General features: G+C 42.1%; 2 protein-coding genes across 3 annotated transcripts in view; one reads left to right on the top strand and one right to left on the bottom strand.

The window, feature by feature from the left end:
* noxa1 (NADPH oxidase activator 1) overlaps positions 1-28,957 on the top strand; it is a 52,443-nt gene extending 23,486 nt beyond the window's left edge. Inside the window, exons 6-18 of one of the 2 annotated variants that reach the window (XR_009241048.1) lie at positions 9,276-9,410; positions 9,899-10,006; positions 10,482-10,541; positions 10,622-10,659; positions 12,803-12,941; positions 13,249-13,317; positions 13,836-13,926; positions 14,669-14,760; positions 20,381-20,406; positions 20,860-20,952; positions 21,465-21,548; positions 24,152-24,312; positions 24,751-24,859. Coding sequence is in view for 1 of the 2 variants with exons in the window: in XM_058635210.1 (XP_058491193.1) it covers positions 9,276-9,410; positions 9,899-10,006; positions 10,482-10,541; positions 10,622-10,659; positions 12,803-12,941; positions 13,249-13,317; positions 13,836-13,926; positions 14,669-14,760; positions 24,152-24,312; positions 24,751-24,859; positions 27,224-27,347; positions 27,447-27,583 (1,263 nt within the window). In the remaining variant the exon portion in view is untranslated. Of the gene's footprint in view, positions 1-9,275; positions 9,411-9,898; positions 10,007-10,481; positions 10,542-10,621; positions 10,660-12,802; positions 12,942-13,248; positions 13,318-13,835; positions 13,927-14,668; positions 14,761-20,380; positions 20,407-20,859; positions 20,953-21,464; positions 21,549-24,151; positions 24,313-24,750; positions 24,860-27,223; positions 27,348-27,446 lie in introns of those variants that run through there. The other variant, XM_058635210.1, reaches the window with a different exon arrangement.
* Positions 28,958-51,992: 23,035 nt separating this feature from the next.
* Positions 51,993-129,094, bottom strand: stxbp1b (syntaxin binding protein 1b). The gene is made up of 20 exons (XM_058636511.1): positions 129,003-129,094; positions 124,166-124,215; positions 123,976-124,057; positions 122,273-122,349; positions 120,589-120,667; positions 120,061-120,164; positions 93,349-93,497; positions 93,108-93,192; positions 90,266-90,396; positions 89,833-89,940; positions 89,087-89,147; positions 84,716-84,781; positions 84,307-84,387; positions 77,333-77,471; positions 76,569-76,678; positions 75,716-75,817; positions 67,819-67,904; positions 66,211-66,365; positions 64,719-64,853; positions 51,993-52,766 (listed from the first exon to the last, which is right to left on the bottom strand). Exons 1-19 carry the CDS (start codon positions 129,037-129,039, stop codon positions 64,726-64,728), a joined length of 1,830 nt encoding a protein of 609 aa, XP_058492494.1. The 5' UTR covers positions 129,040-129,094; the 3' UTR covers positions 51,993-52,766; positions 64,719-64,725.
* Positions 129,095-144,179: the final 15,085 nt, after the last annotated feature.

The raw sequence follows: 144,179 nt of genomic DNA, 5'->3' as shown, positions 1-144,179 counted from the left end.
CCCCTAGCTACACTACGCTCCTATCGAGCACTACAAATCTGGATAGCGTCTTGGGGGCCTCCTGTCTCTGTGAGGACGCTGGGCCATTGAAGACCAGGCTGGGCCTCCCTCTGGTGAAACAGCCGGAGCAGAATGAACAGGCGCTTCATTCCTCGCTGACTGAACGTCGGAGCCGTCCAATCCTTGGAGATCGCTGCCCGACTCAGGATGCACCACTGGAGCCACGTCGCAGACTGGAGTCCCTCTCCCTCTATAAGGAGCCAGCCAGTCTCGATGTAGGGCGACTCTCCTCCCTCTGGTGGCCAGCAGCACCCGGTAGACCACCTCCCCCAGTCTCTCCAGAACTCTGCAGGGCCCTGACCATGCGCTGTCCAGCTTGGGACACCTCCCCTTCCTCCTCTGGGGCAGATAGATCCACACAAGCTCCCCCGGCTCGAAGTGTCTTCCCCGAGTCCTTACATCGTAATTGCGCTTCTGTCTTCCTTCCGCTCCTCGCTGATGGTCCCGGGCAAAACTGTGGGCAGACTGCAGTCTGTCTTGGAGCCTCCTGGCATACTCCCGGCCAGGAGCGGGCAGATCGGTGTCGGGTGGCCTGCCAAACGCCAGCTCGACTGGTGTACGGAGCTCCCGGCCCAGCATGAGAAGAGCAGGGGTGCAAGCGGTGGATTCCTGTACCGCTGAGCGACAAGACATGAGCACCAGGGGTAGGTGGTCATCCCAGTCCCGCTGATGCTCCGAGACGAGGATGGCCAGTTGTTGGCCCAGGGTACGGTGAAACCTCTCCACCAAGCCGTCACTTTGAGGATGAAGGGGGGTGGTGCGCGTTTTGTGGATCCCCAGACTCTCGCACATGGAGGAGAAGACCTTCGACTCAAAGTTCCTCCCTTGATCACTGTGAAGGGTGTGGGGGGTCCCAAACCTGCTGAACATACCTCCCACCAGCGCATCAACCACCGTCTCAGCTTCTTGGTCCGGGAGAGCGTAGGCCTCTGGCCACTTGGTAAAGTAGTCCATCGCTGTGAGGATATAACGATTCCCTTTATCGGAGCAGGGAAGGGGGCCCACCACGTCCACCGCCACCCTCTCCATGGGGCTGCCCACAGTGGATTGCTGCAGGGGTGCGTGAGATCGATCCGGGGGGCCTTTACCTGCAGTACACGGGTCACATCTGCGACAGAAATCCTCCACATCTCTGCGGCACAGACTCCAATAAAAACTCTGCCGGAGGCGGCGAAGGGTCTTGGCTACTCCAAAGTGTCCTGACCCCGCTGCTCCATGGGTGGCTCCTAGCACCGTCTCCTGCATGCTCTTCGGGACCACCACCTGCCACCTTTTGTCTCCTGTAGCTGGCTCTGTCCAGGCTCTCTGCAGAACCCCCTGACTCAGGCGTAGCGCCCCAAACATAGACCACAGCCCTTTGGTGGTGAGCGAACCTCTTGCGATCTCCTCCCAAGGTGGCCGATGCTGCACCTCCACCCACTGCCGCACTGGCTGCAGGTCTGGATCTTGTTCCTGTCCTCGTTTCCAATCCTCCAGGCTCACTTCCATTAAGCCTCGACAGACTACCACTTCCCCCTGCTCCTGCAACTCACGCTCCCGGGACTCCCTCCTCTCGCAGGGCTTGCAGTCCCCACCAGCGCAGGGGCGGCGAGAAAGGGCATCAGCATTGGTGTGACTGGTGCCCGCTCTGTGCTTAGTGGTGAAGTCGTACGACTGCAGCTCCTCTATCCACCTAGCTACCTGCCCCTCTGGTTCCCTGAAGTTCATTAGCCACTGCAAAGCTGCGTGGTCTGTCCGCAGCTCAAAGGGCCGGCCGGAGAGGTAGTACTTGAAGTGCCTGATCGAAAGCACCACGGCCAGGAGCTCCCTGCGTGTCACGCAATAACGCCTTTCAGCCTTGTTAAAAGACTTGCTGAAATAGGCCACCACTCTCTCTCCATCCAGCCCCCTCTGGGAAAGTACCCCGCCTGCCCCAGCGTTACTCGCATCCGTGTCCAAGATGAAAGGCAGGGACGGGTCGGCCGGGGCGAGCACTGGTGCTGTGCTTAAGGCTCTCTTCAGGTTGTTGAATGCCTCCCGACAATCCTCAGTCCACACAAAGTCCACGCCTTTTTCCAGCAGCTTGAAGAGGGGTGCTGCAACGCAGGAGAAACCCCGCACAAATCTCCGGTAGTACGAGGCCAGCCCTAGGAAGCTCTTCAGCAGCTTCTGGCTGTCAGGCGTCGGCCACTCCATCACTGCCTGCACTTTATCCGGCAGGGTGCCAAGCCCCTCTCCTCCCAATCTGTGGCCCAAGAAAGTAACTTCTCTCTGCATGAAGTGGCATTTTGCGGGATGAAGTTTCAAACCTGCTGCACGTACCTTCTCTAACACCAGCCGCAGGGAGCTCAACGCTGATCCAAATGTGGCACCATGGACCAGTATGTCGTCAAGATAGACCAGGCACTGCTGGCGGGGCACACCACTGAGCACTCGGTCCATGAGCCTGGAGAAGGTGGCTGGGGCATTACATAGCCCGAAAGGGAGAACTTTGAACTGCCACAATCCACGTCAGGTGCAAAATGCCGTCTTAGGTCTTGCCTCTGGGGCCAGTGGCACCTGGTGGTATCCGCTGCGGAGGTCCAGGGAGGTGAACCATGAGGAGCCAGTGACCAGATCCAGGGACTCGTCTATGCGCGGCAAGGGGTACGAATCCTTCCTAGTCACCGCATTCAGCTGCCTATAATCGAGGCACAGTCTCCAGCTACCTGTTTTCTTTGGCACCATGACTACAGCTGAAGACCAGGGGCTGTCAGACGGCTCAATGATGTTAGCCTGCAAAAGGCTTGAGACGGCCTCCTCACATGCTTCTTGACGCGCCAACGGAAGGCGCCTGGGCCGGCACCTGATGGGCCGGGCATCTCCGGTATCGATCGAATGTTGCACCAGGTTCGTCCGTCCCACCTCCGCATCCGTCAGAGCAAAACTGTCCTGAAATTCCAATAACAGCTGCCACAACTGCTCTTGTTGCCAGGGAGTCAGACCAACCGAGTTCTTTCTCCAGATCTCTTCCAGGCACTGCAGTGGTCCTTCTCCTCCTTTCCGCTGCTCAGTGGACGAATGCTGAACTGAGGACCACATGTCGAGCCGGGCTGGAGCGGTTTCAGGCCAAGCGGACTGAGCAGGCAGGGTCGGGCTGGTTTCGCCTACAGATTCCACTGTGCTGACTGCTGGTGAGAATGGCCACACTGTCATCTTAGTCGGGAACGGGTTGCGGATCATTGTCACTGTCAAACCCCCACAGAACTTCACAGTGCCTGAACCAAAGTCCAGCCGACATCCTGTGGCCTCCAGGAAGTCCAAACCCAGAATACAAGGGTCCTGCACCACCGCCACACAGAATCTCTGCAACACCGACCACCCTCCCACGGACACTTCGAGCGTCACCAGTCCCCTCACAGGTGCCAGCTCACCAGTGACTGTTCGTAGCTGCGTCGCTGTCGTGTCCAGTCGGAGGCCTCCGGCAGCACATCCGGTCTCACCAACGTTACAGTAGATCCAGAATCGATCAGTGCAGTGCATGGCACGCCCCCCAATTTGACCTTGATGTAGGTGGACCCTCCACTGGTAGCTTGTCCCACAGCAACCAACAGCCCTCGTCCTGTACAGTCTGCTCCTCTGGGAGCCGAACCCGTCCTGGCCTCCGGAGAACGCTGCTTGGTCCACTTCGTCCGTGGTAACGGTGGTGAGAAACATGTAGGGGTAGGTACCAGTCTTGAGCCCGGCATATCCCCTTCTATGCGGACTCCTTGTCGTTTCCCAGCCGCTGGCGCGGGTTGGTGCATTCACGAGCCAGATGACCAGGCTGACCACACCCCCAGCAAACCCTGGGCCTCTGTGGGGGGCGGCGGGTTGCTTGCAGTGACACTGCTCTTATCAATTCGGTGATTTCTGTAGCCCATGCTGGTCTCTCTCCGGCTGTCGAGCTCTCTGTTGCGGCCCCTGTAGCGGCAAAACACACACTCTTCCTGTTCTCCATAGCCCCAGCCCACACCGTCTCCCTCTCTGTCGCCATTTCCAAGGCCGCCTGTAGAGTGTTGGGGTGGAGCAGCTGTACCTGCACGCGAAGTTCGACTGGAGAAATAGCCCTGATAAATTGATCCCGTGCCAGCTCGCTCTGAACACTAGGGGGCATATGAGCATAGGCGCGGCGGGTCAGGCTCTCTACATCGTTGGCTAGGGACCTCAGAGTTTCACCCTCCCTCCTGCAGCGATTACTCAGTTCGTTACGGAGAAGCCCAGGTTGATGGCACCGCCCAAACCGCCTCTCAAGCGCCCCCACTAGTGCCTCATAATCATGCCTGTCTTCCGGGGTGAGCAATAGGAGGCAGGACAAGGCGTCCCCAGTCAAACACAGAGCCAGCTGCATAGCTTTAGCTTCATCACTCCACTGCTCTGCAGCAGCCAACAGCATGAATTGAGCATGGAAAGCCTCCCAATCTGACTGACCTGAGTACTTGGGTGTCTTCACAGCCGTGAGCAACGCGGGACGCCGCGCGCCGCTCCTCTCCTCCATATACCGTTGTTCGGAACGCTGACGGCCACTGCCGGGGAGATCAAAGGCGCCAGCCGCCGCCGAGCCAGTCATGCCCGCGTCAGCGGCCAATTCAGCCACAGCTGCCCTCAGACAGTCCTTCGAGTCACGTAAATCCCTCCCGTACCTCTCGACCACGTCCTCCATCCGTCCATAAGCTCCGTCCTCTTCCATGCTCTCCTTTTTTCCCTCTACGCCGCCGCCACTGCGGTAATCCATGACGAGCCGGCTAGCGGCTAACAGGCTAACGTTGGGCGAACACGCCGCTGCGAACGGATGCCGCCGGCTGGCGAGTCTGGTCCGAAAGCACTTCTGACACCAGTGTAACGCCGACACAAACAGGCTGGAGTCGCGTACTCTTTGTTTATGCCTTTATTGGCGTTATAGTGCGGCGAACCGTTAGCCACAGTAGCACAGTTCCAAAAAATGACAACAACAACACCACGGCTCGCTCGCTTCCGTGACTGCCGCGCACCCACCAATCAGCGTGCCGCATCGGCACCAAGCAACATGCGCCCCGCTGATTGGCCAGGGACGACAAGTCTGTCACAGCATCCAGCTGGGTCGCTACAATATGTGTATATGGATGTATGTATATATGTATCTATAGATATATATATAGATATATATATACATATATATGTATGTATATATATATATATATATATATATATATATATATATATATATATACACACAGTTGTGTGCAAAAGTGTTTGCCCCCTTCCTGATTTCTTATTTTTTAGCATGTTAGTCACACTTAAATGTTTCAGATTATCAAACAAATTTAAATATTAAACAAAGACAACCCAAGTTAACACAAAATGCAGTTTTTGTGCAAAAGTACAGTCCGTGGGGGGTGGGGGCAGCAAGTATGTTTCCATGTCTGGTTTAGCCTTTTCCCCACTCATGGTCACAGCTGTGTTGACCTGTTGATCACTTTTCAGCACCTGTGTGATAAACAGCGTCGTTTGCGTCATTACGCACGGCGGGAGCTCTCCTCTGATTTTATTGACTCTGCCAAAGAGGCTTGTTTTCTTGGCTTGTAATGTTTTTGCAAACTCAAGGGAAGTAAAAAAGTGTAGTGTTCCTGCCCTTTCCTGTGTAAGGCTTCACCAATTTCAACACCACACTGTCTGTGAGCCTCTGACCTGGCCTCTGCATCGTCTCTTCCAAGGTATGGCACACCATTTACCATGTATTTAATGTCGCCATCAGCCGGGGGGAGTGGGGGACAGCAGGAAATAGGGTAAGATGGCGTAGTGTTGGTTGAGGAGTTGTTGGTGGATGTCTTGGATTTTGGAGTTGAAAAAAGACATGAGAGTGTCGTAGTGGGCAGTTGAGAGCAGATGTGGGGCGAGAGTATCAGGGGGTCGTAGGATGTTGTTAAGGATGGAGTAAAGGGCTCTGGTGTTTCTTTTGTCAGAAGTGATGATGTTGGCATAGTAAGTTGGTTTGATCTGTGGAGAGAGCGTCTTTGTAAAGGAGGATGTGGTCATAGTACATGTCCTTGTGAATTGTGAGTCCGGTTCTGGTGTGCAGGCGTTCTAGGTGGCGGCCTTTGGTTTTAAGTTGTCATAATTTGGGAGTGAACCAGAGTGGGTGAATGAGACAGTCCAGAGTTAATTGTTGTATTGGGAGACCAGTTCATCAGCGGAGCAAAGATTGTCGGTGGCGGGGAGCAAAGACTACGGATAAGCAAAGACTACAATACTCACACCTCTCTCCACTATTTAGATTCTTTAATTTGGAGGGTCAGATATTCTGCTCCATCCTCAAGCATGAGAGCACCAATATAATAATATTCTATTAAACATAAAAGAGAAAAACTCTCCTACCTTGATTTACAGTGCCACACCATGGGATGCAGCATTTTTGAGAAAGCCTTTGACAAAACGCCAATTATGTTGTGGAGAAAATGATTGACCATGCAGACAGATGTGAAGTATTTTTTATGCCATCTTTTATAGCAGTGGTCCCCAACCTTTTTATCACCAAGGACCGGTCAACGCTTGACAATTTTACCGCGGCCCGGGGGGGGCGGGGGGGGGCTGGTTATATTGTAATATATTATTTATTATTAAACAGCTGTAATAAAGTTTGAAGCGTCAGATCACGCTTCTGCATGTTTGTGTGCCCGCTAAGACTCACAAGCTCTCCTCTTCTCGACCACTGCTCTAACGCTAACTCTAGTTGCTATGGTAACGTATAAACATGCCTATAAGATAAAATAAGATACCGATACGCCACAAAAACGAATATAAAGTGAATGAAAATTTTAACTCACCATAACGCCAAATCAATGGGAGCCCTGAGCTTGTTTCTCTGTAATGAGACGGTCCCATCTGGGAGTGATGGTAGACAATGACACCCAAAGTGTGTTGCTTATGTCCAAGCCGGTCGCCGCATATTATGCAGAGCGGGCTTGGTATGTGGGAATCACCTGCCGCAATAAATCCATATTTCAAGTAGCTCTCCTGGTATTGTCTGTTAAATTTTAAAAGCTTTCTTTTTCTTGGAAGTCGTAGGCTCTTCTTCTGTCTCTTCACTGGGCCTTTTCCCCTTCGCAAAGAAACTTTCCAAAGACGTCTGTTTATTACTCATTTTGCTAGCTTGTGGGTTAAATTTTGGCGCACAGATGTAACCGAGAGAATTTTTTCAAAATAAAAGGTTTTTCAAAATAAAAGATTGCTCATACTTGGTTAATAAATAAAACGGAAATTATTAATTATTTCTTGTGCGGCCCGGTACCAATTGATCCACGGACCGGTACCGGTCCGCGGCCCGGTGGTTGGGGACCACTGTTTTATAGGACATCTTTTATACACCAACTGGTGCATGATCAGGGTCCTTGCTTACTGCTTGTGCACATGTGTAAGTGTGTGTGTATGCTATTGGGAACATCGTCAGGAATCCTAATGTTTAAACTATCATGGTGATAAAGTTCTGTGTCAGCATGTTCAGGGTCAGCATGGCCTTTTTTTGGCACATGTTTTCTACCCAAAACATTGGGCAACATGATTCAGCACTTCCTGGCTTTAATGGGTTCAGCCCACTGGAGTCAAGTTTGGCTTTTGCAGCTTCAGTGACGTCGGACAGCTCATGAATAACAGCTGCTTGCGGGTTTGTTTTGCTAAATTGCTTCCACCCACAGTCCCAGGGCAGCTAGGTCAAACAATAAATTAATAGTAGATGAGAGTTGAAAAGATTGATTGATCAATGGGCTATAAAGTCTTGCAAATGTTATCATCGCCATATGCCTCCAAACCTAATCTCAATCATTCACAATCTTGTAGCAATAAAATGATCAGGGCAGTTGTTCCCTATCCTAAAGTACTCAAAAGTTTGTGTAATGATTATTGAAATGTAGGACGACATTGTAGGACATTTGAGTACATTATGGAATAAAAAACAGATCTATGGGATTTTTGACAAGGCTCTGTGGCATTCTTTTATATAATATCATTCAAATGGTTATCTAGTTGTTTTACATTCGACCAACCTGTAATGCAATACCAAAGAAATGTGGAATCCATCCATCCATCTTCTACCGCTTTATCTTTCACACGAGGGTTGTGGGGGTAGCTGTACCAATCTCAGCTGACATGTGGCGATAGGTGGGTTACACCCTAGACAGATCGCCAGTCCATCACAGGGCCACATACATAAACAAACAGCCACCCACTCTCCCAATCACACCTGTGCTCAATTTAGACTGTCCAATTTACCTAATCCCGAAATTGCATGTTTTTGGATTCTGGGAGGAAGCCGCTGCACCCGGAGAAAACCCACACACACGGGGAGAACATGCAAACTCCATACAAAAAGGCCCTTGTTCGTACCGGGTCTACTTGCTGCAAAGGCCAGAGTGCTAACCACGGCACCAGCCATGTGGCCCAAATGTGGAATCCTTGCATTTAAATAGCAGACCTGCCAACCTCTACGCATTTTGCATAGCAGATTCACATTTTGATATTTAACCACACTGCTACGATGTGTCACTTCAAACTGTGTGAAAAGGGACTAACGGCTTTGAGTTCATCCGTTCACGTGCAGAAGCCCACATGCTGCAGTCTATGGGTCTAACTATCAACTTTAGCCGGCTAGAAAAGACAACTTCAACCAACCATTGCACTCATTTCCATCCCTGGAGAGATGCCAAATTGCAAATGACAAAATAGATTTTATCCTCCACGGTCCATCTTGATAATCCTGCTGGTTTTTCATGGTAGGACCGTGCTGAACCCCGTTCCAACACTAAATGGACCGGGTTTGAGAATGTGAATTTGTGAAGTGCATTAATTTTAATTATAGACCTGTAAACTTCTAGATGAAATATAAGGTTAATGACGTCACCGTTTTAACGCCACAGCTGAAGAAATGTAATGTTAGTCCCACAATGAGGAAATTTACAGTAAAGCTAGAAAGCAGCAAGAGCTGCTGCAACAGGCTGCCACACGGGAGACACTGATTGTTAAGAGTTTCCAAAATGTAGCCTGGGATTGTTATAGAAACAGATCAGGAGCAGTTTCATTTATGATAATATAATGACAATTCCCAAGTTTGCAAAAGAAATGTGTAGAATCTTCCCAACATATAAAGTAAGTCCCAAGTCTTGTAGCCATTAAACAACCTTATGCATTTCCTTTGTTTGATTCACAGCTTCTGTGTTTTTTTTTTTTTTTTTTTTTTAATCCTCTAGGTTTTATATAATACAGCAGCTGTGTACTGTCGAATGGGCCAGTGGGATCAGGCAAATAAAGTTCTGCTGTCAGCCAATCAAGAGAGAGGAGGCGGTCGAGGAGGAAACATAGAGGTGGCCCTGGACAACATCCTGGTGAGTGTTAACAGAGTCCTGCATGTATCAATTTTTTCAAAACCCAGCGCTGATACTTGCCAAAATCAGTAATGGAACTTAGTAACTTAGTAGTAATAGCATAAACGGTAGTTTTATTGGACTTAGTACTACTTGTACTACATGTACATGTATGAAGTACTTTTACTGAGTATGTTAGGAGAAATCCAGGGTCAAAATTCACTGTTCACAACAACAATTTGTATAATTGTCTATTTTTCATTAGTAGTTTATGGTAGTTTATGATTTCACTTTTAATTGATAAAGTACCTCTTCATACACAAGAATTATAAAGTACTTTTACTTTGTCCTGGTTGATATATCAACAGTCAAATTTCACTTTTGACAACAAAAATGTATTATTTTACTCAGTATCCTGTTTGAGCACAAAAGTGCTTACACTTTCTGCTAAACACAGCATAGTACACACATAATGAAAAATGTAATTATATCTCTTCCTTTAAACAAAGAGGAAGGAGGTCCTAGTTCCTGTCCTGGTACCTGGGGGTGTGGTGTTTCGTCCCAAAAAAGAGGATGTGAAGCAGCTTCAGCAGAGAGACTTTTTGGGCAAAGCAAAGGTAGTGTGTCCATTATATTCATATTTTTATTTTTCTCCTCTTCAGAACCCTTGGGGTCCCTAGACCTGCTACTGATAACAATAGTTCAAACTACTGCAATAATTTAGAATCTTTCTAAATTGTTCACTCTTACATCTCATGGCTTTGAGAAACCAATCCCAGCTAAAATAGTGTGAGAGGTGGGGTACACTTTGGACACATCATCAGTCCATCACAGGGCCAACATATAGAGACAAGCGACGAGGAATCATTATGCAGCCTACACATTGGGTCTTGCTTGGTGTGGTAGACTCCAGTGCTGGGCATGTTTTCTGTGCATTTTCTACTTTCTATGCTATGCAATCATTTATTTTCAGTCATATTGTTATTTACTCAAGGAAGAGACAGAATCATTAACATCTTTTTATTACTTGCAAAACAATATATGTTTGTTTAAAGAAGCAAATACATTCAATTTATGATGATGTGCTTGCAGGTGATTTCCTCCATGATTCCCAATGATGATTTTGGAGGCTTTGAACCTCTGAGGCCACAGGTAAGGCTAACTAGCACTGCCCATTAAGATGTTGTTGTGAGTGTGTCCCTTTAATAATTGTCACTCTGTCTTCTCCACAGAAACCTGGCTTCTATGAGCCTAAGGTGGACGGAGCTCGGTTAGTATTATTACTGATCAATCCCAAATCACTAATATACACTGTGTATACACAGTGATTACTTAACAATAACCAGGTGAAGTGCATGAGGGAATTAGGGGAAGACAGATGACAAAACAACGTGACAGGAAAACATGAACATTTACCAAATAAAAGGGGAAGTGAAAATCAAACCCAACACCAAAAGTGACATGAACTTAACATGACTTTAAACATAAACTAACACGAACAAGAACAAGAACTGACTAAGCAAAACAAAAACACTAACAGATCTGACACTTCGTAACACACTGCTTGGCCAAAAAAAAAGTTGCCACCTGGATTTAACTAAGGTCTAGACCTGACCTACTTACTTACCTAATTGCTTAGTTCAGCAACATTATGTGCCCAAAGAACGAGGTCAGCTACTACCTGAATATACTGAATGACCAGATTATTCCATCAATGGATTTTTTTCTTCCCTGATGGCACAGACATATTCCAAGATGACAATGCCAGGATTCATCGGGTTAAATTGTGAAAGACTGGTTCAGGGAGCATGAGACATCATTTTCACACGAGTCCAGACCTTAACCCCATTTAGAATCTTTAGGGTGTGCTGGAGAAGGCTGTGCACAGTGGTCCACTCTCCCATCATCACTACATGATCTTGGTGAAAACTGGAAACTGGCGGGAAATAATTCTTGTGATATTGCAGAAGCTTATCGAAACAATGCCACAGCGAATGAGTGCCGTAATCAAAGCTAGAGGAGATGTATTGAAATATTAAATGTGTGTGAGGTTTTTTTTGGCCAGGCAGTATATTTGTATGGTTATCAGTGGCAGCTGGTGATAAAAAAAATGTGGGGGGTGGCATATTTTAATGAAAAAAGCACTACTTGATTCAAAAGAAAAAACAGCTGACGCGATGGATTAGAGATCAGACATGATGCTCTGTTCGGAGCTAAGAGAGAGAGAGAGAGAGAGAGAGAGAGAGGTGTTGCCTCTTGCTGTGACAGTATGATTTTAAACCCTATTGTCAGAGGTGGGTAGAGTAGCCAAGGAAATTACTCAAGTAAAAGTACTGTTACTTTAAGATAATAATTACTCAAGTAGAAGTAAAAGTACTCATGAAAATAATTACTCGAGTAAGAGTAAAGAAGTATGCAGTGAAAAGACTACTCAAGTACTGAAGAGTACAAGTACTGAGTTTCTCCGGATTTATTTTTGAAATATTCAGAGCAACACAAACGGTACAAAATAGACACAATATAATATAAAACAGCAATGTTCAAATTAAGATATGTTAAATAATAATATTTTAAATAAAACAATAAATACGGTCTTTATAATAAAATAAATAATTATTTGGGAAATTAAATACATCACCGTTTAACTAGTACAATAAATTCGGATTATCCATGACAATACTTGTCATGTGACTCAACTGGCTGCATTTGATTGGCAAGATTTTGTCAGCTATAGTCAACAGGGAGAGAAATAGACCACGCATGTAATAAAAAAATTCAAAAATATACTCAATTAAAAGTAAAAGTATGTTGCAATAAAACTACTCTTAAAATTACAATTCATCCAAAAAGTTACTCGAGTGTATGTAACGGAGTAAATGTAGCGTGTTACTACCCACCTCTGCCTATTGTGACGTTCACAAAAGCATGATTGACTCAGTCATCATGTGTCTCACCTGCTGTGGAGAAGCTTTGTGTCCACTTGGCTGTGGGCAGTCTTTCTTTTAACTTTTGCATTACAAGGGTGTGCATGTATGCATGCGTCACAATAGCGAAAGTCTATGGTAAAGATTTGTGCGCCATGAAGGAACTGGAAATACGCTGTAAATGAGCGAGAGAACGTTTTTAAACTACATTTGAATGCAGATTACACAGACTGTCACAGTCACAGACTGTATTATGTGTAGCTCCTTTACTGGTTCAGTAAATTTTCCATGATTTTATAAATTATTTTAGATGATTCCTATCTTCTTCTTCATGTGAGACTGGTGGGGCAGTGCCCTCTATGGATGGGCTGCCACTGATGGTTATAATAATATAAAATATTGGTTACTATCTGATGATATTACTATTGCTGAACATTATGTGAAATAAAATGGTTGTGGATCTGTGACTTATTCCTTTAATTGACTTAGGGATTCTCGATACATGCGCCTAAGTGTACCTTACGTGGCTCAAGAGCAAGGACACCTGACTGTGCCGAGGGGGGCCGTTGTGTTCTTATTAGCTGAGGAAGACAGGGATGGGATAGCAACCGTCATATATGATGGACAGGTGAGGTGAGATATACACCAGACATGAAGTGACTATGTAAGTGTTGTGTTCATACATGATAGAAAACGCTTGACTGATTACAAAACAGATAATGATAATAATAATAATACTAGTCATGATTGTTTGACAACTGCAAGATTAATCTAATGTTAAGACATTTAATCTTTGAAAACACAATTATTTAGTAGTAGTAGACAGAGCGTGTCTTTCATTGTACAACCCTGGTTGCTGATGTGCGAAAATCATTATTTGTCATTAACTGCTTTTTTTTAATATTTTCAGTTTTGTATAATTTTTGTTTTTCCAGAGAGGACTTCTGCCCGTGTCCGTGCTTGAACCAATTGATGTCAGGATCTCCAAAGGCAAAAAGGAGAATGTAAAGATTTACTATCTGTGTCCATAGAATAATTACAATTGTTTACAAACTAAGGGTATTCATATTTTCTTTATTGTCTTTATTGTCATCACAATGAGAATTTTAAACCAAAGAGTTGTCTGTTTCAACTTTAAACAAAAGAAAATGTTGTACGCCTTCCGATATGACTCCACCATTACATTACATTACATTACATTACATGTCATTTAGCAGACACTTTTATCCAAAGCGACTTACAAGGTAATTGCCCTGAAATGGTTGATAGACCGATCAATATCATCAGTCAAATTTAGAAGGTTTGATTTGTATTTTTTTTTTGCTTGGGTCAGGGGGTTAAGGGTTTGGCAAACTCTGTAATAACATGGTGTTTTGGCAGATATGTATTTTGTTTGTGTTGATAAGTGATGAACAGAAATGGAGTGAACTAATTAATCCCAAGATTTGTCATTATTTTATGTTACGGAACCTAAAACCATAAAAGTGCTCTTTCATGTAACTTTCTGTCTTTCCTTCCACAGAAATTTCCCAATGGGATTCCTTTCCCACCAGGACTCATGCCACCAACACGACCACGTCCACCTAACCCCAACCCTGCACCTCCTCCTCGTGGTAAAAAAAGAAATCCAGATATCTCCTTCCCTTTCACAGATTTTAAGACAGAAAACACTCCTATAATTGTAATATTAATTTAGTATTATAAATTAGGCTGTTTGTGATGTTCAGATGAGCTGCTTAAGTGTTATTTTATTTATATTCAGATTCATGAATCATCTCTGCATGCACTGCTGTTAAAACTCCCCAAATAGCTCAGTTATAGTAAAATAGATTGTTATAACTGATAAGCACTGAGGATGTTAGACAGTTTTTCTTACTGTGTTCTGTGATCATGAATCCGCACAAATATTATCTAGAAATGTGAGTTTTTTTAACTTATGCATGAGCATTACATACGAGTTAACCCATTGACAGATTGCTAATATATGAATAATTGTACACACATACAAAGTTGTGCAGTAGTGATTGGAAGGTGAAATGTTGCATATTGGACTTTTAATGTGATGAAAGGTCCAATGTGACTGATTAGTCTTATGACCACTTGAATAAACAGAAAACTGCTCTTTAGTGGCATGTGTCTAATTCAAAATATCATCAGAGTAATCACCATTCAAAATATGGTTTGTTAAACCATAAATATCACTTTATTTGATATTGTGAGACAGTATCAGGAATGATTGAAAATGTAAGTACTTTCTACAAGATATTATATATAATATAAAACATGGAACACAGTCCAAGCCGTCATCTAACTGCCTAACTTTTCCTAACAGTACCTGTGCTGTTTTCTTTGCAGTGCAGTTCACCTCAGGCTCCCCACCTCCATCCTACACTACTGCCACCCACAAGTCGCCTGCATCAGAGCTACCCAACATAACCAGCAACCAGGTAATATCCTCCTTTCACTCATATGTGCCATCTTAAAATCCACACTCTATAGATGATCATACCGTAAAGATTGAAGGTGTTGAAGTTTCTAAACCTCAAATCACACTAAACCTTTCTACAGCCCAATCTTATGAGCAATTGTATAACATGATTTGAGCTCCTTTTAAAAGGCCATTTTATTCTGACATTTAAAAAAAAAAAGTATTTCCACCTCAGCAACACCGAGGTAAAATAAAACCTAATGGCATATTTGAGGTGAAATTAGTAGATTAAAGAACATATGAACAGGACGTACCATGCTGTCACTGATTTATACTCCCTTTGAATCAAAAGGAGTTTTTTTGCATTAAAACCCAAAAACCAAGCAAGAAATCTAGCTGTTGTCATGGGCTCTGACTTTAAAAAGCCATATGAAAACAGTCACAAAGTCTGTGTACTATCATCTGAACAAACTCATGGCACGACAGGACCTGGAAAAACTGGTCCAGGCTCCTGCAATTCTGTTCTCACCAGCATCCGAAGAAAATCCATTAGACAGCTGCAGCTGATTCAGTATGCTGCTGCCTGTGTTCTCACGACCAAAAAGGTTGAACACATAACTCCAGTTCTGAGGTGGCTTCCTGTCTATAAAGCACTGAATGGTTTAGGTCCAAAATACATTTCTGACCTGGTGGCTCACTATGAACCCTCCAGACCACTAAGGTGATCTGGGTCAGGTTTTGCTCTGTTAACAATCCTTTTTAGGATTAACAATCCTTTTAAGGATTGTTAAGTAGTTTTAACTCCGCACTGTTCGGCTTGATTTCTGTCCACACGTCTCCAGAGTACCGGAGAACAGCTTCCTACTCCACAGACAGCAGCGGTCTGTGATCCCGCTTGTGATCGCTGGCGATGTCCCTAAATACACCACTCCACTTTAAAAGACTCCTGTTAAATATAGAGGTTTCCCTGGTAGTTGTTGGAAATAACCCACGTTTTTAGGATTATTAAGTAGTTTTAAGTGGTCTACAGTCCGGCGCTGTTCGGCTTGATTTGTGTGTGGGAGGTCTCTTCCTGTGACGGGACTCAGCGGCCGGCAGTCTGACCAACTAATGGCGCATTTCCACCGTCTCTACTCGCCTCGTCATGCCACGACACAGTTTAAATAGCGAGGTTCCAAGTGTGCTTAAAAGCAGGTACTATGCGATGAATGGTCAGACTGCCGGCCGCTGACTACAAAGACTACAAATACTAGCACAAGACCCACGATCATATTATCTGTCCAAAAGAATTTCTATTTTTTTTTTAACCATATTGTGCAGCCCTATTTTCCTGTGTGCATTAATAACTGATAACAGTTCAGTGTCAGTGTATTACACTTACACTTAGTCTATTCTAAACTGCACTTCCTGGGACAGAACACTAAAGTCTACAATCCACTTGTCATCTGCCACAATTGCCATTGGAACATCATCTAATGTCAGGTTTATTTCCAGTATTTCTTCTTTCAGTGTGTCCTCTGGTCTTGTAAATTTCTCTGCCTTGTTCGCTGATCCACGTTCCCAGCCAGCCGGCTTTCTGTTTAGCTTCAAGCGCCGAGAGTGGACCGTCAAAAACGAAACTCACGTGGCAGCGGAACCTCTCGAACTCCTTGTATAGATCGGCGGCATCCCAGTCGATCCGCGGGTGGTCAAACCGCGTGTTCATGGCTGCGTGTACTGTTCTTGACAGACTTCTGACACCATGTGATATACTCACTTTGAGTATATAATGTGGAGACACAATAACGAGGCCAGTAATGCAGAGAACTTGAGTTTTACTACTCACTAGTTGGCACGCACACACACAACAATACAGTATGCAGCGAGGGACACACAGGTAAACGGAAGCTCAAAGGCAAATGCGAACTCACAACAATACATTACAGTATCCATTCAAACTGACATATTTTCAAAAAAGAAGGCCGCACAGTTGTCATTGGCCAGTTTTCTTGACGACAGCCACATCAACCAATCACCAGACCTTCAGTTTTTCTTTTTTCATTTCATCATCATTCAATTACATGAGCATCTCTTTCTCTTTCTGTCACACACGATCTACTGCATTATGTGTAAAGCACTATATAAACAAAGTTGAGTAACTTCAGTTGAATGATATTTGATATTGATAGCCATGATATTTTGCTTGAATTAAGCAAAATATCAAAAGCATCAATATTTTTACTTGCATTCCAGAATCTGGTCATCATTTAGGTTTCATTTTCAATTTGCTGAATAGCAGATGAAGCCCTATTCCAATTTAATGTAACACAATGGATAGACATTATTTTAATCTACCTTGGAATTTACAAATGCTAACCCACTCATAACTTTTTATTTTGCAATAATCTTTGTTATTTAAGCATTATCTGAATTTAAGCTTATGTGAACGTGCCACCGCCCAGTTTTTGACCTTACAATTACAGAGAAAAATATTAGATTGTTAGTATGGACATAAACCTTTATATAAAAAGCTACATATTTAATTACAGAGTTTGAATGTAAAAGTACACATAAATCTAAATCTAATAAGATTAACCTTAAAATTACAGAGAAAAACATTAGATAGTTAGTATGGACTTAAACCTTTATATAACAAGCTACATATTTAATTACAGGTTGAATGTATAATTACATGCAAATATCCAAATAATGAGATTTATCTTAAAATTACGGAGAAAAGTGTGAATAAACTTTAAAATACCAGGCTACATATTTATTACAGTTAATTACTGTAATTTTACGTGAATTTGTATGTCATTTAAGAAAACAGAAAAGATAATGTAAAATTAATATAGTATCTTCTGTAAAAAAATTTGAAATTAATGTAGTTTGTCATTACTGTCATAATACTGAAAATAACAGGCGGGTTGTTGATTTGCTGATAATGTCTGTAATTTTACAGTTTTATATACTACTTGTAAAGAACAGAAAAACTAGTGTAAAAAAATAGAGTCATATAATGTAAAAATGTGTGGCAGAGATGGATTAACAGACAATTTTTTTATCTTTTTTTGGCAAAAAATAAAAACTTTACCATTTGAGGCAATGAAGAATTCTTCAACTCATGACACCAACAATGAAACAGGGAATCATAAAATTCAAGATTCAAGAGGTTTATTGTCATATGTTCAGTTAAGACAGACGTCACACTGCACAATTAAATTCTTACTTTGCACATCTCCCTGGTCACAAAAAAAGGAGAGAAAAACAAATGAAATAAAAGTATATATATAACTTAACAATGGATAAAATTTAAGTTAAAAATGTACAGACTAAAAAAAACAAAATTAAAATTAAAATGAAAAATGGAATCTTAGAACAGATCCGAGGACAATATTTCACGATTGCTAGATTAAAATGAAAAATTAAAAATGGAATCTTAGAACAGATCCAAGGACAATATTGCACGATTGAAATGATAACAAGTATTGACAGTACAGATAGTAGCAGCAGTGTTTGTATGTTAATCAGTGCTGGGGGGGGGGGGGGGGGGGGGGGGGTCTTGATGAGGGAGCTGTTCACCAGCCTGATGGCCTGTGGATAAAAACTGTTTGTCATTCTTGTGGTTCTGGATCTCAGACTCCTGTAGCGTCTGCCTGATGGCAGCAGCGTGAAGAGTCTGTGCTGTGGGTGTGTGCTGTCTTTGATGATGTTGTGGGCTCTTCTGGTGGCACTGGTGGAGTAGATGTCCTGAAGTGAGTGGAAGGCTGCTCCAGAGATGGACTGTGCAGTTTTGACCACCCGCTGGAGGGCCTTCCTGTCTTGGGCAGTGCAGTTTCCATACCAGACTGTGATGGAATTGGTGAGGATGCTCTTGACCGTACACCTGTAGAAGTTGCTGAGGATTTTGGATGACATGCCAAATTTCCTCAGCTTTCTCAGGAAGTACAGTCGCTGCTGGGCTTTTTTAATCCTTTGCTGTGCGTTGTGAGACCAAGTGAGGTCCTCGCTGATGTAAGTCCCGAGGAATTTGAAGGTTTTCACCCTGTCCACTTCTGTCTCACCTATGCACAGTGGTATGTGCTGCACTGTCTTCCTTCTCGGGTCAATGATCATCTCCTTGGTCTTTTCTGCATTCAAGGAGAGATTATTGTCCTGACACCAGGCCACAAGTTCTGCCACCTCTCTCCTATACGCCGTCTCCGACCCACCAGTAATCAGTCCGATGACTGTAGAATCTTCCGCAAACTTTACGATACTGTTGTTGTTCTGCACTGTTAGATGTCATTTCTACTCAAACAATCAATTTCAACGTACATAGATAATTTAAGTTTGATTGTGTAACTATCAAATTTAAGCGCAGTCTACTAATTGGAAGTAGAATATACTTACATTTGAAAGTAATGTCATGAATGAGTAATTTTAAGTTAAATGGGATGCAATTTATAGGTTTTGGACATGACCATGCCGCTTAAATTCCCGCTGCATTCAAGTAGTGTAGGAAGGTTCGATGTTCCCGAGGTCATTTTTCAACTTAGTGGATGCTTCAAAGAAGATTTTTTATATTTTAAAATTCAAAACATTTAAAAGACATGGTTAGCCGTTTCTGGTGATGTTTCATGTTGTTATCAACTATGCAGAAACACTTTTTAAGCTTTATATCAGTGATTTTATCCCAGACTTCTTGTTGTATTCTACTAGTAGACTCTACAAAACCTAAAATCTTGATATCATTGATATCATGGTTTATGCAAATAAATAACTTGCTAATCTATTTTACTCTACACGGGTCGATATTTACTGTAGCCTATCAGTGTTTGTGTGATTTTTGTCAGTCGGAAAATCATTTACCCGATTATTCTGACATCACTTGAATGCAGCATAGGTCACCTGCCCGAAATCATGTTGCAGCACGTCACTTTTCCTGCGTGTATTTTCAACTGTCCGCTGCTGTTGTGCCCGACAGACATTTTACTGGTAAGTGAGCAACCGAGTTTTATTCTGTGATGGCTTTTGATTTAAAGTTAGCACTAGCTAGCTCCAATGACTGTTAGAGCAGTGAAAAAAACGTTTTCATTAGCGAAACTGACATGGTAATGTTAAGACACATTTGGCTAGCCGTGTAAAGCATTTTAACGGACATTTTTCTCACACATAGCTTTATTAGCTGTTTTTGAGCAGTGAAAACGACTTATTTTACGTATTGTTAACACTCACTTGTTCAGTGAACAGTGAAGGCCCCCCACCCCCTTGCGCGCTCAAAACCGACATTTTGAATATTCTGCTAAACCTAACCTCAAGTGTTGTGGCCGGTTGAAAAGGTTACTTAAAAAGATATTTGAAGCTCCTATTTTTCAGCGTTTTACTCTTGCTACGCTAACTGGATATTTTCTGTGTATTTTTTCACTTAAGATATCTGCCATTAATTGTTGGTACATCACCTGTCAAATGTTAACTGTATTCATGTGACCAGGCTGTGATATTGCAATGTGCATGTGACCCTCTTTACTTCCACAAAGTAACATTACTCTTTAAGAAGTGAACAAATAGCATAATACAGTTTTATCACTATCCAGAATTAAGATACAGATAGATTGTAGAGGATAATCTAACATTATTTACCAGTCGCTCATGTTTTTGTTTTTTTTATTGTGTTGCAGGTCTCCATAAGACATGTTGTGGAAGTGTAAGTACTGCCCTTTCATCTGTGAAAAGAGAGTACAGCTTTTTAAGCACTATAGACTAAAACATGGGAGCTATGCAAGAACAGAACCATTTCCATGTTTACAGAACACTCAAAATTTCAAAAATGTTGCAATGACACTCGCTACAAAACACCAGAAAGCAGTCAGTTACCATCTTGACTGCTGCGCATTTTTTCAAACCATCAGTGGAGATGACGAGGGTTACCCCAGTTTTTCTTGCCTCTTTCCCTTTGGATGTTCAGAGGGTATTTGCTCGAGACATTGCAAAGGTAGATTCTGTTCTGGATGTGTCATCTGTCTGCATAGATGGAATATCGTATAGATACTTTCTGTCCAGGAAGTTTGTAATAAGTAATTAAATTGTGTAAATCGATTCTCTGGCTATTTAACCATATACAGTATGAATGTACTTAGTTATGTCCACTATCTTCCAGACCCCTGAGCCAACAGACATCAGGTGCCTTTGTCTTCGGGGACTGCCAGTCGTTTTGGGGGATGACCCCTCTGCGTTCTTCAAAACCTGCTTGGTAAGTAACTGAATTTGTTTTGAATATCTGCATTATTGATTCACAACATGACCATCTGATATTAATTGACTAAAAAAATATTACTACTACCTACTCTAAATTACATACAAATTAACATTGTACAAAATGTCTTTATTTCTGTGAAATTGACATCAGCTAGTGTGAGATGGGGCCACAGGGAAGGACCCCTCTTTTTTATTTTGCTGAGGACTATGAAAAACCCGTACATAAATTCATATTTTTTTTAGATTAAATTTGTGTCAACTGCAACAATTGCATCTGTACTGGAAATAGTTTTGACACAACTTTTCAGCTTGACTGAGACTAAAAAAGCTCTCCATCTCTTCTGAGCTACAAAACCATTTCAGCACACAGGTTTTCAAACAGCTCTTGTAATGCACATTCAAATTATGGTGATTTAAAATTGGTGTTGTCCTTTCTTAATTTCTGTGGTCAATACAGAATTATTGACATTACAATGTCCTCTCTTTGTCTGTTTCTTTTTCTGTTAGGATGCAACTGACAAGGACGTGTACAATGAAACTCCAGTGGGAATCCTCTGCATTGACGAACATCCTCAACTCAACCCATCCAAAGTGAGCATCGTCTTGGAAGGGAGTGTGGTAATGGAGGAGCTGGCCAACCTGCCACAGGCTTTCTGTGTCCTTTTTGGACTGATTTATGCCTTGCACTTAGATTACCCCAAGTGCATGAAAAGCACATTCCAGTTTATTCAACAGGTCATGCTAAACCTGGGAAGAGGTGAGCTGAAACCCAAAATTCAATCTTTGAAGAATCAACTATCTGTTTAAAACAGGGGTTTGAATACTTATACCACTGCTCTGAATCTGAATGCTTGGTTATTTGTAATGTTGCACTTTAAAAATACGGTTTACTGTGGGCACTGTTAGATATGCAAGTTTTTTATGCATTGCCACTGATTTTGCTCCTGATTCACAGGAGTCCTATTTGATTTTTTGATTGCAAACCCATTTTGTTTGACAACATGATAAAGACAAGTTTAATAAAACATGTAGACAAGAATGTACTCCTGTGGTTTTGCTTTTTATTTTCTAAATTTAATCTGTATAGTTTTTTTTAAAATCTGTTTAAACAGATTTTATTTTACTCTTCAGATAGTGGAGTAATTGGGCAATGGAATTTTTAAGGTAAATCAACTTGGTGGTTAGTGTATACAGCTTAAAGTTATAAGTGGAATAAATATGCAAAGCAATTGATTTTACTAATGTTTTTAAGTTTAATCATCTTGGAGGTTAGTGCACTTAACTTTAAATTAACAGTGGAATAAAGGGGCAAAGCAATTGATATTACTTGTGATTTTAAGTTGAACAAACTTGGTATTAAGTGTACTAAACTCAAAATAACAATGCCATCCACTCATTTTTTTTAAGTTAAATTCACTTAAGTTTTCATCAAACATTACTTAATTTTTTTAGGGCAACCAGTTTCCTTAAATTTTTTAAGTAAACTCAACTTATCCGGGTTTACAGTGTGGGTGGCCATACAATCGTAGGTGAAGAGGGTGTACAGTAAGGGACTCAGCACGCAGCCCTGGGGGGTCCCTATGCTTACAGTTCTTGTTTGAGATGTGCAGTTGCCAACTCTGACTGACTGGGGTCTGTCATTGAGGAAGCTCAGCACCCAGTTACAGAGACCAGGTGTCAAACCAAGAGTGAGGAGCTTAGTAGAGAGTTTATGGGGAATGACCATGTTAAACGCTGACCTGTAGTCTATGAAAAGCAGTCTGACGTATGAATCCTTGGCCTCTAGGTGAGTGAGGGTGGTGTGAATGACAAGTGTTGATGGCATCGTCTGTGGACCGGTTCTGACGGTACGCAAACTGTAAAGGGTCCAAGGTGTCCGGGATGTTCTTTTTGATGTGTGTCATGACTATCCTCTCGAAACACTTCATCACTATAGGGGTGAGTGCAATGGGACGATAGTCATTCAGGCAGGTCACAATGTTCAGTTGTGACCACCAGTCAGCACCAGTTCAGTTTCTTCATTCCACACTTTAACAGTAGTACATACTGGGGGGGCCTGCTTGAGGCGTTGTCTGTATGCGGGGTAGAGGAAAGCTGAGATGTGGTCGGACTGACCAAAGTGATGCCGAGGCACAGCCTTGTAGGCTCCCTTTATGTTGCAGTAGACCTGGTCCAGAGTGTTGTTCTCCCTCGTCGGAAAGTTCACTTGTTGGTGGTATTTGGAGAGAACACTCTTGAGGTTGTGGTGGTTGAAATCGCCGGCTGCAACGAACACTGCGTCCAGGTGTGTGGTCTCGTTTTTGTTGATGATGTCATGCAGCAGCCTCAGCGCCGTGGCGCAGTCCGCCCGCGGCAGGATGTAAACACTCAGCAAAAACACAGCACTGAACTCCCTAGGCAGATAGAATGGTCTGCATTTCACCATTAAAGGTTCGATATCAGACGAGCAGTGTCTTTCAACCACCTGTATGTCCGAGCACCAACTGTTGTTTACGTAGACACACACGCCGCCGCCTCTCTTCCTTTCCGAAGCCACTGTACGGTCTCCGTGGTGGACGGAGTGCGTTGTAAGATGAATGGCAGAGTCTGGGATGCTGTCCGAAAGCCAGGTTTCCGTGAAAATAAGAGCACAGCATTCTCTTAACTCACGCTGTGTTGTTATCCTGGTCCTCAGCTCGTCCATCTTGTTATCAATAGAGCGAACGTTGGCTAGCAGCAAGCTAGGTAGCGGTGGGCGTGTAGCCCTTGCCTTTAGCCTAGCATGTAGCCCCCCTCTCTTGCCGCATAGCCGCCTTGTCCGCTCTCTCCGTCAGCTGCGCTGATCACCCACTGCCGGTGCTGTTGGGCCTTCCTGGTTGTGGTAAGCGGTTGTGGTTTTGTCCTTTACCTAAAACTGGAAAGGACAAAATAGTCCTAAATAATCTACAACCCATGAATGCCAATTGAATTACCATGTCAATTGGCATTGAAATCTGACCAGAACCTAAAAATAATTTCTGAATATTTGGCCAAGCCTGGGGATCCAAACACGACACAAGGTGCTACAGTATATACTGTAAATACAGGCCACTTAATGCTTACATTGATATCATAAAAAGATATTCGCAGAGAGAAGCACCGATCAAGATTTTTTAAATTTAGTTTTATACAATATGTGGAAATATATGATGTTTCTGCTCTCACTGCTCTTCCAGACTGCCAGCTCAGCTCAGCTTGAAGATGTGGGCTCTGTGGTGGTGAAGGTCCACTACACGTACACTGTTGCTCTGTCTGTGCCTCTAAACGCACCATACCATGAGGTGAAGGAACAAATTGCACACAAACTGGGCCAGCCCACAAATCAACTGCGCCTCAGGTAACCCTGGGTCTGCTCACCCACTTCTGTCTTTCTAAGTTTCTACTGCATTTTTCTCAAATATACTTCTTTTTCTCCCCTCAACCTGAGGGTCCAAATCATTCATGCCTAACATAACATGAGCTATAGGACACTGCAACTGCAAATTCAGTCATGAGAGCAGCTATAAAAAGCAGAGTATGAAATATGACATCACACAAAACAAGAACAGTGTGACTGATAACAGTGGGAGCTGGTATCAAAATCAATCCAGGAACTGACAAAAATATTATAATATATGTATCAGAGGCTTGTTTTAAGGCTTGACATTTTCTGTTTTAGAAAAGAGTAATTTCATTAGTTAGGTGATTATCTGCCAATCCAGGTTTGCCCCCATGATGCCCTAAACCTTTTTATTCCCTCACCCATTCATCCCCTAATTTTTCTTTTTCTCTCCAGGCATAAGCCACATGGCTCCCAAGTGCTCATACCATTGAGTGGAGAGGTGGAATCAGGTCCCATGATGCAGGATGTGGCTGAGGGTGGCCGAGTCACCCTATGGTGTCAGGTGAACATTAAAACTCCAGGGGTTTAGCTCAACATGTGTCTGTTCTATTATTGCTAAAACTTCATTGTTGGTTGTGTGAATAAAAGGCCCTTATCATCCCAGCAAGATTCCAAAGGTTTGTACTGACCTGGGAAAAAGCCCTTTCTTACTTTGCTCATTGGTCTTGGAAGCATTATAAAGCTTGAAGGGATGATTCAGGGTATTTTTAATGTGATTATATGATGCATTTACACATAGGCCCCCTTTATACCTGGCACAGGTGTATATACAATCCAAGACAGATTGTTATCTGATCTGCCAAACCACTTCGGGAAGCATTGTGACAAGATTGAACAGAAATGTATGCCATATATCTCCGATGCGTCTCTGCTTCACCCACAACTGAATGGAGTGGAGGTAACTACTTCCCCTGCTTCAAAAAGCAAAGAGGACTCCATACAACAGTGCAATGTCAAGGGCAGCGAACATTGTTGTAATACCAGGTGTAAATGTATATGGTGAAGGGCAATCCAATCGTCATCTGATCAAAGAAAACACATTTTAATGCCTGGTGTAAAGGGGGCCATAGTCATTGTCTTACATACAGATTACATTACATTACATGTCATTTGGCAGACACTTTTATCCAAAGTGACTTACAATAAGTGCATTTAAACATTTGGGTACAAACAAGAGCTAGAAGTAAGTAAGAGCTTCAAGTAAGCCAAACTATAAAGTGCTAGTCATAAGTGCGATGTACAAGACCAGTCGAGCTGCTGCATTCTGGATGAGCTGCAGAGGTCGTATGGCACATGCAGGGAGACCAGCCAGGAGGGAGTTGCAAGATTGAGCTGTTGCAGCAATGTTGGCATTGAGGGAGAGATGGTCATCCAGTGTCACACCCAGGTTCCATGGAGCTACCACAGAGTTGTCGAGGGTGATGGTCAGGTCTGTGGTGGGAGAGCCCTTTTCTGGGAGAAAAAGAAACTCGGTCTTTTCGAGATTGAGTTTCAGATGATGGTCAGACATCCACTGAGACAGGTCAGACAAGCGGAGATCCGTTCTAGTACACGTTCTAGGAAAAGAGAGAATGAGTTGGGTGTCATCAGCGTAGCTGTGATAGGAAAAACCATGAGAGTGAATGACAGAACCAAGAGAGTTGGTGTACAGAGAGAAGAGGAGAGGGCCCAGGACAGAACCCAGAACCCCAGTAGTTAAGAGGACAGGGTTCCCACACAGATCCCCTCCAGGTTACTCTGTATGTTCGGTTTTGAAGATAGGATGAGAGTAGGGTAAGTACACCTAGTTACTGAAGGGGGGAAGTAAGGATCTGGTGGTTAACTGTCAAACACTGGAGAAAGGTCCAAGAGGATGAGCATAGAGGAGAGGGAGGCAGCCCTGGCAGTGTGGAGTTGCTCAGTGACAGCAAGAAGTGCAGTTTCGGTCAAGTGACCTGCCTTAAAACCAGACTGATGAGGATCGAGAAGGTTGTTCCAGTGAAGGTAGGAGGAGAGTTGATTAAAGGTAGCACGCTCCAGAGTTTTGGAAAGAAAAGGAAGAAGAGAGACAGGTCTGTAGTTATTTACTTCAGATGGGTCGAGGGTGGGTTTTTTAAGGAGGGGGGTCACTCTGGCCTCTTTAAGAGAGTCAGAAAAGCAACCAGCCGCAGGGGTGGATGTGTTGGACGGTATTATCCAAGTCTCAGTGAGAGCAAGGAAGTCTAGGCATTGCTCTGTAGCAAAGCCAGAGATGAGCTCAGTCTTGCGGGTAGCTGGCTGGCAGTTCCACAGGCCCCCTGCAACAAGGTGTTGGATGTGTGTGGAGCGGGAGGGGTAGATAAGTGAGGACAGATTAAGGTGGTGCTGTGAGTGAATGTGAGGTTTGTAATATCTACGAGAAGAAACATGAACAGGATCAACTTAAAATTATTTTATTGCTCCCTTGAATTTATAATTTTTTGGTAATATTAATGATAATACATTTTGCAGAGGGCCACACGGTGATGTAGTGGTTAACACTCTCGCCATGCAGCGAGAAGACCCGGGTTCGAGCCCCAGTTGGAACAAGGGCCTTTCTGCATGGAGTTTGCATGTTCTCCCCGTGTGTGCGTGGGTTCTCTTCGGGTTCTCCGGCTTCCTCCCACAGTCCAAAAACATGCAATGTGGGGATTATGTAAATTGGACACTCTAAATTGACCATAGGAGTGAGTGTGAGAGTGAATGGTTGTTTGTCTCTATCTGTGTGTGGCCCTGCGATGGACTGCCGGACTGTCCAGGGTGTACCCCGCCTATCGCCCGATGTAGCTGAGATTGGCACAGCACCCCCTGCGACCCTCTGGTGGAGGATAAAGCGGTAGATGATGACTGACTGACTGACATTTTGCAGAAAGAAGACCCGCTGACCAACTATACCATCCTGTACCAGATGGTGGCACTGTATGACTATATGGCTCAGGGTCCAGAGGACTTGGAGTTCAGTGAAGGTGACACTATTGACATCTTGGGTGAAGGTGAGTTGCGAGGTTGAGGGGAGATTTAAAAAAAAGAAGTAATTTGCCTGCATTACACAGACATTTTCTTCATACATCTTCTTCACTTCTCTCTTCTAGTTAATGAAGAATGGCTGGAGGGACATTGTGCAGGAACTACTGGCATCTTCCCCAGCAGCTTCGCCTACAGGGAAAATGCCAACATCAACCGGGGCCAAGCCAAAGAGGAAGATGATTTACAGTATAGTAGCATTTAATAAACCTGATTATGTTATTTTATGTTTATCGTGATACAGCATCACTTTAATAATAATATAGAGGGCGAGAATGTCTATTCTGAGGTGTATCTTTACATTAAATCTGCTGTTATTTCCCTGCAGTGTTCTACTGTAAATCCTATGAAATCACTATAGTCCAGTGGAACGGTTCAGTTTGGTACAGTATATATTTTTGGGGAATAACTCCAGAATAACCAGCCCCAACCTTTTCATTTTTGACACAGCTTCCCTTGGAACGCCAGAGTAAAGTGGTATGGGTGGGTGACAGAAAAATGAAAATCTGACTAATGTTTCTTCAGTGCCCACAGTCTATTCTCATACAGTGCTTGATGTCTAGCTGAGGCAAACAGCCACAAACTGAGCAGGAAAAAAGAGCTGCTAGATGTGGCATTGTTGTCTGTTGTGTCACGTTCGATGTTGGCATTCCCTGCTGTAGCAACGGTATGGGTCCGTGTATCTTTTGGTCATTCGATTTTCAAGTCAATTCAATTCAATTCAATTATATTTGTATATGATGCACAGCCCACACGTCATCTACCAAGTAAAATAAAGGTACTGATATCAGTCAAAACAAATTTACCATTTACCAATTCCAAACTGTACCAAGCTGAACTGCAACATAATGGAAACACTACTTTTTGATGTTCAAGTTATACTTGTGATGTACTGTATACATTTCTGATATTGTTTATCATTTCGAGAGGTTTATAATACCTCGGGGTCTTATTGAATATGTTTTCTGAATCTCAGTGTTTCCTGAGAATTGTTGAATTTTAAAAGATAATATGTTTAAAAACTGACTGACTGATTGCTGATTTTGCTTAATAGCAAAAACAGCTAAAAAATCAGATATATTTAAACATCCATCCATTTTCTACCGCTTTATCCTCCACATGAGGATAAATGCTAATATTTACGTTAAAAAAATTAATGAAAAAAATATGAGAAGTATTAAAATGAGGTGTGTCCTGATTAGGCAGTGTAGTACTTTGGTCCTTCACTGATTTCAAGTCATTTTTTATACTTTATACTTTTTTTCATTAATTTTTTAATGTAAATATTAGCATTTTAGCTCAATAGCTTCCAGGTCATGTTACCTAATGACTTGAAATATAAATAATACTTCTCATATGTTTCATAAAGTTTTAATGTAAATATTAGCATTTTAATATGGGGTTAAATTTGTTCCAATAATATTTGGATATGTGCAGAGGGTGATCCACATGTATTTCTTGATTTGCATGCATGTTTTGAGATCCACAAATAGAAAAAATCACATTTGTAACTTGTATATTGATTTTTACAAATATAGATGTGTATTTGTAAATTAAATGACATTTGTAAAACTGAAAATTGCATTTGTGAATTGCACTTCCGCATTTGCATTCCTCTCTTTCCACAGTTACAGATTTTTGAGACGTTATATTTGTCTCAATAATGCCTCCCTTCATCTACAGGTGGCAGTGTTTTACAAGTACAATCTAGCTAAGGTGACAATGCACTTCATGGCATGGATGTATTATAAGAACTGGATAGAGCACCGCCCCCTCTGCCTTGAAGACATTTTGTCGTGGTGGCCACTCGTGGTACTGCAACAAAAAATACTCATGCGGCCCAAAAAGCAATTTTCCCATTGCCCACAATAGTAAAAGACACGCCTGTAAAAGTGTCCAGGCATGTATAGATCTTTATAATCCGCCATTAAAAGGCCATAAAAAGCCCACAAAAATTGTATTTCCCAGAGTGACGTCACAGCTGTGCAAAGCGCGGTCATGTGGCATCTCGGGAATGGCGCTACTGTCATGGAACCGTACATTGTGAAAACTTTATGAGAAATGTGAACACAGACGGCTCGTTCACATAGCATAGGAAGTCAGAAACCTTTTCGATGTATGCACTGGATGACCAGCTCATGGATGTATTACAAGAACTGGATAGAGCACTGTCCCTTTGGCTCCGTTAATTCCTATGGAGTTGCTCACCCAGTGCATATGCCAAAAATGTATATCCGGGTTGTGCAGCCCATAGACCATATGGGAGTAGCATTACTCCCATAATGCCTCTCAGATGTGTGAACAAGCTGTCCGTGTTCTCGACTTGCTCGGCGCATCCATGACTTGCTCGGCGCATCCATGAACAGCAAAAGGCATGATGGGAGTATGCTACTGACGTGCGCTAGTGGATTTCATGAATACCCGTTTGCTTCGGGCCTTAGACCATGGATTTGTAAATAAATGGAAAAACAAATCTGAAAGGTATAATGACGTAATTAAAGGTTAAAATTATCAGACCAGGGACTTCTGACGTCTTGAATGAACTACCACCAGACCTGGACATTAAGATTGAAAGGGCACATCGGTCACTGGCCAAACCTAAAGATGCAACAGCTCCGCCAAGATCGATTGTAGTGAGATTTCTGGATGCAGCAGTGAAGGACACGGTCATAAGGCAGGCGTGGAGGCAGGGGCTCTTTCAGGGCAAGCAAATCTACTTTGATCAGGATTACTCCCCCAATCTACAGCAGAAACGGACGGTGGTCTGAGAAGTTATCAAACAGCAAAAATGGACATACATGCGAGATGTCTGTACCCAGCACAACTGAGAGTGAATTTGAACACCGGCGAGAAGACCTTCGTATGGTCACACCTCTCTGCCCCAATATCACCGGGGACCTGGCGCAGCCATAGTTCACCCGCTGTGTCAGGTTGATGAGGTGGAAGTGCAGTTCTGTGATATATATTTTGTGTTCTGTGTTCTTTGTTTTTCCTGACACATGTTACAGGCATTGTTTTGTTAATGATTAATATTACTTTGACACCCAAGGGTAAACAGGTAAGATTATACGAAGTCCATGGCTGAGCTGAATTTCATAACTTATAATATAAGAGGAATTAATAATCCAATCAAAATTTTTGGGACAATTTTGGGACAATTAAACAGGTTACACTGCTCTGTTGCTTTAATTCACAAACACACCTGTCAGAAACTGAGCATTTAAAACTGAGGAGAGAGTGGGTGGATCAGATTTACACTGCATCATATGGGAGGAAAAACAAGAGAGATGTTGCTACCCCTCTCTTCGGTGTACTATGAAAAACTATTTCAAGACGATGAAGGCCGGTGTGTTATGGTGATCGGCACAATTGGGGGAATAAAGATGACCATACTTAATGTGTATGCCCCAAATGAGGATTGCCCACATTTTATTGAAAAGTTGCGACTCTACTAGCAGATAAAAGTGAGGGTATTATACTAGTGGGAGAAGTAGAAGAAGTAGTGAGAAGTAGACCCAACATAGACCTCAAAGTGTTGTAGCGCTAACAGCAGAGCAAGGGTTTCTTTCTCAATGGTGGAATAATTTGCCTGGGGTCTGTTGAACTTGCGGGAAAAGTAAGCAACAGGATGATCAAAACCATCCTCCCCCCTCTGTAACAGGTCTGCACCAGTGCCCACTGCACTGGCATCTACCTCGAGCTTAAATCAGGGGCTGCAAGCACAGGGGCGTGACTTAACAAAGTCTTAACACTATCAAACGCTACCTGGCATTCTGTGGTCCACACGTAGAACATTATTAGTGTCGCTAAGACGCTCTTTAACGACATACGGACCGGAGAATTTAGCTGTGAAAACTGAGCTGGTGATGGGCAGCAACACTAGAACTTTATCACCTACCTCAAAACTGCAAGATACAGTGTAACGATCATACTGGCGCTTCATGACCGATTGTGAATTAGTAAGGGTGGCTTTAGCAAGGGCGTTAACACGTTGAAGGCGCTCACGGAACTGGGTGACATACTCTAACACATGCTTTTTTGGTGCAGACTCACAGGACAAGAACTGATCATGTAGTGACTTAAGCGGCCTGCGGGGTGTGTGGCCGAAAACAAGCTGTGCAGAACTAAAGCCAATCGATTCCTGCACAGCATCACGAGCAGCAAACAAGACAAAGGGGACCCCCTCATCCCACTGTTTTTCAGTCTCCACACAGTACTTTCTAAGCATCGTCTGATGCCAATGCTCTAAGGCTCCTTGCGATTGGGGGTGGTAAGCGGAGGACACGATGTGACGCACACTCAAGCTCTTGAGCCCCTGTCTAAAGAGACCAGACTTACAATTAGAGCCCTGGTCTGTCTGAACCACCCGTGGTAATCCAAAAGTAGAAACAAAATTCAGTAAAGCTTTCACTACAGCACTAGCAGTTATCGAACGGAGATGAATAGCCTCTGGGTAATGAGTGGCAGCACACATGATAGTTAACAAGTACTGGTTTCCACTTTTAGTTCGAGGTAGAGGCCCAACACAGTCAATGATCACTCGCTCGAATGGTTCTGCTATCACCGGAATGGGGTGTAATGGCGCAGGAGGGACAACCTGATTAGGCTTCCCGACGACCTGACACACATGGCAAGCACAGCAATGTATCTCACCATCCATAATATATGCCACTTTTTCATCCCTTGCTTTGTCGTTACTCACCACCTTGGCAAAACACTCCCGCAGTGTTGGGTCTGCTTCCTGCATCTGGCTCAAGCGCTCTCGGCTGACTGGAAATGCCGCTCCTCCAGCTAATGGCAGTTCCGGGCCAGTCGGGGGCGTATGTTCAGCAGACGCATCCTGGACAGGCAATAAGGAGCACTCAGCCGCTTTATTTTCCTCTTTATCATCTGAAAAAATTGACATGAATAAACTGTCAGACAGTGAAACTTCATCGTCATCTGGGCCGTTCGTTCAGGTACACCACAATGCGCTCAGATAAACACTTCTTAAAGTCTTATAATAGGATCAGTTCTCTTAATGCATTGTAATCACTAACTTTACACGTTGCACACCATTTATCAAATAGAGTTCCCTTCTCACGGGCAAACTCGACATAAGTAAGAGCAGAAGCTTTCTTGTGACCTCTGAACTTCTGTCGGTACGCTTCAGGCACAAGTTCATAAGCTCGTAAGATAGCCTGTTTGACAGTTTCATAATTTAAGCTATCTTCAACAGGAAGTGCAGCTATAGCATCCTGGGCTTTACCATGCATTTTACACTGGAGCAGATGCGTCCATACTTCAGGTGGCCATTGTAAAGCAACCGCTATCCTCTCAAAAACATTGAAATAGGAGTCAACTTCCTTATCCCGAAATACAGGTATTAAGGCCACATGCTTACTAATGTCAAATGCTATTTTAGGTGAGCTGGTGGAAGTGGTGGAAGGTGGTGACATACCTGAGTCTCCAGGAGCACTCTGCCCCTTGTTAGAAGCCTCAAGCTCGAGTTGTCTCAGTCTCACTGCCCTCTCCGTCTCAGCCTGAAGTTCAGCTTTTCTCATTTCCAACTGGTGCTGGAGCTGGGAGTGCATCTCCCGTTCACGCGCTTCCAGTTGTAGCCAAGTCAGACGGACTTTAAGCCCGGTCTCAGTAATGCCAGCACTGCTCTGTGGGGAAGGATCATACCTAGGCAGGGTAAACGGGGTCTTCGCTCGCTCACCTGTCTGGTAAACTTTCCCAGCATCTGAGGGTGTCTCAGCACTTGGACCACTCTCTGCTTCTGTTGAGGAACTAGAAAGAGGAACAGTGATTACTCGGTCGGAGTAATCACACCCTGTTCCACCAATCCCCCAATCACGAATGAATGTACTTGGTCAACAGTGGGATGGGCTACAAATATCTCTAAGTTAAACTTTTCTGCCATGGTGCTCAGTAGCTAGCAGCATTCACTCAAGCAGACAGCTGAACGAGTGTCTGTAACCCCTCCCCTCCCCCCTCATGCTCAGTGTAGTCACACAGACGCTGCCACAGCCACACATGTTGACCAATTCGGCTTTAAAAGACAATTAAGAAAAAAAAATCAAATAAATCGCTCTCGATCGCTCCCGTCGTTCACTTTAAAGAGCCAGCTCTAATCCGGCTCTCGTTCGCGACCGACCCATCACTAGAGATCAGCTGGTTGACTCTTATTTATTTTTTTATTAATTATTATTTTATTTTGCACAGTTTAAAAGAAAAAAATACAAGATTGACAAAGAATACAAAGTAACATACAGTGCAGGAAGAGGCAGAAAGCCTAGTGGGCTTATTTGAAGCCTCTACCTAAATGTTAAAATTAGACAATATTAAAAAAAAAACACAAAATTAACATACAGAAAAAAAATCCTCTAACTATATAAAAGTGATAATCTAATAATCACAAATTATATATAATAACAAAAAAAACAAAAAAACAAACAAACGACAATAAAAAACAAAAGTGTGAGTGTGTAATGTGTGTGTGTGTGTATGTATGTGTGTGTCTCCATGAGGGAAATATTGGTTTATACCCCTAAATGATTGATTCCTTGAGCATGTGTGAATCAAAAATAAAACACAGAGACATGAACAACAACACATGAAGAAAGGCAAATTACAAAACAACCTTTAAATAATCTTTTAAGTGTCTTTTGTAGAATCTTATGGAAGAACAGTTTTTTGCCAGATGGGAAAAGCCATTCCACAATTTAGTACCCCTAAATCTTATTGAAATTTGACCTCTGCAAGTAAGAAATTTAGAAAGATGAAGATCTGAAGATTGATGAGTTGAGTAGGAATGGACCTGTGAATTTGCTTTAAAATATGTCTTGAAATGCTCAGGAATATTCCCTTCACTTGAGTGTATGTTATACATAAAGACACATATTTGAAAAATATTGATGTTAAAAATAGTAAGAACTTGTAGTTATTGAAATAAAGGAGCAGATGGGCTATGTGACTCTGATCGAGTTGCAATTCTAACAAAACGTTTCTGGAGGACCAACATTTTGTTGAGAGTACTAGGAAAAGTACTTGCCCAAACTATATTACAATATGAAAGATAGGGATAAATTAAACTGTAATATAGAATCTGGTGGCAGTTTGTGGTGACAAGCTGACTGATCCTTCTAATTATACCAATAGATTTATTTATTTTTCTGCTAACCCAGTCAGTTTGTTCTTTCCAACTCAAACTCTCATCAACAATGATTCCCAGGAATCTTGTAGATGACACTTGAGGCATCTCAACAGACTCAATTGAAATTTTGGATAAATCCTTAGAATATGATTTTTTGCCACTGAAAATAATAAAGTTAGATTTTTATATATTTAAAGATAATTTGTTTAGTCTGAACCAGGTAGCGTAGGCAGTTAAACCAACATTAGCATCCTTAATCAGTGAACTGAAATTTGAATGAGAGAGAATGAGAGTTGTGTCATCTGCAAACATTATTGGAGAAAGGATATTAGAGACAAATCATTAATGTATATGAGAAATAATAATGGTCCCAGAATGGATCCCTGCGGAACCCCACAGAGTAGCCTGGCTTTGTTAGAATAGCAACCCTTAACACAAACATACTGACTTCTGTTGGAAACATAATTTTTTAACCATTTGTGTGTAGTATCATGAAAACCGTATTTATACATCTTTTCAAGTAAAATATGATGATTAACTGTTTCAAAAGCTTTTGAAAAGTCTAGGAAAATACTACAAGTAAATTCATTATTTTCAAGTGCAGAAGTAACTTTGTCAATCAGGTGAAGCAGAGCCATATACAGTAAGTGGAATGTTTTTTTCCGGAAACCATTTACCATTTGTAAATAATTGAATTAGAATCTAAATGAGAAAGAATCCTCTTGTAAATATTTTTTTCTAATATTTTTGAAAAACATGGCAACATAGATATGGGTCTATAGTTATTAAAACAACATGGATCATTAGCTTTAAACAGAGGGATCACTTTGGCAACTTTTAAATCCTCTGGTACAACACCTGTTTTCAAAGACAGAGAAAATGAATGAAATATGTGAGCAAGTGGCTGCAGTATTGACTGTTTCACCTGTTTGACAAGGAATGGAGTAATGTTGTCATGACCGGCTGAAGATGTTTTTAGTTCATCAATTATTCAATTCAATTGTGCCAAATCATAACATACATTATTTCAAGGCACTGTACATAGACAACATCAAGGAGAGCAGAGAACCCCAACAGTTCAAACAATGAGCAAGCACTGGGCATCAGTGGAGAGAAAAAACTCCTTAACAGGAAGAAATCTCTGACAGAAATAGGCTCAGAGATGCGGGTCATCTGCCTCGACCGGTTGGGGTAAAAGGAAAAGTGGGGGACAGCGGAGAGGTGGGGGACAGAAAGGGGGGGAGAGAAAGGACAAGAGGGGGATGAGGTTGAGACAGAAGAGAGAGAGAGACCAGGAGCAGATACACAACAACTGTATCATTAATTATGTCAATTATTTCTTGAATATCAGGGGACTCAAAAGAAGAAATAATAGGAAAATGTCTAGGGATAAAATCCAGTGGATTACCATGGCATACAGATATTTAGTTAGCTAATTCATAACCAATATTAACAAAAAAGTCATAACATTTTTGAGCTATATCAAATGGATTTTTAAGAGAATGTTCACCATCCAAAAAGACAGACGGTAGCTCTGGGGCAGTTTTTTCTCTTTGCAACAGCTGATTTATCACTTTCCATGTGGTTTTAATATTGTTTTAACATCTATTACATTTTTCACTGTAATATTTCTTTTTTGCAGATCTAATGGAATGAATATATTTATTTCTATAGGATTTATAAACACAATGGCTAAGAGGAGTTGGATTTGAGAGATATTTTCTGTATAGTTTATTCTTTTTCCTCAACAGTTTCAACAAATCAGCTGTAAACCAAGGCTTATTTGAGTATTGACTGTATTTCCTGGTAGAACTTCCGATTGGGAAACATTCATCAAAACTAAAACTAATAACTTTCATAAAATGTTGATATGCAAACTCAGCATTTTTTTCCTCATAAAGGTAATCCCATGAAATACTGGTAAGCTTGTCTTTAAATTTTTAAATATTTGACTTGCTCATAATTCTTTTGTGCATTGTTTTCTTGGTATGTTAAGCTCTATTTAGACTCTTGATTAAAGAGTACTGGAAAATAGGAAAATGGTCTGACAAATCTAAATACAAGACCCCAGATTTCATTCCTTCACTCAAAGAGTTAGTTAAAATGTTATCAATCAAGGTTGCTGAATTTTCTTTAACTCGTGTAGATTTATGAATAAGAGGGAAAAAGTAACTAGAATACAGAATATTAAGAAAGTCCCCTGTAAGGGTATCTGATTTATATTTAAAAAGATTTATATTGAAATCTCCTAAAATGTAACAGAGTTTATCCTCATTATTTATCAGATCAAGAGAATATGACAAACTTTCATTGAAATCTTTGATGATAGAGTCAAGTGGGCGATAAATAACAACAACATTCTTTCCACCAGAGACACCAGAGAGCTCTACAAAAACGGATTCCACCTCAGCCCCATCAGACTTTAGAGAGAGATCATCCCTGATTTTAAATTCATAAACATCATTGATGAACAGAGATACTCCGCCTCTCGATCTATTCTCTCTTACACAGTGAACCGAATTGCATTTAGGTAATGTCTCTAGAGTCCTCTGTAAGCCATGTTTCTGATAAAGCAATAACAGAAAAATCATGTTTAAGTGTAGTAGGGATGTAACGATTATGTATGACAATAAACCGCGGTAAAATTCCCGACGGTTAGTACTACCGTCTGATTGACTACCGCAACTGATTACCGAAAAACTCAGTGATACTGCTCTTTTCCTGGAGAAGCAGCAGCACCTGAACGGCACTCGCTCAGAAGCGGGCTCGCATGCGCAGTTTCCACTGTCTGTCCAGCGACAACACGGCTGAAGCCACCTGCACTCCAGAGATACCCCCCCCCCCCCCCCATATTATTTTGTATTTTTAAAGGATGTTGACGGTAAAATAATTAAAGACAATCAACCCTTGTGCAGAAAATGCAAAAAAAAAAAAACTCCGCGAAGGGGGGGTAGCACTTCCCATTTGATGAACCATTTGGTGACCACCAACCACAACTTTTCAGCAAGTGTAATGTAAGTCAACAAAAACGGGATTTCGGAATAGTGGGAAACGTCATGGTTTGTCTGTAAAACTTTCCTATTTTCTCAATAAAGGAAACCTAAGTTAAGTGTTACCTAACGTTACTCCTGTAAAAATACATGTTATTGGGCGCTATCAGCGAAAGCGAGTAGTGTGTGCAGACGACACGTACCATAGCAGACCATAATGTGTTTGTTTCTGTGTTTTTTTTATTTTATTTTTATGCTGTGTACGACTGCTGCTATTTAATTATTATCCGAGGACCTGTGTGTGTGTGCGTGCGTAAGGTCAGTCAGTCAGATGATAATTAATAATAATAATTCCTTCAATTACAATAGGTCCTTGCACACTGTGTGAGTGCTCGGTCCCTAATAATAATAATAATAATCATCATATAATATGAAATATATATATTTTTTTTAAATAAAACTTTGTTAAAAGATTTCAGTGTGTGAATTCAGTACTTTTTGAAAATTTTGAACACATCTAACAATACCGTGATAATATTGATAACCGTGATAATTTTGGTCACAATAACCGTGATATGAAATTTTCATATCGTTACATCTCTAAAGTGTAGATAGCATGAATTTGTCATAGTTGCTGGAAAGACTTCTTATATTCAGATGAAAAGTAGAGAATATATTAGGAGGCATAGAAACACACAAGTCATTAAACTGAGTATCATTATAATAACTACAAATTTTGGAGGCATCAAATGATGAAAAAAAATGTAGGTCTGGATCAACATCGAAGTTGTAAGGGTCAATAGTCGAGGGATCAAAGGGCTAAAAAGTCTGGTCTTCAAAATCAGGTTTGTTGTAGTCCATAGTGTGTATAAGGAATAATGTGCTGCAAATATATAATTAAAAGCGACATAGACCAGAAGCTCCAATTAACGCTGCGTTTGTGTGTGTATCTGCGTCATTACCTCGTTTAAAAAACCCTAAAGTTTCAGAACAAACAGTTTAGCCACTGCTGAGAAAATAGTGTTGTATTGTTTTCCTGGGCTCTGCGAAGCGGATCGGCACTTCCCTATGCTGATGATGTCATCAGAAATCCTCACCACTCCTCTCACCACCGTAGCGCCTCCTGGTGCGGGCACTAGTCCGGGCACATCCGGTTGCGTACATTCAACCGAAGAAGAAGAAGAACTACTCTCGTTGTAGCTGCTGAGATGCAGAGCATCCACCGTGCCAGAGGGGGAGCTGTGTATCTGAGAGCTGGCCTACCAATTACGTCACTTCCAGGTACCTGGCCAATCACAGGACAGTGGGAAAGCTCTCGTTGGCTGGCCAATCACAACACAGTCCACGTTCTGGGGGTGTGATTTTGGTCTGAAACAGCGCTGCTGACGAGAGCGTCAGTGAGGAGATATTTTGATCGGCTCGTTTGCAGCAACTGGGAGGTTTTTAACCATGAAAACAAGTTAATATATGTAAGTAGACCTCCATAACTAACATATATGTGCTATACCAGCATTCGATGTCACCTTTAAATAATCAAAATAGTGTATAAAATGTCTAATGATGGAGACTAATAAGCCAGACTAATGGGCCAGAGTCTGAGCGTTGCCTTTCCTTTGGTGTGATGGGTTTTGGGTGGGTGGATGGACAATAAGTTTGTCATATCTCAACTATGCAATGTCACCTCTCTCCCGCGCGGCCTTCATTGCTGGGAGAAGTTCTTTCCTTCTTTGCCGGACGGCTTCAGGGAAATCCTCGGTTATGAAGATGCCACAGCCCTTCAAGTTTTTAGCTTTATCCAGAACAGCCAGTTTATCCTTCAGCCGTAGAAATCTGACCACAATGGGTCGTGGCTTTTCTGACAATGCCATTGGCTTCCCAGTCCTGTGAGCCCAATCCAGCTCTATTTTCAAGTGATCCAGTTGTAGTTTTTCACTGAGTAGTTTTCTCACTTTTTCTTCAGATTCAGACACCTTTTCGTTCCCAGACTTTTTAATGCCATTTACAACAACATTTTGGCGTCTTGACTGGCCCTCCAGATATTCTGTCTTGTCGGAGATTGAAATCATGCTTTAACAAATTGTGTCCAAGTCAGTCCTGGTTTCCATACAGTTCTTTGGCCAAGATTTGCATGAGATTTTAAAATCATCAAATTCCTTTTGAGTCATTTCCAGACTCACCTTGAGATCATAGACTTGCTTTGGCAGATCATCAGTCCTCCTGTTTGAAGAGTCAACTATGATCTGAACACAAGTTTTGAAGCTTTTTTCCTGTTCAAGCAAAGTCCTGTAAAAGTCTTTTTGTTGGTCCAGCAATTCACACACTTGAGCCATGGTGACATATTCCTCAGTGGTGTGGTTAGAAGCTTTGGGTGGCATGGTTTATTATCCAGGCCTGCTAGGCTAAGTTCAGCAGGAAAGAAACCTCCACAAAAGAAACCTCCACAAAATGCTAACAATGTCCACGATGTTGCTGTAAAGAGTTTGTTAGACTCTTTTTAATTCAATCAGCAACAAAAATGTTTCAAGAGATTGCCTTTTAATCCTGTGTGGTTTACCATTCCAAATGAAGGAGGCTATGCAGTGGGCCAGTGTTTTAAATAACTTTTTCCGAATTGGGATGGGTATGTTTTGGTAAAGGTAGATACATTTCGGTAACATTATCATTTTGATGATGTTGACGCGACCGACAATGGAGAGAGGCAAGCTTGACCATCTTGCTATATCTCGTTTACACCTGTCCAGGAGCACACCAAAGTTCTTAGAATGCCTAAGGGCAATAGCTAACGGCTCAATTGCGATTGACAGGTTCCTCTACCTAAGGAGAAATATTCTGCTGGCCATTGGTAATTACACCAGCCAAGGGTTGAGCATATAAAAGCTTAATCCAGGATATAAAGGAATCCTCAAATCCAAATTGTCTGAGTGTTGAGAACCGATAGGACCACTCAACTCAGTTGAATGCTTTTTCAGCATCAAGCGAGATCACCAACAACCATCTTATATTAGAACTAGAGTGTCTGTTTAAAATGAAACCTGTTTGATCTGTAGATATTATTTGTGGCACTAATTTCTCCAGCCTAAAAGCTAAGATTTTGGACAGGATTTTATAGTCAACATTTAATAAAGAGATAGGACGATATGAGGCACACTGTAGCAGATTTTTGCCCTTTTTAGGGATGAGTTTAATTGCAGCTTGCCATAGAGTAGGTGGAAGCTGTCCAGATGATAACAATTCATTAAACATGGCTTGGAGTAATGGGGATAATTCAGGAGCAAACTTTTTATAAAAGTCTGAGGTGAAGCCATCTGGGCCAGGAGTTTTGTTACTTTTCAATGATTTAATAGCTCGCAAAATTTCTAGGGTTTAAATATCTCCTCCAATAGAGGCAATATACTCAACGGAGATGGAGGGAAAAGAAAGTTTGTCAAAGAAGCTCTCAATGTTTGGGGTATTGATGTCATGTTCAGAGCTATACAGGTCTTTGTAATACTGTTTAAAGACATTATTAATCTCCAATTGGTTTGTCACAATCTCTCCTTCTGTATCATGAATCTTAGGTATGAGGCGAGATGCGGCTGCTTGGCGGGCTTGTTGTGCTTATAGCTTACCAGCCTTATCACCAGATTCATAGGTGTTGTGACGTGCCTTTGTGAGTAAATACGTGGCTTTGTCAGTTGTCAATGTATCATATTCTGTTTGCAGACGTAGCCTTTCCTTATAAAGGTCTGGAGAGGGAGATGAGGAATGTTGTTTATCAATATCAGCTAGGGCCTGGGAGATGTTCACAAGCTTGGCCTCTCTTGCTTTTTTCATTCTGGAGGAGTATTCAATTACCTGCCCTCAAAGCAACGCTTTCAGAGCCTCCCATATCGTTGAATTGGAGACCTCTGGAGTAGCGTTAGTACCAATAAAAAATTGCATCTGAGAGGAGAGGAGCCTAACAAACTCTTCGTCTGCTAATAAAAGTGGGTTAAGCCTCCAGTGGAAAGAGGGTCTAGAGCAATTGGGTAAGCTCAGTTGGAAGGACAGTGTGCCATGGTCTGAAACAGAAATAGTATGATATTGGCAATAGTATGATATATTGCACTCCCTACTAACCTGTTATCTATCAGAAAATAATCAATATGGGTGTAGGTATGATAGACCCTAGAAAAGAAAAAAGAAGCCTTTTTTATTAGGATTTTGAAATCTCCAAATGTCAGACAGACCAGATTGTGCACAAAAGTCATTGATTACTTTGGCTTTTTTAGTGAGAGACTGAGGTCTAGTTGAGGATCTGTCAAGCGCGGTGTTGAGAACGCAGTTATAGTCACCCCCTATTATCAGATTGTAGTTGTTGTAGGAAGGTATAGTGGAAAATAGTTTGGTAAAAAAGTTGTGGTCATCGAAATTTGGAGTGTAGATATTGATAACAATGACAGGAAGAGAGAAAAGCTGCCCAGCGACAATGAAATACCTTCCATTGGAGTCAGAAAAAACCTCTTCAGCTTCAAATGTACTATCTTTGTGTATAAGGATTGCCGCCCTCCTAGCCTTGACATTAAACTGTGAGTGTTACAACTGACCAATAAATCTTCTTTTGAGATAATTAACCGAGTCAGATTTCAGATGAGTTTCCTGTATAAATGCAATATCTGCCTTTAGTTGTTGGAGATAAGATACTATTTTCTGTCTCTTCACTGAATTATTAAGTCCTTACGCATTAAGAGACACACACTGTATTGATCGAAAGTGAGAGTTATTAACTCTAGATGTCATTTCAACTGTGACCTAAAATGGGATATGAAATCTTTTGAGTGCCGTACAAAGCCACATTAAGATGTTGAATGAGATGATGGCGAGGGGAGAAGGGTGCGCTGGGGAGAGGGGGCACACACACAAAATAATAAAGAAAACACGAAAGGCTGGGCTAGAATGCTTGCTCTGGCAAAAAGCACAAAGAACATGTGCTACTACTGTCAAGTCCCTCACTATGGCAAGGCTTTAGTGTGCAAAACTCCCCACTTGATAAGGCCGCTCATTTTCACGAAGACTTTACAGGATTCCACTCGTCACACTTTTGCTCTCTTTTTCTTCTTTCTTTTATTTAGAAGATTGATGCAATGTTTACAGCCAGGTGAAAAACCTTTAAACACAAACAAAATACCATTTTAATAAATGAAACCGAGATAAACACACTCCAAACCTTGTAAATAAGTAGTAAATAATCTAACAATATCTTAATAAACAAATTAAATACAGAAATCACATGCAATATGGCAGTATGGAATTTGAGTTGAACTCATGATTTTAACTATGAAATGAATTAATCATCTTTTAATACATAACATTTTGAATTGCATTCAGCTCACATGATTTTAAGAGGAATTCGTTTTAACTGTGGTTAACTACCATGAAATCATTTTTAACTATGTTTTCCAACATGGTTTTACCCACTAACATGTATAGTTTACAATCAGATCATTAAAATGACTTGCAAACAAGGGACTTCGACGATGCAACAAGCTCAAGCTCACCGGCTGTGTCTTCCTTGAAAGCTTTGTTTTGCACAGTCTTGGTGTTACAGTCCAATCCACCATATCTCATTCCTCCTCTCATGCTGCTTGCTTCCACTGCTGCTCTGTAGTGATTCTGTGTGTGCGTGACTCCAAACTCACTTGATTAGTAAATCACTTCACCTGGTGCACTCAGCCTGGTGCATTCAGGCTGGGAGAGGCTCCAACCTGGTGTATCCAGGCTGGAGGGGCGTGGCCCACAGCTCAACTCAACAACTACCATTACTTTAACTCTATACTACTCTGTTATCACAGAAAATTAAGTGCAAAACTCCAAACATAAAAAGAAAATGCCTGACATAAGGAATAGCATGTAAGGGTACAGGCAGCATTAATTTTGTAAAGTGGCCTAAACTCAGAAGATATCATATAGCCTACATATGTCTTTAATGTAATAATGTAAGGAAGAGCAAAAAAGGCACTCCTCGGGCATCAATATTTAATACAAAATGAACTGATCAAAATATGACCAGCCAAACAAATCACAACATAGGCAGTCTTTTTTTAAACAAACAAACAAATATAGATATATATAAATATATATCTATATTTCCCTCATAGGCCTACTGTAAACTTTTCTGTTCAAGCCACCAGCACCTTATAACATCCCATAAAAGACAAAAAATAAAGACGAATGGCCGTTTAAAAATTATAGCCTATTAGCCTTAGATCAGAGTTCGTTAGCATATTAACAAGCATCATCCAAGCACTGCTACTCACCAGCGCAATGCAGCCCAGCTGCGTCACCACGGTTCTTCGCAAACGCGGACGCTGGGGAGAGAATGTCAATTAATGTTGTAGGATGCTGACCCACGACTTTTCAGGGAGTCCTATGATACGAATATTGTTTCGCCTGGATCTATTTTCAAGATCATCTAGTTTCACTTTTAAGTCTTCGTTGTTCTGAACGAGCCTAGCACAAGTAGATTCCAGTTTTTCAATCCTCGTCTGAGTCTCATTAGCCGAGGTTTCCAACTGTTGAATGGCTTTGTGGTTTTGGTCGATAATGGCTCGGTCAGCCGAGAGTTGAGCGGAAAGTTTGGCTATTATGCAGTCCTCCATGGAAGTTAACAATCTCTCCATGTTTCAGGGTCAGCGGAGTGTTGGCCTCAGGGTCCACATGCGCTAGCTTAGCTGCGTCGGTGAGTTTCGTATCTTTAGTAAGTTGGTCTGCTGTTTGGCCCGTTCTCCTGCTCTCTTTTCTCTTATCCTTATCCATGTTGTCAACAAAATTCAGCGTTTGCACCAGAAAATGAGTCATATTAGTCGGATTTTAAAAGGAGTTTGGTCGAATGTGAACAGAGTAATCCCGGTTTGCAACCTACTCCTCCATGTGTCAAACCGGAAGTCATGAGAATTAATTTAGGAGTAGACAACCACTTTAGACACTGGAGACCTAATGTCTCGTTACTAACAGATACAAACATCAGGCAAGAAATACAAGGAGCTCTAACTGAGTATTTCACTACAAATGACGATGGTAGTGTCTTCCCCTCAGTTGTATGGGTTGCCAGTAAGGCCACAATGAGAGGAAAGATTATTTCTATAGGATCTAGAATAAAGAAACAAAGGCTAGCAAAACAACAAGGATTGGAAACTGAAATAAAAAAGTTAAAGGTGAAATCGAATGCTTGTATCGCACATATAAGTTAGTTATGGAGGTCTACTTACATATATTAACTTGTTTTCATGGTCGAAAACCTCCTAGTTGCTGCAAACGAGCCGATCGAAATATCTCCTCACTGACGCTCTCGTCAGCCACGCTGTTTCAGACCAAAATCACACCCCCAGAACGCAGACTGTGTTGTGATTGGCCAGCCAACGAGAGCTTTCCCACTGTCCTGTGATTGGCCAGGTACCTGGAAGTGACATAATTAGCACGTCAGCTCTCAGATATGCAGCTCCCCCTCTGGCACGGTGGATGCTCTGCATCTCAGCAGCTACAACAAGAGTAGTTCTTCTTCTTCTGCGGTTGAATGTATGCAACCGGATGTGCCCGGACTAGTGCCCGCACCAGGAGGAGCTACGGTGGTGAGAAGAGTGGTGGGGTTTACTGATGACATCATCAGCAAACGGAAGTGCTTTTCCGCTTTGCAGAGCCCAGGAAAACAATAAACCCTATTTTCTCAGCAGTGGCTGAACTGTTTTTTCTGGACAATGAAATGGGGAATAAAGCTAGTAGGCTACTGGCTTTTTAACTCAGAAAGGCCCAATCTAGTCGTGCAGTTCCCAAGATCAGGAATTCCTGAAACCACTCGGGTTGAGACCGATCCCACTTAAATATCAGACTCATTTGCTACATACTACAAACAGCTATATATGGCTGAAGAACTAGAATTTAAGGAAGAGAAAATTACAGAGTTTTTAAGACCCCTGTTGGGGATCAACTATAGTGGCAATAATTTTATTGATAAAAATAAAATAATAAAATAATTTAATTAAATATTTTGAAAAATTAATTAAATGTTAATTAATTCTAGAACGGGGCACCACCCTGAAAACAGGGAAAAGACAATCAATCTATGCCTTTAAAATCAGTCTTAAATAATCACTGTAATTGACTATGATATCAAAGATATCCCAATTTAACAGTATTGAAGGTATGAATCCGAGCCCAGACCCTCTCAACCCCCGTTTGTCACAGTATTCATGTACAAAAGACACAGAGCATTCCTTCAGGTTAATAAAAGTAATCATTTATTAAATCAAACAACGCAATTAATCAAACAATCTTGCTCACTAAAAGTGAACATTAATGTAGAACGAAAATCTATTGGTTGAATCAACAAATATCACTTGCTAAGCTACAACAACACAGGCTATATACAACACAAACACCAATGTGTGTGTGTGTGTGTGATGTGATGTGTGTGTGTGTGTGTGTGAGTGTAACATGAGACAAAGATAAGACAGAGGAGTGACGCGGTTGGCCGAGCAAAGCTACTCCCACTTCCAACACCAAAGTGGAGAAGGCATGCGCAGAAGCAGTGACTGTAGACGCACGCTTCCACCAAAGATGGCGCCAGAAACACATTAACACAAGGTCGCAGATCTTGGTTCGAACATGTGATAGCATGGCTGTAGAGACACGTGTTTGACGCAAGATGGTGCCTATGAGGAGACTCTCATTCATGAATGAAAGAGAGAGAGTGAGTGAGTGAGAGAGAAAGAGTGAGTGAGAATCGTGTTTGAATAGCGGCAGACCAAAGGTGTGTTTCTAAGCACAGTGTGTTCAGTGAATGAAACAAAAGGATCGCGTACGTGAGAGTTTATGTCAGTTTAATCCACACAGACTTGACACAGGCAAAGCCAGGCCAGTCTGTGAATCTTAACGTTTATGCCGACATTCTCTCACCACGTGATCTGTCTACGCGCTCACAGCGGGAGAAGACACGTCACTGCAGGGTGAGCTCTACTTTCAGCGGCACATTTAAACATACAGGGCGATCAAAGAAAACTATCTCACTGCGTGATCGCATGGCATGAGAAGGGAATTAATAAACGTGTAAACAAATACAAACGGTTGACAACAGTAAAACAAATATGAACGTGTGGGTGCGCAATCCAACACGTTCAACACAAAGGAAAGTTTATAAAACACAGAACCTTAACCTAACTCTGCCCAGATCACTTTGCCTCTTACTGTGAGCTGATAACAGGTTTTGCGGTCTGTCGGGTCCGGTCCAGTTCGTTGGAGTCGCGGAGTGTGGACGGGCCGTGGTGTGGATCACAGCGGACAGCTGATGATTCTATGCGTCAGCGGAGGACGGCAGTTTGGGCGTCAGGTTCGGAGAGAGATGTCGGCCCAGGTGCGGACATCGCGGGTCGGAGGATGGCAGCTGGCGGCTGCAGCGTCTCCATTTCAGTTCTGGAAGGATGCGTGGTTAGACGCAAATCAAGTTTCTCACTCGGGCAGCAAGTGAGAAACTGGCACGGCTTCTTCAAAAAGGGCATAGTTCGTGTGGCATGGGGCCGCATGGCCGGAGCTCTGGACTCCAGGGCGGCCCCCAAAAGAAGAGGAACAAGAAGAGAGACAAGAAGAGAAGAGGAAGATGAGAAGAAAGAAGAGAAACAAGAAGAAGAGAGGAATGTCTGTCCTCTGGTTTTATAGTGTTTTCAGGGGCAAGGCCATAAAACAGAGAACGGCCTACAGAGACTACACAAATAATTGGTTATTGGGACACACCCAATGACCGTCTTTTGTTTAGGTACGCAGGTTCACAGTCAGGTAAAGGGATCCTCATTGTGAAATGCGAGGAGGTGTTTCAGTGGGTGTTGACCTTTCCAACAATCGACGTAGAGTCCGGATTTCAAGTGACACACGTACTCTAGATCGATGATTAGAAGGTTCAGTAAAAGTCCTTTCTCTAACCTGTAGGTTTCAAAGATAGGGATTGCACTGCCAAGACTGCGTGAGAGGTGTACCTGAGAGACAACAACCAAAGTGGTGGTGGAGGTAAGGATCTATTCGACCAGGTCAAGTGGGACTAAATAAGGAGAGTTTTACCGCTACTTTAAGTCACTGACGGGCGAGCTGACTTCTCTGTTCAAAGTCCTGCATAAGAGTCCTAACTACACACAAACGTTTCAATCTTCTCAGACCCTCTGACAGAGTCCTTCTGACATGCAATGATGTTGAGTGGAGGTTACTCCTAAACAATCTAATATAATTATTGAGCTGGTTCTTCTAAATGGTTGGTACGTGCTGACAAGGTGGGGCACGCAACCTTGTAAGTGGTGAGGTGAACAGTAATGTGTTTTCCATTCCTTGGGTGAGAGAGAGAGAGCTCCAGCGCTGGTTGCTGGAACCTGCTCCCCCCTTTCATGTGGAAAACGGCTTATAGGTTCAAAGAAAAAGCAATGGTTGACAAACAAACACATTAAACAAAGACTTCAGGGCCAGGAATAGGCTCTGAGCAAGAAGCTTGAATCGGTGAGGAGCGGCTGGTTTCTTGGCAGCAGCCACTTTGTTATTCGCAACTTAACAAAAGGCTTGCTGGACCAAAGGCTAAGGTGGAGTTACCTGAGCTAAAATGTGACTTGGTCGGCAGTCACAAGCAGAGAAACCATTGAGGAGATTCTCACTGATGTGCAAAGAATCTGTTGTTGAAAACACAGATGTGGATGGGGTGCACCAAGGTCAAACCCCTGAAAGTTCAAGTTACTTTACACGTGCTATGTGATCAAGGACTCGTCCTATTTGTAGCCCATGATGCTGGGACTACAAGATTCTGTCCACAGAGGTTTGCTTAAAGTGAGCCTTTAACAAACATGCTTGAACATGTCAAGTCGATTTGGAGCCTGACTCAAGAAGTGCAAAGTGAGTACATCCCCCTTTACCACCACGGAGATGTATGAATCATGCACGTTACCCTGGGAAATGAGTTCACCTGGGAAAGAAAGAAGAAGGAAGGGTTGAAGTGCTAGTTAGTGTAGGTGGAGAGGGGACCCAGCCTCCTCCGCTTCTCTTCCCCATCCAACAAAGTCCAGCTTTGTGGCTGAGTGAGGCGGAGTCTGGCTTAGTCCGCATCAGTGTCCAGGCTTCTTTGGCAGACACTGGGCTTTACCTCATGTCTGGCAAAGAAGCCACACACACTGTCGGATCCAGTCCTCTACTTCTGACGTAGCAACTTAAGTTTTCTGCTGCTCTGCATACTTCCCTTGCTCTTCTGGTTCTGTGCTGGCTTGCCTGGCAAACAGCATGTAACAAGAAAGCTTATGACCCTGGACTCAGTTTCTGGTGATTCTTAGCTAGTCGCCGAGCCTTGTGCTCTTGCACCAGAAGCAGTTGTCTAAGTAGGTCAGGGATAGTGCGTTTCGGTTTGCCTACTGGGTCAGTGAGGGGCTTGAGGAGGTTTTATCTCCTCTGGTGAGTTTATTCAGGATGAGCTAGCCCTGTGGGACGAAAGTGGTCACATCATGGGCGTTTTGAGTGGTGCCAGCAGAGTTCCTTGGCGGGCTCATCTTCGTTCAGCTCGGCTGCTGACATGGCGGGCTAGGGTTCAACACAGACCACGTTATCCTGTGTCATAGGGCAATGCAGAGCTTCCTTAAGGAGCTGAACGTGCACATGGAAAATCGTCCTGTGGCTAACAGGGTGCCGCAGTTTCTGTACTGGGCTAGGCACAAGGAGAATTGACCTGTGGCCTATAAGTGGTCGCAGCTACCTGTGTAGGCTGGGACAATGCACGGGGAAAAACATCCAGTGACTAACAGTACCGCAGTTCCTGTGAACTGGACTAGGCGCAGGGAGAATTGACCCATCCCGTGACTCACTAGCAGGGTGCAGGGGAAAGCTCAATGTGGCTAAAATAAATAACAACCACAGCTCTTTGTAGCTGGGTTGTGTGTGGGGAAATGTCCTCCCACGACTCGCTAGATGCCACAGTTCCTGTGAACTGGGCTAGGCGCAGGGAAAGCTCAACCTGGCCTAACTAAAATGAACAGCCACAGCTCTTTGCAGCTGGGCAGTACACGGGGGAAAGTCCTCCCATGATTCACTAAATGCCACAGTTCCTGTGAACTGGGCTAGACGCAGGGAAAGCTCAACCTGGCCTAAATGAATAACAGTAAGCTACTGTGTTAGCTAAACTGTACGCGGTTATTGTGTCAGTTATGTTTAACTAACTGCTAAAGAGGTGTATCAGAGATCAAACCACTTAGCACACAATAATAAAAGTATTAAAATCTGATCCAATTATCACGATTGAATGGCAGGGTGACCACCAACAATTGGGCACCAGTCAATAGCTTAGCCAGTTAACAATTTCCACCAGGTTTCGGAGATAGACATCCAGAAACAGGTCAAAAATTGAAACAAGCTAAGGTAACATGCTAACACACGGGACATTTTTAGCAGGTTACAGTGATAGACCTTAAGAAACCAATCAAAAATCATAATAAGCTAGGTTAGCATGCCAACATGCTAACCCATGCTAATATGCTAACATATGCTAACACATGCTTAGCAGTAGCAATACACCATCAGGAAGGTTTGGTTAACCCAGCAGTCAAATTCAAGGTATTTAGGAGGCAAAACTCCAAAAATTCTGGAAATTTAACACAATATCTGGTGTTTTGTACGTGTACAGTTGTGACAAAATTGGTATATTTGAGGGCCCTCACACGGGGCCCCGATATGTGTGTACAGGTCAAATGGTCAAGTCAGATAGAGGTAGACTACAAATCAAGATGGCGGTTGACAAAGAAACTACAACAAGATGGTGGAATCAAAGATGGCTTCTTGACCGCATGACTGCTGTGTTTCTTGGTTAACTTAACCTAAATCTAGACATTACAACAACACTTTGTGTGAGCAAGTAAGCTCAGTACAACATTTCATCTATGCTTAGCCAAGTAGTGTGATGCTATGCTAGGCCCAGTTACGTTACCACGTTACGTTAAAACGTGTTTCTGGTGTCTGTTGCTCAGGTTCCTCCTTACAAAGTTAGCTAGTTGGAGCTAACCTGGCTCTGGTCCTTGGTTGATCCTTAGGCAGGTTCTGTTGTCACTGCCTCTGATGAGAGGATAGCAGACTGCTATGAGCGGGCCTGCTCGAAGATCAGGAGAGAGGATTTTCTTGCTGCTGGAAGCTTGTTTAGATCTGTGCTGAAGGATCTTCAGTTGAAGAGCTGAGGTCTGTCTTTCCTGCACCCAGAAGGGTTTGGGGAGTATCGGCATTGTCGGCATTTGCGTGTTGTTATTCAGCACTGTTTTCTGTATGCGTTCCGGGACCTGTGTCCGTCTCATCATCCCTGCACTGTCATATGTAAACTTTGCGTTCCGGCACCTTATGATTTACAAATTACGCGCTGGTTGTAGGCTATACCTGGTCATATTGCTGTTGGTTATGTTTAACATGATGATTACATGCTGCACGAATAGAGTATAGGATGATAACAAATATAAGTACTTTAGGCTAATAATTGTGCCCCCCCATGCATTTCATATGCCCCCCTTAAAACTAAGGTCTGGCAACGGGTCTGGTCCATGTCTTACCAAGAGAGATCGATGTGACAGTTATGGCTATTTCAGTTACACATGCACACGTTAAGGCGTCTGAAGCATTGGCTTTAGTACAGTAGTGACACACGTGTTAACGCCTATAGCGTGTGCACGCCTATAACGGGATGTTGAGGTATAACAGGGACTGTACCATTGCTCAGGCGCCAAACTGAGGAAGAGGCTGTGCGCATTTACATAGTGAGGTACACTGGATCATCAGGACCTGGCAGTTATTCATTTTCTATCTACACAGATCAGCTGTTACACATGTTCATATGGGATTGTTGAGAAGAAAGCAGAATCCCAAGCCCCATCAGAGCTGTCAGGATATTTTTATTTTTAAGTAGCTGAAATTATTCCGTAAATAAATAAATTAAAATAATTAAAAATAATTAATTAATAATTATTTAAAATAAATAATTTTATTTTAATAAAAATAAATATTTTTATTTTAATAAATACATATTTTTATTTTAATAAAAATAATTAATTAAATTAAATTAAATTAAATTAAATTAAATTAAATTAAATTAAATTAAATTAAATTAAATTAAATAATTATATGTACATTGAGACGAGTGTGCACACAGGCTGCGTTTGAACGTGGCATGACACTTATCACCCGTCACCCTTCATTATTAAGTGTATCGCACACGTGTTTTTCAGTCTTTATGCAGGCGTAGGTGACATGGTTAAGGCGTTTTTGTGTCATGTGCTGGCATAAAATGCGTGTGTGTGTGTGAATAGCAAAATTGTAGTGTCAAGTGCTTTGAGTGGTCATCAAGACTGAACACAGACCATTTAACATTTTAACAGCTGTCATCATCTATGGGTATAAGGTTGTTCCAGTCACTTCATCATAACCATGATCATCAGTTATCCTCTCCTATCCTGTAGTGAAGCACCAATTTCAACAAGTGAAAAGAATTAGAGGTCAGTAGAAGCCATTTTATTAGCTTAACATACACAACCTGCAGCAAGTACTGTTGAAGCATGTTATCACAGAAACTCAGAAATGTGATATACTTTGATATACTGATACTCTCTCTTCAAACACACACACTAAATAACTAGTTACAGAAAATCTCACTACACTGCAGTTAACAATAAAAATAGGATCAAACTTGGAGACACAAAAATAAACTTAGTCACTACCAGACAAAAACACGTCATAAACATCGCTATTGAGCATTGAGACGATGCACAAAAAGACTACTATACCAAACACTAACCTTCCATGTGCTTAATCACCAGCTAAAAATAACAACATAGTATATTTTCCAGCTTAGACACAGTGTTGAAACTGAATTATTTGTACAGGATTTTGATATTTATCATTTCATAGTGAATGGTATGCTCCAACTCAGTTTGTTCTATGACGCAGTGGAATATTGTGTAAGAATACTAACCCTTGAATTTGATCCAGGAATCTAAGCTACTTTACAAATGTTACATTTTTAACCAAAAAAAAAAAAAAAAACTTACAAAAAGTCTTTTAAACATCAAAGTATTCTATTTAAATCCAACTTTGATAAACCTGTGAAGTGTAAAGTTCATATTTGATGTGTCTTGCTGGGGGGATGCTACTCACGTATGAGACCTGTGGAGGGAGCACTACAAGAACTTAAATGTACTGTGTTTCTTTCTCCAAGTCTTCAAGGGTTTTCAGAAGGTGAGCAGGGGTGAAGATTTCAGTTGATCCTGAAAGACAAAAAAAGAGGATGTATGATTACTTTTTAGTATGACAGTATGACAAATAGAGAAACAAATTATATACTTGTTTGTAAATATTATATTTGCTCTTCTTATCTGGTAATAGTTTCCTACAACAATTTAGCAGTTACAGTTAAATTCAAAAGAGTATCTACCTCTTCTGTAAGTGCGCATAAAAAGGAGGAGAGAAAAGCTTCTTTCGGCTGCATCCTACTGCCAATCTCCACTTCTATGTGTAGGGAATCAGCTCATTCAATATGGAGTCAAAATGCATCTTGGATTGAGACCACATGTGCTATAAAAAATCAGTCTCTCAAGAGCCCCCATCTTTCACACATCAGTGTAAAACCGACCTCACTGGTCACTTTGTAACGTGCAGACCTGCCAACCTTGAAAATGTTTCTGGAGTAGCAACTTACTGGGGATTTATTGTCAATGTTATTGTTCGTACGTATGGAGGTGGTGCAGCGCGCACACACACCCCAAAAATTATCCCATTTCCAATTACCTTTTGGTTTGTTTGTGTTAGTTTGGCTGATCACTCATAATTAATATGTATCTCTCACATGCGTACTAATCACTTCCCACATACAAATAGACAAGGAAGAAAATCATCTTTTTTTATATTGTATTAGATCTGACATCCTGGAAGAAAAATGTGTACCCAGATATCTAATGTTTCTTGATTGGAGAGGACTGGATGGTGATGATTTGAAGCCATAGTTGATTGGTAGGATAATCAATTTTGTTCAATTTATTGAGTAATCTCATATGGCTGAAAATATATTAAAATGCATTAATAAATGTAATGGTTTCAGAAAGAGATCTGAAGGAAACATAATACATCATAGGCATAGAGGATTATTTTGTGATGCGTTTTTTTGTTTGAATACCATTTTGTTTGCATGAATTGCAGCTGCAAGTGGTTCACTAAAGATGGCAAACAGTGAAGGAGAGAGTGGACAACCTTGTCTGGTGCCTCTCTGGAGGGTGAAGCTTGGAGAAGTTTGATCATTTGTCCTGACATAGGCACTGGGTGAACTGTATAAGATTTCGATCCAGAAAATTACATTTTCTCTGAATCCAAATTTTTGCATTGTAACAAGAAGCAATTTCCAGTTTACTCTATCAAATGCTTTTTCTCCATCGAGTGAAACCACTGCTGCTTTAAGTTTATTGATTGTGCAGTAGTCTATTATATTTACTATGTGATATAGAATAGAATAGAATAGAATAGAATAGAATAGTCTTTATTGTCATTGTACTTTTACAACTTAAGTAAGGGGTGCTCCCACAGAGCCACCATGCACCACAAAAAGATAAACAATGACAAACAACACATGGGACATCATTAACGTAGCATCAACAGGGTGAGGATTCTGTCTTTCCTAACGCCGGAAAGACAGAATACTTCTTGGGGAGAGATTGTTACTTGGTAGTAGATATTTCCTCCCCTACAACATGCTTTGGTCAAAATACCATAAGGATGAAGCACCATAGCAGTTCAATAACCCTGCTAAACCCGCCCCTTTCAGAACGCTCGGTTTTGTGCATGGTCCCTTTACATGCAAATAAGACACAGGCAAACACACACCCACTTCTTCCAGGGGGTTTCTGATTTGTCCTCTTTACAGCGCTCACTCGCTCAGGTCCTGTTCCATTTCTCCCCCCCTCCCTCCAGTAGTTCTCTGACAATATCAACATGGCAGCGTGCGCGGAAAACAGCGAGAGTGGCGTCACAGGAAGAGACGTCCTACATAAGGATCGAGCCGAACACTGCCGAACTGTAAATCAGTTAAAAACACTTCAGCACCGCTGATCGCCATAATACCGCTCTTGCTCCCTCGCCTGCACTCTCGCAGGGACAAGGTGGAGCTCTCGAAGTAAACTTACATGGGCGGTAACATTCGCGGTGAAATGCGCATGCTGCTGTCATAAGCGCAGGGAATTCAACATCGTGTGTTTTATCGTCTATACTTACACTAATTGGGACCACAAAAACACGGCTGAGTATTCTTTTTCCACACTTTGGCGACTGGTAGGGCCTCCGGAGTCCCAAATATAAGTATTAAAGGCGACATAGAATGCTTGTATCACACATATATGTTAGTTATGGAGGTCTACTTACATATATTAACTTGTTTTCATGATTAAAAACCTCCTAATCGCTGCAAACGAGCCGATCAAAATATCTCCTCACTGACGCTCTCGTCAGCCGCGCTGTTTCAGACCAAAACCACACCCCCAGAATGTGGACTGTGTTGTGATTGCCAGCCAACGAGAGCTTTCCCACTGTCCTGTGATTGGCCAGGTACCTGGAAGTGACATAATAGATAGGCCAGCTCTCAGATACACAGCTCCCCCTCTGGCACGGTGGATGATCTGCATCTCAGCAGCTACAACAAGAGTAGTTCTTCTTCTTCTGCGGTTGAATGAACGCAACCGGATGTGCCAGGACTAGTGCCCGCACCGGGAGGCGCTATGGTGGTGAGATGAGTGGTGAGGATTTCTGATGACGAAATCAAATTAAGGAAGTACCGATCCGCTTCGCAGAGCCCAGGAAAACAATACAACACTATTTTCTCAGCAGTGGCTGAACTGTTTGTTCTGAAACTTTAGGGTTTCATAAACGAGGTAATGACGCAGATACACACACAAACGCAGCGTTAATTGGAGCTTCCGGTCTATGTGGGCTTTAAAATGATTAAAAAGTTGATTTTTGCATAATATGTCCCCTTTAAGTATATTACCTTTCTTGTTTTTCATTTTTACGAAATGTATATTCATATTTATATACAGAGACATCATGGTCACAAGTTCAACTCCATCCCTGGCAGGTTGTACTCAATTCCCCTGTAAGTCGCTTTGGATAAAAGTGTCTGCTAAATGTGTAATGTAATGTAGGATGTTTCAGTCTGTTAATGAAGGAGTGATGGTGTCCTGTAGGGGGTGGGAGGGATTGTCCATCAGAGATGACAGACAGACAGACGACTTTATTAATCCCTTTGGGAGGTTCCCTCGGGGAAATTAACAGATGATAGCTTGGTAGTCATTCTCCTCTCTCCCACAACCTCCACTGGCTCAAGGGGACAGAGCTGTCTTTTTTAATCAGTTTGTCCAGCCTGTTCCTGTCCACAGCGGAGATACTACTGAAGTCAGAGAAGGTCTTAAGGAGTTATTCCTGCACTCCAAAAGACCTTAGTCCCATCAACAGGTAGAGTCGGCTCTGACTCTTCTTGTAAAGTGCAGCAGCATGATCAGACCAGTCCAGTTTATTTGAGGTGTTATATATGGTAATATGATATTACCATCTATTTCCTGGATGTTCACCAGTGTTGGATGAGAATGCCGTCTCCTGCGGAAATTCACCACCAGTTCCTTAGTTTTCCCCATGCAAACCGCTATCAGTTCCAAGTCCTTGCAGCAGTGTTGTTCTTTAATAGTCATGTGCCCAGAGTTACACCATCTATCATTCAAACACTGCCAGCCCCCCTCCTTTCCTCTTACTGCTCTCCACCGTCCTGTCTGCCTGTATCAGCTGGAATCTGTCCGGCACGGTGACCGTGCTGGGATAACCCAGTGAGGCATGTCTCCGTCACCAGCATGATGCTGCATTGAAAGGATCCCTCTCATACCGTGCCAGCGCCGCTAACTCGTCCATCTTATTTGGAAGAGATCTTAAATTTCCCATAATAATGGACGGGAGAACAGGTCTAAAGCATCTCCTTCTCGCACGGCGCTGGGCTCCAGCACGACACCCCCGTCGCCTCCTCCTCAGCCCATGGAGAAAATCAGGTCGCTCCTCGGGCAGCACAGATGTACAGTATAGTGGAGCGCTAACAGTTGATCCCTACTGTAAACAATAGAGCTAGAGAGCAGACATAGTCGAAAAGTGTAAAAAAAAAACACAGCAACAGGGCCACAATAAGCATGGTGCACTTGGTGCCCATGGTCAAATAATAAAAACATATTGATGTAGTCATTAATTATACGTAATTAATGACAGAGAAGATTCCAATAGTACATGAACATAGAAAAACATAAACATGAAAAACACATAGGGGAATAAACCAACAAGAATCAACCAACCAAAACCAACAAGATATTCTTACTGTGATTTTACCGAAGGGTACACTATGGAGACATGCATTGAAAGTATTATTATGTGAAATTAGTGACAGAATTAATGAGGTAATGAGAGGGGGAAAATAATTTCAGTGAAGGTTTAATTATGGATAGATCGTTTGGGTTTATTGAGGGGAGATATGTTTGCTTTTTGTGTGTTTGATAGAGCCAGGGAGTTACCTCTTTGTCCTGGTATAACTGTCTGTTAATGGAACAGTCTCCTGCTCCAGGATCTCTTTCGGAGCTGAAGTCCGTTTCCCGAAGCTCCCTGCCTCGGCTCTTGACCAACTCCTTTTGTTAAGTGTTCAAACATGACAACAATTGGAAGTTCCAGTCGTTTTCCTCCCAGGCAGTGCGCCCAGTGGAAAGAGTTCTTTTTGACTGTGTCTGCCGGAAGTTTCAGCTGTTTCCCTATGAAGTTCCATACTGTCGCTTCTGTATCCTCTTTTTTCCTGTTCTTCCTCTTCCTGTTTTTTTTCTGGGATCCCTGAGAAAACCAGATTGTCCCTCATACTGCGGGCCTTCAGATCAGTAATTGTGTCCTTTATGTGATTATATTCCTCTTTGAGACGCCTTGTTTGGGTTTTTACCGATCCTTTCAGGGAGTAATTTTCAGGCAGGGACACATGTTGCTGACTAAACTCCAGGGATTCTCACAGCGATTGGAATTCTTTGTGCAAGACTTCTACCAGGGAAAACTCCAGGCGACTGCGATTGGACGGTTGTCGGTGTTTTGTTTGGTTTCCCCATGACGAGTCGCTGAAAATACTCAATGAAATCCTCCAGATCCTCCAGTCTCCCCTTTTTGCCCTTTCCCGCTAAGAAAGGAAATGTGAAGTATTTTTTCTTTTTTCCCACTTAACTTGAAATTAGTAGGCGATGTGGAGATGTTTGGGCTAGATGTGCGCCACCATGTTTGATTTTGCACAAGAGTCACGCAGTCTCGTGATACTACCACATGCTACCCTATTTTGGAAACTGTTAACAAAGACACAGCCGACAGGCTGCAGGCGTCTCCCATGTGGCAGCCTGTTGCAGCAGCTCTCGCTACTTTCGTAGCTTAACTGTAAATTTCCTCACTGTGGGACTAATAAAGGACGATCTTACTAGCATTACATTTCTTGAGCTGTGGCATTAAAACAGTCACGTCATTAACTTTAAATTTTGTCCAGAATTTGACAGTTCTATAATTACAATTAACGCACTTCACCATTTTATATTCTCTTATATATTCTGTTTAGCATCGCCCTCCTGTGGAAAACAAGCAAGACTATTAAGATGGACCGAGAAAGATAACATTTATTTTGTCACTTGCAATTTGGCGTTTCTCCAGCTCTCCACTTGTCTTTTCCCAGCAGGCTAAAGTTGACCCATAGACTGTAGCCTGTGGGTTGCTGCACTGATGCACGTACACAGATGAACTAGAAGTAACAAGCTCCCAAAAGCAAGAGAACCCTCTCTGTACACAAACAGAAAAACATAGCCAAATACACCACCTCCTTGTTAGAGGTAACAACAATGACATCAGGGTCTCAGACATGTAGCATTTCTAAGTGAAATTGTATACATATATTTATATATCTATATATATATAGATATATAAATATAAATATATAGATATATATATATCCCGGCCCAGGCCTGGGAGAGTTACCGTAGTTTTCAAGACAAGGCGCAGCAAAATAATAATAATAAAAAAAAACAAAATCGATCGGCCCACCGGGAAAACTCCCGGGTACTCCCGATGGCCAGTCCACCCCTGGTTCGGGCTTAAAGACCCGCGGGTCGGATTGTAATTTTCAGAGAAAAGAACTCTACTACTGGGACAGGAGGTCAAGAGGTCGAAGTACGGTCTGGTTAAAGGTTACTGTGCCCTCTCTGGGGTAATTTGGACGCAGAAAATACCTAACTGGTAGGAAGCCAGAATCACCACGGTGGTGATATAGCTAAAATAGAGGATCCAAAACAGCAGGAAGTCAAGAAAATAGCCTACGGGAATGGGCTACTGAAGCTCAGAAAAAAAAAAGGGGGCCCTTGTAAAAACATACAAAGTAAATGTTGTTTATAAAATATGTGTAAAAGTTTAGCTTAGAAAAGATATTCATTTATATAAAATTATGGAATGAATGTCGAATCATTAACGTCATTAATTTTTTTAACACGTTAAATTATTTCAATTTGTCTCCAAAATTAACACATTAGCGCTGACAGCACTAAATATTATTTTAAGTGTTGTAATATTATTAAAATAAAGCAAAGATATATAAATAAAACTATATTAATGACGTGAAAAGTGAAAAAAAAAGTTTCAGAGGAGAAGAGCAGGAGAGAAGTGAACATTTACTAGGTGAATACGACACAGACGAGGAAGAACTGGGGGATTCCTGCCCGAACTTGAATCACAGCCCATTGGTGAACCAAGAACTGAGAACAGATAAGGGAAAAATGACAGCATCACAGTTAGTAAGACACGAAGTGGGACAGTGTATAATAGGCATAACACACATCTGACAGGGAGAAGAAGATTTCCATGCATCTCCTCAACACAACAGTGAAAGGTCCCTACAATGAGAGCAATATAAAGGCACTCACAGAAAGTATGAAACCAGTCCACGCAGTAGAGGACAAGACAGACAGGAAAATGAGGAAGAACAACAAAGAATAAACAAGCAAGCGTGGGATGATAATGTGTGAGAACAATTGGAGCCCACCACTGCATGCCCAAAAAACTGGAGGACTGCATAAGACGACTCAAGCAGTCACTCCAAGAAGATGAGGACAACCACCAAAGAGCCAACTCACATGGAAGAAGCAGTCCAGCAGAAATAAAAATGGAAGTTGATTTGGACTTTCGAACAATGCAACCTGAACCAAGCAAGATAATGTCACAAGGCAGAAGCAATCGACAAAACCACAATGATGATGAGGATGCAACAAGTGAGGCAGGGAAAGAGCACAACATGTCCATTAATTGCTTCTAAAAGACCATGCCAACCAGATAAATACTTTACGGGCAGCATGTGGCCAAGTGGAAAGGGAACTTGGCTTGTAACCAGAAGGTCACCAGTTCAAGTCCCCACCTGGCCGAAAGGGCTGGGGTACCCCTGAGCAAGGTACCCAACCCCCGTTGCTCCCCGGGCGCTACTCAGTGTGGCAGCCCACTGCTCCTAATTCTAGGATGGGTCAAAATGCAGAGAATAATTTCCCTAAGGGGATTAATAAAGTATCTAAAATTAAATACGTACCCTGGAGCTTCATGGACATGGTGCTGATAACATGCCTCACACAAGTAACAGAAGGAGCTGACAAGTGGATCACAGCCTTTGAAGAAAATACAGGAGCCTCCTACTCATGTATTGGAAAAGATAGAGCCGAGATTCCCCTCTCTGCATCGAAGATTCAAACTATTGGTTTCTCTGGGAAAACACAAATAATACCACTAACAGAACCAGTTCCACTAGAAATTGCTGGAAAAACAATCTATGCACCTTTATTGTACTCATCAGATACACCATTCAATCTACTAGGAAGAGACATTCTATGTCATATTGGAGCAAAGATAATGTGCTAACCAGATGGAATTTACTTTGATGTCTCAGACAGTGAAAACACATAAGTCATGACATTGGTGTCTCTAAGAACAGTAAATACAACCCCTCTAATAAAAACAAGACCAAAAGAAGCACAAGTTTATTGGATGAAACTAACATCGCCCTATTCTTTTCTACACCAAGAATGGGTCACATCATACAACGAACAGGCTCCACTTTACTATGTTATAAGACAAAGACCAAAGTCAAGTAGATCTAAGCTAACGATCCAACGATGTAACAACATATATCCAGCCACAAGAATAATGTTACCAACAGAAGGAAAACCACATGACTGACACATTTTATGAAAGATCTACATAATCAACCAATACCATCAGATTTGACTCTACTTGTAGATGGATCATGTTTGCGAGGAGAAACAGGCATGAGAGCTGAATATGGAGCTGAACCCAAATGATATATTTACTAAGTTACAATCAGTAAGATTAGATCTACCTTGTTCTGTCGGTTGGCAGATATAAAGGCTCTGACAGCCAGAGGTGGAGCTAGAGGGGGGGCCAGGGTAGCACTGGACCCCTGGACCCCCCTGAAATCTGATTGGACCCCCCAGGTGCCCCGCCAGATGATTGACATATCACGGTACCGCACGTCTTGTCAAAAGGAGCCAGTTGCATTTTCAAATCAGTGACGCCTATTGACTGCTAAGTCCCTCCTGTACACTAGTTGGCGCTATGTACCACAACAAGTTGTAATCCACATTTATTAGGAGAAGAAGAGGAATCGCCACAGAAGAAGAGGACCGTTTATCTTTGCTGGAGTGCGTTGAGCCAGGAGAACAGGACAGAGGATCAACACACGACACGACGGAAAAGAAGAAGAGAGGTAGGATAAATAGACTTCATGGACAGTGAAATCCTCATTCTAAAGTAGGTGTTACGGTGGTGTCACGCGTATAAAGTTAACAACGTTACCATTAAGTTACATCTCATGGCGTCTACAGATGACCAGTGTCAGCTTCCAACGGCCGCTCCGCATTAACGGCTAACGTTACATTTAATTCGGGTTGCTGCTTAGGATGCATTTATGTTTCTCCGATGACTTTAGAGGAATGAAACTAGCAAACAATCAGCCAGCTAGCTGTTTCATGCTGTGTTTATCCTTCACGTCTTGCCCTTTGTTATGTCTCTATACTGTTGGTATACGTTACTGATATGTTTGTATACAATACCTAAATCTCAAAATAAAATCTATTAAAAACGTAACGTGGAGATGGTAGTCAGCCTGTCAACTAGCTGAAAAGTTTGAATATTAAACTTACATCTACAGTGGCTATGTCTCCTGACCTTTGTTAGGAGTGAAGTGGGGATTTAATAACATTGTGCAATTATAAGTGATGCTAGGAGTAACAAGACTGGCTTATTTTTTCATATGGTCAGTTGAGAATGAAAAGACAGGGGGACAAGATACATGACTTCTTCTTAAAGAGAAGCAAGTCAGGCAAAGATGACGCAGACAGACAGAACTGAGGTCTGAGATCAGCAGTCCTTGCAGCTTCCATCCTGGGAGTAGTCAGGAGAGAGAATGTGAGGCACAACAAAGCCCCTCATCACCAGGTCAGAGCATCTACAGAAGCAGTCGCAGTCACAATCACATGCTCAGTTCAGTATACAATGTAGTTCCATCGAAGGAGGACACAGAAGCCTCTGATTCTGATGAAGATGTTGGTGAGCCAGAAGAGCCAGACCCGGAGCCAGCTGTGTCCAGCTTGTGTGTGTGTGTGTGTGTGAGTGTGAGTGAGTACCAGAGAGAGAGCATTTTATAATTTTTGTAAAAATGATGTCATTATTGAAAAATTGTTGTGTTTTACATTTTGTACATTGTTAATAAACTGCAAATTATACACACAAATCTGATCTACTGTGTGCTTCGTATGTACATTTTAACATTAAGAAACTCAGATTGCAATTCATTGGTCCCCCTGATATAGCCTTGCCCCCCCAGGCCACCCAAAAGATAGAAGTCTAGCTCCGCCACTGCTGACAGCAGCATACAAATTAGCTGCAGGAAAAAGTACCACCATTTATACAGATAGTGCTAATGGATACGGTGAGATTCACGTTAATGCAGCTTTCTTGAAAGAACAAGGCTTTTTTCGTTTTGTGTGCAGACTGGACCCCAATAACTAGTCTAAATTCACTGATAGAAGTTCCGAACAATGTCCCAGAAGCAGAAAAACACCTCTGGGTCCAAAGAGGGGCAATTAGGACTAACATCCCACATGCAGTGTTGTGAAGAAGTGCCCATGGACATTTTGTGTTGCCATTGTCTTTGTTGCCAATAGCGGGGAGGAGGAGACGTGGTTTTTTAGGGCTCCTCTACACATTTGAGATATTTCGTCATCTACCCAATATTTTAATCAATTTTCCAGTGTTATAGCATATATATCTCCATCTGGAATCCTCAGGATGACAAAAACTAAAGCTGAAAAGGGAAGCTGCAGGAGAAAGCCTCAAATAAGACTGACAGTCAACCACTCCCGCAGTTAGCAGAGCTAACGACTCCGAGATACAGGTGTGAGGAGCGGCTTCATCTACCCGGCTCGATTGCGTGTCACCCACGGCACCTCCGACAAGGTATTTTCTTCCCCGAAGGATGTGGAGAATTTTGCTGAAACTTTGGCTTGAACACTAATTTCCCATCCACCGACATAGCATACTATGGTATGTAACTTTTACTTTGCTTGTACACCGGCCGAGACATTTTCATGACTGGTTACAGGTATATGTGTGCTTGTGTGGATATATGTACTGTATATATATGTATATTTTGGTAGGAAATCCCGCAACATGCGCTCCTTCTGCACCAGTGGATCAGCTGCACCGGTCACAGACGCGCTCCAAAGCCTCCTGTCCATAGCTCTTTAACACGCTGTCAGCACTACAAGGATAGCGAGATGCATTGAGTACGGTGTTCAGGTCAGAAATTATGCTCAGATTCTCCGATGGGAATCTTTATTTTGTCGCACAACATTTTTCTATCCGCCCTCCTCAGCCAGGAGAACTCCCGCTCCCACTGAACTCGCCTAACCTCCTTACTGCCGCTTCCTCGCTCCGCTGAGGCCAAGGGCTGAGTTTGTCATTCATCTGCATCTATCCATCTTTTTTCACCTATTTTATCAACATAGTTTTTAGGGGTGTGAATTGCAATCTGTCAAAATGACGGATGGCTCTCAGATTTTTCCGTCACCGTTTTAAAAAAATGGTCGATGACGGAAAATATTCGGTTAACGCGACCCCTGGAGCAGGGATCCCTGTGTTAACTTAGTTGCCGTTTAGTGGTTCCTGTATGGTCCGGCAACTCCTAAGTGAGTATGTGGGGTTTACAATCACTTTGTTTGGGAAAGTGGGACGGGGTTGGAGGGTGACTGCTACTCTCCCAATTAGATATGCATCCTAGTTTACCTGTGTTAGGTGGGGGCCTCACTTTTACTAGTTGGAATGTGCGTGTGCTGGGGCATGTGTTCAAGAGAGCTAAGGTGTTAGCTCTGTCTGCAGATATAGTGTATTTACAAGAAATGCATATCAGACCCACAAAGGAAAAGCTGCTTAGATGTAGCTGGGCCAACCAGATTTTTCAGTCCACATTCTCCAGTAAAGCTCGGGGAGTGGCAATTTTGATCCGTAAAATGGTTCCGTATAAGCATGTCTCTACTGTGAGTGATCCAAATGGCCGATTTATCTTGGTAACTGGCTACATTTACTCATGTCACACTCCTCAATGTATATGGTCCAAATTTTTATGACACAGCCTTCTTCCGTAAGATATTTAACTTACTGCCTGATGTGAGGACCTATTGTAATTGTAGGAATTATTAGTTAATTAATTAATTAATGTGCAGCTGCCCAACCAATCAGGTTAAAAGTTGATACATGACACCAGGATATGAAGTCCACTGAGGAGGATTTTTCTCTATCACCCCCAACCCCCACAAGTGCGAGTTATCTTGCATGCAATAGCTTGCAATGAATACATTGATGATTTCTTTAACATTAACTCTGTCAACAAGACAAATTACTCTAAACACTGATGTAATTCCTTCAATACACACTATGAAACACAATGAGCAGAGTCAGTCACTTCACAAAGGCAGCATTTGTTTGGAAGTAACTATCCCAACAAAAAATACTACTGGGATCAGTGGGACTGAAGTTAGTCACCGGGTAGGTGGATTAACACAGGGATACATGAATCACATTCTGACCTGTGTATTAACTTCCAAATGTTGTTTTTTCTGCAGGTTGCTCCTCTGTGCCTTCTACTGCAGCTGTGGGATCCAGGAAATCTGGGTGCTGGAGTTCCTTTAGGTATTTAGGTGGGGTGAGAACATGTGTGGAACCTACAGGGGACAAAAGATGTTGTCCCCCAGGGGACAAATAAGGTTTTTTGAAATTGAAATTAAAATTTAAGTTTGTTTGTGAAATAGATATTAAATCTCACAGTAAATGTGATTACAGTAAAGCATGGTCCAGCCTTGCACAGAAAATATAAATGAATACACCCATAATAATATTCTTGATGGTACGACAACCACATTTACAACATTTATAATGTTCCCCTCTCTTCGGCTTTATCTTTGAAATTTTGTTAATTAACTGTTCATTTATGTATTCATCATAATATGTATTAATGAAGAAATAAAATTAGTCTAAAAGAGTGAATTAGTGAGAGTTGGCAAATGCACAGCCATATATCTTCAAAATATACTGATGCTTCATAATGTGAAACATATGTCAATTCAAGCTGCTATAAAATGTTTTTTTACAGGGATTATACTGTGGAGCCAGAACAGTCACAAAAGTAATAAATGCACACAGACAAGAAGAAATGCACAAAAAGGATTTGCAAATATATTTGGGGATTTACATATATATATACATATATATATATGTGATTCAAAACACAAAAACATTTTCAATGCACATAAAAATATTCCAAAAATAAATACAAAAAACCCACATGTAAAAAGTTAGATTTATAAACATATTTGTGATGCAAACACAAATATTTCTTGTTTTCAGAAATGTATTTCATCAAATATATATTTGTAAGTTGTTACATGTCACAAATGCATTTTTTTGTGACATGAGGATTGTCTGCAGCCAATCAGATATCTCACTCCTTGATAGCCAATCACAGGAGTGCCTGCCTACAAGGGTGTTATAAGACTTCATCAAAGCGCATGCATGTGACCAGAGGCTGGATATAGATCATGTAAGAACCCATAGAGCATGCGCAGTAGTGTTACGCCCATAATACCTCTCGGTTATGTGAATGAGCCAACTGCATTCTCGACTTGCTCGGCGCATCCATGAACAGCGAAAGGCATGATGGGAGTATGCTACTAACGTGCGCTAGTAGATTTCATGAATACCGATGGCCCGTTTGCTTCAAGCTTTAAACTGACAGTCAAACAGGCAAAACAGGCAACTGACAGGCAAAAGTAAGCTGAAAAGTATAATGACGTAGTTAAAGGTTAAAATTATCAATTTAATGGTGTTGGAGAGCCGATTGATCGAGGCCAATGTAGAAAGAATTACAGTCGTAATTGGAGAAAGCCTGGAGCTCATCTATTTCTCCAGTTTAAAAGTGCTGTCCAAAATTACACCATGGTTCCTTGTGACAGAATGAGTTAAACAGGCCAGTGGGTAGGTAAGTGTACGTGCTTAAAAGTTTTGCTTCTGTGCTGAACTCACCAATTAGGGCCTCCCACTTTCCATTGGCCTGGGTGACCTCATACACACAGCGCATCTCACTATATGTCATCCCTCCAATGATAAAGATGATGATCCTGGGTCCTGTCTTCATCTCTGTGGGACCTCTGTTCTTGTGCCAGTTACCATAGCGAGCACTGGATGGTGAGAAAAATAGAAAGTATTTAAGTAAAACACTGAATGGTAGTGAGTCAGTAGTCTATCACTCATTTGGATTTATAAGATTTTACATTTTAAAATTATAAAAATGTCTCATAAAATACAAAATACGTGCTGCAGTAATATATTGTGTTACTTAATATTTCTCTGGACACTCAAAATTGACAATAGGTGTGAGTGTGTGAGTGAATGGTTGTTCGTCTCTATATGATGGCCCTGCAATGGAATGGCGTGTACCCCACATTTTGCCCTGTGTCAGCTGGGATTGGCACCAGCAGCCCTGTGACCCTCATGTGGAGTATAAAGTAGCTGACAATGAAGGAATTGGTTAATGGGATAACAGAATTAAATGTACACTGTAAAAAAAAGAAAACTATGAAGTTCTTTACAAGAATTGTGAACACAGTAAAGATGAAAAAAAACCTCAGTAGACAAAAGTTCTGTACAGATCACTTCAGCACTTGATCTGATTCTGGTCTATAGATCTCTCTCACAATAAGTATTATTATTGTCTTTGAAACAACTAGTCTGAAAGTATGTCTAGTAAGTACAACTGTTAAACATTCATACCTGGCTGAGGCAGATGGCTGCACATATCTGAATCTGGTTTTGTCAGAGATTCATTCCTGTTAAAGGTTTTTTTTCACTCCACTGCTGCCAAGTTTTTGCTCATTGTGTGAACTGTTGGCTTCTCTTTGTCTCTGTAACGTTCAATTAACTGTATAAAATAACTTGAGATAACTTGAATCACTATATAAAAGGATCACACAAATCTTTGCAAGAAAACCAATCTCATATCATCATCGCTTATCACTCATCACTTATCATCTCTTGAGTTTTGAGAATTTCAAATATTTCAAATTTGCTTGTTCAATATATAAAATACTTCATGGACTCGCACTGCCACCACTAAGTGAAAATATAGTGAAAAGTCTGCTGTTGGTGCTGTGAGGTGCCCTATAGAAGGACTGTGTTTGGACAATCTGTTCTCTCTGTTAGAGGCAGTCACACACAACAGTATCCCCCACGCTATACGGGAACTCTACATATAACACTTTTTAAAAATCAACTGAAAATCTGGCTTAAATTTAACCAACATTGCACTCATTAGAAGATAAGCACATGACAAACATGGATGTCTCTGTATGTCACACTTGTTGAAGGTAATTTGTCACTTTGTCTGTTGTGCTGTTGATATTTATGAAATGTACTAATTTTTACTTTTTTATTATTATTATTATTTACTAATGTACATGTCTTTTATTGGCATCTCCACACCTTTGCCCAGGGACTACAGTTGAAAACTAGCTTTGCAGCTCAAACTGGCACTTTTACAGAAATGTTCATAAATGTGCATTGTCCCTGATTCAAATAAATAAATATATGATTTGGTGCTATACAGATAAAAAATATTTGATTTGATTTACACACCTTGATGGAGCACTGGCTTTGGCAGATGCTTGTCGTTGGGAAATGTAAGGGTACTGTTTGAGGTCAAGTTTATCTTCAATAGCATCCTGTGGGAAACGAAACAGTCTCATTTATATTATTGATCACACACCATATAAAGCCTCATTCTGAAAGGACATTAGTATAAACATTTCAAATATTTTTCACTGATCCTTCACCCCCCGATCTCTGCCTTGTTCCCTCATCTATCACAACTTGGGTAAAGTATTTAGCAAAAATAAAGCACATTCCTTACCACCTCTCAGACCCCACTACCCTAATGCCATTCGGGTTGACCAATGGACCAGCGTTTTTTCCAAGCATTAATCGATGATGTATTGAGAGATACGTCGAACCAGTTTGTTTTTGTCTATCTAGACAATTTCTTGATCTTTTCCCATAGTCTTGAGGAATACATTCAGCATTCTGTCTGTCTGGTATTGCAGAGATTATGAGAGAACAAGCTATAGGTCAAAGCTGAAAAATTTGAATTTCATGTCCCGTCTGTCAGCTTCCTAGGTTAAATTGTTGCTGTGGGTAAACTGAAACCAGACCCTGCCAGACTCTACCTTGTTGCACTTTAAATGGACATCTGAGGCGGAGGCCGCCTTTCACACACTCAAGGAGCTTTTCACCACGGCCCGTTCTAACTCATCCTGATCCCACACTCCAGTTCGTAGTGGAGGTTGACGCCTCCGACAGTGGCATCGTTGCCATGCTATCACAGAGGAATCCTGAGGATCAGAAGCTCCATCCTTGTGCATTCTATTCCTGTAAATTAACACCCACTAATATAAACTATGATATTGGTAATTGTGAATTGTTGGTTCTGGTGGCCCTCCATGACCAGAGATGTGTCACCTGGCCCGGGGTAAGGCCTCTCACTGCTCTCTAGCTGGCCTGCTCCATCCCCTGCCCATTAAAAGCTGGCCTTGGTCCCACATCACAGTGGACTTCTTAGATTAGATCAGATTAGATTTTATTGATCCCACACTGGGAAAACTCACATGTTGCAGCAGTTAAAGGACAATGCAATCGAATAGAAATAGAAAAATAAATAAATAAATTACAACAAAATTGTAGTACAATAACAAAAATGTAGTACACGAGTAATAAACAAAAACGTTTTTTTATCTATACTGTATTTACACCATCTAAAGAAAGAGACAGAGATTACTAGATGTGGGCATTCTATGAGTGTGTGTTAAAGAGAGACAGAGAGATGGATGGAGAAGTAGCATGTTTTTTTAGACTGGAGCTAGTGTTTAAGAGTCTGATGGTGGTGGTGGGGATGAAGGACTGACGGAAGCAATCCTTTCAACACCGTGGGTGCAGCATTCTTCTGCTGAAGGAATTGCTCATTGCATCCACAGTGTGTGGGCTTGCAAGGTCCTGGCCTTGTTCTTCTTTAACTGCGATGATCTCTCTGAACTTCTGCTGGACCACGAGGTGTGAACAAACATGGGTGTTGAGTGTGGGAGGAGTTGGGTGCATAGTCAAACCTGTTAAGGAACAAGTTCAGTTCGTTGGCCCCCTCCCTGTCACTGGATCCAATTTACAGATCTGCCACCACTGCTGTGGCCTGAGCTGGTCTTCAGGCCTCTCCACACCTCCCACCAGGTTGCTCTGTTGGAGGTGTTCCTCCAACTGCCTCCACTGTGGTTGTTTTAAAGTACTTTACAAATAAAGTTGGATTGGATTGGACTGGACACAGCAATTCCCAAGATGTCAGAATCTTCTAAGCACTTGAAGAGCGGCCTGGTGTGCTGTCCGTAGCTGTGAAACCACAGTGTGTAATAGTTTACAGGTTGTTGTGGTGTTAGCTGATAACACAGAGAACTGTGAGAACTGTGAGAACTGTGAGAACTCCTATAGCAGATAGTATGGATGAAGGCTAACGGCTAACAGCTACAGCTCTATGTCTCTGGTGCAGTGCTGCTTTTTAACAGTACCATGCCCTGGGTTACACAACCTGTTGTTCACAAACATAATCACCTCTTACTCCTTTGTTCACCACACCCCAGATCTCCATCCATCCATCCATCCACCTTCTAGTGCTTATCCGAAGTTAGGTCGCAGGGGTAGTAGCTTGAGCAGAGACGCACAGACTTCCCTCTCCCCAGTCACTTCGTCCAGCTTTTTTGGAGGAATCCCATGGATTCCCCGGCCAGCCAAGAGACATAGTCTCTCTAGCAAGTCCTGGGTCTTCCCCGGGGCCTCCTCCCAGTGGGACATGCCCTCACCAGGGAGGTGTCCAAGAGGCATCCTCACCAGATGCCCAAGCCATCTCATCTGACTCTTTCAATGCAGAGAAGCAGCGGCTCTACTCTGAGCCCCTCCCAGATGACATACCTTCTCACCTTATCTCTAAGGGAGAGCCCAGACACCCTGTGGAAGAAACACATTTCGGCTGCTTGTGTCCGCAATCTTGTTCTTTCAGTCACTACCCATAGCTTGTGACCATTGTGATCAAGTCCAACCCTGGACTCTCTTCCTGAGAGTCGAGGCAAGCCTGATTATATCTAGTCGAAACCACTCAAACCCACCCCCACGTGTATTTAGTGTTTGCATCTCCCATTGTCTATTGCCAGAGTGTCATCGTTCATGTCACGTCCAGCCCTTGTCCATGACCACACCATAGCCTTGTTTTTTGCTCTTTGCCCTGGTTCTGATTTTGTGTTCCTCGTTTCAAGTAAGTTTTTTTGTTGATAAATTTTGTTACTTAGAACCTATTACTTTATCTGTAGTTTAGCCTCCTTGAGAGTGATGTTTTGTTTATCGCCTTGAGTCCTGACAAGAGGGACAAGAAACTCAAACAAGAAGCCCCCAATGGCATAACACCAATATTTGAGTATCTTAAAGCAAGGGAGAAAGTTTTGAAAGATGCAACAGACCTCATGACACCAGAGGACCTGCATAGTACCTCTCATATGCCATATGAGGAAGGTTGGTTGAGACAGAGAGTTGATGAACTTTCACAAACACAGATAAAATCAATCACTGCTAAATCAATCTCTCACACCAGCTCAGCTCATGTACCATTCCGCCCCACATATCACACTCACAAAACACACATCAGATAACTGGAAAGACTTGGGTCCATTTATGCAATCATGTCAGTGTGCAGCCAATTGGCAAATAACATGATATATACTAATGATAGATTTAATGTTTGCATTGCACACTGAAAGAACAATCCAGCTGGTACCTTAGAGCCTTTCTAAATCTTTTTCTTTTTTTTTTTTTACCAAAGAACAAACTGCAGCTATGACAGCTCTACAGAAAGTCCCATGGACACTGTGGGATGCCAGGAAGTACGACGAGTATTTTCAACGACTTGTCATGGGGAAACCAAAACAACCAGCGGTTACCCCCTCCTCCAAGCGCAGTCGCCCGGAGGATTCCCCTGGAGCAGCTTCATCCACCGAGAGTGAATTTATGGAGATCCTTAACTCCATAAATGCGAAGCTGGACACCTTTGATGCTTGATTTTCTCTGGTAGAGGTCTTGCACAAAGAATTTCAATCACTGCGAGAATGTCTAGAGTTCAGGCAGTAACAGGTGTCCTCGCAGCTGAAAATAATTCACTGAAAGGATCAGTTAAAACCCTCACTGAGGAAACGAGGCGCCTCAGAGAAGAACATAATCACATAAAGGACACAATTGTTAAACTACAGTTTATGAGGGAAAATCTGATTAAAACTAAGAAGATGCAGCGACAGTACAGAACTTTATTTTTTAAACCCATAATTAAACCCGCACTAAAATTATTTTCCCCTTCCCGTTCCCTCATCTAATCCGTCACTAATTTCACACAATAACACAATCATTGCACATCTCTGTAATGAACACGTAGGTAAAATCACTATAAGAATATCTTGTTGGTTTTGGTTTGGTTGGTTATTTATGTGTTTTTCATGTTTATGTTTTTTAGTGTAATCATCTGATTAACTGATTAATAGATATTAAATATCTATTTATCTAGTGTAACCTGTGTGTATTCTCTGTGCGCAGATATGCACGTGCCTAGGATAGGGTGTGTGTGTGCACGTGTATGCATGTGTATGTGTGTGTGCCTGTCTGACAGCCTATGTGCGAGACTACAGCCTGTATGTGGATGTGTGTGTATGTGTCTACGCGCTTGTGATGTGTGCGTGTGTGTATTATATGTGTGTGCGTGCGTCTGTCTATCTGATAACCTGTGTAAGCAAAACTACAGCCTGTATGTGAATGTACGTATGTGCGTGAGTTTACGTGCTTGGGATGTGTGTGTATGTATGTGTGTGTGAGAGGGAGAGAGAGTGCATGCGTTTGTGCCGTTGTATGCAGGGACCTCGTTTTACATTACATTACATTACATGTCATTTAGCAGACGCTTTTATCCAAAGCGACTTACAATAAGTGCATTTAAACATTTGGGTACAAATAAGAGCTAGAAGTAAGTAAGAGCTTCAAGTAAATCAAACTATGAAGTGCTAGTCATAAGTGCGATTTTTTTTTTTTTTTTTTTTTTTTTTTTTTTTTCGTCGTCGTTATCGTCTTAGTCGAGGTAGAGTCGGAAGAAATGTGTTTTTAGTCGGCGGCGGAAGATGTGGAGGCTTTCCGCTGTCCGGATGTCAATGGGGAGCTCGTTCCACCATTTGGGAGCGAGGACAGTGAACAGTCTCGAGTTCTGTAAGTGCCTCTGCGATCCTCTCAGTGAGGGGGCAGCGAGCCGGTTTGCCGATGCAGAGCGAAGTGGGCGGGCTTGATGTGGTTATTAATTACAGAATACATAATAGTGGTGCAACGGATCATCATTGATCCGTGATCCGTTCGGATCAATATCTTGGGTTCGGCACACACGTGATCCGCGGATTGATTTATGAAAAAAAAAAAAGTTGTGCGCATGTTCAGTCCACACACAGCATGGTCCCTCCGCGGAGGAACGGAGGTGCTTGAACGCCCCGCGTCATTTAAATCCCCTGTATGGGAGCATTTTGGCTTCCCTGTCAAATATAATGATGATAAGTTAGTAGATAAAACCGTGACGGTGTGTCGGCACTGTGGCACAAGAAAGCCATATGACAGTGGAAACACTCAGGCATGGCCACGCATTTGAAGCGACATTACCCCGGTGTTTCACTGACAGGAGTGATAACGAAGGCTGCTCAACAACCGCTTATCACTGCGGCATTTAAGCAGCCCCTTGTTGCACAATCAGACCGGGCTAAAGCCATCACAAACGCTATCGGTGTGTTTATAGGTGCAGACATGAGGCCATATTCGGTTGTGCAAAACGAGGGCTTTAAACACATGCTGAAAGTGCTTGAGCCACGTTACGACGATGCGCCGTCACGCACCCACTTCAGCGAAAAGATTGTGCCAGACTTTTTTTGCTGATCCGAAAAATTATCCGATCCGATTAATGGCTTGGCAGCACTAGACATAACATCTTCCAAAAATACATGAACATAGAAAAACCTAAAAATCTAAACATGAAAAACACATAAGAGGAAAAAAGTAACAAAAATAACAACAAGATATTCTTACCGTGATTTTACCTAGGTGTACATTACGGAGACGTGCAATGATTGTGCTATTATGTGAAATTAGTGATGGATTAGATGAAGTAACGGGAGGGGTAAAATAATTGTGGGGGGGGGGTTTAATTACGGTTTTATCATTTTGATTTATTGAGGGCTTCTTAATAAATTTCTCCTCCAGGCAGTCAGATCTTGCACAATTAAACTATACTCCACTACTTAAATCAATAGAGGATGACCTCCTACCCACTCCTTACCCATATCACTTATGGGAAGAGTTACCACCATAAAAATGATGATCTTACCAAAAATCAATTACCTTTTGTCAATGATCCCCACTCAACCATCACCAATCTGGTTTAAATCATTCGACTCTGCCGCTACACACACATTAGTTTTGTTTAATTTAAGTTGGTTAGCTAGGTATCTACTGGATTTATTTATTAATGTTCAAAGTTTTCAAAGTTTAATCGGGTTGAAAGGACTGCCCCTGGGGATCTATCATCTGGTTGCTTTCCTGACCCTCTTAAAGAGGCCAGAGTGACCCCCCTCCTTAAAAAACCCACCCTTGACTCATCTGAAGTAAATAACTACAGACCTGTCTCTCTTCTTCCTTTTCTTTCCAAAACTCTGGAGCGTGCTATCTTCAATCAACTCTCCTCCTACCTTCACCAAAACAACCTTCTTGATCCTCATCAGTCTGGTTTTAAAGCAGGTCACTCGACCGAAACTGCACTTCTTGTTGTCACTGAGCAACTCCACACTACCAGGGCTGCCTCTCTCTCCTCTGTGCTCATCCTCTTGGACCTTTCTGCAGTGTTTGACACAGTTAACCACCAGATCCTTACTTCCTCCCTGAGAGCCTGAGAACGAGGTGTCTCAGGCTCTGCACTTACCCTACTCTTGTCCTATCTTCAAAACCGAACATACAGAGTAACCTGGAGAGGATCTGTGTCGGAACCCTGTCCTCTAGCTACTGGGGTCCCTCAGGGTTCTGTCTTGGGCCCTCTCCTCTTCTCTCTATACACCAACTCTCTTGGTTCTGTTATTCTCTCTCATGGTTTTTCCTATCACAGCTACGCCGATGACACCCAACTCATTCCCTCTTTTCCCAGCTCCAACACACATGTAGATCTTACCATCACACTCGACAACTCTGTGGTAGCTCCTTCTCATACCGCAAGGAACCTGGGTGTGACACTTGATGACCATCTCTCCCTCACTGCCAACATTGCTGCAACAGCTCGATCTTGCAGATACAGTACATGTTGCATAACATCAGAAGGATACGACCTCTTCTAACCCAGAAGGTGGCACAGGTTCTGGTCCAGGCTCTTGTCATCTCACGCTTGGACTACTGCAACTCCCTCCTGGCTAGTCTCCCTGCGTGTGCCAATCTGACCACTGCAACTCATCCAGAATGCAGCAGCTCGACTGGTCTTCAACTTACCAAAATTCTCCCACACTACACCGCTCCTCCGCTCCCTTCAATGGCTTCCTGTAGCTGCTCGCATCCGCTTCAAGACTCTAGTGCTTGCATTCCATGCTACAAACGGATCTGGTCCAGCCTAAATCCAGGACATGATCAAAACCTACACCCCAGCCCGCCCACTCCACTCTGCATCAGCAAACCGGCTTGCTGCCCCCTCACTGAGAGGATCGCAGAGGCATTCGCAGAACACGAGACTGTTCACTGTCCTAGCTCCCAAATGGTGGAACGAGCTCCCCATCAACATCCAGACAGTGGAAAGCCTCCACTTCTTCCGCCGCGACTAAAAACACATTTCTACCTTGACTACCTAAGACGACGACGACAAAAAAAAAACAAAAAAAAAAACTTGCTTATACATCGCACTTATGACTAGCACTAGTTTGGCTTATTTGAAGCTCTTACTTACTTCTAGCTCTTATTTGTACCCAAATGTTTAAATGCAATTATTGGAAGTTGCTTTGGATGAAAGCGTCTGCTAAATGACATGTAATGTAATGTAATTGTTGTGGGGGATGCCGCGGTGGCCTGGGTACGGGCCCTACCTCGTCGGGGGTGGGGGCTGTGCTCACTGGGGGCCTACCTCCCGGTCGAGTGGGGCTAGGTCTGGTACTGAAAATAACTAGTACCGTGCGCGGTTCTGAACAGGTTCGAGCTCGAGGAGGCGTGGACACACAGCAACTTACTGCTCGTGGTACTAGTTGAAATTATGATTCCTTTAAAAAAAGGTGACACCTTGATGAAAGATTGTAGTACTTTGAGAAACATTTAAAGTATCAGCTCTAGATCGATCTACAGTAGTAAAAAACAACAACAGCACTATCACCAACAATACTGTGTAATCATACTGTCACAAGAGAATCACCTCAATGAGATCCTTGACCAGAGGAGTCCACCTGGAGAGTTGGTAGGTCTGCTCACTGACTCTTTCTTTACGATCCGGTTTCTTGACCTTCTTGGCGGTACCCTGTGAAAAAAACATCATAGTGATCTGTGTGTCACGTGTCCACGTCAAGCCAGATGTCAGAGTATTGTATATTTATAATATATACAATTCTTTGTGCTTGCTACTTAGTTGAGGGAATAATGCTTATCTGAACCCCCATTTCCATTTTTATGAAAATCCCTTTGATCTAAGCGAACGTGTTCGAGTTAAAATTGGCTAAAAACATGCTGTGACAGTCTCATACTTGTGCTGAGTGACCAGCAACAGGGCATGACACAGTGAATGGTCTTTCACCAGAAGGAGCTGCTCTATTAGTAAGTTTTTTTCAAGAAAACATATAAGGGCACAAACATACATGAGGGGTGACACAGGCAATGCAATCATTTCTAATTTAGCACAGGCCTTTATTTTAACAGTGCTGTCGCTCTCATTTTGTTATTCTGTATTCCCCATTATTAATATTCTCTCTGATGAGCTGCTGTTGTATTCTGGTCTCTGATAGGCCGGGATGGCTTAGCAATATATATCAGTCAAGATTTGCTCCAGCAATCTCAGCAATCATATTTTACATATAGCCTCTTAAATGCCCTTTAAAAGCCAGTTGTGCCTATATCTAATACATTGCTAGCTAACTGTTGAATGGCGAATGCAGGATTTTAAACTAGAGAAGTGAATGCGTCTCCACTGAGGAGAGGGATCTGCTTTGTCCAAGGTGAAAGAGTGTAAAGCTTTTATTAATGAGACACTGAGGTTACAGGTCAGGACAGCTCACCTCAGAGACAACAGCTAACCCCATGTGAGCCATGTTGGAAATGATGTCACTGTCCTCTGGTGGGATGTTGGCATGCTGAAGGAGCTTACAAAGGTTCTCCTCTGTCACTCCTGACACACACACACACACACACACACACATAATTATTCATAGTTACCAATATGATGCCAACACAAAAAACGGACAATCACCATGCAAATAATATGATCTGAAACCAGAATTCACAAGTACATTAACATACAAAAATAATGTTTTTAAAAGAACCAAGATAGTCACCAAAAATGAGTTTTGATAATTAAAACCTGACACAACTGTTATATATCTGCTCTCTCTCTTCTGTCTCTATTTGCATCCCTCTTTTACTTTCTCTCCCCCTTTTCTGTCCCCCACCTCTCCTCTGTCCTGTCTGTCTGTTTCTTTCACCACAACCAGCCAAAGCAGATGGCTTCACATTTTTGAGTCTGGTTCTGTCAGAGATTCCTTCCTGCTAAAAGGGAGTTTTTTTCTCTTCACTGATACCTAGTGCTTGTTCATTGTGTGAACTGTTGGGTTTCTCTTCTCTCTATAATATTGTAAACAGTAATGATTCTGACATTCATTTGTATAATAGGAACAGTTTCTACAATAATCTTTAACAACCACATTAAGAAAAGGTAACTGTATCAGTTTGAATTTATTTTATAATGTAGCAGGGTGTGTGTGTGTGTGTGTGTGTGTGTGTGTTTGTGAGCACACTAATCTCTGTATGTGTGCAGGTAACTAACCATTCTTAAGGAAGATGTAGAGCAGGATGATGCGGATCTTGTCAGAGATACTGACGTTGGCATCTAGTAGAATAGGGACAATGAGCCGCATGGGATCCTTGATTTTCTCTCCTTCTGGATCTGTGCCCATTGCCAAATCCTTCAACAGTAAAAGACAGATAAGGCAATAGTCAACATGCATCCCAGTAGCTATTTTTTTTTTTTTTTAACCCAGTACCTAGGACATGTAATATGGTTGACTGCATGCCTTGTAGTGTCGTACAGATTTGCTGTGCACAGGACGAGTCTGTCATACTGGGCCTATAGTTATTCTTATTTTTGTGTTTCTAACAATACACTTAATTAATATTAATACATTAAATGTGTAAAATAGGTACTGTTGGAAAGCCCATGTTGTTTAGGAGTTTTACTGTTCAGTTGTATTGTATTCTTGGTGACTTTTCATATGTCCGACACTCATGAACGCACCATAGCCATTCCGACGCTATTGAACGCACCACACGTGTGTGTGAGATGCCGTACTGTCTAGGTTTCGTTTTTCCTCCTGATATAGCGGTGGATGGCTCATGATCTTCCCTCGTTTGTTTCTCAACTTTCGCCTGTACATCCTGGGTTTATTGTGCGTAAATGCCAGAGGTGAGCTTATGATGTGTCACTATCCAGGATGCTATGTTGTGCTAATGTGTATTGTCTACCTGTGAATATTGTTAATGCTGTTGATGATGTTCAGCTAACTCTCACTGTGGTTGCTTTGTGCCTCGTGTGAGGTAATTGTGTACAATGAATGTTTATCATATTATTGATTACTGGATACAGTCCTTTATGTTTATGGTTATAATATTGTGTTATAATATTATTCATGGTGTTCTGTACTGATTGCTATTTTCATCTTTATCAGAGAACACACACACACACACTTCAATAAATCCAACACTAAACTGGACATCTGCATCCGTGTCTTTTAACGGGGACACACCCCATACACCTTGCCGCTCTATCAACAACCAGTTAATTCCTGGAGAACGCCCTTCTCTCCTTTTTATGGTCCTTCGAGCCGGATTAGAGTAATAACCAAGGTATGGATCATACAGATGCCCAGACTGAGCCAGCACCCCAACGTGCTTCGCAGAGAGAGCGACACCTCCCAGCTTACCTGAGTGACTATGTGGTTGCAAATCTCCCGTCAGAGGGACAAACCCACACCACACAACAGGCTCCCTCCACCCAGAGTTCGCATAGCCGAAAAACATGCTCATCTCGGAGGAGCTCCAACTCCAGGTCTGGACGCTCATCTCGCTCATCCACCTGTAGATTCCCCTCTCACATTTTATCAGAGCTAGAAACAGCTCAGCTCGAGGAGCGACTGAAGGAAATGGAGCTTGAGGAATTACAACAGCACATGGAGGAGGATCAACAAAGAGACTACGAGTGTCAGAGGCTTCAAAGCCAAGCCAGAGAAGCCCAACAGCTACAAGAGGAAGCCATTAGAACACAGGAATCGCTAACCAGACAGATGGAGAAACGACGTCAGCTAAAGAAGAGAGAGAATGAGCTGGAGATAGCTAAGATGGTTACTTCTCTCCTCAAAGAGAAATCACAGGATCCTGGCCCATCAGAGCAGCACATGACAAGTACCCCTGAGGCTCCACCTCCAGCGCTCCCTGCAGCTCCGCTTCCTGTGGCTCCACCTCCAGCGCTCCCCGTGGCTCCGCCTCCAACGCTCCGTGCAGCTCCGCTTCCTGTGGCTCCGCCTCCAACGCTCCGTGTGGCTCCGCCTTCAGTATTGTTAGCTCAGCCTCTCGCAGCTCCTGCTCCACCTTCAGCACAGTATCCATCTCTTCCCCCACTGTTACAGTCTGCTCCTTCTTCTGCATTCTTGCCTTCTAGTTTAGCGCCAGTGAACTACAACCTGGTCCCTACTCCATATTTGGCTCATCCACCGCAGCATCAGCCAACTCAATCAGCCTTCACCTATCCTGTCCAAGCAGCGTCGTACTCCGCTTCAGCCTTGCCTCAATCCAGTCGACAGCAGCCATCTGCTGATGTGTCTCAGTTCTTTGCCCCAACAAGCGAGAAGCAGGTGACCCGATCGAAGCAAGATCAGCAAGCCTTAAACCTGCTCCAGACATCAACTGTTAGGGTCAATGTCGAAGGGGTCCAAAGATACGCTACACCGTTGCTTCGCCGAGCCAACTCCACCACACTTCAAGCTTCTATGGAAGCAGTGTTGCCTAGTCTTCGTGCTACTGAGAGGCGACTCGCCAAAGACCCACAGCGCGCCGAGGTCTATTGTCAGGAGATCTACAAACTAGAGAAGATGGGCTACGTAGCAGTGGTGCCTCTAGAGGAAGCAACATCAACTCCGGAATCCTGGTTTATACCTCACCATATGGTGCGACACAACAACAAAGACAGGATTGTCTTCAACTGTTCCTTTCAGTATGAAGGAAAATCTCTCAACGACCTTCTTCTTCCTGGACCTGCCCTAGGCCCATCGCTGCTAGGAGTCCTCATTCGGTTTCGGCAGTACCCAGTTGCAGTTAGTGGTGATATCAAAGGTATGTTCCACCAGATTCGCCTTCTGCCAGCCGACAAACCTGTTCTGCGTTTCATCTGGCGGGACATGAAGAAGACCGAAGAGCCGAAGATTTATGAATGGCAAGTCCTTCCATTTGGTACTACGTGTAGCCCTTGCTGTGCCATCTACGCCCTGCAGCGGCATGCCCAGGACACGGGTGAGTCCGACAGCCATCTCGTTGATTGCGTTGGGCAGTCATTCTATGTAGATAACTGTCTTCGCAGCACCCACTCAAAGGAGGAAGCGAAGGATCTTGTTGATGGTCTGCGCCAGCTACTCCACACGGGGGGCTTCGAGATACGCCAGTGGGCTAGCAACATCCCGGAGGTCATTGAGCATCTTCCATCCGACGTCAGATCCGAGAGCAGTGAGCTGTGGCTTTCCCAATCCAGCCTGGACCTGCAGGAGCCAACTCTTGGACTACGTTGGGATTGCCTCCGTGACTCTCTAAAGTACAAACATAGACCAGTGGAGAGAACTGAACCCACTTTGAGAAATGTCTACAAGGTACTTGCTTGTCAATATGACCCCCTAGGTTATATTGTACCGTTTACCACCAGAGCCAAGATTCTAGTTCAGGATCTTTGGAAAATACAAATTGGCTGGGATGAGCCGATCCAGCCCCAGAGCCTCCGTGACAGATGGCTTGCCTGGGAACAAGAGATTCCAGATCTCATCCAGATGGAGATTCCCAGATGTTATGCACCAGCGTCTGCAGACTCGCCAACATCAAGCAGAGATCTGCACATATTCTGTGACGCTTCCGAGAGGGCCTACGGGTCTGTCGCTTACCTACGGACAGAAGACGCTCAGAATGAAGTCCATGTTTCCTTTGTCCTGGCCAGGTCCCGTGTGGCACCAAAGAAGCAGCTGTCCATGCCACGGCTTGAGCTGAGCGCTGCACTTACCGGTGCGCAACTAGCCAGTGTTCTCCACACTGAGCTCACCTTACCCATCAGTAGGATCACGCTCTGGTCCGACTCTACTACAGTTCTACACTGGATCAAGTCGGAATCCTGTCACTATAAGGTCTTCGTGGGTACACGTGTGGCAGAGATACAGAACCTTACAGAGGTGAGCCACTGGAGGTACGTGGACAGTGCGAACAACCCCGCTGATGACATCACTCGGGGCAAGACCCTGAAGGAGCTGTCTCGACCACATCGTTGGCACCAAGGCCCTGATTTCCTGCATTATGCAGAGGATCACTGGCCGACCAGCCCATCATCCTATCTGGAGACGGATGATAGTGAGCTGAGGAAATCATCCTTCTGCGGACACGTAACTGTAGATACGTGCCTTCAACTCCCTGATGTCAGCCAGTTCTCCACGTGGAAGGACTTGATGCAGACTACTGCACGGTCCCTTCACGGGGCGGCCGACCCAAATTCTGACTCACCCAGTGAAGCAGCTGACTACATCAAGGCTGAGAATCTCCTCCTGAGACGGGCGCAATTGGAGTCATTTCCAGAGGAGGTCAAAGCTCTCATCTCAGACCGACCTTTGCCAGCTACCAGTCGTTTGGGCTCCTTATCTCCTGAATATGACAAGGACGCAGGACTTCTCAGAGTCGGGGGGAGGTTGCGGAGAACGGAGCAGCTACCACAAGACACCATCCACCCAGTCTTGCTAGACCCCAAGCATCCGCTGACCAACCTGATCATTCGAGATTTCGATGAGACCCTCCTGCATCCTGGACCTGAAAGAGTGCTAGCTGAGCTACGTCGTCGGTTCTGGATTCTGCAGGGGAGGGAAGCGGTGAAGAGGTGTCAGAGTTGTTGCATGCAATGCCAGGCATGGCGAGCCAGCCCTTCTGTCCCTAAGATGGCGGATTTACCACCTGCTCGTCTACGCCTCTATAAACCACCCTTCTATTCGACTGGAGTCGATTGTTTCGGTCCACTCACAGTCAAGATTGGGCGCAGAACAGAGAAGCGTTGGGGAATCGTTTTTAAGTGCATGACAACCCGTTGTGTGCATTTAGACCTCTTGGAGAGCCTCGACACTGACGCCTTTCTGATGTCTTTACGACGTTTTATCTCTAGAAGAGGCAAACCTTTCGAGCTCCTGTCCGATAACGGAACCAATTTCACTGGTGGAGCCCGAGAGCTACGCGTTGCCTTCGAGGCCATGGTCCCTCAACTGAAGGAACAGTTGGCAGAACAGCAGATTGAGTTCTGCTTCAATCCCCCCAGTGCTCCCCACTTCGGTGGAGCATGGGAGAGAGAAGTGAGGTCCGTCAAGACCGCTCTCAAGGTGGTACTTAAGGAGCAGTCCGTGCCTGAAACAGTGCTCCGCACAGTTTTAGTAGTAGTGGAGGGCATACTGAATGCTAAGCCCCTTGGTTACGTCTCGTCAGACGTAGCTGATCCGGATCCTATCTCGCCTAGCATCCTACTAATGGGACGCTATGATGCATCTCTTCCACAGGTTGTTTACGACCCCAGTAATACCCTCGGGAATCGTCGATGGTGGCACAGCCAAGTCCTCGTCGACCACTTCTGGTCCAGATTTATCAGTCACTATCTGCCCAGCCTACAGGAGAGACAGAAGTGGCTGAAGGATGGGAAACAGCTTGAACCAAATCAAGTGGTGCTCATCGTGGATCCACAGCTCCCGCGAGCTTTATGGCCTGTTGGGAAGGTAACAGCCACTTACCCTGGAGCTGACGGACGCATCCGGACCGCTGCCATCAAGGTCAAAGATCGGACATATGTACGACCAGTAGCTCGTCTGGTCCAGCTCCCTAAGCTGGAAGACTCGGCGGAAGTTCCAGTTACTTGAGTGGACTTTCCATCTTGGATTCGACTGTCTGTGTAGACAGTCGGGGGCGGCTGTGTTGGAAAGCCCATGTTGTTTAGGAGTTTTACTGTTCAGTTGTATTGTATTCTTGGTGACTTTTCATATGTCCGACACTCATGAACGCACCATAGCCATTCCGACGCTATTGAACGCACCACACGTGTGTGTGAGATGCCGTACTGTCTAGGTTTCGTTTTTCCTCCTGATATAGCGGTGGATGGCTCATGATCTTCCCTCGTTTGTTTCTCAACTTTCGCCTGTACATCCTGGGTTTATTGTGCGTAAATGCCAGAGGTGAGCTTATGATGTGTCACTATCCAGGATGCTATGTTGTGCTAATGTGTATTGTCTACCTGTGAATATTGTTAATGCTGTTGATGATGTTCAGCTAACTCTCACTGTGGTTGCTTTGTGCCTCGTGTGAGGTAATTGTGTACAATGAATGTTTATCATATTATTGATTACTGGATACAGTCCTTTATGTTTATGGTTATAATATTGTGTTATAATATTATTCATGGTGTTCTGTACTGATTGCTATTTTCATCTTTATCAGAGAACACACACACACACACTTCAATAAATCCAACACTAAACTGGACATCTGCATCCGTGTCTTTTAACGGGGACACACCCCATACACCTTGCCGCTCTATCAACAACCAGTTAATTCCTGGAGAACGCCCTTCTCTCCTTTTTAGGTACAGTTTCTATAGTAATCGTTAAACAACCACATTAAGAGAGGGTAACCAAGGTTACAACAGCTGCATCTGTTAAGTTTTATCTTATAATGTAGTGAGATGTGTGTGCGTGTGTGTGTGCGCACATTTCTGTATATGTGCGGGGATTGTCATTAGATGTTAGAATCTGATTTGGGGACCTGCAGTCACCACTCCCAGGGTTAGCTACACATCCACCACACTGAAAACCAGATGGAGGGATGCGAGGCAAAAGCTCCCCCAGGCGGATCGGAGAGGCCCAGGCCCCCCACACCTTGAACCCGCTAGGGACCCAGGACGAGGGCAGCTCCCCACCAGTAGAAGCGGAATCCTCCCAGACCACCCACCAAGGAGGCAGGCCAGAGCCTGCCACAGCCACCCCCACTACCCATCCGAGGCCAACCACACACCCTAATATAATGTTCTTATATTGTTCAACAAGTGTTCATCTTGGGATGCAGCATAAGCAGTCTCCAATGTTTGTATGTTCTGTTCTAGTTGTGATTCCAGTAAATTGTCTTTCTTCTTTTTAAATGAGGAGTAGGAGATTATTCAGATTTTTCGCTTAACTTGAAATTAGTAGATGTGGAGATGTTTGGGCTAGATGCACACTGCCATGTTTGTTTTTGCCAGCAATCTTGTTTGTTCACAAATGAATTATTTTAGGCTATGGAATGTTAGATCATTGACTTTAGTGAATCAACCAAATTCTTTCCAAATAGAGCTATTGAAGCCATCTAGTGAGAATTCTTGTATTTTTTAATATCCCAATGTGCATCACAAAAAAACAACTGCAATGTCCTGGAGGGAATGTCCATAAGCATATTTCAATTAATTATGTTTGTAAGTAATAAATTGAGGTTTCTCTCATTTACCTGTTCCACACGACAAAGTTTGTCCACAGTGCCCTGGTACCGGTTCATACAATCCTCAGCCAGGTGGAGGTGAGTCGAATACTAAGATTCAGAGAAGAGAATAACTGTTCTCAAAATCTCAGATGATCAGCTTTAACTTGCATCAAAATGAGTAATGTGGAGCATCTTGTGAAATTACACTTTGGTTTGAGCTTCACAAATAAGTAAAAAAAAAAATTGGCACATCAGCACCACATTAGCCTCAGGAGCAGGACTTGATTGTGGAAAATATTGTGCAACCTTGTTGGCAATATATTACTCACACATAGTTGAAATCTGTTTCATACCATAGTCCTGCATTTCAAAAAAATTCTACAGTCTGTTAACACCTCAACCTCATGGTCCTGACTGTAAGTGTGCAGTAACCTACCTTACTAAGCTCTTTCTGATACTGAGGCATCTTCTTTAACATCTGAGACAATTCCTTCATGGTGGTCTGAAAAACACAAATGAGGGACACAATTTATTTATGGTGGATATGACAATACCATTCAGTTATTTTAATAAAACTTGTTATTGGTAGTTGCACCAGTGTTGTTGTTTTTTTATTATAAACTTCAACAATTTTACTGGGAATGAAGATTGACGAAAGGCAGTGAGTCTGAACTGTGGTACCAAGTATACTCTAGTGGATTCTTTAGTCCTACATTGTCACTGTTTGGACATAAATATCATCTGAGCGGCTGCTGAATTATGAATAAGTTATACATTAGGGAAACACTAGCCTTTTCGAGGACTTTACAGAACTAATTCCCTCAAATTCAAGAACTGAATGACCTAACACAGCTCAAGCCAGAAATATTGTCTTCCCTCCTGTGTTCTCTTTCTCTTCTTGCTCTATGGTTGTTTGTCTTGTTTCCCTGTCTGTGTGAGAGGGTGTGTTTGTGGGAGTGGCTGCTGATTTCCCCCCCTGCAGGCTAAGTGGAGAGTTCCTTTAGCAGTGTCTCATTTCAGGGTCTAGATCCTGTGAAGTGTGGATTCGTCCGGATGTTGTCACAGCACTGTGCCGTGGGCTGTAGTAATTGCCACACGAATCGGTGACTCCTTTTCAAATGGCCAACAAATGCAGCCGACGTTTGCCCGTTTTTGAAGGATACATTTGTGTATCCTTCTCAGCGGAGGCTATCCCAGAAACTGTTTGCACATTATTTTTTTGTAAAACTTTATTAAAACAACATACATATGGATTCTGTGGAGCCTGGATAATTGTAAACCAAACACAAATGCAGAAAAAAAGAATAAATAAATGAAATAAACTCTAAAATAATAAGATAAAAAAAAAATAAGATATAATCATGATTTATTTAGATATCATTTCAAAGCTTTTTATCCAAGTGATTTCAGCTGATTGAAGAGAAGTGTTAAGAAGGCTGTTCATGTAAACTGCTTTTGTATTGTTCCACAATGTTAGTGTGCTGCAGATAGGAGCATCTGAAAAAGTTCACTTACAGGCCATGAAAAGTTTATTTGGAGGCCATGTTAGCGTGTTAACTGTAAGGACTGGCACCTGCAAAATCTTGGATATCACCCATTTGGCAGTCAAGGACAGGAAGACCCTGCATGTACTTAGGTAGCAACCAAGTTTTCCAAAAACTGCTTACTCTGCAATAAATCAGAGTGAGAGGGGAAAAACCCCTCCCTCACAGATGTAAAAAAAACGGAAGAAAACAGAGGCTAGACACAATTAGAACAGCCTGGCACAAGCTAATCGTGGAAAACACATGATGTGAGATCAAAAAGAATAAGGTGAGGAAATCGAAAAGGGGATGCCCATTTTCAGTGGATAAATAGAGATGCTCGAGTGAATGTAAAGTCAGTGTCACAGTGTCCTGCTGTGCACTCACCTTGGTATTTGACTGTGGATCCAGAATTAAATGCTTTTTTGGCTCCATTTCAACAAAAGTAATACTGATATTCTGCGCGGTGCAATTTGTTAAATAGATATCACCACTAAGGTCAGCAACACGACAAATTTAACGAAGCATCCGAACACGCACGGCATCAACTTCAGAGCAGAAAGTTGCTCAGTATTTGAATGTAAGAAGAGCGGAGCGCAGCCATCCACCTCCTCTCAACCACAGCTCTACTGTGGATGTTACACAGCCTGTGAGGCCTAATTTAAAATCACCACCACCAGACTCCGCTTCATCCATGACCTGTACAGAGTACTGACGGCGCTGTGTCTGGTAAAAAAAACTGCATTGAGTGTAAAAATGCCAAAACTGAAAAATTAAAACTAAGGATTTTTTCCATAATGAGTAATATAATTTTCTTTTTTTGAAATGATATTATATAACTGGTATCGAAAAAATTATCGATCAGAAACCAGTATTGAAATGAAGGTATCGATATTGGTACCGGTATCAAAAATTTTTTTTTGTTTAGTACCCAGCCCTATCCTGACGATGGCATTACTCAATGATTTGATAATTGCTAGCGGTGCATCCACCTTTCCAGAGGGGGAGCTGCGGGTCTGAGAGCTGACCTCACTTCCAGGTAACTGGCCAATCACAAGACAGTGGGAAAGCTCTCGTTGGCTGGCCAATCACAATGTCTTGTCCGTGTTCTATGGGTGTGGTTTTGGTCTGAAACAGCGCGGCTGACGAGAGTGTCAGTGATGAGACATTTACATCGGCTCGCTTGCAGTGACTAGGAGGTTTTTGACCATAAAAACGACTTCATGTTTGTAAGTACACCTCCATATGACCATGCTATGGCCTCTTTAAAAGCCTGGATCAATTTGACCACTTGTGCAGTAATATTGCACAAGTGTGAATATTGCCAACCTCTTCCCTGTAGAATTCCAATCCTTTTAATTCAAGCTAACTATTGACGTGGCATTGTGGTTAATCATTACTAAGTTAATTGTTAATTCTAATACAAATTGGAAATTGGCTTAATTCATGAGACGTTATGAATGAATGGATAATTCAGAACCAATTGTTTTCCTCTGTTTGAGAGGAGTGGTGCCCTGATTTAAGTTTGACTAAATTTCATACGTAATTAGTTATTCCATAATTAATTAAATATTAATATTCTAAATTCATAACCAATCACGTTGGTTCCCAACACCAGTAACTCTTGACAAGACTTTCCGTTGTTGCTTCAGACCGTCAGGGTTTTTTGATTTTGCGTTTTGCTCTTCCTAGGATGTCCAACTCCCTTCTAGTTTTGGAGCTGCGCCTTTTGTGTTCCCCAGTTTTGCCTCTGACCGACCATCTTAGTTTTTCCATCCATCCATTATCTACCATTATTTATCCTCCACTGGAGAGTCGCGGGGGTTGCTGTGCCAATCTCAGCTGACATGGGGCGATAGGCGGGGTACACCCTGGACAGTTTGCCAGTCCATCGTAGGGCCACACAGAGAGACAAACAGCAATTCACTTTCACATTCACACCTATGGTCAATTAAGAGGGACCAATTTACCTTATCACTTTAGTTTTATTTTGGAAAAATAAGAGCCGCTTCACCCATGGCGTCCACTTCTATTGATTTGCAGCATGCTCTGCATCTGGCCAAGTGATTGTTCTGGGATCTTGCACAAGCCAGTGTACATTTCTTTTGTGTGCCAGAGATCTTGAAATTTGCATTTCCCAGGAATCACATAATTTGCTCTCTCTAGCTTAACGTTACTTGCTCATTGTTCTGCAATGGAATCTCACATCAGTAACAGAGAGAGACAGTGTACAGTGCCCACAACACGGCTACTAATTACAACTCCACGTTTGTTCTGTGTAGGCCTAGTCTACGTGCATCAAGCAATGCTGGGCACATAAACCATATACCTAAATATCAACTAAACAACCCATGTGTATTTAAGGTGATTTTCAAAAAAATTTTTTTTAATTTATTTCTTTTTTGAAAAACAATTGCCTCTGATTCCTATAAGCCTTGCCTTTATTGTTCATGGCATTCTCTTGATCACTGACCACATAACCACCATTATAATAATGTCATAATAATAACATGATTTATAGTACCTGTGTTTTTACAGGCATAGAGGATAAGAGTTTGCCTGTACTGAGTCACATGTTAGACCAGGGGTCTCAAACTCAAATGACCTGTGGGCCACTGACGGTCTCGTCTGGTCAGTCAGGGGCGAGTCAAGTAAAAAAATGCCCAACTTTTTTGGTAAAAGTAACAGTTGCGGTGGACATTATGAGCTCATATCATCAATATGCCGTATTAATTCCTTTTTTTATATGTACTCTATTGCCTCGTGTGAGATTTGCTGTCTTTTACTTCTTTTCTCTTTTATCCATTCATCTGTACAGCACTTTGGTCCACTGTGTTTGTTTTAAAGTGCTTTACAAATAAAGTTGGATTGGATTGGATAATTTCAAAATATAAGTGGTTGTTTTAATATGCAACAATAAAAAAACAACATATTTATGATGCAAAATTAATCTATTCATTTAAAAATAAAAACATATAGAAATGACTTGTTGCAACTTGATATTGTTTGGAGGGCCACATGAAATCGATTGGAGGGCCACATGTGGCCCCCGGGCCACCACTTTGAGACCCCTGTGTTAGACAGTATCCAAATTTTAATACAGCTAGAAAAACTAGGGGCATGGAAGTTGTCTGCTGCATGTTTAAAGTAAAAGTAAATATTAAATCAAAGTAGAGGACAACTAAACTAATCTTTGTCTCTGCTTTTGTATTTGCGAGAAGCACATTTTGTCGAGCACAAACACAGATCCTGCAAACATTGCAGAAGGACACAGTGTACTTTACCTTTTCTCCAGTGTTCATCTTTTTGCTGGCAGAAAATTCTTTCAGAGAGCCGGTCACAGCCCTGTGCAAATGAATAAGAAACAGAAAAGCAGGTAACACAAACTGTGGAATTCTATGTGCAGATGCCTAACATTAATAATGATACTGTGACAGCTTTGTAACAGAGCATTAGGGTTTTTCTTTATCATACAAGTTATCATCCTGCCTCCGTTCAGTTATATTTGTATGCTGCGTCCTTCTTCTGAAAACAGGCTCTGGCAAGCAACACCATCAGACCTGACTGAGGGAGGAGTTTGTGTGTATAGAACAGATGTACACAGGCAGGTGGGAGCAAGAAGCATTTATCCCATTAAACTGCTAAATAAAAAGGTTTTAAAAGAATTATTAGAATGGACTTTTTTATATTGGGAACATTTGGGTGCTTCTTTATATGTGTGCTTCTGTATATACATACATATATATATATATATGTATATAGTCATACAGCAACTATATATGTTGTTGTTGCTTGACATAAAATTAATGACTTCCTGTAAGCAGCATGGGAAACTCACTGAGAAACAAAGAGAAAGTCATGAGGAGCTGACAGGTTTAATCAGCATTGTGTGAATTAAGATAACAATTATTTAAATCTGACAATTAAAACGTAAAGTGCTGTATATTTAAAATGAATTATTATTACTATTATTATTGTTATTATCTGACCTACTTTCACTTTTGTTAATACTCAATGTTTTTCTACTCACGTTGACACCTCTGCAATGTGTTTGTGTCTCAGTGTCAGCCACAGGTCGTCATCTTCATCCAGCACTACCTCTTTCATCCTTGTTTCTCCCATCCCACTGGTCTCAAAACTGACACAGAGCAGGAGGCAATGTCCGTATAAGAGATAGTGGAGATAACGTTTGGAAAAGAAGGACAGATGTAAAACGGAACACAGTAACCCAGTGAAATGTGTTTTGTTATTGTTATTTTATTTTTTTCATTTTGTACGAGGTCAGCCAAGGCATCGAGTGTTGAGAGCTATGAGTCATATTACCAAGAAAACAGTATGAACCTTTTTGGACTGATAATCTAAAGGCATGGAGACAATAAAATACAAAACACAAAACCAAAAAAAAACAAAAACATTTGCTTGTGCACAGACTGAGGGCTCAGTGACTCATGCAGCTGTATTACCTGTAGACATCGCTCTCGATGGCCAGCAAGTCATAGGCCATGGCCTGCAGCGTGAGCTCATGCAGGAGAGGAGACACAGGATCAAAGCCTCGATCCAGAATGAGCAACTGAGTACGAGACTTGTCTGGACCCTGGAGGAGTAAACCAAGCACTGCACATACAGGAGCGCTGACATTTTTCTACTGTATTTTAAAAAAATTATCAATAACAACAGGTCTGTGATTGAAAACACAATATCTAATGCTGCATTCACATCGTCGGTCTCTCAAATTTTTCAACCTTGGCGGGAAAAAGTTTTCATTGATACGATGGCCAATCAGTGTTGAGATTCTCACATACTTTCCAGCGGCCAGACTCCGCTCATAAAGGAGGGGGAGACTAGTATTTTTGTGTGTGGGCACTCGGAGCTCTACAACACTATCTCTTGTGGAAATCACGTCAATAAATGTGTAAAATGATCCTGTGGCACGATAGATGAACAATAAATCAAAATGTTATTGTAATCTCAATATAGCCTATATTGCAATTTTCAAATTGCAGGAGGCACAATATCTGTTGAAGCCAAAGTATAATTTTAAATTAATTATTGTCTTGATCTAGTCACATCTTATTCTACAGACTGAAGATAACATCAGATCTGCACAAATATCATTTTAAATTTGAATGAAAATGAGAACAATACCATTCCACAATGGCAATTCCCGTCAAAATAAACACAGCATGTAAACACAGCATAAGTTAATGGCATTTTACTGTTCCATTCCCACCAATATTCCAGAAGCTTTATCTTCCTTCATCTGAGGAAAGTGTCACTGTTGCTGCCTCAAAAAAAGTGTATCGGCCAAAAATTGTCAAAAAAGGCATTTTCGCATGAGTTGAGCTTTCCTTTCATCAACAACCAAAGAGGATGTTTTGATGATGCATGCAAACAGGGTGTTTACAGGTATAAACAAGTTAAATTTAATACTTAAGACCATTTAATACCACTTGTAAATGAAATTTAAGACCAAACAGACGATGGAAATACAAATAAATATACAGTCATATTTCCAAGTAAACACAGTGATGTCTGTTCAATATGAACAGTATGGTAAAATGACAAATGACGGCTGAGTCATTGCGCATGCGGCCATACAGAATTGGCATAATAACTTATTTTAGTTTTCGGCCAAGTGTTTCCTGATATTCGGTTTCAGTTTTGGCCAGCAATTTTCATTTCAGTGCAGAGAGTAGGCTATTAAGTTGAAGTTGATAACGGAGCAGTGTAGGCTATGTTGCTGATCTCATTGCGCCACTCAACTACTAACATACCAAACCGAGTCTAACATTCCGCTGTCCATGGTGCTAATTTCCCGCATCTTTTCTGCTAATTCTCACTCTGCCGTTCGTGCTATCTCTCTCTCGCTCTGCTTATTAAAATTAATATTATATGAAAACAATAAATGCTCAGAATGCCAGTGTGTTTCATTAGTAAGAAGCTGTAGGCCCCAGTAACAATCAAACACAGTCTAGGCTATTTACACGATATACACTGCTTTACACGATCAGGATTTTCCGATCACCAATCACCGATAAGTGAGTTTAAATAAACTGATAACTGATCATGTGAGGGAGCAATATGCCTATTTAAATAACTTGGTTATTTACTGTATATACTTATGTACGGTTTTTGAGTATCAACAAAAGTATGAACAAATATGTATATATGAAGATTAACGAATGAACGATTGAATAAATGAATGAATGATTGAATGAATGAACGAATGAATGAATTAACAAATTAATGACTTTGTGTCATTGAAATATTCCTGATATGCCTTTGAAAGTTCTTATGGAAGTTACCAACCTGTTATGTTCATATACAGCAATTTACATTACATTCAGTGGTCTCAAAATGCACTAAAGAGATACATCGGCTTGAAATGTACACCCCCCCACCCCTGAGGGTCAGAGACCCTCCCACCACATTCTCCCAAAATTCTGTGGGAAACACTGTGTTTAGTTATTCTTAATTAACTGGATGACTGCAACAAATAGTGCATCATTCAGTGTTTATATATGAAAAAGAATTGATCATCAGAGTCTAATCATTTATATTTTATACAATACTTTACAATACAGTACTAAAACTCACATCAAATAGATGTCAATGCGCTTTCTGGTTAGATTTAATTACAGCAGTGCTCCAGTTTCTGTGATGAGAAGTAACACCATACAAGGGAGGTGTGGTTCCTCCTTTTGGCCACAAGGTGGAATATCTGCTAAAGTGAGCACTGCTAAGGAGTAAACAAGCACATGTGTATGAGAACAGTTTCCTCCCGGTTGTGGGCGGGAGTGCGTGACAAAAGACCGAAAAGCGTGACTGTCACACTCAATGCGTGAGACTTCACAGCCCTGCTAAGATAAAGACTGCATATCCTGTCTTCTCTTATATTTCTGCCTGTTGGGCAGTCAACTTTGAAGTGCTTGTGACAGCTGTTGTGGTGATGCTGGAGATCTAACGTCAGAAACTATTTGTCATGATCGAAAGTTTTAAAATAAAATGTATTCATTGGTGACAATAAGCGGGCGGGCTGCATTATTACAACATGCGGCTCACGGCCATTTATGTGCAGGTTGATGATATGAAAGCTCAGCTTCGGCAAAAAAGCCGCATTACTCTGAAATGACTGTTCTCATCTGATCCAGGACCTCATACTGAAGTAACACATATCGGATGTGAAAATTGGTGATTGGATTTATGTGGCCTCACAGCCCTGATCAGATTTGAGGCACAGTGATTTTTCTGAGCTGCATTTGGTTATTGAAATTTAGTCTTTTTTTGTTTTGCTTCACATCATACCTCTCCCATAGTAGGGTCATCAGCCTTGTAGCCATCCAGCTTTTCCTGAAGCATCTGGGCCAGGACTGCACAGTCTTTGTACTCCCTAAACCATCACACACACAACCACCTTTAGTAAAGAGAGGCATTTATTCACTGTGAATAGCCTTATCTCTTGAGCACATAGGATAAATGCTACAATTAAAACAGTATTTGGTATAGTTTAGAAAAAAAATGAGCAAAAAGGTTTGGTGGTTCTTACCCTCTGTATCGGACTCCAGGATACTCTTTGAGTGTGGCACAGAGGGTGGCAATCTGCTCTGCACAACGCTCCAGCATGTTAACCTTCACATCAGCCTTAAAGGGGCTGTAGAAGTCCTGAAAGGCATCCACTTTGTCCAGGGAGAAGACCTGGACACATAGGACACAACAGAGACACAAAATTACATTTTATTCTAGTCCTCAACTTTTAAATTGGTTAATATATCACAGCAGTCATTTCCAAACTAAGAGATCCGGGGCCCATTTTGAGAAAAAGAGGTCAAGTGTATGTCCGAGAAAAGTCCTCTGAGGCCCACCCAAACTTTAAAACAGTGTTTCCCAACCCTGGTCCTCAGTGAACACTGCCCTGCATATTTTAGATGTTGGCAACATCTAAAATGGCAACATCTAAAATGGCCCTGGGATGGGTGCTGGATGACGCCCCACTGCAATAACAGTGTGACCTGAAGGGGCGTGATTGCGAGGGCAGGCCAGTGACGTGCAGTCAGGGGAGGCAGACGAAGCACAAAATATTAACAATGATAAGAGAAAATCAATTTGTCCACTTGTCTGTTCTATAAATTTGTTTTCTGTATGATTTCAACATTTTGCTCTTTTCACACATTTGCTGTTCAAATACATGAGAGAGCGGTGAGGTGAGGCAGCGATGAGCTGTGCCTCAGCTGTGACGGCACTGTGCCACACACACACGAAGCAGGCAGTTGCCGCATGCCCATTGTTGTCTCCCTTTATATCACCAATATACATGTTTGATTACACATGTACTACACATGCTGACGTTCCACAGTCTGTCTAATATATTTAATGAATGTGTGTGACCTGTCTTTCTGATCGGCCATAAATGCAGTGAAAATGCAGTGAGGCCGAAAGTACTGTGCCACACTGATAGGGGGCAGTGCTGAGCCCCATAGGCACAATGGGTTATAGGTCTTCTACGCAGAGGGCGGTTTTTACAACAGAGTGACGGAGATTTTCTTGGAGAAGGATTAGACAGGGGAGAGGACTCAGTGCCTCACCAGTCATGAACCACACCGCACATCACTGGGTCTGATGTGAACCCGAGTGGTGTTCAGTTATTGGACCCGCTGGTGGACACCAGAGGTCAGGTGAAGGAGGAGGCCTACTGGGCATGGCTGGTCTGTGGGTCTCTCGAAGCAGCTGACAGGTACCAGCGAGCCAAGCAGGATGTGGCTGTGGCAGTTGTTGAGGCAAAAGGGAGTTCAATGAGGTCTTTATCAGCTCTAAAGAAGTTCTGGCAAACCGTCTGGCACCTCGGGGTTGTACTGATGCCAACTGGGGAGATAGTTAGGCAGTGGAAGAAATGCTCCTGAATCCTGTATATTTCATTGAGGAACCGGAGCCAGGGGGCCTGGGGATGAATTGGCCAAAAAGAAGTTGCTGAGGTGGTTAAACATCTGGCGTGGAGTGCCAGGGGTGGACAAGATTGGCCATGGGTATCTCAAGGCTATGAGTGTTGTGGGGCTGTCTAATCCAGTGTTGCCAATCTTGGATGGAGACCACATGGCCCTTTGCTCAAAGACAAAGAGGGTCATAAAACTCAGTCTCTAAAGATCCCTTATCTTTCACACATCAGTGGGAAACCCACCTCAGTGGTTACTTTGTGACATGTGACCCCATGTGACAAACAATACCTCCTTCTTTCTCTTCTCTTCTCCATCTCAGCGGAGGACACAGGCTCCTCTGCTCTCCCCTGCCCTTCTGGGTGCAGGAAGGACACAGACATTAGCTCTTCAACTGAAGATCCTTCAGTACAGAGCTAAACAAGCTTCCAGCAGCAAGCTGTTATCCTCGCATCAGAGGCAGTGACACCAGAACCTGCCTTAAGGGTCAACCAATGATCCAGAGCCAGGTTAGCTCCAACTAGCTAACTTTGTAGGGAGGAGCTGAGCAACAGACACCAGAAATGCATGCGATATGCATCATCACACGTGACGTGAGCAAGATGGCGCTAGTGTGTTTGTTGGCTTGCCGTCAGCTCCGTCAATTCCTTTCTGTCCGGTGTACTCTATGTTTGTTTGTGTTGGCACTCTTGCTATGCTGGCGTTGCTCTGCTGCTGCTGCTGCTACATGGACCTATGATCACCAGACATTGCTGCACCTAAGAAACGCACTGACGACCCATACTAGTGGGTCTCCTGCTCCATTTCATAGGTGATACTTGGTGATTTTAAAGGGGACATATTACGCAAAATCAACTTTTTAACCATTTTAATACTTATATTTGGGACTCTGGGGGCCCTACCAGTCACCAAAGTGTGGAAAAAGAATACTCCGTCATGTTTTCGTGGTTCCCCTTAGTGTAAGTATAGGCGATAAAACACTCGATGTTGAATTCCCTGCGTTTATGACGTCAGCATGCGCATTTCACCGCGAATGTTACCGCCCCACCAGTAAGTTTACTTCGAGAGCTCCACCTTAGCTCCACCTTGTCCCTGCGAGAGTGCAGGCGAGGGAGGAAGAGCGGTATTATGTCAACGCAGAGGGACAAGTGTGCTGTTCGTGGCTGCACAGTGGAGCACAGTGTTTTACACAAACTTCCAGCCTCAGAGGATTTGATATATGAAGCTAATGTGCCGGATAAAGTCAGCAAACGTGTGTTCGCACTAGACAGCGGTTGCCGTATTTAGTCAGGGGACGTATTTCACCGACGTACAAACACACACATGTTGTTAAGAAAAGGTCACATAGAGCTCATAACTGACCATTCTGACACGTCCTAATTAAAAATATTTGTTCAGTACGTCCTCCATGACCGGAGCACAGACTCAGTCTGATACAATCACATATACAGCGGCAAGCGGCAGTTTATGCCGCTCGCCACTGGCGATCAGCGGTGCTGCACTCTCTGTGCAGAGGTGCTGCACTCTCTGTGAAAATCAGCTGATCGCCACCGCTGATCGCCAGCGGCGAGCCGCCTAAACGGCCGCTGTATGCGACTGATCGCCAGCTCCGGTGCAGACCGGTGACTATGCTCCGGAGACCTCGCCACCGCGGCACCGCTGATCGCCAGCGGCGAGCCGCCTAAACGGCCGCTGTATGCGTTTAGGCAGCTCGCCGCTGGCGATCAGCGGTGCCGCGGTGGCGATCAGCGGTGCCGCGGTGACGAGGTCTCCGGAGCATAGTCACCGGTCTGATACAGTAACATACAGCGCCAGCTTATGCAGCTCGCCGTGCGCCGCTGGCGATCAGTGGTGCTGTTCCTAAGTGTTTTTAACTGATTAACAGTTCGGCACTGTTCGGCTCGATCCTTATGTAGAACGTCTCTTCCTGTGACGGCACTCTGGCTGTTTTCTGCGCACGCTGCCATGTTGATATTGTCAGAGAACTAGTGGAGGGAGGGGGAGACGAATAGAGCTGTAAAGCGCTGTAACGAGGACAAATCAGAAACCCCCTGGAAGAAGTGGGTGTGTGTTTGCCTGTGTCTCATTTGCATGTAAAGGGACCAAGCACGAAAACCGAGCGTCCTGAAAGGGGCGGGCTTAGCAGGGTTATTGAACTGCTATGATGCTTCATCCTTATGGTATTTTGACCAAGGCATGTCACTGACATGTTCATTAGGACACCAGGGAACTATTTTAATGGGGGAAATAGGGTATAATATGTCCCCTTTAATATCCACGTCTGCTGTCCGGACAAACCTTTGGTTAGCGAATTTCGTGGTGTATTAGATGCACTTGGCTTTACGCAACACATAAATAAAGCTACTCATAAACTGGGACATACACTTGACCTCATTTTGTCTTATGGTTTAACAGTTGAAAATATTGTGATTGAGGATGCTACTTTTTCAGATCATAAGCCTATTATGTTTGACATTACCCTCTCCAGTCCCCTGCGAACTGCCACAGCTCAGGGCCGTTACTCCCGTCATATACACTCTCTTACTTCAACTCAGTTTTCTGATAGCTTTCTGATCAAAACTGTTGCTTCTTCCATTGCAACAGCGGCTTCATCCTCCTCTAGCCCCGATGAACTAGTTACCCTTTTCCACTCCTCTTGCTCTTCTATACTTGACTCTGTAGCCAAACTAAAATCTCACTATTGGTTAGGTGAAGCCACACGCTCTCTCAGGCAGGCCTGTCGTAAAGCTGAAAGGAGATGGAAAAAGGACCAACTCACTGTCTCCTTTGAAATGTTTAAATCTGCATTAGCTTCTTTCCAGGCAGCAGCAAAAAAAGCCAGATCAAAGCATCTCTCTGACCTGATCAGTAAACACTCAAACAGACCCAAAATTTTATTTAGTACTTTGAACTCTGTCATCAACCCCCCTAATTCCCCAGTTGCTGATGTATCTACTGACACCTGTGAGAAATTTCTCAATTTTTTAATAACAAAATTGAGAACATTAGGTCATTGTTTACCCCCACCTCTCCTGTTACTCCACCTGATTGCTCAGGTGTACTAGCTACTTTCAACCATTTTCAACCCATCTCCTTCACTGAGCTGAGGGACGTAGTATACACATGAAACCTACCACATCACCTCATGATGCTATACCCTCCTCTATTATGAAGGATGTCTTTGATGCAGTTGGCCCCTCTATTCAGATCATTTTAAACTCATGCCTTGCCTAGGGCACTGTCCCTGCATGTTTTAAGCATGCGGTCGTCCAACCCTTGCTTAAAAAACACAACCTTGATGCCAAATGCCTAAAAAATTACCGTCCCATCTCTAAGCTCCCCTTTATTTCTAAAGTTCTGGAAAAAGCTGTTCTGTCACAGCTGACTCCCTTTCTGGCCACCCATAATATATTTGAACCTTTTCAGTCAGGTTTCAGACCCCTGCATAGCACTGAAACAGCCCTGCTTAAAGTAACCAATGATCTGCTTCTCACACTAGACTCAGGTGACAATGCCATCCTGATATTACTGGATCTTAGTGCCGCCTTTGACACCGTTGATCACAACATCCTCCTCACCCGCCTTGATCAGCAGGTGGGCATTAGGGAAACTGCGCTACTCTGGTTCCGTTCCTATCTCACACATAGGACCTTTTCTGTGTCCATTGGTCAGTTCTCCTCATCATTTGCTCCCGTCTCGTATGGGGTCCCCCAGGGGTCCATATTGGGTCCTATGCTCTTCAGCCTGTACATGCTCCCGCTGGGTGACATCATAAGAAAGTATAACATCTCTTTTCACCTTTATGCGGATGACTCTCAGCTGTACTTGCCTCTAAAATCTAGGGACTCCATACAATCACTCCTGGTCTGTCTTGAAGACATCAAAAGTTGGATGGCCAATAACTTCCTCCAGCTGAATAGTGACAAGACAGAAATCATAATTTTTGGTCCTCCCAAGGCAAGATGCACTGTAGAGCAAAACCTAGGTCATCTCACCTCATCTGTCAAATCCCATGCTAGGAACCTGGGGGTCATCCTTGATTCTGAACTCTGCCTTGACAAACAGATCAGCACTGTTGTCAAAAATAGTTTTTACCAGCTCAGAATGATCTCCCGCCTCAAATCCTTCCTATCTCATAATGACCTTGAGAAAGTTATCCACGCCTTTATTACAGCACGGCTGGATTACTGCAACTCCCTTTACCTTGGCCTCCCCCAATCCTCACTTAGACGCCTGCAGTTGGTCCAAAATTCAGCTGCGCGCCTTCTAACTGGCACCAGGAGGCGTGAGCACATCATGCCCATTCTAGCCTCCTTACACTGGCTCCCAGTTCATTTTAGGGTCCAGTTTAAAGTTTTACTATTTGTTTTTAAGGCACTTAATGGGCTGGCTCCAGCATACATCACAAACCTTGTCCAGCTTCACTCTACCCAAAGGTCCCTTCGATCTACCAACAAAGGACTCCTACATGTGCCGCGCACACGGCTCAAACAGCGGGGTGACAGAGCCTTTGCTGTTGCTGCTCCACGTCTGTGGAACCAGCTCCCCCTGGATATTAGATCTGCCCCCTCCATTTCTGCCTTCAAATCCAGGCTAAAAACCCACCTGTACTCCCTGGCCTTTCTTGTTCCCTAATCCTGTATTGCTTTTCTTTATATTTTCTGTGTTGTGTGCCCTGTCTTGAATGTTACTTATTTCACAATCCATGTTTTATCTTATTTTAATGATGACTATTGGTTAAATGGTTTTTTTTGTATTACTTTGTATTATTTTGTGTCTTTTTCTGTTTTTCACTGTACAGCACTTTGGTCAGCTTATGCTGTGTGTAAATGTGCTTTATAAATTAAATTTACTTACTTTACTTACTTACAGAAACACAGTCAACCATCTACAGTCTCTGGACAAACAGACAGCACCACAAAAGGACACTTTTACGTCTTTTAAGGATTTGGTAACGTAACTGGGCCTAGCATAGCATCACCCTACTTGGGTAAGGATAGATGAAATGTTGTATTGAGCTTACTTGCTCACACACAGTGTTGTTGTAATGTCTAGATTTAGGTTAATATGATATTAGTGATGTCCATGCTACTTAGCTCTCAGCTCTAGCTGTGCATGCTTCTAACCTCTCATCTAACCTGGCATCTCATTTTACAAATGTGGTTAACAAAGAAACACAGCAGCCATGCGGTCAAGAAGCCATCTTTGATTCCGCTGTTTTGTTGTAGTTTGTTAACTGCCATCTTGATTTGTAGTCTACCTCTATCTGACTTGACCAATTGATCTGTACACACAGACTCACTCTCTCTCTCTTTCACTCACACACACTGTATATAGTTACATTAAGTAGATATTCTTGCGGCCGCGGCTCAGTCCAGTCATGTTGTACAACGGCTTTTTTATTTGGTCGCATTTGTGTGTGTGTGTTACTACAGTGAGGATGCTGATATGGCTCTGTTTACTCACATAAGGAGAGAAAAAAGTTTTACTTTTATGTTGCATGTGTGATGCTGTGGAAGTAGGGCTGGGCGATATATCGATATTTTAATATATATTGATACATTTCTAAACGAGATATAACATGGGACAATATCGCTTGTATCGATATAATTAATTTTGCGTTAAAATGACAATACATGAGCCGCAAGTTCGTTCTCCTCTCCCTCTCCCTGCGTCCCTACACACACACACACACACACCGGGGCGTCGCACCCATGGGGGAGGTGGGTGTTTTAAAACCCACACTTTTCCCGGTGAGAGGGTTCAACAACCACACTTTTTCTGCAGTTCTTCCTCACTACATTGCCGCTACATCTCTGGTCGCGTCGTTTCCGTGCTCGCTGCCTCCTCTCCCCCTCCTCTTAGCCCTCCCTCTCCTGTCGTTGCCTCAAATGTTTTCTGGGCTCTGCTAAGCGGATCGGCACTTCCGTATGTTGATGTTGTCATCAGTAAACCTCACCACTCCTCTCACCACCGTAGCGCCTCCTGGTGCGGGCACTAGTCCGGGCACATCCGGTTGCGTACATTCAACCGCAGAAGCAGAAGAACTACTCTCGTTGTAGCTGCTGAGATGCAGAGCATCCACCGTGCCAGAGGGGGAGCTGTGTATCTGAGAGCTGGCCTACCAATTACGTCACTTCCAGGTACCTGGCCAATCACAGGACAGTGGGAAAGCTCTCGTTGGCTGGCCAATCACAACACAGTCCACGTTCTGGGGGTGTGATTTTGGTCTGAAACAGCGCGGCTGACGAGAGCGTCAGTGAGGAGATATTTTGATCGGCTCATGGGAGGTTTTTAACCATGAAAACAAGTTAATATATGTAAGTAGACCTCCATAACTAACATATATGTGCGATACAAGCATTCGATGTCACCTTTAAATATCTATGTGAAATAATTTAGAAAATTGTCCAAACCCAATTAAGCATTCATTTTCACAGATACAATTTTTATTTTATTAGTCATGTTTGTTTCAATTTCATTAAGTCCGTTTTTATTTCTGTTAAAATTGTAACACATTGTATTTTTCAATTAATGGCTGTATGTTATTGTCATGGAGGAAAGAGATTTGTTTTATTTTTTTAAGGAGCATTTTTTTTTCAGTGACCGCTGACATTTGGCATGTGGCTTAAACTTAAAACGGACTGTTTGTTTATTTTTTTAAAGGGTTTGCCTCTGGAAAACATTTTATCTAAAATGCTATAATGCTTTGGGAGAAACCCCAATTACATCACAGGAAAAATATCGAGATATATATCGAGTATAGTCATTCAGCTAAAAAGTATCGAGATATGACTTTTAGTCTATGTCGGCCCAGCCCTATGTGGAAGTGTTTGTGGAAGTGGGGATGGGAGGACACTTTTATTGTATCCGTTACCGCGTAAGTTTCCCTCGAAATATCCCACCACACCGTGATGACTACCAGGGCCGGTCCGAGGCACACAAGGGGGCCCCCAAACGAGTGTTTGGGTTTTTTTTGTTGTTTGTTTTTCAACATATTAAATAACAAGTGACATGATTGATTGAATGAATGAATGAATTAATTTTTCAATTTAACTTCAGTAAACCATACTTAGTTCTTCACTTTGAATATAAAAGTTTAAAATAAATCTGTGATCTAAGTGCCCTCTAAGGCTAAAATGTGTCTGGTTTGGTGAAAATAGCGACTATATTAATACAGGGGTCTACCAAGGGCCAGAAGTCTAGAGGGAGCCCCAAAACATTGTTGGCATGTGAATAAGGATGGATTACTGAATGAGCCGACTGGGTCCAAGAGGTCAAGGGGCCCTGAAACCCAAGCCCAAGTCACTACCTTAATAAGTCAAAAAGCAAAAGGCTATGAATCTGAACAAATATATGTATTGCTCTTTCCCAGCTGGCCATCTCAAAAATGCACCAGAATATAGGAAATCGCATCTACCAGATTCATAATTTTCTGCCCTTCCCATATGCATCCACTCTTGAACAAATAGGGTGGTCCTTATGCATCTGTGCCCAGGTGAAGAGTGGTTCATAATCCGTCTGTATTGCAATTGATAATGTAACATTATAGTGTGACGTGAATAATCGTCAAGCACAGGTGACTCCGCATAGTTGGAGGGGGGGCCCCCATCAAATTCTGTTTAGGGCCCCCTAAAGGCTCGGGTCGGCCCTTCCTACTAGCAACTTTTTTTGTCAAAAGTGACTAGTGACAAATCTAGTGACTTTTTCTGGTGTCATTGGAGACTTTTGTGATGTTTGTAGACTCTCATGTGAGTGCACATATTACTCTGCAGTTACGGTGCTCAACAAGCAGCGAATGCTGACGGGATACCCTCCCCCGCCCAAAGCACTCACAGGCGGTCAGTCTCACGGTAGCCTCCGCAGCAGTCCCAGCCTGCAGTCAGAGCAGAGAGGAGACCCTCACCACTCCACGTCCAGGCTGCTCCCGGCGTGGCTTACAGAGCGGAGTGTAAATGTCTCAGTCACACACAAAAATAAATCACTGCATTTGATACATAATTCTTTTCCGTACCTGTAGTGTGAAGCAGTCGATTGAATGATACAGTAATTTCAAACAATAATACATTTCCTTTGTAATTGAGTCAATATGGGATTTAAAGGATAAATGACAGTCAAGCCAGAGGCCCAAGTATTAAAATTCATCTACATTTTATAGTGGCGCTTCATCAAGAAAATTTAAGGACCAATCTTCAGATGGCATATCAGATATTTTACTGAAAAACATGCTGTGAGATTTCTTCTTATTCAGGAGAAGCTTGTTTGATGAAAACCATTTTTGAATTAAAGGTGACATAGAATGCTTGTATCACACATATATGTTAGTTATGGAGGTCTACTTACATATATTAACTTGTTTTCATGATAAAAAACCTCCTAATCGCTGCAAACGAGCCGATCAAAATATCTCCTCACTGACACTCTCGTCAGCCGCGCTGTTTCAGACCAAAACTACACCCCCAGAATGTGGACTGTGTTGTGATTTGCCAGCCAACGAGAGCTTTCCTACTGTCCTGTGATTGGCCAGGTACCTGGAAGTGACGTAATAGATAGTCCAGCTCTCAGATACACAGCTCCCCCTGTGGCACGGTGGATGCTCTGCATCTCAGCAGCTACAACGAGAGTAGTTCTTCTTCTTCTGCGGTTGAATGTACGCAACCGGATGTGCCTGGACTAGTGCCCGCACCAGGAGGCGCTAAAGTGGTGAGAGGAGTGGTGAAGATTTCTGATGACGACATCAAATTAAGGAAGTGTCGATCCGCTTCGCAGAGCCCAGGAAAACAATACAACACTATTTTCTCAGCAGTGGCTGAACTGTTTGTTCTGAAACTTTAGGGTTTCATAAACGAGGTAATGACGCAGATACACACACAAACGCAGCGTTAATTGGAGCTTCCGGTCTATGTGGGCTTTAAGTTAAAATTAGATTGTAAGGAGTCCTGAAATTTTGAAATTTAAGGTTTAGACGAGTAAATTACAGTATCATCGGCATCAAGACGAATTTGGGTCGAAAACCAGATTGGTGTGGAGAGAATGTTGTAATCATTGATATAATTGGATAATTGATTACAAATTTGTTTTTCAAATATTTTTGCAGTACTATTGATGATTGAAATGGGTCTATAGTTGTTAATATCTATGTAGAGGGGTTACTCTGGCGCATTTCCAAGCTGAGGGGGTTTCACAGGTAGACAGAGATAGATTAAACAAATCAGATAGAGGAAATGATAGAATTTCAGAAGCCAATTTAAATAATTTAATCTCCAGCCCGTATGGACTACAACTGCTCCCAGAGCTTAAGCCGTCAATGACCCGTAGAACCTCAGTTGAGGTAATAGTTCTGAAGGAGAAGGAACTTACGCATCTTTCATTAATCAGGGTGAAGTCAGAGCTGTGATTACTGGACAGAGAATTGCCAATTAATGAGAAGCGCTGACTAAAGGCTTCTGCAATTAATATTGAATCACTAATAATTTCATTAATTATTTTAATATGAGAAGAATATTTTTTCGTAGGATTATTAGTTACACTATTGATTATCTTCCAGAATTGTTTGGGGTTCTAAAAGTTGGTTGTTAGGGAATCTTTATAATGATTGGCTTTAGCATTTCTTGGGTTAGGGTTACATTTATTCCTCAAATCTTTATAAGCATTCCAATCAGAGACATCCTTAGTTGCTCGATATTTTTTCAAGGCCTTGTCTCTTTGTTTGAATAAATGAGTAAGTTCTCCTTTAATCCACAGTAAATGTCTACCCTTAACTCAAATTGTTGACCAGGGTGCGTGTTTGTTTATGACCTCGATAAACTCAGTGTAGAAAAAATGCCACGCATCTTCAACATTTGGTATTAACTGAAACCTCTCCCAGTTTATGTTTATAATGTCTTAGTTAAAAAGATCAGTATTAATATTATTAGCTTTCCTTAAATAAATACATTTAGGAGGAAGATGAGGCATTTTAATTTTCCAAACACAAAAGACAATGGTGTGGTCACTAAAAGAATGATAATACACCAGATTGAATAATTCAGACAGACAGACAGATGACTTTATTAATCCCTTTGGGAGGTTCCCTCTGGGAAATTAAAAAAAATTCTATCAGATCAAGCAGCTGAACTAGAACACAGTGGGTTCAGTTATAAGTTGTGTGAGGTTTATACTGTAAAAAGATTATGATCTTTGAGAGAAAATCGGTCAAGCTAGTTAGAATTAAAATTCCCTAAGAGAATTTTCTCACTTGAGTGGTCTAAGGAGTTAATGGTAGACAAAATACAATGTGTCGATTCCGTAGGAGACAAAGACAAAGAGACATTCAAAATACAAAGGATTATCAGTTGGTATGACTACCTCTGAGGTCAGACTTGAGGAGATATATGTCATAAGTCCCCCTCCTCGAGAACACAATTGTCAAGTTTAACATCATTGTCAGGAATATTACTGTTCAACCAGGTTTCTGATAGAGTGATTACATGAGGTTTGTTTTAAGTAAGCCAGACTCTTAAAAGATCAATTTTAGGTAGCAAACTTCTTATATTCAGGTGAACAACTTGCAGACCTTAAATTTATAATTCATATGAAACAAATAAGTATCTGACTATTGTGACAGCAGAGATGTACATAGGTATCAAAACTTGTAAGCAACATCACAGATTGTACGATATATGACAATAACAGGGGTCAGTGGTGGGGGCAGGCAGCTGGAGAGTAGCACACAAACACAAGTCCACACACACGTACCACACAGGTATACAATCTGACACACACACACGTACATGTACACACTGAGACACAAGCAGCAGTTTTCTTCTCCCTTTTTCTTCACCAACTGGTGGTGTTTGTACTGCTATGATATAGTTGGTTTGGCCTGAATCTGTGATAACGACACTATTGATTTTAATATAAGTTTGGCATTATGAAATCTCAGTTCCGTCATTTATTTCATTATCCAATCCAATCCAACTTTATTTGTTAAGCACTTTAAACAAACCACAGTAGACCCAAGTGCTGTACAGACAAAATAAAAGACATAATAAGTAAAAGGTTCAAAATTAGATAAAACAGCTTAAAATAAATTAAAAATCATAAAAACACAATTAGAAATAGCAGCCATACAATAAAAAACTATTCAAATTAAAATAAGTAAAATAAATAAAAATTAACATCTCATGAAGTGTCAAAGGTCAAAGAGAAAAGGTGGGTTTAAAGGAGGGATTTAAAACAGACAAGGATGAGGCCTGTCTTATGTGAGGCAGATCATTCCAAAGTTTTGGAGCTGCGACAGCGAAGGCACGATCCCCTCTGAGCTTCCACTTTGTTTTAGGCGCAGCTGATCAGCTGACCTGAGAGTGTGTGCAGGTGAATATTGGTGTTGAAGCTCAGAGAGGTAGGGCGGGGATTTAAAAACAAATAAAATAATTTAAAATCAATCCTGAAGTGTACGGGCAGCCAGTGGAGTGAGGCTAAAATGGGGGAAATGTGCTCAAATTTACTTGTGACGTGCAGCAGCGGTTTGTACCATCTGAAGATGGGCAATGGAGGATACCCTAAGTCAAAGTCAAAGTCAGCTTTATTGTCAATTCTTCACATGTACCAGACATTCAAAGAATCGAGAGGACGTTTCTCATTCGCCCGCGATGAAAACAGTTAAAGTGCACAGGCACAACAGACATTTCCTAATACTAAAACTAAAATACAAAAATTACTAAAATTTAAACATATAAAATAAAAAAATGATACAAATAACAATACAAATAGTGCAAAAAAAGGCAGATGTAATGGTAGTAGGTGTGTTTTCTACTGTAAAAGTAAATAAATAACTAGCAGTCCAAAAAATATATAAACAGTATAATATATAGTATGTAAGGCGTGAATTACCATTTCAAAATGTTGCCTCAAAAGAATTGGCTTTATTTTAGCCAGCTACCTCAATTGAAAAAAGCTCGATTTAACAATAGACCTGATCTGGTTGTCAAGCTTCAGATCAGAGTCGATTTTAACCCCCAGGTTTGTGATAGTGGTTTGTGATTCTGTCCTTTTGTCTTTGAAATTTAAAAAGTTCAGAGCCATCCAAGCCTTTATGTCATCAAGACACTCAAGTACAATTATAAAAGAGTATGCATCGTTCTTTTTAAGAGGCATGTAAATTTGACTGTCATCTGCATAGCAGTGGAACGAGATGCCATATTTTCTAAGAATGGAGCCAAGTTGGAGCAAATAGAGAGAGAGAAAAAGGGAGCCCAGAACTGAGCCCTGTGGGACCCCGCAGGTGAGAGGAGCCGAGGAGGATGTCGAGTCACAGAGGCTGACACAGAAAGTTCAATCAGCCAAGTATGACCTGAACCACGCCAAAGCTGTGCCCCTGATGCCCACCTGCTGCTCCAAACGTGAGATCAGGATCTTGTGGTCCACAGTATCAAATGCAGCAGTTAAGTCTAAAAGCACAAGCACTACACAGTCACCGGAGTCAGTAGCTAAAAAGACATCCCTCCCTACTCAGCTGGTGCCACCTCCCACTCTTTAAATGACTCCTCATCCCTCTCATCTGCTGGTAGCTCATTTGATACAGACATCCTGTCTTCACCTGTCCAATTTCTCAAGATCTTCTGGATGGCCCATTGTCTTCCCTATGCCCCGATTCTCTTATGATGCCCAGCTACAGCTGGACAGGGCCAATGCTGTTTTCAGAGAAACTGGAGCTTTGTTGAATCCCAATCCCAAACTTAAATCTGCCGTTCTTGATGGCTTGGCTGAAACAATTGTTCAGAACAAAATGTATCACTCTGACAGGGAATTCGAAGAAGTAGCAGAAGCTCTTGTGACAACACACACATGTTTAAAAGAATGAGGTTCAGTCACTGGCTATGGCGGCTGGAAGACGATACTGAAGTATAAGCTTGGGAACTACCGAACAAAGCTGAGATGGCTGGGATGCCCTGAAGTTTCTGTGAATGCCCTAAAACACAAACTGCACTCCTGCATATTACATTACATGTCATCCAAAGCACCTTACAATGGAAAATCAGCCAGGGGTGGAGTCGAACTTGCGACCATTGCAACCATGATGTCTTTCACACACAGGGTACCGGTCTTAACCACTGAGCCACTCCACCCCTAGGGTGTGAAGAAGCCAAAAAAGGCTGAAGTGAATTACTTCCCCAACTATCCAGCCGGTAAAACAGCAGAGACCCTTGAAGAAACAAGAATTGCCCTCCTCTCAGAAGTAAAGAGAAGAAACAATGAGCACAAGGTGGCCACAATAATGGACAGTACCTTTGCATACAGAAGGCAAGAGGTAGTTCAGGAAGCTCCCATGATTGCTGTTTTCAAAACAAGGGAGCCAGCTTGTAGCAACCGATAACGTAATAACGGCCAATAATATAATAACGGCCACTAACGTAATAATTTAAATGTAATAAAACCAATAACGTAATAAATTGCCAATAATGTAATAAAGTTGTTGAGCCAATAACGTAATAACTTTTTGCCAATTGGCCTTGCATTAAAAAAATCCTTTGATAATGTAATAACTGAGCCAATAATGTAATAACTGAGGTATCACTTTATTTTATTTTCAATTTCTGGAGAGAAAGTGCCACAATTAGCCTTAATATTGCATCTTGCAACAGATATCCGACCTTATAGATACACCTCCACCCTCAAACCCCCATCCACAGGAGGCCTAAAGGAGCAATTAGGAATCAATGTGGATTCATCTGTCTCTCTTAGGGTTCTATTATAGTACCCTGTGTATCCAACTCTGTTACCATACAGACGCTTTGACGGGGTAGTACGTTGCAGTTTTCAATATGGTATTGCAATTCACCGCCAGAGCGCTAGGGGCTGCGGGAATGAGTCGTTAACTGACCAATGACAGCACTGCGGTTTCCATTGGTCTCAGTTGCCTTTCAGCTATCCAAATCTTCCCAGATCTATCCCCTGACCTTGCCCTACACAGAGGGACATTCAGGGAGATTAAATCGTGGCTATTCAAAGCAGGCATCAAATTCCGCCACAGATTTCATTCCAAGCTAATAGTGGCTTCCAAGAGACTGATCACAAAAGGCATCACCAGGTACTCGTTGTGGCCGGTGGGGTTGTTGAACGCCTTCTTCCATTCGTCTTTCTCTCGGATCTGGACCAGGTGGTTCTACGTTGCGTAGATCGAGTTTGGTGAAGACTGTGGCTCCCTCCAGGAGCACGAATGCTGAGGTGATAAGGGGCAGGGGATAACGGTTTTTCACCGTGATGTTATTCAGTCCTTGATGGTCGATACAAGGGCAGAGCGGCCCTTGTATCGCCCTTGCCCGCCCTTGCCGGCGATGATGAGGGTCAGATGATGCCTGTATCGTTGGTAACTAACTTTATTAGCACATGTGCAGGAAACAATGGCAGTAGGCAAAACAGTCTCTCTTCTGGCCGCTGGCATTTAACAGTCTCTGGTAGGGGTTGGAGATTAGGCTCAGCCTAATGGCACGGCATGGCAGATTCCGAGCAAGAAATACCAACATGTTGACTTTGTGTGGCTTACGGCAGGATCTCTCAGGAGTAGCAATGTTGCCAGCTATGCTAAACTTGCCGCGTTTAGTTGCTACTGTTTACAACAAATGTGACATACCGACCTGCTCAGGTTAAGTGGTTATCCACGGTCATTCAGTTTGAATCCAAAATGCTCCCACACTAGGGCTGAACGATATATCGTTATCGTATCGCTATCGAGATATGAACATTCAAGATATTAATATCGAAAAAGCAACGATATAAACAATATAGATTTTCCCCCTCGCTCGCCCTGCATGTACAGCTCTGGCGGTCACAGTAAACTTCATTTTTACGATTGCACTTGAATGCACCACTACGGCCAGCCAACCACAAACCTTATTTCATGCTTGCTGTGGATCGACAGCTGAAGCTAACCAATGACAAACATAGGAGGGCGGGCGGTAGACGGAGACTGAGACGCGCACACACACACACGACATACACAGCGGGAAAGAAAGTGACATGAGCGCGGAAGATAATGCGGCCGGTGGCGATTTTGTGCCAAAACATAAATCATCGTATTTTGGATTTAAAAAGGATGATGTCAACCAGAGCGAGGTGTTGTGCAGGTCGTGCTTAGCGAAAATTGCGACGAAGCAAGGTAGCACAACAAACATGTTTCACCACCTGAAACAACACCATCGCGTGCTGCACGAAGAGTGTATTACAATGAGAGAAACACCGGGGACTTCTCAGTCATTCCAAAAGAGGCCCAAGCAAAGTGTGTTTACTGATGCGTTCCGTAGCGTTACACCGTATGAGTCGACGTCTACCAGACAAAGGCGTTACAGACGCTATAACATACCACATTGCAAAAGACATGGTACCCGTGTACACAGTCTCACAGTGAGTTCTCATCAATAAAACTACACTTTCCATCTGGAAAGTTTCCACAGTCTTTTGTATCATGATGTTTTTATTTTTCTGAAAAATGCTTGGTTTTCACCGAACCCGTAGTCATATCGTATCCTATCGATATCGAGATATCTGGCATGAATATCGAGATATGAAATTGTGTCCATATCGTTCAGCCCTATCCCACACTGCAGCTGTCATGTTTGGCTTTGCGACCAATTCCATCTTCCTCCAACTCTCAACTAGCGTCTGGCTACTCCTCACGCGGCTCGGTTGCTGCATTCTGTGGTAAACTACACCAGGAGTGCCGCCCCCCCACACAGAGACCATGCGGCTGACAAGTGACTGACAAGAGGGTTCACTCCTCGTTACGCTAAGGAATCGAGAGGGGTCACCGATGCACCAGAGTGGTCATCAGTGTCTTTGCTATAGAGAGAGAGACGAGGAAAACAAAAAGCATGCAAATGGAAATTATCACGACGGGAAAAATGATCATGCTCATTTTATTTATTGTGTGATTAGATGATTTATTGTGTATCGCGACAGGCCTAGTATCCCATGTTTTGTATTTTTGTGTTGTAATAACTGAAGATACTGTATGTGGCTGAATCTGGCGGGGCGATAACGTATTGTGTCACTTCCTGTTCTTCCACTGGTGTTATGCTGTGTGTCTCCTGCTCTCTCTGTGGTTTTCGATCTACTGTAACGATCGATTAACTGAACAAGCACTCGTTTTGTTGAATTGACGAATACTTTCACCCGCTACTTTTGCTTAAACTCTATCGTTCACGTACAGTGTTTTTTTCTTTGCTAGCGTAACAAGTTAACTAAGCAGCGATGGCTTCTCTCTCTCCCTTTCCTTCTCTCTCCTGTGTTGTGTGCCACATGTTTAGTTACTCCTCTGCCTCCTTTAGCGATAAAAATACTTGTAAAAAGTGTAGCTTATTGGCTAGGATGGAGGCGAGGCTTAGTGAGGTTGAAACTCGGCTTCACACAATAAAAGCTAAGTCAGTTAGCCAGTCCCCTGTAGTCGGTGCGGACCACATAGCATTAGCTCCCTCAGCAACACCCGTGCAGCCAGGAGACAAACCGGGCAGCTGGGTAATAAGAGGCGTAGTGTTAAGCCTAAGAGTCCTGTCCACCACCAACCTGTTCACACCTCAACAAGTTTTCCCCTCTCAGCACCACACAGACTGAGAAACCAACTCTGGTAATTGGTGATTCCATCCTGAGGAACGTGAAAATAGCGACACCAGCGACCACAGTCAGGTGTTTTCCCGGGGCCAGAGCGGGCAACATAGAGTCTTATCTGAATCTGCTGGCTAAAGATAATTTAGTAAAGTTATTAATTATGTCGGCAGTAATGACACCCGATTACAACAATCGGAGGTCACAAAAGTCAATGGCCTGTATGTTGCTTTGTGAATGCTCCTCTTGTACAAGATTAAACCCTTGTTTGGATTTTGAGCTGACTCCGATCTCCTTCCTCCAGTTCTAAATTATTCCAACCAAGATAAACAGGAGGATGATGATTATGTGCCTCTGGGTTCCCATCCCAATCCTCCACCGTACGTCAACCCTCAGCTACCGCCGCTTCCTGCACGGGCCTCCGCTCCAGTCCCTCACCCTACTCTCTCTGCACCTACTCTGTCCGCTCCAACACTGACAGGAAAAGCCATAGGAAGTCCAAAAACAACAAGATCTGATAAGTGGTATGATTCTTATAACCCTTCTGTCATGCCTATACTCTCTCCTCGAAAGAAGTCAGTGAGTTTAAATGTAGAAGGAGAAGAAATGTATCCAATGATAGAAATGCCTAACCCGAGAGCTGGGGATGAGCAGAATGCAACAATTAGAGTATATAGAGCGTGGACAGAGGGTGACGTGAAAGGCGCAGCATGTGGTGTTCCGCACCCTAGGGACAACACAGGAGAGTTTAGAGAACAATTCCAAAGATTGTGTAACAGTTTCCAACTGAACACTTTAGAGGCAGAAAGAGTACTAAGATGCATTGTAAAGCAAGATTGGTGTTTAAGGGAACATGGGACCCATTCCGCAACAATGTCATCATACCACATGGACATGGATACTGTTTGTGGACTTCAGCTCGGCGTTCAACACCATCATCCCGGACATCCTGCACTCCAAACTCACCCAGCTCTCCGTCTCAGCCCCCACCTGTCAGTGGATTACAAACTTCCTCACAGATAGGAGCCAGCAGGTGAGACTGGGGAAAATCACTTCCAGCACCCGGACAATCAGCACTGGCGCCCCCCAGGGATGTGTGCTCTCCCCACTGCTCTTCTCCCTCTATACTAACGACTGCACCTCGAGTGACCCATCTGTCAAACTCCTGAAGTTTGCAGACGACACAACAGTCATCGGCCTTATCCGGGACGGTGACGAGTCTGCATACAGACGGGAGGTGGAACAACTGGTCCTCTGGTGTGGTCAGAACAACCTGGAGCTGAACACGCTCAAAACTGTGGAGATGACAGTGGACTTCAGGAGTAACTCCCCTGCTCTGCCCCCCCTCACCATCCTCAATAACACTGTGTCTGCTGTGGAAACCTTCAGGTTTCTAGAATCCACCATCTCCCATGACCTAAAGTGGGCACCAAACATTGACTCCATAGTCAAAAAGGCCCAGCAGAGGCTTTACTTCCTGCGACAGCTCAGGAAGTACAACCTGCCCCAGGAGCTGCTGATCCAGTTCTACACAGCAATAGTCCAGTCTGTTCTCTGCACCTCCATCATCGTTTGGTTTGCATCAGCCACCAAACAGGACAGAAACAGACTGAATCGCACCATCAGGACTGCAGAGAGAATCATTGGTGTCAAACTGCCCACCATCCAGGACTTGAACACATCCAGAGTCAAGAAACGGGCAGGTAGTATCTCTGCAGATCCATCACATCCCGGAAATAACCTGTTTGATCTTCTTCCCTCTAGCAGGCGTTACAGAACACTGTACACCAAAACTGCTAGACACAAGAACAGTTTCTTCCCCCAGGCCGTCACATTACTGAACACTTGACCAGTTTATTTGTTTATTTATCTATTCACTATCTGCACTTTATCGTTTATATATATATATATTTAAAAATAAACCGGACCTCTGGTCACCTTTTTTATTCACTCTTGTCAAATGTATGTTAAGTTATGTTGATGTCTATGTTTCATGTACAGCGTGTGTTTGAAAAACCGGAGTCGAATTCCTTGTATGTGTTACATACTTGGCCAATAAAGCTGATTCTGATTCTGATTCTGATATCAATGGACTATCCGAGTTGATGGCCTGATTCAGAGAATAATAACACATTTCAGGGAAGAGCAGACTATAGCAAAATAGCACGGTGTGTACAAAATACAGATGAAGGTGTGTTAATTTATTTAGAGAGGTTGAAAATAGTTTTTGCAGAAAACAGTGGTATGCAACAGGATAAAGCTGACAACGGTCCCTACAATATGCAGTTAAAAAACACATTCCTGAATGGAATGTGGCTGGGATACAAGCTACGACCGACCATGCAGTACATGCAGAAAATGTACTGAGAGAAAAGAAAGCCAAGAAAGGTGGAACAAAGAAGGCAAGTGAAGTATTTGTCATGGATAATGATGATGATGAAAATTATGCTAATACATTTATTGATGCGTATTTCCGAGGCAATGTTAAACGTGGAGGCTGGAGTGGGAGAGGCAGAGGAGCAGGACGGGGAGGCCGGAGATTTGGAGGAGATGAGAGCTGAGAGCTGCTACAATTGTGGCAAATTTGGACATTGGGTTCAAGAATGTAAAGCTTCAAGGGGCAGGAGTCAAGGAGGCTGGCGGGGAAGAGGAGGAGGAGGGGGACGCAGACGAGTTGATGATTCATCGGCATGACTAGTCAATAAATCAGGTCATGCACTGACGCACACACACCCAGACACAGAAGATGAGGAGGAAGAAGAAGTATGTTCGCTAGAAAACAAAGTATTTTTAAGTATGAACCAAAAGCCGATAGTCACCCAGTTGGTTAATAATCATAAAACTTGTTTTCTTTGCGATACTGGAGCAGGCAGAACAATAATTAGAGATGATGAAGGCAGTAGTAAATTGCCACTTCAACATAGTAAAGGTATGAAGGTAAGATCTGCAACAGGAGATATAGTCACCGATAAATAAAACAGTCTTAGGTGTGGTTGCAATCTCAAACCTGTGTCCAGTGAATTTGTTAGGGAGGGACTTAATGGAAGAATTAGGAATAGAGTAATTCCAAACCCTTTGGGTATTAAAGCTTGCAGGATGACAAAAATACCATACAACAGTGATGAAGAAATGAAAGATGAAAACCAGTATGTGGTTGAGGGAGAGGAATTGCATTACAGGTATGGTCTGGACTTGGTTACAAGTGGACCTAGTTTGGGAACAGACAAATTGATGAAGCAAAAGTGAAAATACGGCCAGGCATGGTGTTACAAGATCCAAAAGAGTTGCACTGTACAATGCACTATGATCATCGTTAGGGTCGAGATACACTCTATGAAGGTAAATTTCTCAAAGAGCCAAACATACGCTTGGCGCTCACAAACCTATATTGGGATAAAAAGGGAAATTGTGCAGCAGCAGTAAAATTACCTGAACCTGATCAACAAATGTTTTGAATGATCAGCACACCACATCTGTCATGTGCCATAAGCACAGACACACAGTGGACAGATTTAGGTTGCATAGTACAACGTGCAGAGGAGTCAGGTGAACCATGGCTAGAACTGGAAAGGGGAGTACAGTACTCACCTTTCCGCAACATGTATTGTATGAAACTGACAACAAATATCTCAAATGACAGAATGATACTTATTGACTGATAAAGAAGAAAAGGAACTGAAAGATGTTCATGGTTCAAGATCTACAAGCAGTAAATCAAGCAATAATACCAAGAGCTCCTTTAGTTCCTGATCCACATACCCTATTAAACGATCTTGACCCGAAGGTAAAGTACTTTTCAGTAATAGATCTGGCAAACGCATTCTTCTCAGTCCCAGTACATAGAGATTCGCAATTCTAGTTTGCATTCCAGTTTGAAGGGAAACAATGTACATACACAAGAATACCTCAAGGTTACTGTGAAAGTCCAACCATCTTTTCTATGGCTATGTCCTCAAACTTAGCTAAATTTGACCCCTCCTAAAACTGAAATAGACTGCAAAACTGACACTTTAGCTCTATTAAAATTCTTAGCTGAACAAGGACATAAGGTCAGTAAAAATAAACTACAATTATGGAAACAGTTGTAAAATATTTAGGGTTTAATATCTCACAGTCAGGAAAACATCTAGATGAGAAAAGGAAAATAGCTATTTTGCAAGCACCAAAACCTATCACTAAAAGACAAATGATGTCTCTCTTAGGCATGACCAATTTTTGTAGACAATGGATTTCTTATTATGCTGAAATAGCACAACCGCTCCAAAATGCTATATATGACCAACCTATGGCGGCTCAAGATAAAATAACATGGACTCAGGAAGCTAATGATGCCTTTGTTAGACTTAAACAAGTTCTAGTGAGCTCTTCAGTATTAGCTTTCCCTGATTATTCAAAGCCGTTTGTTCAGAATTGCGACACAAGAAGGTTTTATGACTAGCGTTTTAACACAACTATTTGGTGGAAAACAGAGACCTATTGCATATTATTCACCTAAACTTGATAACATCACAAAAGCTATGCCACCTTGTTTGCAGGCATTACAGGCAGCTGCACTCAGTGTGCAGTGTTCTGCTTCTATAGTGTTATTTCACCCATTGACACTTATGGTGTCACATGCAGTCTCAGTTCTTCTAATGCAGAACAAGATAGCTTTTATGTCACCAGCACGACATCTTAGTTGCATGACTATTTTACTGTCGCAGCCACATCTCACTATAGAGAGATGCACTACTTTAAACCCATCAACCCTGCAAACAAAACAGATGGAATAGCACACGATTGTGTAGGAGAAACTAGTGCTAGAGTACTACCAAGACCAGATCTCACGGATGTACCACTTAATACGGCTGATACTGTGATGTTTGTAGATGGCTCATGTAAGAAAAATCCAGACGGAACAAATGTCAGTGAATATACTGTAGTAACATCTGACAAGGTTTTAAAGTTAAGTTCCTTACCATCGCAGTTCTCTGCACAGGCAGCAGAACTAGTTGCTCTTATAGAATCATGCAAAATAGGAAAAAACAAAGATATCACTGTGTACACAGATAGCCAGTATGCATTCTTAACACTTCATGTCTTTGCCCAACAGTGGAAAAATAGAGGTATTATAACGTCCACAGGAAAATCTATTACACATAAAGATCTCATTTTGCAGCTATTAGACGCCATTCAACTGCCGAGAAAAGTTGCAATATGCAAGTGTGGTGCACACACTACAGGTAAAGATGGGGAATCGGAATAAATCTTTATAAACTTAATGGTCAGGCCCCTTCATACCTGAAAGACCTAGGTTTAGACCTCGTTTCCTGTGGAACCAGCTCCCAATGACAGTTCGGGAGGCGGACACTCACTCTGTATTTAAATTTAGACTTAAAACATTCCTTTTTGATAACGCTTATAGTTAGAGCTGGTTCATGTCATTAACCTTGTTTCTTTCTCTCCCTAGTTTGTGTCTTTCCTTCCTTTCCTCGCTCTCTCTCTGTATCCTCATCTTGCAGGTTGCAGGATCCAGATCCAGTTTTTGAGGCTATTGCTATCATACCATTATTATTATGCTATAATTAAAAGTCGATATCAGTATAATTTTTATCAACACTCTCTGCTGCTGCTTATATAAATTACATTGTATTGCTATAAACATGTCATCATTGACTGTATAAACTTGTAACTTGATACAGTTGTTGTGTATCTGCTCCTGGTCTCTCTCTCTCTTCTGTCTCTACCTCATCTCCTTCTTGTCCTTTCTCTCCCCCCTTTCTGTCCCCCGCCTCTCCTTTGTCCCCCATTTTCTTTTTACCCCAATCGGTCGAGGCAGATGACTGCACATCGCTGAGCCTGGTTCTGTCAGAGAGTTTTTTCTCTCTACTGATGCCTAGTGCTTGCTTATTGTGTGTACAGTGCCTTGAGATAATGTATGTTATGATTTGTCGCTATACACATAAAATTGAATTGAAGTGAATGCATGGGAAACACAGTCATCCTTCACTAACTCCCAGACCTGGAGAGATTTCTTTTGGAAAAACGTGATCCGCTTTTTTTACAGCCCAACTGAGACCATGGTGGATAACGCACATGTTTTCTGGTCTTGCCCTTCTATTTAGACTCTTTGGAAGGATATAGATAATAAGGAGTCATCTGAAAAACACTGTGTTTGAGCGTCAGTACAACTTTTCACATCTTTATCTTGGACATATCCTGGACGGGCTAAGTAAGGATGATACTTACCTCCTAAATATTTTCCTTGCTGTAAGTAAAAAGTCCTTTACAAAACTCTGGCTTCAAAAAAATGCTTCCCACTGCTGGTCTCTTTGTCAATATTGTCAACCATTTACCTCTTTTGGAACAGATGTCTTACTCTGTACAACTCCATAAAGAATTGGGAGAAAAAAGGTGGGGGAAACAGTGCCAATGATACAGTTTCTACATAACTGGTGTATGTACTATGTTTGAGATATGTATATGTATGCTATGTTCCCCTCGAAACCTTGTTTGTTTGTCTGTTTGTTTCTTCATGTTTTTGTATGCTTACTATAAAAACTGTTAATAAACGAAAAGTTTAAAAAAAAAACTAAAAAAAACTTATATGTAACAGGTAAACTCATTTTAAATATTTCTGAAATGTTATTGTCCACAAATGTTGCTTTCACATATTATAAAGCTCACAATCATTATTATTATTATTATTATTATTATTATTATTATCATCATCATTATTGTTTTTTGCACATTGTTACTATTACACAGAAAATGTTCACTGACATTTTTATTGTGTATGGTAAAAAGCAAATACTGATACTGACATAATGGCATACAACAAATATGGAAAATTTAACTACATGGTTGAATAGCTTTGGTTGTGCGGTAGCGTGAGGTAGTTTCTGAGCGCATGACCTATCTTCATTCATAAAATAATTAAAAAACGTAGATATGTGCTTTAGGTGAATGTGGCTCAGACTCAGGTGGTGTGTCTGTGCCGTGTGACACTCAAGGAGAATCCCTGCCCTAAGTCTGGGTCAGTGACATGATGAGGTCTGGCTGAAGCGCAGTCACGTGCTTTTAGGTGGCGATTTTGAGGTCTGATCAAGCAATAAGCTCAAATATATGATGACTTGTGCAATATCATGATTGGATGAATTAAATATTAAAAACTCAGCTTGCCAACACCATCGCTGTTGACCACAGCAGTGATTTCTCTCCACACTGTTGCTTTCTGGCTTCTTTGATCCTTTTCAGGCTGACAAATCACCAACGTTATTTCAGCTTCCAAAGCTTCTCTTCTTCGTGGTATTACGCATCTCAGTGACGTAAACTGAAGGGGCGAGGTCTCGAAACTATGAATATATCGGTGCATGGTATTCAAATTACGAGCGTTTTCAGCTACAAAGGCTGACTAGGTGTAATCCAGGATTGGATAGCATACGCACGTTTCATGAATCACACGTCAGACTTACGGTGTCTCTGAACCAGTTTCCATGTGTTTTCCACAGTGTAGCGGGTGCACTCTGGGTGTATGCAATTTTAATAGGTGAGGCAGCAGTAGATCAATGGTAGAATGGGTCATCTCTCCATCAGAAGGTCATCAGTTTCATTCCTGGCTCCTCAGTATTTAACCCCAAGTAGCTCCTGATGGCTGTGAAATGTCATCAATCTAACTCAGGGGTGGGCAATTATTTTTCCCAAGGGGCCACATGAGAAAACAAAAAATATTGTTGAGGGCCGGGCCAAATTTCAATTAATTTAAATTTAATTTTATCTCTTTTATCTAAAAAAAGATTTGTATTGTATTGTTTTGGTGTAAATTTGGCAGCATACAAACACACACAATAAACATAATTACTACACTATATAATGAATACTATTATACTATACTACTGTGGTGTAGTGCAGACCACACTCCCCCCACCCCGCACAGAGCACACCTGCAAGCTTACGCACACACTAATGCTGCGATCACACCGGGTGAGTTTACATACAGTGACGGCGCTTCGCTGGTTAGATAATAAGATAATAAGCAGGGAGGGAGATAATGATAACTCCTGAACTTAAACCGAGACACTTATAGAAGAAAAGTACCACGGACCTCGTTCTTAACGTTGTTTGATATCGGCTGCCTCCGACTCCTTTGCGCGCTCTTCATCAGATAAGTTCTTGTATTTCTCTTTGTGTTTGGTCACGTAGTGGCGATTCAGATTGTAATCCTTAAACACAGTGACTTGTGCACCACAAATTAAGCACACGGCGTTACCTTTGACGCCTGTAAAGACATATTTAGCAGTCCATGTCTTGTTGAAAACACTCCATTCGGAATTCACTTTTCTTTTTTTTAACGTGAGCCGACATTTTTAGGGGGCCAGGGGTAACTGGCTAGCATCACCTGTCACTGTGCAGACAGACGCAGATACGTGCATCCATACGTCAGGCTTTTCAAAATAAAAGCAACACAGTTGTATTGCATGCGCAGCATAAATACTTGTTCGTCTGTGTTCATGACTGACATACCGTGGGCCGGACAGGGATGCCCAAAGGGCTGTATGTGGCCCGCGGGCCTTAATATGCCCAGGTCTGATCTAACTCAAGCAATTCCACACACAAAGTCAATTGTCCACACTCCATGTCACCAAAACAAATAAAACCAGTCGCAGTTTCTCTGCAGATTAACACATGCCACACACCTGAAATCATCCCAAGCCTCATTTATTCTAGTTCAGGTATAGACGGTTATAAGTGGCTGCTGTGTTGTGCCCTACCTGTGACTCATAGGGCAGGAAGGCGATATGAATCTCAGTCAAGGCCTTCATGAATTTGGAGGCGCGGGATTTGGTCAACAGTCCAAATAATGAGTCTGGGATTGCTGCAAAGAATCCCAGAAAACATTATTAATGTCTGATATATGGTAAAAGTGGAGTCAAAAAATTTCAGTGTCAGTATGGAATATTTTAATTTGCTTAAATTGGTCTGTTGTGAAGAGTATATGAGGTTGTGTGTTCTAGAAGTGAGTGGCATCCATATAGCACATGAAGAATGATCAGAGGATGTAAGACCTATGGTGTGTATATCAATCTATATAAAAAAGACCTGGGCCAGAATGTATAGAAGCCCTAGACCCTCAGGAGCTAAAATCAGTCAAATTAAAAGTAGTAAAAATTGAGCCAAAGCAGCATCTAACAAAAATCTGTATCTGTGTATTACAGTATAACGAGGAACATTACAGGGAGGTCTAGATAAAGTTTGGGATTGTAAGTGTTCCATTTATGATGTGATCAACATTTACTCACTGTCAGTGAAGAAGACATGAGCAGCGCGGTATCTTGGAGTCTTCGGATCTCTAAAGTCGTCAATCAGACCTTCAACAGACTGGGACAATAGAAAACAAAGCCTCAACTCATGAATTGACACATTTGGACATTTATTATTCTGTTTACAAACTTAGTGCAAAGAAAAACATATAAGGAACGGGATGTTTTATATTGCTTTATTACCCCAGCCACACAAACTAACCATAGCACTGTCCCAATTCAGGGGCAACAACCTTTACATCTGATGAATGATTTTGTGTCACAACCATGCTGTCATGTGTATATTTTTAAGCCAGTAAGTTATTGATGGGTGATAATATTTCATGCTGCCTTATCTAAAAATAATATCAGTTTAATTTATTGGAGCTGTTTAACAGATAAGCACAGTTGTAAGACAATATGCACACATCTAGCATGTCCCACTGTGAGATGAACTAGCGAATGAATGACAAACTGTGAGAAATGGGTTTTGTATCATAGAATTTAAAAAGCATAGGAGAGCTTTTTCACATGTTCTCCTCGTGTGTGTGGGTTTCCTCCCAGAGTCCAGACATCCTGATTTGAGGATTAGGGTAATTGGACACTCTAAATCAAACCTGGGCATTTTATGGCCCGCAGGCCACATACAGCCCTTTGTGCATCCCTGCAACACAGATGAACAAGTATTTATACTATTTAGTATTTTTAGTATTTATAACTGTGTTGCTTTTATTTTGAGAAGCCTGACGTATGGCAGCACGTATCTGCGTCTGTCTGCCCAGGGACAGGTGATGCTAGCCAGTTACCCCTGGTCCCCTAAAAATGTCGGCTCTCATTAAAAAAAGAAAAGTTAATTCCGGCGCGTTTTCAACAAGACATGGACTGCTAATTATTTCTTTACAGGTGTCAAAGGTAAAGCCGTGTGCTTGGTTTGTGGTACACAAGTCGCTGTGTTTAAGGATTACAATCTGAAACGCTACTACGTGACCAAACACGAAGAGAAATACAAGAACTTATCTGATGAAGAGCGTGCAAACCTTTCTTCTACAAGTGTCTCGGTTTAAGTTCAGGAGTTATCATTATCTCCCTCCCTGTTTATTATCTTATTATCTAACCAGCGAAGCACCGTCACTTGTATGTTAACTCATCTGGTGTGATTGCAGCATTAGTGCAAACCAATTGTGGGGGGGTTGTGGTTGTGGTTGTGGTAATATATTCACTCCACTACACCACAGTAGTATAGTTTAATAGTATTCATTATATATATATACATAGTGTAGTAATTTGATATTTTCAATAGAGTTGGTTAGTAACTGTGTTTATTGTGTGTTTGTATGCTGCCCAATTTACACCAAAACAATACAATTTACTGCTTTTTTAAATAAAATAGATACAATTAAATTAAAACGACTTCAAATTTGGCCCGGCCCTTAACAATATTTTTTGTTTCTCATGTGGCCCCTTGGGGAAAATAACTACCCACCCCTGCTCTAAATTGACCATAGGTGAGAATGTGACAGTGAACAGTTGTTTGTCTCTATATGTGGCCCTGTGATGGACGACCTGTCCAGGGTGTACCCTGCCTTGCACCCTATGTCATTTGAGATTGGCACCAGCGCCTCCCCATGACCCCATGTGGAGGATAAAGCGATAGAAGATGAGTGAAAAGAGCTATTTCATTTACCTCATCTGAAGGTGTAATCAGGTAGATGGCTTCCATGCTAGGTAGAGGCTCACGCCGCTTGGTTATGTCTTCAACAACTGAGAGAAAAAGAGCAGTAACTTGTACTTGTCAATACAGTTCAATTTAACTATATGAGTTAGTAGTTTGTTAAATGATGAGTGGTCTCATCATTTTTCCACTCTAACGGCAGCACCAGCTCATTTATAAAGCACTTTTATGTGTATGTAACATGGTGCATGTAGATACAGTGAAACTGCTCACAGAGATATCAGAACTATGCAAATACAGAGCACATATCTTATCAAATGAAATGCTTAGAAATTTAAATCACTCCTCACAAAGCTTTGATAAGAGTCAATGTTGGCCACGATAACCCTGCCCCAGTCCCCACTGTAAATCCTGCTTAATTCAACACCAGCAGAATTATGATTATAATTGTTTTTCTTCTCTTCATAGTAATCTGCCTTACTATGTAAAGTTAATTGAGATATTCTATGTTGTGATTTGGCAATATACAAATTTACTTTTATTTTATTTTATAATTTTTCTGGACTGGATATAAATCCTTGCTGGTCACTAAACAACTCATGTGGAAAAGGGAGAAGTCAATCTTACCATATCACCCTAACAGACCACTTAGGTCACAAAATACAGGTTTACTTGTGGTTCCCAGAGTCTGTAAGAGCAGAATAGGAGGCAGAGCCTTCAGTTACCAGGCTCCTCTCCTGTGGAACCAGCTTCCAACGACAGGTCGGGAGGCGGAGCCTCTCTCTGTATTTAAAGTTAAAGTTTAAAACTTTCCTTTTTGATAAAGCTTATAGTTAGAGCTGGTTCAGGGAAACCTGGACCATCTCTTAGTTATGCTGCTATAGACCTAGCCTGCTGGGGGATTTTCCTGTGGTGCACACACATTCACTCTGTCACACTCAGGGTATGAATATGACTTTTATATGTCATTAACCTTGTCTCTTTCTCTACCTAGTTTGTGTCTTTCCTTCCTTCCCTCTCTCTCTCTCTCTGTATTCTCATCTTGCAGGTTGCAGGATCCAGATCCAGTTTTCGAGGCTATCCATATCATACATATCATCATCATTATTATTGTGCTATAATTAAAAGTCGATATCATTGACTGTATAAACTGGTAACTTGATACAGTTGTTGTGTATCTGCTCCTGGTCTTTCTCTCTCTTCTGTCTCTACCTCATCTCCCTCTTGTCCTTTCTCTCCCCCCTTTCTGTCCCCCACCTCTCCTCTGTCCCCCATTTTCCTTTCACCCTAAGCGGTCGAGGCAGATGACTGCACATCTCTGAGCCTGGTTCTGTCAGAGATTTCTTCCTGTTAAGAGGGAGTTTTTTCTCTTCACTGATGCCTAGTGTTTGCTCATTGTGTGAACTGTTGGGGTTCTCTGCTCTCTTTGATGTTGTCTATGTACAGTGCCTTGAGATAATGTATGTTGTGATTTGGCGCTATAAAAATAAAATTGAATTGAATTGAATTGAATTGAATTGAATTGAATTGAATTGAATTGAATTGAATTGAATTGAATGTTGACTTGAATTACAGCATGGTAGATTGTGGATCACTTTTTCATTATGGAATGTTTACTTGTTAAGTCCTTTAAAGGTATAGGCCCTAAATGTGTTTAAACTGAATTCCTAGATACAGGTGAAGTGACGTCAAGTGACCTGGGTGGTTGCACTTACTGGTGATTCCCTCTGCCATGATGTCTGTCATTTTACAACAAGAGGAAACCATCTTCATACTCAGCTTATCCACAACCAGCACCTAGAACATAGTTGCACACAACAAATAGCTTTTAGAATACCTTTTATAGCCATATCTTTTGGGTAGTTTCATACACAGGGAAGTTGTTGAGAATAACAAGACCATTACCTTCCACTTCCCTTTTTCTCTTGCCTTCTTGATGACATTATTCATTATCTCTATAAAGAAAAAGAAATGGTTATTACTTATTCACAGTACAACTGGACAACCACAGTATAACTGGACAAGAGAAAGTACTGAGGGATATTGTGACATCTCATTAGGAAACTACTCCAGCAAACAAAAATAAGACTGAATTATGTACGGAGATAATAAAAACAGTGAAGAGTCAGTTTCAGGTGTGATGGAACAACTTTTTGACAGAGAAGAATCAATTGTGCTGATAAGTAGCATCCCAACTTTGCTCAGAGAGGGTTTAACTCCTGCCCAGTCTGTCAAACCGAACATGAAGGTCCCACTCCAATCACTGGCTCTAATCTGCTCCCAATCCTCTTACCCATCCACCATTCGCAAAAAAATGATAATTACTTTGAATGACATGGAACAGAAACTAACTTTGTCACAGTAATAAGGGAAAACAAATATGATTTATGTCATTTCTTAAAGCAGGACCAGATATGTGTCTTGTCAGCAAGCATTCCTGCTGTCTAAGGGATGCTCATGTTAATGACAGTTAAGGGTGTAGCTTTGCACATGGACGCAATATTTGGACAAAGCCAGATTGTCCCCACCAATATTAGTGACAGGGCAATGTGTATGTGTGTGCGAATGCTGGGAGAGCAGAGCAAAGTGAGCGAGCGGATTTAACCAAACCTATGTCCTTGATGACAGTAAATGGTGAATATACATCAGTGAATTATCCTATTAGTCAGCAGGATTAAGTGCTGTTGTGGAAGAAACGGTCAAAGCAGCTTTCACAGGCAGGATAAACAACAGCAGGTTGCTGCCGCTGCTGCTCCTGTAACATCAGATAGATTTTTGAAAACATCTAATGTCTGAATATAACATTTTATCACAGTAACTACACATTTTAAAAGCTCCTTGGGGAAATAAGACATGATTAAAAAAAGGATTGTGCTGAGAGACAGTGACATGTGGTGAGGTTCATGAGTGGGAAGGCACTGACTCCTCAGGAGTCGGATGTACAAATATATGAACCGAAAATAGAAGCTTATATTTATTATTAGGACCTTAATTAACATTTTTAATTAACAATCTAGTTCAGTCATGTCAAAGTCAAATACACCGGGGGCCAAAATAAAAAAAAAATGGTACAAGGGCCGGGCTGGCTCAATGTTTATTAAAACTCGCAATTATTGCACAACCAATACCAATAACACAGCCTATATTGCACTTAACATTAATCATTAAATTAAATTAAGCAAAACATAAATAAAATCAGTTGCAATATTTTCTCAAGGCTCTTTCAGTAACAAAATGAAAACGTTTTTTCTTCTTCTTTTTTTTAACAGGTAAACAGCAAAATGTTATTTTCCTTCAAAGCTCAATGGCAAGATAAATGCAAAAATGAAACAGCATGCATTAAAAACAAATCAGTGTGCTGCTCTGATCCTCACCAATGTCCTCACCTATATTCTTTCATAACAGACACGCTGTCTCCAAACACAAGACACACAGGCTTTCCTTTTACTTCGCTGAACATTATTCTGCCTCCCACCTGTCTTGAAACCCCATGTTTTCAGCGTCTACCTTTCTTTTTGCCATTTTGGGGGAGAGGGAGATGAAAATTGACGGCGATGTTTAGTCCTCCACTGTGACTGTGCTGCTGCTCATGAAGAGAAGACGCGGGATCGCGCTCGCTTGCGGGCACTCGGTATGCGCCAATGCACTCGCAGTGGTGCTGCGGGCACATAATACTGCGGGCCAGTTTTAATAGTAATTAAATATCATCCCACGGGCCAGAGACAACTCATTCACGGGCCGGATCTGGCCCGCGGGCCTTGACTCTGACATATGTGATCTAGTTGTTTTAAAAGCTTTTAATGATGCTTTCAATTCCATACTGTTCAACTAGCGATGTCACGATTATAGATTTTTTGGTACGATTATTGTCAGAGAATTAATCACGAAATCACGATTATTATGCGTTAACTGATTTCACAACACTATGAATGTGTAAAATCACATGAACACTGTTTATAGGTCTTAATGTTTCATTTATTTATATCTTTTGAGGCCAACATAACAAAATAATGTAGCAACAAAGTAAAACAAAAAATCACCAATATTATAAAGGACCAATTATTAATGTTTTAATTATTTAAGTCATCAACTGTCATCTATACCAAATGTTTAAGTTTATTTTAATAATTTTAATCATTTATCTATTTGTATGTGGCCAGATACAAAACGTATCTATTCTTGTGGTTTGTTTATTTCATGTTTAAATTACAATGACACAAATAAATTTATAATAAATGAAACGGACCTCACAATATGTATAACGTAACGTTAAGTGAATGCCGTTACACTGTTAGCCCAACACGTGTCGTACACAATTACTTACAAATGGCACGCAAACATTTAATTTCCTACCAATTCAATGTTACCTTAGTTGAACATTAACGTACTTTAACCCAGTTACTCTGTGTTTACCTTTACTCTGGTGTACAGAGCCGGGTGGTTATTCCACAGATGGTGAAACATATTACTCGTATTTCACTGCAATTTTTTGTGGCATGACTTGCAGGCTGGCGTGCCGTCATCCACAATGACACCTTGGTCATTTTTTTTTAAGCCGAAAAACTCCCACACAGCAGATTTCATGCACTTTGTTGGAGGGAATAACTCTTCCTCTGCTATACTCTAACAATCTGGAACAGCTCTATTCTGCAACTCGCACGGAACAAAAACAAAGCAACACAAGCGGTAACACACGGTTGTAGTGTAACTTTGTTTTAGTTCCGTTTGAGTTGCGCTGAACTACCTACTATGGTTCCGGGCTTCCAGCATAATCTTTTCTGACGGTATTGAGGAAACGTTACAATTGATATACCGTTACAATTAATATACCGTGGCATTTAATACCGTGATTAATTGTGAAATCAAGTAATCGTGACATCCCTATGCTCAACAATACGATAGCAATATAAATCGATCATTTTTATCGTAATGAAATCATTATTTGGGCCACACAGTGGTGTAGTGGTTAGCACTCTTGCCTTGCAGCGTGAAGACTCGGGTTCAAGCCCCGGTTGGAACAAGGACCTATTCGCATGGAGTTTGCATGTTCTCCCAGTGTGTGCGTGGGTTTTCTCTGGGTTCTCTGGCTTCCGCCCACAGTCCAAAAACATGCAATGTGGGGATTAGGTAAATTGGAGTGAGAGTGAATGGTTGTTTGTCTTTATCTGTGTGTGTGTGTGTGTAGCCCTGCGATGGACTGGTGTAGCTGAGATTGGCACAGCACCCCCCGCGACCCTCTGGTGGAGGATAAAGCGGTAGATGATGACTGACTGAAATCATTATTCGATTTCAATTCACAAACGGATATTAAATTACAAACATTAAAATTTAATTACAAGGCTTTTTTCTTTGTCTAAATATACACAAATTATTTGTTTTTCATTTTGTAGTTATAATAACAAAATTAAAATCACTAGAAGACATAAATTGTCCGACCGGAAGTTGACATTTTCTGGCAAGAGCGTCCAAAGTGACCTGTGGTTCGCCTTGCCCAGGCTCAAATGTCTTTGGAACCTTACTCATTTTAGACATTGTTGACAAGAAAACCATGATGTGTAAGCTATGTTACGCACGGTTGCACAGTGCAGGACATCTCCACATAGATCATAAGGATGTAGACTACAAGAACAACTCCGTTAACACAGGCAACTCTGCTGTCCTCATTTGGAGCGAAACTTTCTCAGAACTCGACATGCACTAAAACTAAACTAATTAGTGCTGTAGGAATGTTGGCAGCATTAGACATGCAACCGTATTGGGTGGTGGAAACCCCTGGATTTAAGCATTTACTGGTTCTTGTTACATTTATATTGTTAATAAATTATCCGAATAACGCCTTACTATGGTACATTGCAAACAAATGATGGACATTATATCACTCATGACACCATGTAGACAATCAAAATGGGAATTTAAAAAATTCATGACAAAAAAACCAATGATGACTAAACTAGACAAGTCTGAAAACGGCAGAGACCATCTGCGCTAAGAGAGAGAAAAATAATTGGGAACTGAATCGAATTGTGACCTTAAAATCGAATAAGGATTTGGAGAACCGTGACACCTCTAACTATTACAGTTGTTGTTGAAATGGGTGTTCATTGTTCATATTATTGTTGACATTGTTATTGTCATTAAATTATAACGTCTTGTTAAATGTCTTGTCCAACCTATCCTATTGTCTTTCCTTCCACTTGTCTGGTTACTCCTATCAACACGTTCTATTCAGTCTGTAATGACTTAATTTTTCATTCACTAACCTCTTCTGTTTGAAATAAAAAGTATTTTCATTGAATGCTAACAGCAGTAAGTTTGTAAGATTCTACAGTTTGCCCTGTAAACATATCTTGTAATGCTCCTGGTGACTGTGTACAGCAAAGACAAAGAATCTGTCCTTCATCCCCCTCCTCTTGGATTTATGTCACAGCTCTTAATCCGCATAGAGAAAGATTAGTGAGGGAGGATTTACACAGGGCCAGGACTCTGTGCTCTAATATTCAGACCAACGCCAATATGTTGAAAGCGTACATACCAAAGGTAGGATGTACTAGAATTGAAATACAAACTAAAGCTGTCACCAGGAGCTGCAGTATCAACAATCGTAACACTTGAAAAGCGTGTCATTTATGCCTTCACAAAACAAGAGTTCACTTAATTGGAATAACTCTCCCTTAATCAACATGCTCCAATTAAATATTCAAATAGAAATAAATGTCTTATCATGAATTAATCAAACACTTACTTTCTCCAACAATTGCTTTCAGTCCAAGTGGTGACATGATGAATCCTGTCTCTCTTCTACCGAGCTCTGAGTTGCGCCGCACACTTCCGTCAAGTTCATGCAAATAAGACGCATATTTCCGGTACAGTCAAATTCAAAATAAAAGCGTACTGGGTTAAAACCTGCTGACAGTAATAACTTGGCAGAGCTGCGCGTGTATTCATGAACTGTTTTCCCAATCGAACGACTATTCCTGTTTTTCCCATTCTTAATTACTCATAGGAGTGAGTGTGTGAGTCAAGTGACTAATAACCATTCACTGATTATTAGTCTCTCTATGTTGGCTGTCGACCTGTCCAGGATGTACCCCGCCTTTCACCCTGTGTCAGTGTGTCAACAGGGATTAGCACAGCAGCCCCGCGACCCTCTTGTGAAGGATAAAGCGGTAGACAATGGATGGATGGACAGACAGAGTAGTTATTTACATTTTTTATTTTTACACTCAGTTACAAGTTACATTGACTAAATACATTATCTCTCACAAACAATGTAAATGTAAAAATCTAATCAGCAGTAGAGAAGAGTGTACACTCTTCCCGATCGTTAACACTATCATCCAATACAAGACAAATCTTTTATTTTGAAGACAACATTTCATAACCAGAAACCCAATGTCTGCATAGCTTTCTGACTTCAAACAAAAGGATACACGTGCAATTTAGAGATAAACAAACTAAACAATATATTTTAAAAGATAACACCTTTTTAGTTGTGCTCTATATTTATGATGTTGGGAGATGATTGACATTGATTTGATTTCTAAAAATTCAGGTTAGGAATCTATGAGGTTGAGGAGCAGAGGAGAATTGGATATAAAATTACCTTCTTTAATCCACAGAGATGTGCCAAAGGATTTGGCAGCAGCCTGTTATGTAGTACGGAAGAGGATTAGGGCCACACAGGAAAAATATTTGAGTTCTGACTTTAAACTCAGAATTCTGACTTTATTCACAGAATTCTGACTTTAAACTCGAAATTCCGACTTTCAACTCTGAGTCTAAAGTTAGAAGTTTAAAAAAGTGAATGTAAGTGTAGAGTCCACGAGTGGGCAGCAGAGGACAAGTGAACAGAATGGATGAAGGGACCACTCAAAGGAGTCTAAGGGGCCCCAAGATCTTTTATGGCCCTTTTCAATACAATCGATAGAGTGTATTGAAGTACATATGCTCACACATAATTTTTTCAACAATCAAAACTACTGTGTGTGTGTGTGTGTGTGTGTGTGTGTGTGTGTGTGTGTGTGTGTGTGTCATATCCCTTTTCTGGGGGTTGTTGATGGTGGTAAGAAAAAAAAGATCTAAATCTTTGGTGTGCATAAAAATCAAAACCCTCATCTTGAACTGGTTGTATCCCTGGCTCAGTTTCTGTGCTGGGCCCTGCCTTTTCCTGTGCCTCTTGTACTGCTATATCTGCATGAAAAGAACATCAGTAATAATGAAGATTAGCAATAACTCATTACACTAGAAAGAAAACAGATATCAAAACCACTGACATAACTGCAGGAGTGGATAGGCTTATTGTTTCTGTGTGACTGGAGTCAACATATGACTTTTTAATATAATTCCATGCAAAGACCTAATGCCAACCCAGTCCTGCACACTGCACCTCCACTTTCTTCCTTCTCCTCCACCTCCACTACCTCCTTCTCCTGTTCCTCCTCAGCTGTCTCTTCCTCCTCCTTACTCCTATGACTGGCATTAACCTGATGATAAACGATATAGTACTTTTGCACCACACGCGCACATGCGCGCACGCACGCACACACACACACACACACACACACACCGTAAATGAATTACTCACTTTAATGTATTTTTCTTGAGCTGGTAAAATGGCTTTATATTAATATAGAAACAAAAACAGGAAAACAGGATGTATAGCCTATATATTAAAATATTATCTTTTTAATTTTGAACACAGACTCTCCTGAAATGTTTTCTTTTGCAATTAAAGATATTTGTGCCTTTTTCTCATCATCCGGTATGGATTTGATTTTTAATTGATAAAGCAGATTAATGAGTAATGCACATATGGTGTAACATTGCTGATAGGCTACCTTCAATGTTCTGTGTGCCCTACACAAACACACTATATGCCAAGTCTGGGATGATGTGGCTGCTGTGGTCAACCGCGTTTGTGTTTTATGGGGTAAAAAAAAAAAAAAACGTTCTGAACACCGGCCGGTTCAGTCTGGATCAGACCGGCCATTTGGGAATACTCCCGAACCTCCCTATGGCCAGCCCGCACCTGGACGTGACACACACAAAAGAGTGACTAGTCACAGTTTTTTTCACTGTAACTGAATCAAATCACTAGAATCAGTTAATTAAAAACATTTGTTCAGTGCTTTCTCCATGACCGGAGCACAGACTCCATATTATTTCACACTTCTAGATAGACATAGATGACCCAGTTTTAATAAACATTAATCTTTTCAGTGGGGACTTAATCCTTTAAGGAGCTATTTTTACCATATCATCCCAACAGAGGGCCACACGGTGATGTAGTGGTTAGCACTCTTGCCTTGCAGCGAGAAGACCCGGGTTCGAGCCCCGGTTGGAACGAGGGCCTTTCTGCATGGAGTTTGCATGTTCTCCCCGTGTGTGCGTGGGATTAGGTAAATTGGACACTCTAAATTGACCATAGGAGTGAGTGTGAGAGTGAATGGTTGTTTGTCTCTATCTGTGTGTGGCCCTGTGATGGACTGGCGAACTGTCCAGGGTGTACCCCGCCTATCGCCTGATGTAGCTGAGATTGGCACAGCACCCCCCGCGACCCTCTGGCAGAGGATAAAGCGGTAGATGATGACTGACTGACATCCCAACAGATCACTTAAGTCCCAAAAGTGGTTCCCAGAGTCTGTTGCTGTGGAACCAGCTCCTACTGATGGTTCTGGAGTTAGACATCTGTGTTTAAATTTAGACTTAAAACCTTCTTTATTCAAGGGTATTTCAACAGGTTTAAAGAAGAGGGTGAAGTAAAAAATGCCAAATATTACCCTTACGAAGAGGGCTGTACTGGGACCAAAAAATGGCCCTGGCAGCCCACCATGATTATTTATATGATATGTGGAGGCACATGACATACTAGAGGATACATGTGCACATTGTGTCGTTTCAAAAATTAAAATAAAGCACAGTAGCCTACATGGATGAGAGTAACCATGTTAAAACATATATACACTCTTTCACTATTCTTTTGTCCATAAAATGTACTTAAATGTTGAAAAAAAGTAAATCAGTGTTTAACAAACCTGGAAATCATGATGTTCTCAAATATCTTTTCAGTTTTAATGATTTTGTTGTCAAATGGAGCAAAGAAATCAGAAAATATTCACATTTAAGAAGCTGAAAAATCAGAAAGCTTATATTAATTGTTAAAAGAAAGCAATAAGGGTCCATGGTATAAATTCAAACAAATCAATAGAATTAAAAAGGAACAAAAAAGATCAATGTGAATCTAATATAGTTATGCATTCAAAACTTCAAAAAACATTTTTTTTATCATTCTTCCACATTTAGGATCTTGATCCTGGTGCAAAGAGAGAAATGGAGGAAATGATGATAGGAGTCTACGTCATTCGGCATGAGGGAGCAGCGGACACCGATCCACCTGAGGATGTCGGTACCATTATAGAGGGCGTTGAAGTGCTTCAGGGTCTCAGGTATTTTGCGAATGGGCGTGCACTCCTGTTTGGCCTGATCTACAGCTTAAATCTAAGCTATCCAAAAGACCTACGACACACTTTTGAGTTTGTCCAAAATTTACTGCTGGATTTGGATGGAAACAGAATGTCTGCATAGGTGCAGGTCTTGAATAACCAACTTCACGAGTAACTTTACTGCACAAGGCAATGTCTGAGATGTTCACTGCTTTCTGTTTCACATGGAGTGATTACAGCAGCTGTACTGTATGTGAATGTTTTCTAAATAATTGTATAGATAATATTGTTCTGTACCAGCAATGGCTGTTAAAGCCTGTTCAGGCATAACCCTGCCTTGTTTTTCTGCCTTATGTGTGCCAAAGTTCTGTCCTTAGAGTTATCTGCTTGCTTTTGTTTTTTGTTTATTACAAAACCAAAAGGCTTTGAATTTAATGTCATAATGACCAAGCACCAAGTTTAAATTTTGGTATTTTTACTTGAAGACACCATGATTATTATTATAATTGGTTTTGCTTTGTATTGAATGGTGTATCATTGGAGGGCCACTGATTTTAACACTGTTTTATTACAGTGTTCGAAAAAAGATTCACAAAACATGATGGCCATACATTTTTAATTGATTTCGTGATTCACTTTAAATTCAATACCTAATGGATATTTCATACTCAGTGTGTTTACATGTGCAGTTTAATTGAGCCAAGGGCATAGCTTGACTAAGACAGACAACTAGACATATTGCAGAGTCGGAGTCTCCATGCAGAGGAGAAAATGTAATTTTTGGCCGTGTACGTCAGACTCTGCCTCCAAGTCGGCACTATCTCACTATAAGCTAGTATTGAATCAATACCTCAGGGTGAAAAGACCCGGGAGGAAGTTTTTGGTGCATGTGTAAACGCACTGACTGAGTATCTTTTGGTTTGTTGACAAAAATAGGCTTGAATTTGGGCTTTGAGAAATGTGTAATTTTTTGTTTAATGGTACAACTCAATTTTGTTTTAAGGGTATCTGGGATGTAAACAGACTGCACTTGTCAGTCTTGTCTGAATTAAATTTTAAAATAAAGGCAGGTTAAAGGACTTTTTCTGTGTAGGACTCAAGATAATGCAACATAAAAAAACATTTTTATTAAAATAAACACAATTTAATTAAATTCAACTTGACAATGTTAATTAAATCCAACATAACAGTGTTAAATAATTTCATCATTACTGAGTTTAGTACAGCTAAGATTAGTTGACCCACTCTACCTCCAAGGACAAAGCGGCCCCCTGCCCGCTGTTCGAGGCGTAGGTCTGCAGGATGAAAGGGAGGTGAAAAGTTAGGAGTGTATAAAAGTGGCTCCCCACAGAGGGCTCGCTTTACCCTCTCAAACACCAGCTGACACAGCTCCGTCCACTGGACCGGATCTGAGATGCTGGTGGATCATGATCTGTTCACAACCAGAATCCAGCAGTGCCTGGTGTGTACCCCCCTGTATACATACAGTATAAGGTACGTCCATACCGAACCAGGGGAGGGAGCCAACAGCCCAGCAGCTCGAACCACTTGCCCCACCTCCATGAGGGGGTACTCTGCCCGGATGTGGCCGGGCTGCCCACACCGCCAGCTCACCTGCCCTGGCATCTGAGGAGCCCCCCGGGGTGCCAGGTGATCAGACATGTAGGCTGGGCCCTGTGGAACAGAAGGCAGAGGGTTATTAATGGACCACAGTGCATGCTCGGGATGTGTACAGTCAAATTAAATCAGATCTGAATGGTTTCACATACTCAGTCCATTTGGAGCACATCTTATAAAATGTTTTTTTTTCATGTCCATACCCGAGGTATGGACATTCAATGATTTTACTACCGGACTAATCAATATTATGCTGAGTTATATCTTAAATTCTTCCTACTTTGTTGCCTTTGAATATTTATGTTATGTTCTCATATGTGTGTACCTACTTGTTTGATAGTAATTGTGCTGCTCAACCATCAACTCATTTTATTTATTTATTTATTTAGTTTATTTGTTTCTACCTTGGTGTTAAGAGGTTTCAATATATCACAGGAACTGGGAGCCTTCCTGGGCAGAAGTGTTGAGAAAATGTGCTACAAGAAGTTTTTTGAAATAGTGTTTAGCCTGCAGCTTGCCTCAGAGAGAGTGACAAGTATAGGCTTAGTTCTAGTTTTGTTCTTGTTTTTTGTCAAGGTTAGGGAAAGGGACACCACCATATTTTTGCAACATATACTAACCTTTATTCAGATAAGAGTGGAAACAAACCAAACTGTGCACTTTAACATGAACATTGCTTTGTCTTTTATTATTTGCCTCTGTCTTCTCATTTTATTTTCTTTAGCTAAACATGGTGAATGGTATTGATGCGAGGATGGCTGCTATACGATTTATTAACTGGAATGTGAAGGGTTTAAATGGGCCTGTTAAAAGAGCTATGATATTTTTATCATTTTAAGTACTTAAAATATGATGTTGCATTTCTCCAGGAAACTCACCTGCTGGTAAAAGATCAGGTCAGACTTAAAAAAGGATGGGTGGGGAACGTGTTCCACTCCAATCTTAATTTTAGTTTGTGGAACAGCCATATTGATTCATAAAAAAGTTGGTGGTGGTGATGGTTTCAGGGCTCCTCTACCACACGCCTGTGGTTCTGGTAAATATATATGCCCCAAATTGGGATGATGATAAGTTTATTGGCAAAGTTATGTCATTAATTCCAGATCTGAATTCACAACAATTGATTTTTGGTGACTTAAACTGCGTGATGAATCTGGCACTTGACTGCTCCAATTCTAAATCTACAAATCTTTCCAAAAAAGCCAAGCTATTATCTTATTAGCTTTTATGGAACCGATAGGAAGTGTTGACCCTTGGCGGTTTTTATTTCCACAGAGTAAGTCCTTCTCTTTTTTTTCTAATGTACACCACTCATATTGTAGAATAGACTATTTTTTTAATTGAGCCTTCTCCCCTTTGTCAAAAAAGTTGAATATTCATCTATTATAGAGTCAGATCATGCCCCTGTACTTCTGGATCTTGCGTTTCCTCTTTATCAATTAGAACACCCCTCCTGGAAATTAGACAGAGAGAGCTTTTGTGAAATGATATCACAAAAAAATTGATGACTTTATAAATTTCAACCGAAAAGATGACATTTCCACCTCTCTCTTGTGGGAAATTCTAAAGGCTGTAATCACAGGTTAAATGATGTCTTATTCAGCTGAAATGAAAAGGGTGAAAAGAATTAAGCAAGAGGAGCTAAGTAAAGCCATATCTATGATGGATGCTCAGTACTCTGTTTCTCCCTCCCCTGAGCTCTACAAAAAGAAGCTGGACCTCCAAACACAATATAATTTATTATCTACTGAAAAAACGGAACGTCTCCTATTAAAATCACGGGGGTATATGAGCATGGCGACAAAGCCAGACACCAACTTAAATGCCGCTCAGCCGCTCAACAAATGCCACAAATACGAAAAGATGATGGTGAACTATCTATTGACCCAGAAGAAATTAAAGAAACATTTGCCACTTTTTATTCAAATCTGTTTACATCAGAGACGACAAATGACTGTTCTGACATGGAACATTTCTTCAATAACCTCCAGGCTCCTTCTCTAACAACAGTTCATAGGACTGAAACTGAGCTTCCACTAAGTCGTATAGAAATCATTACTGCAATAAAAGCGATGCAAAATGGCAAGACACCAGGCCCTGATGGGTATTCCATAGAGTTCTATAAAAAGTTATCTGACAAATTAATAACAATTGTACTTCATATGTTTAATGACTCTTTGTTCCATGGGTCACTGACACGGACATTGACTGAAGCATCAATTACCCTCCTGCTTAAGCCAGGTAAAGATAGCACAGAATGTGGTTCATACCGTCCCATCTCCCTCCTAAACTGTGACGTGAAGATCTTGGCCAAAGCCCTTGCCCTACGCCGAGAAACCACAGTGCATGACGTGATATCTGCTGACCAAACTGGTTTTATTTTGGGCCATCATTCGTTTTCAAATATCCATCGACTCCTAAATGTTATCCACTGTCCTGCATCCGGCACAATGCCTGAGGTGGTTATCTCGCTGGACGCAGGGTAGAATGGGGATATTTATTTGCTTGTTTAAAGAAATTCGGATATGGCCCGAATTTTATTTCTTGGATTAAACTTTTGTATACCTCACCCAAAGCCTCTGTAACCACAAATGGTAAACGCTCACAATATTTTCAGCTGTCAAGGGGCACCCGTCAGGACTGTCCAATCAGCCCGTTGTTATTCGCCTTGGCCATAGAGCCCTTATCTATTACACTCAAAACATTACCATCAATTGTTGGGATTGGGGGGGAAGAGCACAGAGTATCTCTTTACGCAGATGATTTATTAATGTATGTATCTGACCCTGTTTCATGTGCTCCTCACATTATCCATGCCCTGAGGAGTTTTGGCGCTTTTTCTGGATACAAACTGAACCAGTAAAAGCGAGCGTTATCCTGTTAACAATTTGGCTCTTCAAATACAGGATGGTGCGCTACCCTTCAAAATCTCTAAAAATGGCTTTAAATGAGGGCTTCCCGTTTGATGAGGTAGAGAGCAGACGTGCGAGCAGGGGGCTCCAGCCGAACTTCTCATTTACTTTTCAAGTCTACCAGTTTAACAGTGCTTTTCCTTGGGCTAACTCGCGCATTACTTATGTGGGAAAGTGTATTGCGACGTTGTAGCGTTAGACATTTTTGCAGCAGTCTATCGCCAGAGTGGTCAGCTGGCACCTTTTATGCTAATATTCACGGGAGGGAAAAACAGACCGCCACCATCTCTTTCGTCATGAACTCAACACACTGACCGTTTATTCTGCACATGCTCACAGTTACATTACGGTGCACTCAGACACACCAGTTCTAACAATCACTTTACTGTGTAGGCTATTTTACATGACTTTGCCATTCATAATATCAAATATGCTTAACACTCCCACTCAAAGACATGTTTACAGCTTTCTATAGTGGTAAACAAAAATACACAACTTCAAGATAAGACATTTTACATACTGGCAGTGTTCAAACAGACTGAAACAATATTTACATCTACCGGTTACATTACTCTCCAAAGAAATACCCTTTGAACTTCTCAAATTTTGCCTTTGTCAGTGGCTTGGTAAGGACATCAGCTACCATGTGTGCAGTAGGGCAGTATCCTATAGATATTTTCCCTTCTGCGTGTGCAGACCGTACAAAGTGATACTTTATATCTATATGTTTGCTTCTCTGTCTGCATACTGGGTTCTTGGATAGAGCTATCGCCCCCTGGTTGTCCTCATATATTTTGACTGGTACATGCTGGTTATTACCATCTATTCCTTTCAGTAGTTGTACAAGGTACATACTCTCTTGAGTAGTGGCTGCTAGCACCATGTACTCAGCTTTGCAGGTGGATAGTGCCACTGTTGGCTGCTTTCTACTCTTCCACGATATAACTGGACCATTTTCAGTTAGGCTGAAACAGTATCCAGATGTGCTCCTCCTATCATTTTTATCGGCTGCCCAATCAGCATCACTAAATCCCTCAAGCTGTAGGTTTTTCTCAGATTTCTGGTAGTGTAGTTCTTGATTTATAGTACCCTTTAAGTACCTCAGTAGGTGCTTTGCTGCAGCCCAATGCTGTTGTTTTGGCTCTGCTAGGTGTTGTGATAGTTTACTAACAACCCAGCTCAAATCAGGTCTAGTACATGTCATAATGTATATCAAGCTACCCACTATCTCTCTATATCCTGTTGAGTCAATAACTTCACCCTCACTGTCAAAGTCTAGCTTTTGTTCGCATGGGGTGGATCTCGGTTTGCATTCTGACATTCCAAATTTTACTAGCTTTACTATCTTCTCTATGTGTCTCTTTTGAGTCATTTTGACTTCTCCCTCACTTTGTTTAAAGTCGATACCCAGGAAGTGTTTAAGTGGACCCATATCCTTCATCTTAAACCTTCTCTTCAACATTTCTTTTACATCACTGAGTAAGGTGTTGTTACTCGCTGCTATGATTAAGTCATCTACCCATACAAGCAGAATCACTCTCTCATTCTCAGATTCTCTGTTGTAGACACAATGATCAGCATCATTTTGTACAAAACCATTCTCTGTCAGGTGATCATGCAGCAACATGTTCCAATTACGCCCGGACTGTTTTAAACCATACAATGATTTATTGAGTTTACACACTAGGTGTCCTCCTGTTTTTGACTTGATCTCGAAACCTTCTGGTTGTTCCATATATACCTCACAGTCCATCGGAGGATGGAGGTATGCCGTCTTCACATCCATTTGGTGTAGGGTAAGACCCTTCTGTACAGCCACCTGCATTAATGCTCGGACAGATGTCATGTTAGCTGTCGGTGAAAAAGTCTCTTTATAATCAATTCCTTCCACTTGAGCGTATCCCTTTGCGACATATCTGGCTTTACAAGTCTCAGATCCATCTGGGCTCTCTTTCATTGCATATACCCAGCGACCTCCCACTGCTCGTTTGCCTCTTAGCAGTGGGGTCAGAGTGAAAGTCTCATTCTCTGTCAAAGAGTCCATCTCCTCTTTCATCGCGTCAGCCCACATTGTTGACTTCTTAGAGTCCATAGCCTCTCTAAATGTTTTAGGTACACCATAAGTCACTCTATAGAAGTAATCTACATTTTCACTTTCGTCATTACACTCAGCTTTACACTGGTACTCCTTTAAGTATTCGGGAGCTTTTCTCTGTCTTGTAGGATACCTGTTTTCTCCCAGTTCTCTCTGAGTATTATCAGTCTGGGTTGGACCTGCGTCAGCAGTTTCCTCAATACTGGACTCTTTACTCTCCTTAGGCTGTCCCTGATCCTGGTTGACTATTTTTGGTGGTGTATCTCCATAACTTTCAATGGTGTCGTCCATGTCATGATCTGTCTGTGTCTGGCTGTCTGTGTTATTTTTGGTTATGAATTTTACCAGCCTATGTTTTAGGACTTTTCCTGTCTCAGGATGATACACGTTATAAGCTGGACTGTATTTATCATAGCCTACAAAGATCCCCTTTTCACACCTAGAATCCAGCTTCTTCTTATCCTGTTTATATACGTAGCATTCAGAGCCAAATATCTTCATGTTAGATAGGTTAGGTGTTTTTCCTGTGAAAACACAGTAAGGTGTCTGCTCTAGCCACTTACTGTAACACCTGTTGCGAATTTGAGCTGCTGTCTGTACAGCATATGTCCATAATTGTTTTGGGAGGTTAGTCTCCAACAGCATGCATCGTGACATCTCAAATAAGGTTCTCCAACCTCTTTCGGCAGTTCCGTTCTGATGAGGTGAGTAGGGTGCACTCGTCTCGTGCCTTACTCCATTACTCCTAAGCAAAGACTGGAACTCCTGCCCGGTGAACTCTGTTCAGTTATCAGACCTTATGCACTTTATTTTTCCATGTGGAGCCACATCTGCTATGAATTTTTCTGTAGCTTTTGTTGTGTCACTCTTTGCTTTGATAAAGTATGGAAAAATCATCCCACTGTAATCATCTGTAAATGCTATCGCATACCTGTATCCATCTTTATCTACTGGTTCTATAGGACCGCATAAGTCTGTGTGTATTAGCTGTAGTACACTTGTAGCTTTAGCATCGTTGATCATGTGTGTTGTGGCGCCGCAGTCGACCATGAGACCCTTCTTGTTTCCTCTTTGTGTCGAGCAGTCACTCATTTTTCTGTCTCTCCATCAGCTTTCTTTATGTGGTCACGGCCTCGTCCTCGATTGAATCCGCTTCCTCGCCGTGGCTCCCATTTTCGTTCCTCTTGTCTCGTCTGGTGTTCGTCAGGGCATGTCCTGGCCATGTGTCCCTTTTTACCGCATGCATAACACTTGACATCAGCCAGGTCCATTTTCCTTCTTCTTCCTCGTCTTCTTGACCTCGTTGCCCCGCTCGTCTTCATCACGTTGTCGTCTTCTACATTTTCGTCGCTCTTCCCATATTTTTCCGTACTCTCATAACTTCGTAATTCTGTTTTAAACTCGCTGAAAGTTACAATGTCATTTGACTGGGTGATGTGCACAACGAATGGCTTGTATGAATCGGGTAGCCCCTTTACTACCATGGCTATCTGAAGCCCATCACTGATATGCTCGTCGGCTCTTCTCAATGACGTAAATATAGTCTCTGCTCGAATAATGTAGTCCGTGACAGTTTCACTGCTGGCCTTATGGAGCCTTAAGTTCACAATATAAACTCACAACGCGGGGTTTATCCTTTCCGGCATAGTGTTCGCGAAGAATCTCTAGTGCTCTAACCATCTTTGGCCTGCATGACTGGGCCCATAACCTGTAGCGTTAGACATTTTTGCAGCAGTCTATCGCCAGAGTGGTCAGCTGGCACCTTTTATGCTAATATTCACGGGAGGGAAAAACAGACCGCCACCATCTCTTTCGTCATGAACTCAACGCACTGACCGTTTATTCTGCGCATGCTCACAGTTACATTCAGGTGCACTCAGACACACCAGTTCTAACATTAACTTTACTGTGTAGGCTATTTTACATGACTTTGCCATTCATAATATCAAATATGCTTAACAGACGTAATGAGCACCTCAAATTCTAATCCTCAATCGTCAGTAACAACTCGAGCAGCTAGCATTTCAGCCAAGCTAGCTAGCATAGCTAGCACCGGAGCTTCCAGGCCCGGGGGGCAGAGGCGCTGGCAGCGGAGGCAACTCCGACCCAGTCACCATGATCGACCTTGAGGCTCTATTCTGCAAACAACGTGATAGCTTCAAAGCTGACATGGCTATCCTGATTCAACAATCAACTGAATCTCTGATGCAGTCAGTGGATTCACTAGGTCAACAGGTGACGTCATTTAACAACCGTCTCACTAATACTGAAGTTGTGGTGAGTGAAAACTTTGTGAAAATCACAGAGATGGAAGCTGTTGTTAAGGCCTTGCAATCCCAAGCCACGGTGCTCCTGGAACGTGTGGATGACCTCGAGAATCGGTCCAGGCGCTATAATTACGGATTATCAACATACCTGAAGGAAGTGAGAAAGATCAGGACCCGACGAAGTTTGTTTCCAACCTGCTGATGGCGGTGACGGGGCCCGATGTTTTTAACAACCCTCCCGAGATAGAGAGAGCTCACCGTTCCCTCGGCCCCAGACCAGGTGATGCCGGCGCGGGGAAACCGAGAGCCTTCATCATCAAGTTCCTCCGCTTCAAAGAGAAAGAAAAAGTCCTCCGATGGGCCAGACAACACAAGATGGATTACCGCGGCTCCGAGCTGAGAGTATATCTAGACATCAGCGCTGCTTTGGCTAAAAAACGGGCTGCATTCAACGCCATCAAACACTCTCTTTACCTGAAAGGAATAAAATTTCGCCTGCTGCACGCTGCACCCCAGGTCTCATTCCATAATGAGAACTTATACTTTGACTCTCCGCAAAAAGCCCAGGATTTTCATAACGAGCGCATTGCTACCACCGGTTAGTGGACTTATTGAGGACACCGGCTATATCTGTTCCCAGTGCACGGTAATGTTGATATGAGTGTAATACTGTCCCCAGCTATAGTCACTTATGTTGCGCCTATTGCACATTGTAGACATATCTGCAGTTATAGGAGCCCCATCTGCTCAGTGAGTGTTTAGTTCACAGATTTATGTCACATGGAAGTAACAGAGTCTATGGAGTCCCGCTGCTAGTTCTCGTTCTTAGGACAAGCTTAGGGAGGTTTAGGTGTGTTTTGTTGTTCCCTGTTCTAAGGGTTTTTGTGTTGGGGTACTGGGGAGGTAGATCCTACAGATTTGCTTTTATTTTTATTTTTGTTTGTGCATTTGTAACATTATGTCCTTCTACAAAGCAGTGTTTTTTCCTACCATGTACTTACAATTTTGTTTATGGCTAATACTACAAAAAAGGGGTATCTTGTCTGAGATTTGTCTCTTGGAATGTTAAAGGAATCAATGGTCCAGTAAAAAGGGGTAGAGTATTTTCCCACTTAAAACATCTTAAAACATATATTGCTTTTTTACAGGAGACGCATTTGATCGCTAAGGATCACCATAGGTTAAAGGCTTCATGGGTTGGCCAAAGTTTCCACTCCAACTTTAGTAGCAAAGCAAGGGGTACAGCGATTTTGATACGTAAAAAAATACAGTTTTACCCAACTCTCTTATCAATATACCTAGTTGTTCTTGTTAATCTCTATGCACCCAATTGGGAGGATGAGGCATTTATTAGGAAGGAATCCAGGAAGTTGAAACAGGTACTATTTGATTTAACAAAGTTACGAACCTGGAAGTATCGGAATAGGTGAGACTTGGGAAGGTTACATTTTTCACATAATTCGCTGAAGCTAGCGAAGACATTGTTAATATAGAGATCACTTAGCCTGACAAGGCCAGAGCTCTGCCATAGAGAAAAGGCATTATCAATGCTGGGAGGGAGGAAGAGATGATTGTTATGTATGGGGCTGTGATTAGACAATCCTTTGAGTCCAAAAGTACATCTAAATCGGAACCAAATTTTAAGGGTGGAAACTACAATTGGGTTACATGTATATTGGGATGGTTGAAAGGGCAATTTTGATGTAAGTAGAGCTAGGAGTGACGTAGAGCAGGATTTAGCTTCTAGTTACACCAGATTAATTCAGGTTCACGAATCCAGAGAGTAATTTTGCTTATGTTAGCTGCCCAATAGTAGAGTCTTAGGTCAGGGAGTGACTAACCACCAACAGACTTATGCCTTTGTAAAAACTCTCTCCAAATCCTGGCGGTCTTGCCTTTCCATATAAAAGATGAAATTAGCTTGTTTATAGCATGAAAAAAGGAATTGGGTAAAAAGATCGGCAAGCTTTGGAAAAGATACAGGAAACGTGGAAGCACGTTCATTTTGATGCAATTTACCCTGCCTGCTACAGTTAAATGTAAATTACACCATCTTTCCAGATCTGATTTAAGCGTGTCGATTAGGGGTAGAAAGTTGTTCTTATAGAGATCTGACATCTTACGGCAGATATGAACACCTAAGTATTTAAAGCTGCTTTTAGACACTTTAAATGGGAAATACACATCGGGGACCCCAAGGAAAACATTCGCTTTTTGCATTACGTTTTGCCAACCAAAAATACTATGAATTAGGAAATAGGGCCAGCAGACTATTGGCATTTCAGTTGCGCAAGGCACAAGCTGATCGCACGGTGGCAAAGATAGTATATCCTGCCACAAAAAAAACACTGTCCCACCCAAAAGATATAGCAGAAGCCTTTTCTGTTTACTATGAGACACTTTATGATTCAGAGGAGATAGACAACAAAACAGAGAGGATTGAAAGTATACTAGGAAAAATTAAGTTACCCAAATTGACTGAAAATGATTCCAAAGCAAAGAGGGATCCAATCACAAAAAAGGAAATTGAGGAAACCATTAAAAATTTAAAGAACAATAAGGCGCCGGGAGTAGATGGGTATCCAG

The sequence above is a fragment of the Solea solea genome, chromosome 8 (genome assembly GCF_958295425.1).
Source record: "Solea solea chromosome 8, fSolSol10.1, whole genome shotgun sequence".
Lineage (NCBI taxonomy): Eukaryota > Metazoa > Chordata > Actinopteri > Pleuronectiformes > Soleidae > Solea > Solea solea.
This window is presented reverse-complemented; position numbering and strand designations above follow the sequence as displayed.

Coding starts and splice junctions, on each gene's coding strand:
- stxbp1b (XM_058636511.1), bottom strand. CDS start 129,039: ATGTCACCACTTGGACTGAAAGCAATTGTTGGAGAAA. Junction 124,216..129,002: donor GAAAGCAATTGTTGGAGAAA/GTAAGTGTTTGA, acceptor TTTTCTTTATAG/AGATAATGAATAATGTCATC. Junction 89,148..89,832: donor CACATTGCAGAGGTGTCAAC/GTGAGTAGAAAA, acceptor TCATTTGCACAG/GGCTGTGACCGGCTCTCTGA.